General features: G+C 43.7%; 3 protein-coding genes and 2 long non-coding RNA genes across 9 annotated transcripts; 1 reads left to right on the forward strand and 4 right to left on the reverse strand.

Moving 5' to 3' along the window:
- Nucleotides 1-18,784: 18,784 nt before the first annotated feature.
- Nucleotides 18,785-83,971, reverse strand: LOC310763275 (uncharacterized protein; the record flags this gene model as incomplete). The annotated part of the gene is made up of 4 exons (XM_083615164.1): nt 83,891-83,971; nt 82,824-82,877; nt 19,470-19,580; nt 18,785-18,937 (listed from the first exon to the last, which is right to left on the reverse strand). The coding sequence occupies exons 1-4, from the start codon at nt 83,915-83,917 to the stop codon at nt 18,785-18,787; spliced, it is 345 nt and encodes a 114-aa protein (XP_083471290.1). The 5' UTR covers nt 83,918-83,971.
- Nucleotides 83,972-85,683: 1,712 nt separating this feature from the next.
- Nucleotides 85,684-92,740, reverse strand: LOC310764012. Its single transcript, XR_014548971.1, has 2 exons — nt 92,236-92,740; nt 85,684-86,142 (listed from the first exon to the last, which is right to left on the reverse strand). It is a non-coding gene; the product is annotated as an uncharacterized lncRNA (long non-coding RNA).
- Nucleotides 87,683-91,051, forward strand: LOC310764005. Its single transcript, XR_014548963.1, has 2 exons — nt 87,683-89,908; nt 90,623-91,051. It is a non-coding gene; the product is annotated as an uncharacterized lncRNA (long non-coding RNA).
- A 7,930-nt stretch (nt 92,741-100,670) lies between the features above and the next one.
- Nucleotides 100,671-116,190, reverse strand: OAT (ornithine aminotransferase). Of its 4 annotated transcripts, none has more exons than XM_083617014.1 (10): nt 115,961-116,190; nt 111,582-111,800; nt 107,904-108,128; nt 107,281-107,376; nt 105,921-106,048; nt 105,665-105,787; nt 104,414-104,542; nt 102,826-102,939; nt 102,288-102,432; nt 100,671-101,475 (listed from the first exon to the last, which is right to left on the reverse strand). In XM_083617014.1, the coding sequence occupies exons 2-10, from the start codon at nt 111,778-111,780 to the stop codon at nt 101,315-101,317; spliced, it is 1,320 nt and encodes a 439-aa protein (XP_083473140.1). In that variant the 5' UTR covers nt 111,781-111,800; nt 115,961-116,190; the 3' UTR covers nt 100,671-101,314. The 4 variants fall into 4 exon arrangements, with proteins under 4 accessions (XP_083473140.1, XP_083473141.1, XP_083473139.1 ...); XM_083617015.1 differs by having other exon boundaries at nt 115,934-116,054; XM_083617013.1 differs by having other exon boundaries at nt 115,554-115,992.
- A 9,508-nt stretch (nt 116,191-125,698) lies between these two features.
- Nucleotides 125,699-129,867, reverse strand: NKX1-2 (NK1 homeobox 2). Of its 2 annotated transcripts, none has more exons than XM_083617076.1 (2): nt 129,481-129,867; nt 125,699-126,584 (listed from the first exon to the last, which is right to left on the reverse strand). In XM_083617076.1, the coding sequence occupies exons 1-2, from the start codon at nt 129,704-129,706 to the stop codon at nt 125,986-125,988; spliced, it is 825 nt and encodes a 274-aa protein (XP_083473202.1). In that variant the 5' UTR covers nt 129,707-129,867; the 3' UTR covers nt 125,699-125,985. The 2 variants fall into 2 exon arrangements, 1 of the variants encoding a protein (XP_083473202.1); XR_014548932.1 differs by lacking the exon at nt 129,481-129,867 and adding an exon at nt 128,224-128,398 and having other exon boundaries at nt 126,489-126,584.
- Between the last annotated feature and the right edge of the window lie 527 nt (nt 129,868-130,394).

The following is a 130,394-nucleotide window of genomic DNA, read 5'->3' on the forward strand; positions in this document are numbered from 1 at the left end:
ATGACAGGTTGCTAACCCCCATTTTAGGGGGGCACAACTTACCTTTCCCGCCCCGACCTGGCCACAGTGATCCATGCGACGGTCATCTCCAGGCTTGACTACTGTAATTCGCTCTACGCGGGGCTGCCCTTGAAGCTGTCCCAGAAACTCCAGCGGGTACAGAACGCTGCAGCGAGGCTCCTCACGGGGTCTCTGCCATGGGAGCATATTCACCCAGTGCTTTTCAAGCTGCACTGGCTCCCGGTGGAGTACAGGGTCAGATTTAAGGTGCTGCTTTTGACTTTTAAAGCCCTTCACGGCCTAGGACCCTTGTACCTACGGGACCGCCTCTCCTGGTATGCCCCACACTCTAGTGGTCCCAGGCCCTAAGGAAGTTAGATTGGCCTCAACCAGAGCCAGGGCCTTTTCAACTCTGGCTCCAGCCTGGTGGAACGCCCTGCCTCATGAGACCAGGGCCCTGCAGGATCTGATTTCTTTCTGCAGGGCCTGTAAGACAGAGTTGTTCCACCTGGCCTTTGGCTTGGAGCCAATTTGATTCCCTCCCTCCCTCCCTCCCTCTCTTTCTTTTTTCTTTTCCTTCTCCTCCTGCGATGAGGCTACATTTTAATATTTTAATGTTCCATTATTTTAATGTTGTATTTTATTTTTGTTTTTAAGTTGTAATCATTCATCTTGTTTTTATTATTGCTTGTAAGCCGCTCTGAGCCCGGCCTTGGCTGGGGAGGGCGGGGTATAAATAAAAAAGTATTATTATTATTATTATTATTATTATTATTATTATTATTATTTGGGAAAGAAAGAAGTTCGGAAGATCTACTGTGTTGCCCTAACACAGTACCCTATACACACACCCCAACTTGAGTCACACACTGTGGTTGTGGGACTCCTGTGGCCCTCTAGGTGTCATTGACTACAATGTCCCTCATCCCTGACCATTGACCACGTTTTCTGAGGCTGATGGGAGCTGGAGTCCAACAACAACTGGAAGCCCATGTATATTAAATTGCTGCTGAGCCATATAATTTTTGTCCTTTGGATTAGTTAAAAGGCAATATAAGAAAAGAACAAGAGCGATGCTCCTTGGAAACTAGAGCTGATTGAAATTGGCTCCCAAATTTCTCTACCTGATTTGCAGGTAGCAAAATTGAGGAAGGGCAGAAATGTCTACAGAAATATAGATGCAGAATTTTCAAACAGTTTGTCTTTTCTGAGTTCAGCTGAACTAATAATGAATGAAACTATATTGAATGAAACTATGTTGTTAGCTCTTACCAGAGGGTGAAGGATAAAATGGGCAGGAGGGTCTTACCCATAGAGGCTAGTGGTACGGGGCATCAGGGTGCCAAGTTCTGGAGGGCGCCAGGGAAGAGGCGGAGGATGGACGCGGCACCTCCCAGCATCAGCTCGCCACCCTCACTGGCCTCCGCAATGCCGCACCGAAGCAGCACCACACCCAGAGCCTCTGTCTGCCATGGTCACCACGGCATGAAGTGGCCAACTGAGCCAGGAGGCGCCCTGCCGGAGAAGCCGCCCTCCAGCCGCTGCCTGCCTCCTCCAGCCCTGCCGGCAACACCGTCCTCCCTAAAAAACTCTGGGAAATGGGGTGAGGGGCCACCGGAGAGAGCTTTGCACCACAACGCCGGATATGCTTAAGAAGGCCCCGAAAATGGGCTAAGAGAGGAGGAAAAAGTAGAGGCCGATGCCCATTGCTTCCTTTGGCAATATTAAAATAATTTTAAATAATAAAGCTGGATCTACCACTGTGTCCTCTTAGCAAGCTGTCAAATTGCTGGAGGAGATGTTGCTAAATAAGCTCCGGGGGAGGGGGGTGAAATTCTCCAACTGTTCAGGAGAGCCCCAAAAAAGAAAATTATCACAAAGGTTATCATAAAATTATTTTCTAAGGAATTTCACCCCAGGTCTAGTACTAATGAGAATGTAACTCAGGTGGCAAGCCTAGATAGATGTGAAGCTAGGTGGTGAACTGAGCTCTCGCAGAGATAGCTGCTGTGGTACAAGCAGCTTTTGAATTTCGGAAGCAAGAATAGCAGGTTAAACAAATAAAGAAAAAAGCACCCAGCCTGCCTGAGGTTTCAGCTTTATTTATAAAATGTCAACCAAAGGACCGCAAACTGGTGGGATTTCAAGCTACTCTCTCTTCATGCCACTTCACAGTCAGTAAATTCTAGACAAACAGTATCAAACCAGACAAAACAAGCCAGAAGCAGGACAGGGAAGCTCTGCTGTCTCCAGGGCATCCTGTCCTGGCTTCTGGGCAGTGAACCTGCTCTCACCTTTACAAATGAAGCATTTCATAGATATTTAAAAAAACAAAGAACAAGACTATTTTCCCCTTGGTGCTGCAAGAAGCTCAAAACACTTAAGCTTGAATTGGAGCACATGTTCCAGAAAGTGATAGCCAGCCATCATTTTTAAAATCCAAACAACCAGTTTTCCCTTTTAAGTTCTCAGCCTCCAGTATGTTTACTCTTACCTCTCCTCCCCACTTACACACAAACACACACACACACCATGGAATTTGTGTATCTCTGCCTGGGATAACTGTTCTCTGCTTGCTTCCACATGCTATCGCTGTTCTCTTTCTGCAAGGGTGTCTCTTTGCCCATAAAGTAGCCACGGCTTGCAGATAGGGATCTGGGAAGTCGGGGCACCCAGTTGCATAGCATCCCAACTGGATGAAGTCCCTGTTGAGAATTAACTGTTTATCCATAGGAGTTCCTTTTCAGACATCTACACTCAACATGTAACTGTCACAGATGGAGCTACTCTGGGCATGGGAAATCATGAGTGGGCCCGGTCAGTGGAGAGTAGACATGCATCAGAAGAACTCTGCTGGATCAAACCAGTGGTACCATCTAGTCCAGCATCTCGTTTCCTACTCTGGAAAACCATGTGCATTTCAAACAGGAAGGCAGCAGTCCTCCCCCATGGTTGTTCTAAAGCAGGGGTCAGCAAACTTTTTCAGCAGAGAGACCTTGTGGGGGGTCGGACTATATTTTGAAAAAAAATTGAATGAATTCCTATGCCCCAGAAATAACCCAGAGATGCATTTTAAATAAAAGGGCACATTCTACTCATGTAAAAACATGCTGATTCCCGGACCATCCGCGGGCCAGATTTAGAAGGCGATTGGGCCAGATCTAGCCCCCGGGCCTTAGTTTGCCTACCCATGTTCTAAAGCAGCTGGACCTGGTAGCTGCATAGAGTCATCGTGAATAGCCACCATTTACACACACTTTTCCTCCATGGATTAGCCTGTCCCCCTGCTGATCCAAGTGGGCGCTGTCATTGCATCATGTGCTTGTGATTTCCATCATTTAACTACACACTGCATGAAGGACTTCCTTTTGCCTGTCCTGAATCTCCCATCATTCAGCATCACTGGATGATCCCAGTTCTAGCATTATGAGGGAGAGGAGTTTATGCCTCACCATGCATAATTGTGTAGTAAAAATCTTATCATGCACACAGACAACCACCCTTTTCTGAAACTAAAACACAGCCTGTCATAGTCTCTCCTTGTACGAAAGGTCTCCTTCTCTACATCATTCACAGCTTTACTATAACCTTCCTGAGACATGGTGACCAGAAATATACATAGGATTCCAAATAACAGACTGTCATATTTTCCAATCCTTTCAAAATAATCTCTGGCATAGAATTTACCCTTCAGGAAAACTTTGGAATTTCATCCTTCAGCTTCGCAGAGCCTTCCTTATAAACAACAACAGCCTATTATCCCAGAATGGCTGCTGAAGAGTCTCTGTTGCCTCTTATGATTGAATTGATGATGCATCTTGAATGTACATCTTCATAAATTAACAGGCTTAAAATCAGTTCCACTTATTAGACATGCGTTCTAACCGGAAGAAATGTGATTGCAGATAGAAAATAAGAGTAAAACAAACAATGGAAGGGGTAATGGCATCCATGTGGAGAGCTATGGAAAGAGTACTAAACTAGCCAGCATTTCATCAGACCACTTCTTATCTGCACTACACACTGTGTTATGCTTCAGCATAATGGAAGCAAGCAATGACATTGCAACTCAAAAGTGTACACAATCTTGAAAAATTCATAAGTCTCAAGCTCTGTTGCTACTACCCTGCCACCTGTCGAGGTTGAAATCCTATGCACACACTTACGAGAGAGTACAGTCCATTGAATATAGTGGGACTTACATCCAAGGAAACATACACAACATCACATTGCACATCTCAAACAGGCATCAGTCACAGAGTACAGGATGCATTACAGTTTGATGAGCAGTAGCCTTTAGAGCAGCTGTGAAGGACCAGCAAAGTGAAAACTTGCTAAAGATGGAAGGGAACAAAGAAAACCCAGGAAATGCAGGTCATGATAGCCTAATTGGCCTTTTCCTACTAGAGTGTTTTGACTGTTTTTATTTTAGAATTCTTGTGCTATTAATTAATCAACCTGATCATCACCCACTCTGAGCTGTCCAAGGATAAGACCTGCTAACTACTAGGGCTATAAACCATATGTCCTATTTCTTTTCCCAGCAGTCTTACAATGCGTGCCATACTTAACATCACATGTGGCAGCACTTATGTAAAATTGCATGTTTAAAAAATAGCTCAGCAAGCTACAACAACAATACTAACCTAAAATGCACTGAGATGAGTTTGACCCCTTTTGCTTCAGGAAATCGCTGGCACAGTCCCAAAGCTTTGTAAGCAAAAGCCTGAGGTTTTACTGGTGTTTTCACACCCTTCCAGCACTGGACACAATCCAGCCCAAGTCAAGCACTTTGTGTCCGCTGAATTCACTGGGAGAAAGTTAAGCACACATTTAACTCTTCCATTAACATCAGTACCAAAAAGAATATGCCCAACTTGGGCTGGATTTTGGCCTTTGACTCTTTCAAGGCATCAGAGACCTTAAGGATTCTTGCACTGTAAGACAAGTCCATGGCTTGTTTGTATAAAATGTATGTGATAAAGATGAAGGGGAAATATGCTCATCTTAGCAACCACCAATATTATATCAAAATGAAAGCTAAATACAAGCTAATTTCCCCTTTGGGCTCAGCACCTGTTTTATGAGGCTTTGATCCTACATTTGTAATATTACTAATTTCCCTTTCTGATACTTTGACAACATGTTTGCTTAATCTGTAGATGATGTTCATTCTCAAATATAGGTAAATGATGGCCTCATTACATATTTCCCATGATTTACTAAACAATTCTTTTAGCTGTTTATCTTTGCTAAAGCAGCAGCTGCGCAATCAGGGTTCTCAAGCCACAAGTAGTCCTTGTCAAGAAATCCCTTAGTAATCTCCTTGGTCCTTTACCTGGTTTCTTGGCTCTTATGCTGCCCAGTGCAGATTTAGTTCAAAGTGAACACCTGGGCTTAGAAACACCCTGCAAAGCCAGAGAAGGGCTCACAGGAGTTCAGATTTGCAGGAATTCCAAAGGAAGATGCCCAAACCTCCAGAGTGATCAGGTCTAATGGTTTATCAAAGAAGGGTATAAACTTACAGCAAAGGTCCGAAGGCTTCCTCCTCTACCTGGCTCACAGCATTCCGTGGGGCAGACTCCACAGCAAGGAGATGGCTTGTCCACACCCAAGTAAAGAAGCACACAATCTCTACAGCACCAGGCAGGCTATGTCACATGGGAACACAGGTGGCTGGCATTAACCATTACCTCCTCCTCTAGCTAGGCCTATGAGCTTAGTGCTACACTTATTAGCTCAGTGCTACAGCTGCTACCAATTAGGTAGGGGTCACATACCTAATTTTAGTTTTGTCTCCTTCTGAATACATGGGGCAGGCATAGGCAAACTTGGCCCTCCAGATGTTTTGGGACTACAACTCCCATCACCCCTAGCTAACAGGACCAGTGGTCAGGGATGATGGGAATTGTAGTCTCAAAACATCTGGAGGGCCAAGTTTGCCTATGCCTGACTTGGGGTAATACCACATGTGCAACTCAGCAATGCAGACTCTTGTGCCAGCCCTGAAGAGCTGCTTCCAATCCGTGTAGACAATACTGAGCTAGGTGGACTAGTAGTCTTCATACAGCTTATTAACTTCTTATGTTCTGTGGAACAAGTCTCTAGTTTCAAAAAGCACACTTGCAGCACCATTTCAAGCAGTCTCCAGTGGCCATATCATCAAAAGCCTTCTTAAGATTGACTGCAAGCATCTTCTACAGATGCAACCCATGTTTTGTTTATGCCCCTGGCTCCCTTCCGAACACATAGAAAATGTCATAGAAAAGGCACAACGTAATGCAGTATTCAGCTTGGTGTGCCAGGAGCTTGCTACAGTGCCCTGGCCCTCCCCAGCAAAGAATGGGACACTTCTGATAGTTAACTCTTTATTGACACAAAAAAACACTTGCAGCAGCTTCCATGGTGCTCCGGATACACACACACACACGTCTAGCCTCTAAGCATCTTTCCACAAATCTAGGCCCTGGGGAGCAGTTGCAGCAACAAGGAGACAACCCCTCCCATCCTTGCAAGTTTATATACCCACTCCTGATGGTTTACTTGCCCATAACCTGAGACCTTTCCTGCACAGAATTCGCCGTTGTTCTTCCTGCTTCAAGCCCCTCCTTATTCTAGGAGACAGTGGGGTGGAGGAAGGTGGGGAGACTACTGGCCCATATGTTGACTAAACAGCCTCTTCTCCTTCTGCCACATCTGGTGTGCTTTTCTCCATCTCGGACTGCCCTGAGTATCCCTCCTTCCCTGGCTCCTGCCTTGCAGGAAACATCAAACCCCATAAATCACTGGTCCCCTCATCCGGGTCACTCTTCTGGTCCCCTGCCTCTGGCCCACACTCTTCAGAGTCCTGCGAATCCCTGGCATACAGTGACTCATCCAGGAGATTTTTTAATTTATTTTTTACACTCAGTATCAAATTAACTTTTACATAAAACAGGATTGCTCTTTTTGATTAAGCAGGACCCCATATGATCAATGAGAGGTCAGGGAGTCTCTAGTTAAAAATGCTGATTAGCTTTAATTTTAAACTTGGATTGAACCAATGTTGAACCAGAAAATAACAACCAATTAATTAGGTTGCAGATGGAACAAACTGTGTCTTTTTTTTTTTTTTTTGGCTTCTTTTTCTCTGTTAATGGAAAGTGATAATCACCGTGCTTGATAATGTTAAAGAGATTTGAATGAATGCGCTGTTACTTTCATGGGTTTATTCCAGTTGCAACTTGTATGGTGATAAATGAGAAGGCTCTCTTAATGAAATAATTAGAGTACAGTTTCTAAAATGGCAGAGCAATTGAGATCAGAATTAAAATAATCCTGTCAATTATGAACATTCTGTAATTTTGATAACTTAAAGGCATGTGATTTTTTAAAAAACACAAGCAAACTTTGGTATTAATCACAACAAAAAAGTTGATCTTCCTTAAGATGTCTCAGTTTAAGCAAGAATGAGAAAGACACAGATAGAGGAAGCTAGGTTTTGGGCTCTATGAGAATCTTAGTGTGCTGGATGTATCCCTATAGATTTGCATACTCTCCAACATTTCTACAATGAAAATAGGGACATCCCATTCTATAATGATAATTTTACTATTTATACCCTACACATCTTACGGGGTTGACCCAGACACTCTGAACAGCTTCCAACATATATAAGAATGTAATAAAACATTAAAAAAAAACCTTCCCAATACAGGATTGCCTTCAGATGGCTCATGGGTTGGATAGCTCCATACCCTCCAACATTTCTCCAATGAAAATAGGGACACTGAAAGGAAAGGTGGGGCATTCCATGATCAAATCAGAAACCAGGATGGCTTCTCTAAATCAGGGACATCCCTGGAAAATAGGGGCACTTGGAGGGTGTGGATCTGATGAGGGAGCAGTGGCTGTGTCTCCACCTACATTCTTCCTGTATACCATAAATATGGTAATTATTGAAAACACCATGAAAACTGGTGATTTCCTGCCCAAGGGAATCAAATGTGCAGAAGCACTGTGCCCCTTGACATTTTCACTGCTCAAAGAAATAGGTTGTTATGAGCTTAAGGTTTCTTGATTACAAAAGAATGGACAGCTAATATGTAGCAATGTATTTTAATAAAAGAACTCTCCTGTTCATTGATTGCTAGGAAATCTCTTCACTGATGCAGTTAGAGAGGGGCATGTCCTTCAGCAATCTCACTTTTTAAATAATTCAGTTTTGCAGTTTGAATATAGAGAGAAACAAAGTGTTAAAGATGTTTAGCAAAGGTTAACAAGAGTCTAGGGCAGGGTTTCCCAAACTTGAGCCTCCAGCTGATGTTCGACTATAACTCCCATAATCCCTAGCTAGCAGGAGCAGTGCTCAGGGATGATGGGAATTGTAGTCCAAAAGCTACTGGAGACCCAAGGTTGGGAAACCCTGGCCTAGAGCACTGGCTAAAACAGTGGCTCTCTGAAAATGTGATTTAGGATCAGCTATTTTGCTGCCTATTTTCAAGAGCCTATTTACTTCTATGCATTGCTTGTATATGTGTAATTACAATAAACGTTACAAAGACACCACAAACCTCCAGTATTTTCCAAACAGAAACTGAACTCTGCAGCATAGCCCCTGGATGTCTCACCACTGGGGAAAGCGGGTGGCAGCATGTTAGCACTGGTGTGAGATACACTGATTCTTTGAAGAGAACTGCAAGCTGCCAAATGATCAAAGATTAAGCAAATACTAGCACTCCTGAAAATAAGACTGTCAAGATAGCAGTTTCCAAGACAAACCAAAGCAATTCTGGAGATGCCAAATACCTCCCATACACAGAACGGGAACAAGCCTGAAGTCCCACTGTGAGGAGGTGAGAACCTCATTTGATCAACAGTTACAAAGGGTCAAAGCTGACTCATAGGCCCAGCTGCAAAGCACCCAGTTGGGGGTGGTTGAAGAGGTGGGTGAGCAGCTGGCGAGCTTGGAGTGTGGATTATTGAGGTCAATTGCTAAGAATAAACAAACTGTCTCTGCCCTGGAGCTGGTCAGCATAAATAAGGATGAAAAGCAGGAGGAACAGCCTCAGGAACTGGAAAACTGCTGGGAGAAGACTGTGCCAAAGGAAAAGCAGAAAGGACACAGGTTAGAAGCCTGGAGGCAAAGGCAAAGAGAAACTCAGTTTAGACGCTCCGCCTTGTGTTTCCATGAAAGCGGATGGAATACGACTGGCACTTTCCTTTAACAGAATGGAAGGCAACATCTCAAGATGATGGTCAACCAGATTCTACCCCAAAACCCAGAGACAGACCCTATGAAAATGTCCCTATTTTCATGGGAGAAATGTTGGAGGGTATGGAGTTATCCAACCCCTGAGCCGTCTGAAGGCAATCCGGTATAGGAAAGTTGGGTTTTTTTAATGTTTAATTTTTTTTAATGTTTTTCTATATGTTGGAAGCTGCCTAGAGTGCTGGTGCAACCCAATAAGATGTGTGGGCTATAAATAGTAAAATTATTGTGATGGAATGGGACATCCAGTGCTTTTTTTCTTGGGGGGGGGGGACGCAGGGGTTCGCATACCCCTAAACAATTTGTGAATCAAAGTTTGGCATCATTGAGGGGCAGTATTTCAATATGAGTAGGAAAATGAGAGTAGCCCTAAATATTTTTTAGGGGGAAAAAACACTGGGGACATCCCTATTTCATTGGAGGAATTTTGGAGCAGTGGCGGAGGAAGCCGCCCGGGTGCCTGGGGCAGGGCAAGCCAGCCACAGGAGCGGGGTGCACCACAGGGCCTGCCTCCTCCCACTCAGCAGCCCTGGGGAGGAGGCAGCAGGCAGACCTTATGGGCAGCGCGGAGCCTATGCATGCCCAAGCCAAGCCACCGCATCTCTCCCTGGAGAGACGTGTGGCTCAGACACGCTGCAGGCCCCATGGTGAGTGCCACCTGGCATTTTGTCACCCCCCTCAGTGGTGACACTTGGGGAGTCCGCACCCACCACACCCCTTTCCTCCACCCCTGTGTTGGAGTGCATGCAGAGACTGCTGATATATGGATAAGGATTAACAAAAGGAACCTGAACCCAGATGAAATGTCACTGTTGAGGGTCCAAGAAGTCTTTGAAAGATGTGGTTGCTTGTTCTAAACTGTGTGACACAACCCAGTGAAAAGAACACCTTCATACCAGGTATCACTTCTGTTGCAATGGAATTCACTTTTAATGACCTGCCATTAATGACCTGTCATTTGGTTTATTCTAACTTTCTGATATTTTTCTTCAGCCTTATTTTGAACCACTCTGCTCAACAGTATGAATTAGACAGCCATGTTTCCACCTTAATGTGTAATTCTGTCCTATGTACAGCTACTTTAAGGGCACAGGCTTTGGTTGCAAAAGTAGGCTTGTGCCTCAGCTACCTCTTTTTATAGGAAATGAAGCAGTGCCAGAAATACACAGATAATGTTTATAAGCCAATTTTACACAGATATTATTGAATTAACTGTTCCATGAAGCAGCATTCTATGACAAACCGTTCTGCATGCTGGATTTCTCAGGTACATTTCCTTCAGTGTGGGCTAAAATAATGATGTCTCTCAGACATTGTTACTTGAATGCTAACAGCTCTTTCCCCCCCCCAGCCCCCACCGCCTTGAAATCATTTTTACATTCTTCTCAAGGAAAATGTGAGATGCTCCACTGAAATAAAGGCATTTGCCCATTCAGAACCACTCAGTGACATTACCACTCATACGTGCATTCCAAGAGTCTCTTCTTCAGGGCTTTAATGAGGCATTGCCGAATATGCTGTATGTTTACAAAAGGCCTAACAGATAATGACTTTAAAAAATGCAGAAGTGCAGCTGCCAGCGCAAACGGCCATAACACCAATTATCTCAGCAGCACTTAGTCATTATGTTGATTCAAAGGCAAAACTGATCCAGTGGGTGGTTTTCTTCTCTTGTGTGGGGGAGTGGGGGAAATGGGTGAGTTCCTCTCTCCTTATTCCCCAGATTCTTTGTATTTCCTATTAGATCTTTCCCCAGCTGGATACACTATTAATTCCCGGGCAAGTTCTCAGAGGAGGCTTTAGACAGATAAAAACAGACAATAGGGATATAAAAACAAATATGGTCTCCCTCCAATATTTAGCGGGGTAATGATCACATGCATTATGCTAGGGGCATGCTAACTTCCAATAACACAAACCATATGGGTATCACTCTCTGCATGAAGTTCTTTCTGCTAAGCAGCTTTCATGCAGTTCAGGGGGGGGGGGGACATTCTGTTCAAACTTCCTAGGAGTCACTTCAAACAAAAGATTTATCATGTGCCTTGGCACCCATATCGCCATAGGCATGAAAATATTAGCAGTCAAATGGAATTTGTGCAGCCCCTAATGACCACAGATATGCAAGTGTTTCCCAGAACTGTGCTTCCTTGAGCACCAAGTAGGAAATCTATGCTTTCAAACACCTGTCAACAGCCACGATCCAAAAAAAAACCCTCCAAAAAGTATGATAAAGTTATGACAGATTATTATGAAAACCTATTTTGGGGTATCTCTGATAAATTATTATATAGGGACAGGCTAATCCAGTTTTTGCTTTTTTTCTAAAAACAAAAACCTGAAAATTGAAATATGTATTTTGGGAATTATTTTCTAAAAACATACTCATTTTTTAACCTATTTTCTCTCCACTTATGCATTTCTAAATATATTTTATCCTAAAGTATGAATATTGTAACACATTTTTTGTCTTTTTTTGAGCCAAAAACCACATCACAAAATTCAAAATAGTGCAAAATCTAAAAGGAAATGATGTTCCATTCCACATATAGCATAATCCTAAAGACGTCTGCTCATAAGTAAGCCCTATGTAAGAAGTGTTAGGACTGCAGTGTGGCTCAGGTCAGTTCATACTGGAATCTGCAAAAATGGAATCCCTCAGGTATGCTCATTACAATACAACTAGAAGTATTCTGAAATGCGTTATAGAACTAATTTATTGTGCAGTTGTACTTTTGTATTTTTCAATGCATAAAAAGATATTTCATCACAATTATATTTTTGTGTAGAACAGATTGATTTTGTAATTCAGTTCCAGGACGACTTCCAGCTCTACAGCAATTTATCAGAGAGATATCCTAAATTAGTGCCTGTAGTATTATAATTTATCAAATAAATACATACACCATCTATCACTTGTCCATTTTTCATCAACAAAGTAAAAATGAAAAAAACATAATTCCTTCAGTCTGGAATTCCATGTCAGAATCTGTCTCACATATCTCAGAAGTAAACAGGAAGCCTCTTACACCAGGAATAGATCAGCTGATTCATCTGCCGATGGCCACAGCATCTATTGCTACCTGTCAAACATATGTCACAGCTGGAAGACATTAGATAGATGAAAAGCACAGATATGTTTAGAGTCCTATGACGGAGAGACATTCATACTGAAAGGAAATGGAACAGTGACATGAGTTTAAACTCTCCCCAGGATAGCAAGTAACACTTCCAAAGGGAAAAAAAGAAAACCAGCAGTGTACATTTACCAGAGATATATGTTTGCATTACAAGTTAAATAGCAGCACTTAAAAAAATAAATCTGGCCTAGAGGGTCGTTTCAATGAGAAAAATGCTCTTGCAAGTAGACATTCTGTGTTTTCTAAGGCATGAAATCGGTGCAGTGTTAAGAAAAACTGTGTGCTTGAACTGTGAAACCACTGAGCACTGCCTCAGCAGGGGTTATGGATGTATTTAATTCCAAAGTCCCTGGGTGGCAGAGCTGCAATAATGAATGCTGCGGCTGGACAAGTAATATCAATAATTAATGGTCAGTTTGCTAATCTCGAAGCAAATTCTCATGAAAATGGGCAAAGCACATTTTTATTCATGGTGCAGATGTTCTCACCCTCGAACACCTGCAGGATTTCAAAAGGATGCTTTCAATGAATAGGGACACAGGAACCTGCCTTGTATCAAGTCAGACTATTGGTCCACCTAGCTCCGTGCTCCCTACACCAGGGATGTGGGACCTGCAGTCCTCCAGATATTGTTGGACTACAGCTCCCATTATCCCTGAGCATTGGCCATCCTGGCCGGGGCTGATGGGAGTTGCAGTCCAACAAGATCTAGAGGGCCATATGTTCTCCGCCTCTTATCTCCACTGACTGTCAGAAGTTTCTAGGGTTTCAGACAGGGGTTTTTCCCAGCCATACATAGAGGTGAGGGAGATGGTGAACATACAATGGAGTCTGATTAACATGGCAAGCTAGTTGACACATATAGCAACCACAACATGGTGACAATATTAAATAGCTTTCATGTGGTGGCTTTGAGAAGACCTTCCTTAATTACCTGGGGTTCACTGCTGTTAGAGAAGGGATCTTGGATTAAATCATTTTCAACCCAAGGACCACATTCTATCGAGGGCATTTTGCCAGTGCTGGGCAGGATCAGGAGGCAAAAGTGGCATGGTCAGAGCCTATAGTGAGTGTGATTCATATTTTTACAATACACTACATTCCAGCTTTGCAGAGGTGTCTACACACGCAAACACACATCTCTCTCTCTTTGATCCTGACAAGCAAGAGGCATTATCCCAGATCAGTAACATCTTCTATGTTACTGTAACGTATTCTCTGAGGTCTAGCTCCAAGGGATTTCTGGCGATTCCCTCACTGTGAGAAGTGAAGTTACAGGGAACCAGGCAGAGGGTATTTTCAGTAGTAGCGCCTGCCCTGTGGAATGCCCTCCCATCAGATGTCAAAGAGGTAACAATTATACAGCCTTCTGTAGGCAGTCCTGTATCGGGATGCTTTTAATGTGTGATGTTCTGTTGTGTTTCCATTCTGTTGCAGAGTAACTGGGGCAACTCAGTCAGATAAGTGGGGTACAAAAAACAAATTATTATTATTATTATTATTATTATTATTATTATTATTATTCTAGCAAGGCAAAAGCAGAGCAGAGTTGGTGAGGGGTGTGGCCTGGGTCAAGGCCTGGGGGCATGATAGAGAGGCTTAAAGAGTTGCATTTGGCCCCCAGACCTGACATCCCCCACCCTAACTAAAATAGTAACCTAATGTATTTATTTTAAACATTAATGCCAATGTTACTTCAGTTTAGACTATGGACAACTGAGCACTGGTGAATTACAGTATAGACCAGGGGTTCACCAACTGTGGCTGCTGACCCCAAGTGGTCCGCAAGCTTCATTTAAGTAGTCCACTGTGAAGACTAGTGGGAGCAGCACCCTAAATACTCATTGATTTAAATTGCATTTTTATTGGTTCTTTATTTCTTAAGTTGTATTTTATTATTTATTGTTGTATTTTATGTTGCATTTGATGGCATTCAAATTGTAATACAATATAGGAAATGAAAGAAACAAAGAAAATGCCATTAAAAGCTCACAGCATCTAGCACAGCACATTACAAATGCCACAACAGGAAGAAAAATCATTAAGTGGTCCACCAAGACTCTCAGCAATTTTCAAGTGGTCTATGGGGGAAGGAACCTTGGGAATCACTGCTTCAGAGCAAGCTGAAATTGTATATACTAGAGGAATTTGTTTTAATGTATATGACTTTTTTTAAAAGGGGGGGGACTACTTTCATTAAAAAACAACAACACACCTTTTCATTTCTATGGTTACTTGGCTTTTCCTTTCTGGTGTACACTGAGACTAGCTAATAGTAAGGACAAAAACAATGCAATAGTGGAGATAATGGAATAAGCACATGAAACCCTTATTGCAAAGTAGTCACTTTGTGGCTACATTGTCAACAAAGAGTTCACTTGAAATACTTTTGTTCTGGTTTTGCTGGAAGCAATAACTCAAAGGAGTTGACGGTACAGTGAAATGGAAGGAAATGCAATACTACAATCATTTTAGAAGCTACTACAAATTAAAGTCATAGTCAGAGTTCCAATTTAAAAAGAAATGAATCATACCAGACAACAGGAAAAGCATAAAAACCTTTGAGGAACATAGGAAGTTGCTTTATACCGCATTGAACCATTGATGCCCTTTGCTCAGTATTTTCTGCACTGACTGGTAATGGTTTTCCGGGGTTTCAGATGGGGACACTGCCACTCTCACCTGGAGATGCTGGTGATACAACCTAGGACATTTTGCATGTAAAGTGCTTTACTACTGAGAGATGGCCCTTCCCCTTTTCCCAACCTTTGTGTTGTTGGGCATTCAAAGGGAGAGTAACAGTATTTCTTAGGAGATTGTTCCACAGGCAGGGTGAGCTCACCTGTGCTTTGAAGAGCACAATTTCCTGTGCAGAGGACTTAAGTTCACTCTGCTTGGATGAGCGAAGGGTCTCTATAGAAGATCAAATGACCACACAGAGTTTGGGAGCTGGGTCAGTGGAGTCTGATACTGACACTCCTTCCTGCATTTGTTTCACCTGATAAGCCATCTGCTAAGTATTATGATGCTCTGCCAGTCCTGCACATCAAGTCACTGGTACGTTTAAAAGTTGGCAACCCTATGTACACAAGTCCAGGATGATAACAGAAAAGTCCATGCTTCTACTTCTTATTGATGCCACCTCTTATGGTGTAGAGCAGGGGTGGAGAAGCATTTTTGGCTCCGTGGACTAGATCCCTATGAGGATCAGCCTTGCGGGGCAAATTTGAGAGAAGGGTTGCATGGCATCTATATGACATCACACAATAGACAGGTAGATTTCTTCACTTACACTTGGGCAAGCTGCAAGGAATATTGCCAGCCCTGTGCTTTGCAAGCTTCTCCATGCTACTCCTTTAAGCTCCCAATGTCAGAGGTTTCAAGGGGCAGCACAGGGAGGCTTGTGAAGAGTAGGACTGGGAGGGAAAAGCATTTTCTATTGAATGAAACTCACTTCCCACTCTTTGAACAAGTGCATTCCTATTGCCCAATAGTTGGGAGCCTTCTTTTCTCCAGCAAAGGAACAATTTGGAGACCTTTGAATCCCTACCCTACCTACCCCACACTTGACAACATGTATGATATCAGGTGTTGGGCAGGTAGCCATGGCTTCCCCAAAATGGCCTGGTGGGCCAGGTTTGGCCCATGGGTAGACATTCCCTAAACCAGGTGTAGAGATATGTGTAGCAGGTTCTTCAGTACATCTCTCAATAGGCAGGGAGGTCATGTTGCTGAGCCGAATCACTAAAAAAAATATATTCCAACTGAATGTTAACACTTTATTATTTTGGAAATGGTATGGTTAGAATTGATTTCCACCCTTGCCTTCTTCCTCTCTTTCGACATTTCTGCTGAAACACCATTCTCCCTAAGTGGTTTTCTCATGCAAGCATCATTAGCTGAAATGTTGATAGAGGAGTTTATCCAAAGTATGGAACTGAACTAATATCCAAACACTGCCTTCTGCTCTTTGCATCCTCTTAAGCTCCCCCACAACCACCACTGGCACATCAGCTGCCGGTAAAATAGAATCAGATCAATACCACAATGGATAATAGCAGCTTGATGGAAATCAAAAGGGTACTAAACTTTCAAAAGGTCTTCATCCATTTATGCAGTCCCCTGCAGAGATTGCTAAAGTATTTTCTTCCAAACTGCATTCCACAACCTCTGGCTAGCTTTACTGTGGCATTTTTAGATGTAGGCAACAATAGGTAAACTAGGTAGACATGAAATATTGTTTATTGTTATACCACTTATTGCCAGAATAGGGTTCTAAGCAGTTTACAAATATAAGAACCAATTATACAAACACTAAAATATAAACTTCCATAATTAAGATACACAATCCCAATAAAACATTAAGATATAAACATCCATACCTAAAGTATGCAACAAACAATCCGTTTTTTTAAAAAACCACAGTAATGAAAACAGGAGACAGGGGTTGGGTAATCAAGGGAATGCCTGTATAAACAGGTGTGTCTATAATATCTAAGCAGTAAACGCCACATTTTGTATGGCAGTATAATTCTCCCCATCTGGCTATGGCACCCAACATGATTCGAGACCTTTTTTCAATACACACAGGTCCTGTAATCAAAAATAGTGTTAGCTTTGTCCACAAAGCTGGATGACATTTTATGAGTGACACTTTCCTCAGACCTATCCTGAGGGAAGGTGTGTGGTGCATAGAATGAATGGATGGATGGATGAATGAGGGATGCTAGTGCTTTGTACATTGAACAAACATATTTAAGAAAAGGAAGAAGGAAGACATCTCATGGATTCTTATCAACCTCTTCTCCCCACCCTTTACAGTCCCTGTAAAAGTCTCCCAATATGCTTATTATTAATTTTTTGAAGATTCAACAAACCAGCCTCATCAACAGGGACACTGCAAGGACTTCCACTTGTGCAATGGAGTTTTCCCCCTGTGTACCTCCACAGACACCCCCCAAAAAAAAATTGGCTCTATGGGTGTCAGAGAACACCCAAAACAGGGTGCAGAGAGAGGAGGGGGGCTCATTCCACCTGGCAAGCTGAAATGTTTCAGCAGAGGGAACAATTAAGAGTGTGATGCAGTATTCCACCCTACGTATTTAACATAGAGTGTACTTTGACTATAACCATGATGACATTTGCCATCTACGAGCTTTCAGTTCTCGGGGCAAGGGCGTCAAAAAACAACACTGATCTTTATAGTGATCATTAGTGCTCTAAAGCTCCCTTCACATCAGTTGCACTAAGGGAGACCTATGCTATTAAGATGAAATAGGTCCATGATGCTGGTTCTGAGCCTAACATCTAACACTGAGTGTAGATGTCTGAGCAGGGTAGGTCTGTTTCCAACTCACACTAAGTTTAACACACAAAGATTTTCATGCCTATAGAAATTTATCTCTATTAGCCTGTCCAAATTGTTGCCTTCCAGGTTTTTTAGACTCCATTTCCCATCATCCTAAACTAACATGGCCCATGATCAGGGATTATGGAAGTTGTAGTCCAACCGTAACTGCAGGCCAAGAAGGCTGCTCTAGATGGTGTCTGCGTGGGGTGGGGGTGCAGGTTTTTTGCTACTTATTTTATAGATGCTAGACTTGCCATACATCAGCAAAATTCCTGACATGTCCTGTTTTCCTTGGGTGTGAAAATGGTGTCAACAATTTGGGTTTGTTCCCCAAAAAAGCCCAACAATTTTTGGTGGGTTTCTTTAAAAAAAAATGTGTGGGTGTCAGAAATTATACTTTTTGAAATTCGGCAACCCTATAGATGTAATGTCGGGGGGGACGGACGAATTATCAGTGCCTATTTACATCCACAATTGTTTAAACAACAAGGTTGTCATCACCTGCATCCTGCTTTCGGCTATTTTCATTTACATTTACCGTACATATGCATATTTAATTATTGCCTTTGAACTTCATTTGGGAGTGAAGTTCTCAGTTCAGAATGCAGCTTTCTCTTTTCCTTTACAAAAGCTTAGCTCCATTCTGCCATGACCTGCACCTTTTAAAATACATACTGATCCTAAATTATACTTTTTAAAAACTTGACTTAATGTACTTTTTACACCCTGAGTAATGGCCAGTGTTCAAATCCTTTTATAAATAAAAATATCACTTCATCTGCAGTTTTGGTTTCCCCTTTAATGATCAAGGGTGAGGGGAGAAATAATAAATTAGGGCTGAAATCCTATATACACTTTACCTGGAAGTACATCTCATTGAATTCAGTGGGACTTACTTCTCAGTAGACATGCATAAGATTGTGTTGCTAAAAGGCAAGCTGAAAAATTTACCGGTAATCCTATTAAGTTTTTAAAGTAAGCTCAGGGCAGTAAATTATCCTAACCCTTGAGCAATTCCTGTTCCATAAATTTTGAGTAGGCTCTTCATCTCTCTCTCCTCACTCTCGTCTTCCCATGAACAGCAGCGTAAAGGAAGAAGATGTGTGTAGGAATGTTCTGCCTCAATGTTACCTTTTGAGGAGTTTTTGTGCTGTGTTTCAGACAGCCACAGATTGGACGGAAGAAAGTATGCAGTCCCTAGCAAAGAAGCCAAAGGAAAGCTAAGAGTTTGTTCAGTGCATTCCAGCCTGTGTTGAATTTCCTTCATCACACTTTTTAAATAAATACTGAGAACATGCTCACTCCCTTTCTGAAATCTGTAAAAAGACTGAGATGATCCTGAAGGTTAGTAAAGCATGCCATCCCATGTCCAGGTAGCTGCATTGCCTTAAGAAATGCTCTGCGGCAGAATGCATACTTAGGAATCCTTGTTCCCTTTTGTATTTCTCCATTGATCAAGACAGTAGTATTAGAGCATTGTTCATGTAACTCAACCTGACATGTCAGTCTGTCAGCACATTATGGCATCAAGCAGTTCCCTTGGTGTCCCACCCAATAATATCGTTTGTATCTCATTAACTGTTAGGAGAAAATACTACATAGAAAATTAACCCAGCGGGCTTTTACAATTTTTTTCCACTTTTTAAAATTAATGAATTAAGGATAGATGTCACTCCCACTCCTCCTTGCTTATGGGATTAGTCTCACCCAAGTGGCAGAAATAGCTTACCACATATGAATGATTCAGGCAGCTGTTGACTGCCAGGCTCACTTTTTTCCGTTGTTTGGCTTGGCTGCTGTAAGAGACTCCCGTCAGTTGCATACATTTGGAGTCAGGAATCTGGAAGGGAAGATGGAAGGTGTAAATACAACCTATGAATTTGTATATTTGGCTGTTTTAACGTGCCCCACTGCCACAGATTCTATAATATACATCCTCCCTGCATGGAGCTATTTATACTTTTCCTTTCTTAATGGAATCAATTCACTGCAGAGAGTCCTAACCACCAGGCTCTTGGAGGAAGCCAGTAGAAAATTCAGAATTGCGAGGAAACCTGAACCAGAAAGCACCAGCAAGGGTCAGAAAATAGTATATGGAGCTTACATTTGAAAGTCCTAAAGTTAAATCCTAGCTTTAGTGCTTTACCTAGGTAGACTATCACATTTCAGATTCAGTTTCTGCCCTCCCTTCTGGCCTCCTGAAATGGCAATAGGGTTAAGTTGAATGAGGTAACAGCAGTAGCAACATCCAGGTGCTAACTGGGAATAAATTCCATGCAGTGTCAAAGGACATTAGGGCCAACAAACTAACAACATTTATGTAGGTCAATATGAACACACTCTGGCTTCATCCATGAGGAAAGTTTATCAAAAGATGAGTATACTATTTACTATGAGCATGTTCGCCTTGAGTATGTCTAATCCATATAGCCATAAATAAATAACAAGAAAAGAACTTGTCAAAGCTCTACAACTGTCTATGACAGACCTATTCTGCCAAAGACGATTGGGTAGCTATGCCCTCCAGGCCTTTAAAAAAAATAATCCCTGTGATTCTCACATGTTTTTCACATCCATAATAATTTTATTCTGCTGTGACTATAGTGAGGGTTGCATGAAATTGCAATCAGACATTGTATCAGATGACCTGATGTGTTAATCAACACTAAAGGTACACCACAGGGAGCAAAAACAATAAATTTTAGTTCAGAGACAATTATTCCTATTGTTCCTTTGCTGCAATTAGAAATGAAAACAATGGGAGAGATTTTTGGGGGGAAACACAAAGAAAATTAATGCAGAGATAGCTTCTTTGTTCCCTGTGTGTTGCATATTGTGGGTAATGTAGATTTTTCTTCATCTGAAGCACAAATGAACTTATTGAGTTCTTTTTATTTATTTTCACACCATTCATATTTAGTGTAAACTTCGATATATTATGTGGTCCTCCAGAAACTGTTGGACTGCAAGTCCCATCGGACCCAGTCAACACAGCCAAAGGGCAGGGATGGTGGGAGTTTTACTTCAGGAGAAGCAGGTTCCCCCGCCTAGCAATTAAAATCTATGGAGAGGGCACTCCAAACAGTGCTTGATGGGACAGTGAGCCATGTGGGGCCTTCATGGTGGTGGCACCCTCCTGGTGCCTCTCAAGCTGCATCAGGAGTCTTCCATACTTCAGTTCTGTAGGTTGCCCAAGATGAATCTTGTCATTTGGGCCTTTGAATCCTTGTGAAAGTGCGAAGAGTTTGATTTAATGCACAGCCTATCAGATATATTTTCTTGCAGCTGTTGATTTTAATGTTTCTGATACGTTGGTTTTAGTTTTGTGAATATTGTATCTTACATTCAATGTTCTACAAACCACTCTGGCTTGTCGTTTGGAAAAGCGGTATAAAAATTGAAACAATAAACCAATCTATTTTAAAAAATTGGAGTGTAAACCCTGAAAAAGAGGGTAAAGATGCTCATTTTCTACAGAGTGAGAAAAACTATTTGCAGAGTAAAAGGAATAGCCAGGTCAGAAACGAACAAGAAGTGCCTGTCAGCTCAGTTTCCAGAGAGGTTAGGAATCAAAGACCTTTCTCCTTGCCAGAAATTCCAAAGGCTGGAGAAACTTCATTGATCTGAATGGATCAGCAAGAAACAGCTCTGCACAAAGCAGAAACTGTTCAGTTTCTGAGAAGCAAACTTCTCTTGGGCTGTGTAGACTTTCTCTTTCATGGGTTTGAAGGGAAAACTGTCAGTGAGAAATGTATATTTTCCCCCCAAACTGATTTACACAACTCTTACAGATAAGCAAACTTCCACAAGAAACTGCCAGTGGCTTTTAATATTCATACAGAGGCAACACATGAGCTACTTGCTCTGGATTCTGCAGGTGGGACTTCTCCTGGCAAACTATGCAGAGGTGCCCCCAGCCTTCTTCCTGCAGAGTAGGAAAATGGTGTGTGCAACACATGCCATTGCAGTGACAGTTAGCATAAAGCTTTAGGTTGAATAGACCTGGAATAAACACATGCAACTAGTTCTTCTGCCTCAGCCTGGTCAACCAAAACAATACAGCAGAGATGGGAAACCTGTGATCCTGCAGATGTTGTTGGATTCCAACACCTATCACCCACAGCCAGTATGACCAATGGTCAGGGGTGATGAAGAGAGTTGCTGTCTGGCAACGTGTGAGAGGCCACATTTTTCCCCATCTCAGCAATATAGCCCATTTGTTTACTCTTGCTCAGCCTCCAGATTAAAGCCATCACCTCTCAATCTCAGACCATCCAGGCCAGTGGATGTGGCCTTGCTCAACTCCTCCACACTCAGGAACATCTCTCCTAGGCAGCCTACACTGGTACCTGTAGCTGCAGAATAGGGAAATGATTGTTAATCAACAGATCCCCACCCCTTGTCAAGGAGCTATAAAGCCAGCCAGTCTTCATAACAGTGTAGCACATTGGTGAGGCAACAGCTCACTGTTGGGTAGTTCTGGCTAGTCTTGGCTACAGGGAGCTGTCCAAGGACTTTCCCAGTGGTCTTCTGCTTTGCCCTAATAACCCTTACTTAGACTTGACAGTTGGACTCACCTTACTCAGACCCTGGTCTTCAAGACCTAACATTGCTTCTTAATTTGTGAGTGCCTTGGACTCTCTCTGGCCACTGCACATTCTGGGACCCCAACCTGAGAGAGAACAGGACAGGGGTGGTTTTTTAAGGATAGGCTCCCTCTATGATTTCCTATAAAATGTTTCTGCTATTTATGAGATTTATTACCCATTCTTCACAATATAGTCCCAAGGCAAGTTATATTAATTTTGAAATACAGTATTGAAATCAGTTAAAAACAAACCGCAGTCAATAGAGGGGGGGGCGTCCTAAACAATATATCTCAAGTGCCAAAGAGCCACATTCATCCTTGGACTGTCCTCCCCCAAGGCATGCCAGTGGTGAACAGCTCTCTCTCTCTCACACACTCACTCACTCACTCACTCACACACACACACAAAATCACCTCCCTCCACTGGTTTGAATAGAGCAGATAAGGAAAGGTTATCCCCCTCAAATGACTGATCTCTCCATGCATCAAATAATTGACCCAATGTTGAAATAGGAGGCATCAGGGTTCTGGCCTTCCATCATCTCAGTCCTGTGTCTACTTTTAAACAATTTTCTTTGTTGCCTAGATTGGTGGGGGTCTTGGGAGCAACCTGGGATGGAAAAAAATTGATTTGTTTCCCCATTGGACTCAGTGAAAAGTCCAAACCTTAAAGAAATGTCACTGATACCACAAGGGAAAGAGAACTCTGTCGGTTCCTGTTTCTCTCTGTTTTTCATTTTTCCATTCTTTTCCAATTTTTGTATGCTATTTTCACTGATATATACACTGTATGCACATCTCTATCTAAATATATGTATTTTTGTATACATTATTTCACTGGAGAACTGCATCACAAAATTTGGAGGAGTGCAGATTTCAGTTTCTTTTAGCAAGTGTGATTGAGTAGGTTCACATTAAAATATAACTGAACCCCATTTCTCCTTCATCCCTAGTTATTTTTTATTATTTTTTATTTTCATATATGACAAACATTTCTAACAGAATCAGCTTTACATATTTTAACTTCCCCCTTTTCTGCGGTTCCTTATATTTAATCTATTTTTCTGCATATCCCAATTTAAATCTATTTTATATTTTATTTCTATCCATTTCATATATGTTTTCAATACTTCACGTTTTTACATTAATCCTGCAAATGTCTTAATTTGTTTACAATGAGTTTGTAAATATTCAATAAATTATTTCCATTTCCCCTTAAAGACTTCGTTATCTTGATTTCTTATTCTTCCGGTACGTTTCACCATTTCTGCATATTCCATTAGTTAGAAGAATGGCTACAGAAACTAACAGAAACTTCCATCCCTAGTTATCACCAAAATAATATCTCTGCAAAATTCACCAAAATTCTCATTTGCCATATTTCAGTCAAACTTATTTGTAATATTCAGAATGCAATGCAGTATAGTTAATAGCAAATTAATAAATGTATTGGTGCATAAAATCTCTGCTACTATTTGCAAACATTTGACAGATTGGTATTGACAGTAGTGCATTTTAAAGTGTAATACATTCTCTGCCACGTTGACTGGAATACGCACTCTGAATATATATGAGGCAGCTAGTGGGAGATGGCAATACTATAACACCAAGGCAGGTGCATACTCTTTAGAGCAGCTGTAATGAACCTCTAGCACTCCAGATGTTGCTGAACTACAACTCCCATCACCCTTAGCCATAGACCATGCTTTCTGGAGCTGAATGGAGTCGTTGTTCAGCAACATCTGGAGAGCCAAATGAGCCAGAGTCCATCCAGTTATCAACTGAGAAAGGAAGGAGCAGCCTTCTAGGACTGTCAGTGCTGCTACAGCTTCTTCTCAGCCAGCTGCTTTGGCAATAAAATGACATAGAGGTGGAACTGCAGAGCCACTCTCCTGACACCAGCTGGATGAGCTTGGTAGAGTGATTTTCAAATGCAGGGACAGGGACTGAGAGTGTGTAAGCTTACATAATTTTTTTGCATGGGATCATATGGTTATAGGGTTCAATCTTTGTGGTACGGTGCGTTTTGTTGTTTCTGTGGCTTGTAAAACTACGCTGTGTGCAGCAATGTAGAAAGGGGTACATCAATTAAGAATAAAATTTAAAAAATGAAATATGGTGCTGAGTGATGGAAAGGAGGAGAGGAAGAATGGGAAGAGCTATCCCTGCATACAAAAGCGTTGGTGTTTCAGGAAAGTGCAAACAACAAAGCAGCAAGGGTAACAACCTTAAGTGCAATGATGGAAAACTCAGGAGGAATCTGACTAGGCACAGGCAAGAGTCCATTTAAAAGCATCTCTGGTGCACCGATGACAGCCAAGCAATTTATGCACCACCACCACTCTGTCTGGGTAGCACCAACCAAGAATATTTTTCCATATGGTCAACAACCAGTTAGAATCTGGGAGAAAACGTACCCAAACAGAGTGGTCTGCTTTTAAAAATGAATAAATCCCAGCAGGTATTCAAAGAATAAATGAGACGGTGTTTCGAGCTGATCTGGGAATTCATTTTTCTCCTCTTATCTGCAGTGTTTCATATTTTTTCAAACAGTTTCATTTTAATTATTTACTGAGCAAGTTGTGTGACTGTGGTTATGTGATACTGCTTCAGTTTACTTTCAAAAGTTTCAAGCCCTCTGAAGATACACAGTATGTGTGTGTATGCTGTGTTCCAGGTAGGGAAATAAAACGTAATAAATAACTAAATATAAATAAAAATCAATATGTGTTGCCTTATAATGAGCTGCAGATAAAATTTGTTCTCTTCCGACCCTATAAGAAAAATGCTTTACATAATATTCAGAGGAACACCCCTAGGTGGAGAAGGAACGACATCCCATCGCAGGGTTTCAGTGCCCAGATGAAGCTCATGACATCATTCCTGCAACCTGCCTGGAGTACAAAACAGGGACATCCTTTCTCCCTTTCGATGCAAAATTGCTCACTTGACATTTACATGCAATCTGCCTCTGAGAACTTATCTTTGTGCCCCTGAGATAGTCCGAGCTAGGGACGTGGATAAACTCTCCGCTAGTAAAGGTTTAAATTAGAAGCAGTTAAGAATCAGGCTCCGTGGGATTTATTTCCTCCCATTCTGCTGGCAATTTGGCAGAACAAAATAGCACTGCTATTTCACACCTCACAGAGGAAAAAAATGTTTGTCAGCTGTCAGAAATGGTTTGTGCTAATGCACCTCCAATCTAGCTAAGAAGACAGCAGTAAGAAAAGAAGTGTCTAGGAAGCTTGCCTTTAATGAACCCTAAAGAGATTTGTTGATCAAAAATAGTGCAAACGCCAAAGGTTTCAGGCTTGGGCCTGTAGGCATACCTGACCAAAGCCTCAATGATGGTGCCACTAGAGAGGAGAAGACCACATGTCATGAATAGCTAACTCACTTCAGAAGCTATTGGCTTACTTGTTTACTTAGTTTTGAGGTCACTCTGGATGAAGCATAGCCCTAGCGGAAAGTATAGCCACTTCTACCCACTCTTGCTATAAAATATTTGCATCTGTCATGGGATCTGGGATGGGGGAGGGGGGAAGGATGAGCTCAGAACTTGCATTTGTCCATTTGGACACCAATTACATCAGCCAGAAATGTCTTCCCTTCCCTTCTATGATCTCTTCTCTCATCCAGGGCTGAGCCAACACATTTTGCTGCCTGAGAAGGACAAGATGGTGCCTCATGCCCCTCCTCCCACATCCCATGTCTAGAAGCTAACCAGACAGACAGTTGAATCCTACTTCAACACTGGTGGCATATGGGGACTTTGGGGGGGGGGGAGAGAGATCATTCAGTTCACATTTAAAGGCAACCCTCCGTAATTTGCACTTAGTGAAACAATACATGGGCCGTCCTTCATAGTTTGTACTTCTCTGAATTTTGCAGTGCAGTCCTTCAGTCAAGTAACATGTAGAAAATTAAATATACTGGAGTGAAGTGTGCATTAAAAAACATATTTGTAAGAACGGCATACAGAAATGCATGCTATTGAGGTAAATTGGGGGGGGGTGTATTGGAAGGAATCTGCACTAACTTGCTGGTGAATTTTCGTGAGGACTTAAAAAGAAAAAGAAACACCAACCAAAATATGGAGAACTGAATTTAAGATTAGGGGAAATGAGAAAGTAAGAGAAAGCAAAACTGGCCTACAAGTCCATCCCTAATGAAAGGACAATATCATCGACTGCAATGAAGAGCAGCAGGTTAGCTTAGAGGACACAGAGCAGGCCCCATGGTATGCCCATGGCCTTCAGCACCTTGCTGCCATGCCCCCAACAGCTGCTGCCTGACACAGCTGCTTCACTCAGCCTAATGGTAGGGCTAGCCCTGCCCATCTTTTGCTTAATTCAACCTTAGTGACAGCATTACGGCTCGTATCTTTCACCTCTATTCCAGTCACCCCTCAGAGTCTGTTCTCCTGTCTCTGCTTCATTTTACTGTTTTCTTCCATATTTCCACTTCACCAGCTGGGTTTTAATGCTGCCCTCCCAATCCCTCATCTCTTCTGGTGGTGATATTGGTGCATATCAGCTTCCAGGTAGACCTGCAGGCTTCCAGCCATTGCTGCTTTGATATCTTGGAACCACAGCCAGCCCTGTCTGGCTCCTGCTTCAGAAGGATGCAGTGGAAGTCCTCCACTGAAGCGTGTCAATTGCTGGAGAAAAAAAAGTAGTTCATTTGTGCATTCAATGTTCTTATATGCATTCAGCATTATCTTTTTTGATCCTCATTCGAGGAAATTTTTCCCAAAGTTTTACATCAGCAGCCAAGGAGAACGTGGATCACATTGTTATTTTATAGATGCTTGCCAACTTCCTGGTTCCAGAATAGGAAAAGGACATCTGCAAAGCTGCAAATTAAGAATTTTGAACAGTTTTAGATAATTCTTTGGGGAAGAGAGGCAGACTTATAATAATACTTGATAACAGATGTTGACCTTAACATATTTTTGATCAGTGATTGACCAAAGAAATGTCTCGAGGGTAATCATTTATGCCGGCGTTAACCAAATGATTGATTTAGGCAATGATGTGTTAAAAAGTAAACAGAGAGAGAGAGAGAGTCTAACACAATAGAGTTGTATAATAAATGCCTGTGGTGTATTTTTATAATTTAGCCATGATGAATTTAGACTTCAAAGTAAAACAATTTGGAAATAGACAGCCAGTGTAGTGAGCAATGGTTGGGAATGTGGAATCCATGGCAAGGGGTCTGACCAACCTCTCGTTGCATGCCACTACCTGAATGAGGCAAAGTGGTGTAATGGTTAGAGTGCTGGAATGAATTGTATTATTGGCTGCCTTCTTAATTTGTTCTTAGGTGTTTTGTTTCTTTTCAAACTTATTGTTGTGTCCTTTGCATTTTCTAAATGCCTTTGGACTATTTTCTGAGATTGCCTAGCCCATGTGTGATCTCTGATTGAGTCCTTATCTACCGCAATCTGTCATACGTGCGATTTTTGCTCAAAGTGGTTGCTCAGAAATTCACCTAATTAAAAAGTGCTATCCATCTGTAGAAGCAAATATGAAATGACAGTGCTTCAAAACAAATCTGCCTTTTTAAAAAAAAAAACACCTCCCTCTTCACAGCCAAGTAATAACATCTCTCTCGTTTTTTACCTGGAGTATGCAAGAGTGCTGTTCAGACCAGATTCACGCTTGCCTTAATAGTAGCATTTTATTTTTATTTATTTATTTTCTGCATGTGCATTTTAAAAACCTAATTTCGGTGCTTTTTTCAATAGATGCAGCCTGAAATAATCCTTGGAAATCGGCGATCTCATTCGAAGCACGTTTTAGTTAAAAGTAAATTTCCCTGGAATTGATAGTACTTGCTGTCATCTAAAATGGGGAAAGGATTGGGCCAGAAGGTCCTGTGGCACCTTAGAGACCAATTTAATTGTGGCAGGAGCTCCTATGGACAACAGCCTACTTCACAGTTTTAATTGACAGGAGTGGTTGAAGCAAAATGTTGGTCAATAAAGTGAAAATTAAATATGACAAGCATGGAAATGCACACATCATGGGATACCAAAGAAAAACACAGTATATAATCTACATTGACTGATATGCAATTTTAGGATTACTAAGCATCAATACAGTATAAATGGAGAAGGCAACTGCTGTTTGCAATAAACAGCTATTCCTCTAGGAAGGAGCAAACTTTTGGGAAGGATCAGAGGAAAATGGTATGAACACTTGTAATACCCCTCTTGATATGCTTTAGCATTCAGAACTGCTCTGTCCCACTCACAAAGCAGCTAATAAGAAATTGACTGTTCAGACACTGCACTAGGAGCAGGAGAGGACCTGCTGCAGAACGATTCTTCTACCACTTGCCAGGCCTGTACAGGGCACAGCAGTGGGCAACAAGGTTGGGAGGCACAGTCGTTTTGGCAGGTATGCCAGATTGGTTCTGGTAGGGTGGCACAGGCACACCAGCAGGGCCAAATCAGTGCTCCTGCCAATGTCCCAGCACTGCCATGACTTTGCCACCTGCCTCAACCCCAAACTGTCCTGGAGAGTTGTAGCAATGCCGCTGCTGGAAGGCTGGCTCTTCACAAGTGCCACAAGATGCCAATCATTATTTCCCCAAACCATGAGCCCAGCCAGACAAGCCTCTATAGCTAGGCAAGCTTCGCTTCCTGGTACTCCACCCTGGGATTATATGATGAAGGATAGGCTAGGAATTGCCAAACATATGAAATTTTTAAAAACCCAAAAACCGTACTTTGAATAACATGTATTTATGTATTTGTCGCATTTGTGCATTGAAGTGCCTCAAAGCAACTTATGCACTAAAACTAAAACAACAGAGACATTAAAATCAGATAAAAACAGGAATGGACAAAAACAACATATTTAAAAGGAACAAGTCCTACCCAAGGAGCGCAACAAAAGCCTAACTACCCTCCTCATTAAAAACCATAAGCCTGGGTAAAGGAGGACATTTTTGCCTGGTGCCAGAAACAGATAGCAATGGTGCCAGGCATGGTCTGGAAATAACTCTGGAAATTGTGCTTGGAAAGAGACCAGTAGCGATTGGAGCTGTCATAACATGGCAATCACCTGCTCCCTGCAACTGGCCCTAGTGAATAGTCTGTCTGCAGCATTCTGAACCTTTGTCACACTCAGGGATCACATCTGGCAGCAGCAACAGTACACAAAGCTGTGGAAAAGCTTTTCTTTCCTTTAGTGTGCAGTTAGACAGAAAAAGTGGAGTTGGAATTTGTCCAGGTCAAAAGCTGATAATGTCCACTTTGAAAAATGTAGGGAGGGGGAATGAGACACATTAGACATGTGTGTTTATGGAACACTTAAATGATGGTCAGTGTTAGGGACACCATGTCAAATGGCTAAATTGTGCTCACAGTCCATATTTAAAGTGTCCAAACCATATTAAAACCCCTTCTTCATTTTGGCCAGAACCTCATCTTCTTCACCTTCCTCTTCAGGCAGGTAATACTTAATTACATCCCTGAAAATACCCATAGAATAGTCCTGATTTTACACCTGTTCGTTGTGGAACTAAGGCAGGTTCATAAATGAATCACTGCTTATGAGAACTTCTGGCTCCTATGGGAAAATGTCACCTTGTTCAGGATGTAAGCAAGCAGCAAAGCACACTTTTCTTTTTTTAGAATAAGGTGTCTGATGGAAAATTTGTGCCATTGGAAAATCGGCTTTGAAAAAAAACTCTGGTGGACTTTCAAGCTAGAAGGATCATGTAGGGGGTGATGGAAAAGACTGAAACCCTGGAGAGCTGTTGCCAGCCAGGGCAGGCAATCCTTGTCTTATCTAGACCCATCACTCAGATGGGTACATCTGAGTTCCCATGGTTATGGTTATGTAACCATAAAACTAATGATTTACAACTGAAGATGAATTAGCAGGAACTCATGGTGGAAAACAAAGGCTCAATATTCTACAACTGGATATTCAAGTCCCAGCTTTCCGGTCTTACTTTTGACTAATACGTCTTGGTATTACCCACCAAGCCTCTTTTATTAGCATCTTAGGTTACCATAAACAAAAACACAGCATCCAATTTTCTCAAAGGTTAACATTTCACCTCTTCCAGCTCTGACTAAAGGGAGGTTTTGTTGGGAATGGCTTTGAACTTTCCAAAGATGGGAGAAACGGGGAGTACAAAATATGTTGTGCTTCCTCTTCTCACGCTTGTTTAGATAAGTATATCTGAAGCATCTGTCAATACACATTCTTAAGACTCTAGTGCCCCTGAGGAGGAAACAACACCAGAATTTCCCTTTCAGGAGGGAATGGCTAACCTGTGGCCTGCAGAGTTTATTTGTGCCCCTAAATCACTCCACCCCAATAATTTGGCGATATGGTATTCCTTTGTTCCTGTTTTGTGAGGCTGTAGGGTGGCCCACCAGCCTTACTCTGCAAAGGCAGCTCTTCTCTCCTTAGTATGATGCCACTGCAGGAAGGTCCTAGGGCTCAGTTTCCTGAGTCCCAAGACAATTCCACTTCCTTCCCCAACACTGTAATGAAAAGCAAAATTGCTGAGCATCCCCTGTCCTCTGGTGCTTAGCTAGCTTTCCGTATCCCTGGTTTGCAGGTACGCTACTGTATGGTAAGTGTGTATGAAATTATGCATGCTTTATAGGTGGCAAGTGTGCATGTGTGTGTGTGTACATGTTTAGTCACCACTCCTGCTATTGACACGTGTCCCTCAGAGGAGTGACTGACTATCAATGCAGCCCTCAGAACAAAAAAGTTTAGGCAGCCCTACTTTGAGAAGATGCATGGAATCATCTTTGGTCCTTCTGAACAACCAAGGAAATGAAGGAAATGCTGCTCATTTGCACTTTGCCCCCAAGCTTATTCAAAATGTTCAGAGTTGCCCCTAATTCTCTTATATTGGAGAAACCAACATGGCCCAGTGAACAGATGGCTGAGGTGGACCAGGGGGACAATCAATTAGAGCTTTGACTATTCGTCAGAGTTATTTGATAGGTTTGGCCAAGCCATTCTCTTGCGGACTTTGTTCCCCATGTGTAAAATTGGGGCTACTAAACCGCTGCGCACTTGAGAGAAATTGAAAGCAGTCTGTGCACCAAATATGAAATATTGCAGGAACTGTAAAGCAGTGGGTACATTAAAGAAATTATAAACAATGAATAGTAGCTGAATTTTATGATGGTCAGCAGCCACTCCAGTAGAGTGTACAAGATTTGTGTTGAAAATGCAAATGGCACAAAGTGTATGATTTTAGTTCACCCATTTAACATTGGTAGAGCTCACAACTTCAATCCTTGGCACCTGCACTTTGAAAAGATCTCCAGTATAGCAGAGTTGGAAAGGCCTATGTCCACTACGAAAGAACACAGTACTGGGCTAGATGACTAGGTGACAGTACTGGGTGAGTCAGAGGCCACATCTGCACCTTACATTTATAGCACTCTCCTGCCATTTTAACAGTGATGGCTTCTCCCATAAAGTCATGGGAACTGTAATTTGTTACACGTGGTAAGAGCCCTCACAGAGCTACCATTTCCACATTGGTTTAACAACCAATCCTTCTCAAGGAAGAGGGTCTGCTTCAGATATCTCAGTAGGTCTTCTTTCTGTCCACCTCCAATTTACAAAACCTCCACTGTGTTGTTTGTGTAACGGGGTGGTGTCATTTTGGTTGTTGCCATGGGAGCCAGAAATACTTTCCAATCTACTTCAGATCACCCAGAAATCTATCAGTTGATCTTCTTTCTGTGCACCCCCAAAACAAACCCTCCACAGTCTTTGTCTTCTTTCACAGTTGGCACAGGTGATTCCACATCGCCTTCCCCCCAGCTGCATTCATTCAGTCATTGGGGAGCAGTCGAAAGAAGCAAAACTAAATCTTGTCCAAAGCCCCATTCCCTGCCCATCTGCATGGGGAGAGGCAGAGCAGGTCGATAGCAGCTGGTATGCATCCTTCATGAGATGCAGCAACAAAGGCCCAGCAAACACTAGCAAGAGAATCAAATACTTTATTGAGTACATACTATACCAAATGTTACACAAAGAAATCAGCCTCAGACATCGAGCTATTTTTCCTGGCATACAGCTGGAGGGAAAAAAATACACTAATATTTTATAAGCAGCCAATGCAGAGAAGGAAATATTCATTTTCCCTTCTATGCTTGTTTTGCCTACAATTCACCCACTGTATGTCTTGGTGGAGGTGGATGAGATTAATCTCTGCAAGAAGTGGAAAATAAATTGCCTTTCCGAATTAGCATGAACTGTTCATTTTTTCCTCTAGTCCACTTGCGGGATGGTGGGGTGGGGGAGAAAATGTTACATTTAGAGCTGTATATGACTTTTGTGCAAACAAATATGCCCATTCTGTGAACCAAGCAAGATTTGGTGTGAGTAGGCCACACATGTTTCATCATGTGTTCATGTTCAGAGCAAGAGATGGTGGAGTGGGGTGGGTTCTAACTTTTACATTCAGGGTTGTGTGGCCGAGGGTTTTTGAATCCTCTCCTGCCTTAAATCTCCAGACTCTTGTCACTTCAGGTGCATTTATTTTTGAAACCCTTTGCTCGCTCTAACACTAGAAGCTGAGAGAAAAGTGTGAAAATTTAAGCATTATTTATTCCTTTATTTATTTTTCTTCATTAAAGTATTTATTTTCCACCCTCGCATAAAACAGCAGGGCAGTGTGCAGTAATATAAAAATATTAAAAACAATTCAAAATGATCATTAAAATTACTGGCTACTCTAGGGGCATTTTAGACAACTGCATAAGCCTGTTGGCGGGGGGTGGAGAGTCTATACTTGAAAGTCAATAGCAAGGCTGGCTGCCGAATCTCTGCTGGAAGAATGTTCTTCAACATGGTGAGGCAGCATGCATTGTTTGGTTGAAGGATTGGATAAAATTAGAAAGAGAAGAAATCCTCGATTTAGGACATGATAACAAATTTGGCTGGCATGCGTATTTATGCTATAAGAAAGATAAAAAACATAAAAGGTTTCATAATCATATAATAATGAAAGCATTGATAAAGGTATGGAATAAATACAAAGATTTCTTAGAACCTAAAATACCATGGTGGTTGTCGCCAGTTGAAGCAATAACAATGAAACCGTTGAATAAAAAAGGAAACTGGCCAACATATAGAGATTTGTTAATAGAAGAAGAGAAAGGTTTGAAATTAAAAAGTTATGAAAATTTGAAAGTTGGTTCCATCACAGACAAATTAATGAGCAGTTTAAAGAAGATAACAAAAGGGAGTTCAGCTACACTATCTCAAACTTCCAAAAGGAAATTGTGGAGGAAAACACCAATTACTGAAGAAAGTCGCCATAAGACCTTCAGGTATAAGGCAACATATAAAGTTAATAATAAATAATAATTTAAAGCAGGGAATTCACGGGGTAAAAGAACTTAAAACCAAAGAATTGCCAGTGTGATACAATGCAGGGGCTGTCATGATCCATTTCACAATATCCATATTGAGTAAACACTTTGCACAATGCTTTTGGAGCAGCAAGGAATTAAGCTTGCTACACAAATCTAAAGCAAATGTAGCCCTTTTAAACTGCATGTTTCATGAATGACAGGTCATGAAGCTGTTCAGAGCTCTCTCTTGTCTGGACCATCTGGGATAGGGTTTCCATCCAGAAATAATTTTTACAGGCCAGGATTTCACGTTCTTGTTTGGTTGCCAGAACTGTGGAACTGAAAAGGCCATTAAAAATCCAGCTGTATACGTATTTACTGTCATAATGCATGCGTGTGTACTTGGGAGTCACTTGGGAACAGCAGCTGCCTTTGCAAAATAGTACACTTTTGCAAGCGCAGTAACTGCTATCATAGGTGCAGTGCATTGCCATGGGAGATGTGCCATTTTAGTGACATGCACAGATGAGTGTGCACGTGCAAATGACAGCTTCACGAGTTGGAGTTCTGAAGGGGGTTGCAGAAGAGGACCAAAAAGGTCGTGGGAGTCAGGTGAAGACATCCCTGCTTCAATTCTGATATGAAGAACAGTGTGCAAAGGTGGCGTGAAATGCAGCAGGGGGAAATGACATTGCTGCATTTTAAGCAGTTAATGTGACTGCAACCTTAGACAGTTGAATAATCTTAGCCAGATGGAGGAACATTCTCTTCACTAAGGAAAGGGACTGTTCATATTAAAGGACACTTTGCCTTAGGTCAGGCTTCCTCAACCTCAGCCCTCCAGATGTTTCTGGCCTACAACTCCCATGATCCCTAGGTAGCAGGACCAGTGATCAGGGATGATGGGAATTGTAGTTTCAAAACATCTGGAGGGCCGAGGTTGAGGAAGCCTGCCTTAGGTAGTTCCAGGCTTGTCTACTGTACTTTGAAAGGAACTCTGCATCTGCCACAAGGCACTCAGTCTACAGTGCCAGGGTTTTTTAAAACAGAAAGGTGACAAAACATAACCTAGTAACATTTTCATGTTGCAGTGAGGAAAATACAATTCATTCCCAGGTTCTCAAAAACTCATTCTGTTTCATGTTCACTTCATGATTTGATTGACAAATATTAATTGAAGGGCATTCTGCATTATCTCAAGATTAGCTTTAGCGTGATTTTAAAAATCACTCTTATCAACCTCATTCTTTACGTTAATCAAACTAAAACCCAGCCGAACTGGCTAATAGGGTCACCCAAAATAACAGCAGAGACATCTGGCAGTATCAACTGATCCACAGTTCACTGTTCTCTTTAGCTACATGGTAACACGGGTGATGTTCATTGCATTCAAATGAGGCAGCCTTACTGTCATCAAATATTCTTCTCACAGCACCATCTTGCTGGCCAACAGTTTATGCATTCATTAGAAAAATCTGCTGTATCCAGTTTTCTTGATGCACTAAAAACAGAAGTGCATACTGCATGTTTTTGCTAAGTCAGATACAAACCTTGCTGCTTCTAACGAGCAATTTCAGTAAGCAGTAAACTCTAAACAGCTTCTACCTAATCCTCATACTTATCAAAAGCAACATTACTGACCGACTGGTTTTCAAGCAGCCTGACTGGGTATTTTTTCTCACTTGGCTAGCTATGCGTGTGTGTGTTATTTTTGTAATATATGTTCAAGTCAATTTCAGTATTAGGAAAGGAGCAATTTAGATTTGTACACATTTACATGGTTCAGCAGTACAGTACATGCAAAAAGTCCCAGGTACAATCTCCAGTATCACAAGGTGGGGTTGGAAAAGGCTCCCATCTAAGGTGCTGGAGGACTGCTACCAATCAGTGCACTGGGCTAGGCAGACCAGTGACCTGGCTTGGAATAAGGCATCTTATTCCAATGCACCATGTGGAATGATCAATAGCTAGGGAAAGAGGTATCACCGAACAACCCAGTCCATATTTAAGCTGCACCTGATGTGGGTGTTCAGCTGCCCCCCATCTTATCTATTGGTCAAAATAACAAAGCTTGCTAGGGAGATACCTGTCCCACTGGAAAGCAGCAGGGCACAGAATTTGGCACTGGGTTTAAGGTAAAGGTAAAGTGACCCCTGACCATTAGGTCCAGTCGTGACCGACTCTGGGGATGCAGCGCTCATCTCGCTTTATTGGCCGAGGGAGCTGGCATACAGCTTCCAGGTCATGTGGCCAGCATGACTAAGCCACTTCTGGCGAACCAGAGCAGTGCACGGAAACGCCGTTTACCTTCCCGCTGGAGCAGTACCTATTTATCTACTTGCACTTCGATGTGCTTTTGAACTGCTAGGTTGCCAGGAGCTGGGACTGAGCAACAGGAGCTCACCCCGTCGCCGACCCTCTGATCGGCAAGCCCTAGGCTCTGTGGTTTAACCCACAGCACCACCTGTGTCCCTTGGCACTGGGTTTAAACAGCCCAATATGCAAGTCTTATTGAAAAGGATATGGAAGAAGCATGGGGGAATCATAGGAAAAGAAAAAAAAGTTAATGGCATCATGTAGATGGCCCCAGAAAGTAAGTGAATGGAGTGCACCAATTTCAAAGTAGTATGGAAGCACCCTAGGATCATGCAGAACCTAAAGCAGCCACCAAGGGCTCGAGTACCTGTAAAATGGATGTATTGAATCAAATCTGAAATTGTTTAAATGACATTTTCCATTTATGATATATGAGCTTAAATATGCCTAGGTTTAATGAGACTTAATACCAGATTATATTAAAACCCCTTGAAAACATATACCAGTAAGTCTGTAGTGGAATCCTTTACTTGCCTATATTTCTTCTGCAAAGGAAATATCTGCTTGCCATCATACTTAAAGGACTAGATGCTGCTTTTCTCTTAATTGTATACATCAGTTCTCTGGAATAGGCAGCCAATTATTGTAAACTATGTGTCAACAGCAAGTAGGTGACTAATTGTGGCCAGCTGAGGTTCATCTCAATCTCAGTCATCCAGACACACTGCTTAATTTGTTTGTGTGAAAATAATTGCTCATCTAGCAAACCTTGCCTCGTTTAGCTAATTCAGAAGAGTACTTCCCCTGAAATTATTTCCAAACACAGCCAATGTTATGATGGATAAGAGCTGTTTGTCACAAACCTTGTAGGGTGGTGAAGGTTCATTATAGATATACACAAACCATACTGTGCTAGCCTAGACCTTTCTAATTTCTTCTCAGATATATTCCTTCTGACTCCTATGTTCCCTCCAAATAAATGGGTTCTTGATTTCTTAAAATATGCCTCTTGTAAAACTCAGCTGTTGGTTTGAGAAGCTGTGTATACATGATGTTGGCCATGATCCATATATATCCTGAATCTGTCTAGTAGTTTTAATGCATTTTTCTCAAGAGGAGGAAGCTGACAGTGTCAGCCCCTGGGCTAGTTGTAAGTAAGAAGACAGGGCAGGTGGAGGACTGACTGAAGGCAAACCGAGTGCCCTACTTGCCCCCAATGAACCAACCTTGACTGCTGTGATGTGAATGACACTGGTTGCCAGTTGAATAACTTTAGTTGCATGGACTCTGAGAGTCTATTTCAGGGTACAGGCAAATTATGGACATCCATCCAGCTCCAAGACAGCAAATGGAGAACTCCCTTCTCTGTACCACCCTTCCAAAGATCTCTGAACTATGAAGAAGTTGCTAATGTAGGCATCAGGTCCCACCGAAAGGCGACAGTTCAGCCAGGAGGTGGACTGCCTTAAAGCTGTTGCTACTAGGCAACACTGGTTCATACTGAGCATGTGTACGAATTTCCTCCATAGTTTAACATTCATTGGGGGAAATGCCATTTTAGTAAAAACTACAAGCAGGTTGCACTACCACTAAATAATGGCAAATACTAGGTTTCCCCTTGACCTATCATAACAAACCATCTCCCAAAATGCTCAGTACAAATGTAGGAATCTTCGCAGAAAGTCCAACCTAAGCAAAGCTTACGGAAATAAAACACAAAATACATGTGAAAATGCCAGAGTAACTCATCCAATGTTTAACTCATTTGATATAAGCCATTTGTTAACCTTTCTACCCCAGATTTGGCCTGGACCACCCGCAAATGTCTGTTTCTTACCCTGCCAAATTTCAAATCAATCTGTAGGGCTATTCTTGAACTATGAGCTGTAGAACCTACTGCCCCTGATTTCCCGTTATGTTGGCAGAATGCATTTCAACCAGCTCACCCTTAACATAGAGCATTAAGATAGATCTTCCACATTTATTCTTCTGAGAAGTGTTACAGCTTCGGAAGCCAATATGATCAAGAATGTCGACCAAAAAATCCAGCAAAGAAAGTTGTGAAATTTATAAGGCAGAAATAAAGAACTGGATCATCCATATTTCTTTAGAGCAGAGGAGTAAAACCTGTGCCCTCCAGATGTTCTTGGATATCCTTGGTCATTTGCCATGCTGGCTAGAGCTGATGGAATGTGGAGTCGAAGAACATGTAGAGGGCACAGATTTCCCATCCCTGCTGTATTAGTAACAACATTTGGGGCATTCTAGATTAGAAAAAGGGACACCGGTGGCGCTGTGGGTTAAACCACAGAGCCTAGGGCCTGCTGATCGGAAGGCCAGTAGTTTGAATCCCCGCGACGGGGTGATCTCCCATTGCTCGGTCCCTGCTCCTGCCCACCTAGCAGTTCGAAAGCACGTCAAAGTGCAAGTAGATAAATAGGTACCGCTGTGGCGGGAAGGTAAATGGCGTTTCCGTGCGCTGCTCTGGTTCACCAGAAGCAGCTTAGTCATGCTGACCACATGACCCGGAAGCTGTATGCCAGCTCCCTCGGCCAATAAAGCGAGATGAGTGCTGCAACCCCAGAGTCGGCCACAACTGGACCTAATGGTCAGGGGTCCCTTTACCTTTACCTAGATTAGAAAAATGGGGAACATGATAGTGGTTTGGTGTGGAGAAAGTGGATAGGGAGTGTCTCTTATATTTCTAGAATCCAGAGCCATCCAATGAATGTTGGGAGATTCAAGACAGACAACAGAAATTGTTTCTTCATGCACCACATAACTGAACCATAGAATTCACACCCATGATCTGCAGTGATGACCATCAACTTGGATGACTGTAGAAGAGGATTAGACAAATACATAGAGAGTACACCTATTTCTACGTCCACAGTCAGAGGAAATATGCACGGAATACCAGTTGCTGAGAATCACAAGCAAGGAGAATGCTGTTGCACTCAAGTCATGTTTGGGGCTTCCCAATGGCTTCCCATGGGCATCTCATTGACCACTGTAAGAACAGGATGCTGGTGTAGCTGGGTCTTTGATCTGATCTAGCAAGTCTCTTCTTATGATCTCTAGAGAATGAAAAATTTCTCATTTTGTTTCCTGTCAGCATACCTCAGTTGTTGTTCAGTTTATTCTGGGTGCATCGTTCATTTGCTTTTGTCATCCATATATTTATTTTCTTCTGTTTAGCCAACACTATTCCGGACATCTTAAACTGACAGTTATCTCACTTAAATGTAGTAAGGAAAAACATGATACAGTTACTGTAGTGGAAGAATAAATAGAACATATGCCATGACATCTCAAAGAAGTAATGCATTATAGCTGACACACTAAGTAGTCTGCATATGCTAGTATGATTAATTGTAGTATCCCTGCAGTGAAACTGGGTGTGTATCTCTCATTAGTTAATGTTGTTGATTTATATATGCACTGTAAACCCACACATAAAGGAAGCTGGCTTTGCTGCACAACAGAGTTGCATGAAACCAAGAAGCTTTGGTTTTGGCATCTCCTTTTCCATGGAATGTTACAGTTTAATAACAGAAAAGTGTAATCTAAATATGTTTAATTTGCATTAATGCACCCCTGAAATCTTGAGATTTGTTCTTTGTTGGCTTTTTTTTCCATCAAAAGATTGAGAGGAAACATTCAAAGTGGGTTGAATAAATAATAAAAGCAAAAGACACTCATCAGTGGAATATCAAAAACATAAGAGGAGCCTGCTGGATGAGGCCAATGGCCTATCTAGTCCAGCATCCTGTTCTTTCAGTGGCCAACCAGTTCCCTGTGGGAAACCCACAAGCAGGATCTGAGCAGTTCTCATCCTGTGGTTTCCAGCAACTGGTTTTCAGAAGCATTACTGCATCCATCTGCAGAAGAAGAGCGCATCCATCATGACTAGTAGCCATCAATGGTCATCTTCTCAGTCCAGTCCTCTTTCAAAACCATCTAGATTGGTGGCCATCGCTGCCTCCTGTGGGAGCAAGTTCCATAGTTCCAACTATGAGCTGTATGGAGATGAGTAACATGCCCCATTTGGGGGCCTTATGCTGCCATATGTGGCCAGAATACTGGCGGTTGTAACATGTGCTTCACCATACTTTCAGCAAGTGCACCAAGGGCCTCCATGGTGGCAGAATCCCTCTGCCAGAACAGCCTGGTGGAGGTACACCTCTGCTGTATCCTCAACCGCACCAGAGGACAGATTGGGACTTGCAAGACTCTTGCCTTTGCTGCAGCTGACCGACATGGCTACCGCTCTGGGAACTATTAAATGCAAAAGACGACATTATCTTCATAACTGTTGTGCCTGTATTTTGCACCTGTTCCTGAGTGCCAAATGTAGTGAAAGAAGCAGTCTCTATATACGAAGCACAGGTTTCCATTAAAGCTGAGGGTTCCAAATCCACCACTGGCTATTAGCCAAACTTGTCAGAGTATACATCCCTAGATGTCTTATTACAGGGAGCCAGAAGTGAATGATTATTGACAGCTTAAATCCATAATAGCCCAGTGGTTCTGTGCAGACTACTCAAAAAAGCCTCTGTTGCCTCTAGAGACAGGATACAGGAATAGATATAAAATGGGTCTGACATGGAAGGACCCGTTTTATGTTTCACATTAGGAGTCGACAGGTTCCTTCCTCCATATTCACAATTTGTGCCACCATTTGGATTAGTATGGATTTTATGTAAGTGCAAATTTTCAGTGAGGTGAATGTAATTGCTCATCACACTTTCAGATTAGCCCTGGTACTTTAAAAGAAGAAAAATTAAAGAATGAACCTTCCTACCACTACTGAGCTGCCCTGTTTTTTCCAAACTGGATGTGTTTTATGACTCACATTTCAAATTTAAAGCAAGCCAAATGTGTCCCATATATGAAAGTATCTTGCATATGGAATTGCTTTGAATTCATATTGGGAACACTGGGTGTTGGGAAACCAGATAAGCAATACAGCCTCACCTCTTCCTGCCCCCGCAGGTTCTTTACGCCTGCTTTTGAGGAGGAAGGTGAGAGATGGATGCAGAGATAACTGCTCTAGCTGAATTGTGGAATTTCTTGGGTTGTTTTTCCTTTGGACCATGCTTAATGTATTTTGGTGTTACTTACGAAAGAAGCATGCTGGACAGAGGTGACATGAAGTAGGCGGATCTCACTGGAACCAATGACATTATGAGCTCAATTGACTTGAAGTTTAAAATTACAGCCATTATGACCAATGTCACTGCTAGCTTCCTGAGCAGCTGTTTCCCGTCTTATTTACGAGCCAATGTCAAATAAATTAAGGAGTGATGATCAAGAGAGAAACTCCAAACATGTTTGCATTTTATTTTCCGAAATAACATGACGAGAAGAACAGCATGTTCCTGTTGCCCAGTTGAGTCTTCTCCATGATTTCATACTGCACAGGAACAGTGAAAAATTGTGTTTATGGTCCCTTGTGACAACTAAATGGGGGTTTTAATGATTTAATTTCCTTGGCTTTTTGTTTTTGTTTTTCTTTTTTATTCCTCCACCACAGATGAAAGGAAAATGATGCCTTAAACATTAACGAGGGAAAGATTGTGTTGCATTTGCATGCTGAAGGGCCGCAATAGCCTACCCCACTTTTCTGCCATTAGCAACCAGAACTATCATGAAGCTGATAATGATGCGAAACATTCTTGCCATCAGAACTCTAGATAGGACATTTGCTAACCAGAGAAATGCCATTAACATTCTGTGCTACACGTGTTTTTTAATATGTAAGGAATTGTAGTGAATACATGGCAGAAATAAGTAAAAAATGGAGCATAGGTCACGGCCTTCTACCAGATCAGACATGTTAGTCCATGTATAGTAGTAATAGTTGTATTTAAAAAAAAAAACCATTCTCCTTCACCAGCAAGTCCCAGTGTGGGTATAACAATTTAGAATTTAGAATTAAAACAGACTGCATTCACAGGAACAGGCTGGGCCTTGAAAGCACACATCTCAGGTGTCAAAGGCCAGGGTCAAGAAGTGTGATTTCAGCATTCACCGAAAACTGTATAGTATAGATGCCAGACCCACTTCTGTTTGCTACCCTGGGCTGCTTGGCAAGGAAGGGTGGGATATAAACTCAGCAAATAAATCCAGCAAATAAATAAATAATCTTGCCCAGGATTGCCTTCCCTCACTAGCAGCAGCAGTGAAGATCTTTGGCACAGAAAGATCTCTCCCAACCCCTGTATCTTTTTTTGTGACCCTCCGCAACTCCCAGCAACCTTTGGCCACACTGCTAGCTGTGGGTTACGGGAGTTGGAGTCCAACCATACATGCAGGGCACTGGGTTGGTTAACCCTGAATTAGTCGGTCTGTGAGTGCCCTGAATGGGAATAGGACTGAAGACTCAAGCATGGTTTGGAGGGCCACAGCTTCCTCCATCCTTGGTCTAAAGTATTTATGCTTTCATTACACCCACCCAAGCAACAATGGGCACAGACTCTGTATAGCCGCAGATTGAAAACAGAAGGGTGCTTAGCATGAGGCCAAAATGCCACACATACTAATGACAGACAGGCTTGAATTTTCCAGAGATGCCTGGTGATGTCAGAATGCACATGTGTGGATAAAATGTTCAGCCTGGTGTGGGTGGTATCTCTTCTCCCAACACAAACACAAAAAGGGACCCAGCAGCATTAGTAAGATGCACAATATATTTGTCTGCTCCAAAGCAGATTCACATTAGTCCACCTTCTGAACTAAAATTTAAGCCAGAATGTGGTCTGCTTTGGATCTACACTGCCACCAAATTCCATGAGATGCTCCAAAGCCTGAACTTGTTTCTCTTTTAAAAACAAATACTAGCCTCCAGGAGCAGCTGGAAAGCATGAGCTCCAGGACTGATGACCAGACATAGAATCATGAAGATATGTCGATCCCAGGGACTTTAAGGAAGTGCATGATGCTTACACACTGCTCATTTCCAGCTACCTGGAAGTGATTGGGCCAGGCATGCAGCATCAGGCACCATGGCTAAGCTGGCTAAAGCACCTGTCTAGTAAACAGGAGATCCTGGGTTCGAGTCCCAGTGGTGCCTCAGATATTTAGCATTTTGCCCCTTGTCTGTATGAGTGTGGCTCAGCAGAGCTCACAGAGCATATTTTGCTGCTTATTGAAGCAAGAAGATAAAAACTCCGACAGGCCATGATGGACATTTGATGTTACTCACTTTCTTTGTGGAGGAAAAGCAGAAGTTGTTTTTTTTTTAATGATATTTATTAAAGTTTCAGAAAAGGTTACAAAAATAAGGGGAAAAAGGGAAAAAAAGAAAAAATACAAAATACAGAAAAATAAAAACAATTAAAAACAAAAACAAATCAATCTTTCCATGTCTTGTCTTTCATTTACTTGTTTCCCTGACCTCCTCACACCTCCCTTTTTTGTATTCCAGTTCAGTTAGTTAATTCAGCAAATCCTTTCCCTCTTTGTTTTTATTTTAATCCTTTATCTTAATATATTATACCTTTACATTCTCACCTATTAACAATCCATTTTTATATACTCCTTTGTAACATTGCTGCTAAAACCACTTAACTTCATTCCGACATCATTCTAGCATTCATTAATTTTGCAATATTTCTGTAAATAGTCTTTAAATTTCTTCCAATCTTCTTCCACCGACTCTTCTCCCTGGTCTCGGATTCTGCCAGTCATTTCCGCCAGTTCCATATAGTCTATCACCTTCATCTGCCATTCTTCCAGGGTGGGTAGATCTTGTGTCTTCCAATACTTTGCAATAAGTATTCTTGCTGCTGTTGTAGCATACATAAAGAAAGTTCTATCCTTCTTTGGCACCAATTGGCCAACCATGCCCAGGAGAAAGGCCTCTGGTTTCTTCGGGAAGGTATATTTAAATACCTTTTTCATTTCATTATAGATCATCTCCCAGGAAAAGCAGAAGTTTTACCCATCCCAGGAAAAATAAAAATAAAATAAAAGCATGGGCTTTGTTTGGGATTTGAACCTGGGATCTGCCACATCCTAAGCAAGAATCATACATCTAGACCAACAAGAAAGTCAGGAGATTCCTCTGCATTTAGGGTCATCATGTTTCCCTTGTTCAAGAGAACTTGCCACCAGGCTTTCCTGGCAAAAAGGAGCAGATGTTACAGATGTGCTGCTTTATCCCTGTCTTCAGGTAGCAAGTGGACCAGGCTTGCAGTGGGGGGGGCACTGTAAGTAATCTGGCTGAACCTTTTGCATCCTGAGCCAGAGTCATGCCTCCAGATCAGCCTTTCTCAACCTGTGGGTTCCCAGTTGTTGAAGAACTACAGTTACCATCACCCCTAGCTAGCAAAGCCAGAGCTCAGGGATGATGGGAGTTGTAGTCCAACATCATCTGGGGACCCACAGGTTGAGAACCACTGCTAGATCAACAAGCCAGATATGGATCCGTTCTGCATTTCAAAGAGTTGCAACACCCACATTCAAAAAGGAACTTGCCACAAACCTACTTGGCAGCACCACTTCAAAGCTATCTGCCATTAGCAAATAAGCCAGGCTTCAGTATTCTAGTTATGCTGGCCAAGGTGCCTGTTTAGTAGACAGAAGATTCTAGGTGTGATTGCAGCTGGTGCCTTAGAAACCATCCCTTTGGGGCCTGGCAGTAGAGTGCAGCTCACTGTGGCTAACAAAGGATATTTTACAATTCCCTGAAGTGGGAAAAGAAATCCATTAAACTGTTGCCATGATGTGCTAACCCTTGTGATGCCATGGGTGCTAACCCTTTTGGGCCCAGCAGGTGGGTGCAGCCGGGTGGGGCTTCCTGAGGGCCTTTTGCCACTCTCTGTGGTGAGAAAATAAATCCATAAAAGTTGCGAGTTCCTGCCGTGACTCGGGTTCGAACCGAGGTTGCTGCGGCCACAACGCAGAGTACTAACCACTATACGATCACAACTGGGGTGGAACAGCTGCCTTCAAGAAGCTTCAGAAAACAAGGAAAGATGGCTGAAGGATAAGTCTATTGTGTCTTGGCCAGAGCCTGTGTGGAACAGTGAGTAGGAAAGAAGCTGATCAGGCACCACAGCTTAGCTGGCTAAAGCACCTGCCTTGTAAACAGGAGGTCTTGAGTTCAACTCCCAGTAGTGCCTCTGGCTTCCTCTTTTGAAGCAGACCCAGGAAACTCCCATTTTCTTGTAAGGTATGCCCACCACCTCTTCCCTGTGCCTCTGAAAAGACCATATGGGTCCTGCGTCAGAGGTGAATTTAGGGGAGCGTGACTGTTTCACCCGCAGAGGTTGCCATTGTTCAGGAATGGTGAACAATGGAAGGTAAGAGGCAGGGAGTGTCAAATTTAGGCATCACAAAGGGTGCTGCTGAATTTTAAAGCCCAAAGTCTGCCACTGCCTGTGTGCAGTGAAAAATGAATATCTGGCCATTTGCTGTGACTGATGCACAACCAGTTTGGGGGAGGAGGGGCTTGCAGAATTGCAGGATTAAGTACTGCAGCTATCGTGGCTGAAGTCTGAGTCTGGGTTTGCCCACTACGTGTAGCCCTGGCTGTTGACGTACATCTCAATGTGGTTTGCAGAAGGCCTTTTCCTACTTCCTGTAGTGGGAAAAGAAAAGTGCGAAAAGAAATCCACAAAAGTTGCTTGTTCCTGCCATGACTCGGATTCGAACCGAGGTTACTGCAGTCCCGGTGCAGAGTACTAACCACTGTACGATCATGGCTGGGCTGGCATGACCCTCTTCAAGCAGCTGGGTCTTCTGAAAGCAGGTAGCTGAAATGTCAGTCTGTAAGTTGCTTGCTCAAAGCTTGTGGAAAGCAGGGATCAAAAGAGCTGCTGAGCAGGACCCAATAGCTTAGCTGGTTAACGCACCTGCCTAGTAAGCAGGAGACCCTGGGTTTGAGTCCCAGTGGTGCCTCTGTTTATTTGTTTTGAGGCAGAATGCAGTGCTTTCCTTTGGTGGCCAGTGGTGCTCAGTGCAGCCACTCTATGGCTGCAGAAGGACCATGGAGATGCCTGCTTGCGTGCTGTGGAAAAGAAACATCCCATGCATTTGTGCTCACACCCCTGAAGAAGACTTGAGAGCCTACATTTTGGATGAAGGGCAGGTGAGTTTGTTCATTGTATAAGGGGGAAGCAACCCACTCACATCCCCTGGGTATGTCATCACACCTGTTTCCTAACCAAGGACTATATTATCCCCCCCAGGTAAGCCTTAGGTATGTGGGGGAGGAGATGTACACTGTGTTCACCCTAGTGTACCTGCTCATCCCTGCACACAACCCAGAACACCTGCCCCCTGCCAACCTGTGGCTGTAGGTGATGACTCTTGTATGCATGTGTCAGTGCTGCCCAAGGTCCCAGCTCACACAAGACCAACGCTGCTCCTTGCCCAAGTTTAAAAGTCTTTATTGAAGTTCAGTCTCATTTCTAGACGCGCAGCGCGCAACGCTACATCTGTCCGTCAGACCGTAGAACTCCCATCTGAATCTCCTCCCCCCTGACACCAGCTTACGATTCTAGCCTTACTCCACCTCTTCCTCTGTTCCTTCTTTCTCTGGGTCCTTCTGCTAGTCGGAGTCTCAGCCCTCCGAGATTCTTCTGAGGCTGATTCTCCCGACTCCTCCCCCCCCCTCTTTCGGGCTTTAGGACCTGGCTCCCAATCCGGGTTTTCTGCTGTCCCGCGCTCCTCCACATTTGAACTTGGCGCGCGCGCGCAGCCTCCCACTTTCCTTCTGACCGTTACACTTGTGTCACTGCTCCCCCTTTCGGGGAGGCTAGCTGGACCTGGCCTTCCCTCCGTCTCCCCACTCCCCGATGGAGGAGAAGCTGGTCCTGACTCACGTGACTCTTCCCCCCCACTGTGCTCTGGTGGGGGAACTGGCCCTACTGCTCCGCTACTCCCTTGGGACTCCCCTCTGGTTCCTTGTTTATGGATCGTCCCCTCTGGGATTCGCCTCGCCCTTACCATAGGCGCCCCCTCCTGGGAATCTTCAGATTCGCTGGAGAAGCTCATGGAATCTCTCGGTCCACTGTCATATTCCCCTACGCTCCCCTCTGATTCCTCTCCTCCGCTCTCTATTTGCTCTCTCCCCTGCTCTTCTGCTCCTGAGCCTCTGACATCCATCCCCCCCTCGAAGCCCCCCCTTCCCCCTCCCCCTCTGCGGGTGTGGGTTTCAGGTGCTCCAGCGCTGGGGGTGTGAGTGCTGGCTTCCGTTCTCTCCCCCTGGTGTGCAACCGGCCAGCGGGATCAGGCCCCCCCACGGTGGGTTCGTCGACGTCGACTTCCTCTGCTTCCATTTCTCTGCTGTCGTGCTCAAAACCAAGATCCTCCCCCCACACGTCCATGTCCTCCTCTCCACCCGGTCCCTCGGGTGAGGCTGTGTGCAAGGGCCCCCTCAGCAGTTCCCTGCTCCACCCCACTTCTGGTTGAGTGTCCCACCAATAGGAGCGGTCCGTGGCAAACCCCGAGAGCGACCCCTCCGGGGAGCTCTTCCCCGGCGTCGGCTCCTCATCTGAGGAGAAACCCTGGAACGTGCTGGCTGACAGTGTGGGTGTGAAAAGCCAGTCGTCGAAATACTCCTCCGGCATGGGTCTGTGTGGGAAGATCGAATGGAACTCGTCTTTGAGGTAGTGCTCCTCCACGGCGTAACACGGCACCCACTCGTTGGCGCTGGCCGGAGTACCCTCCCTGGCGAGGAGATATTCAACTCCCTCTTCCCCCCATCTGGAGTCCAAAATCTGTGTGACCTCGTTGAGTGGGGTCGCCCTCTGTGGTCCCTCCCCTGTTGGCGATGGGCTACGTGGAGCTGGTGCGGTCCCTGGCGCCTGAAACCTGAGGGGCGCCTTGTAAGGCGTGAGCACTGACCTGTGAAAGACTGGGTGCATTCTGGAGCCCTCCGGGAGTGTCAACCGGTAGGCCACTGGATTGATTTGTGCCGCGACCTGGTAAGGTCCCAGCTGCTTGTGTCCTAGCTTCCTCTTAGCTAGCGTTCTGGCCGGCACTGCCTGAGCTGCTAACCAGACCCAGTCCCCTACCTGTATGTCTTCCCCAACCCTCCTGTGCCTGTCTGCCTGCATCTTGTAGGCGTGTTTCGCGAGTTCCAAGTGCCTTCGGAGTTGCTCATGGACCTCCTGTAACTCTGCGGCTAAGTGCTCTGCCCCCCGTGGCTCCCCCTCTGCCTCGGTCTCCAACCCCGGGAAGGTTCTGGGGTGGCGCCCATTGTTGGCGAAGAACGGTGTCACCCCTGTAGACCCGTGCTTCGTGTTGTTGTAGGCAAACTCGGCTAGCGGTAGGTAGTCCACCCAGGTCGAGGGCTGTTGATTGGCGTAGCATCGCAGGTACTGCTGCATGATGGCGTTGACCCTCTCCGCTTGTCCGTTGGTCTGCGGGTGTCGTGCCGACGCTAAGTTGATCTTGACGTTCAGGATGCCCAGCAGCTTCTGCCAGAAGTTTGAGATGAATTGGCAGCCCCGGTCGGACAGGATGGACCGCGGCAGGCCGTGAGCTTTGAACACGTGGTCTATGAACAACTTGGCGGTCTGTTCCGCTGTGGCCACCTTCGCGCACGGAATGAAATGCGCCATCTTGGTGAAGAGGTCTACGACCACGAATACCGCTGTTTTGCCGCGCGAACTGGGCAGATCTGTAACAAAGTCCAGGGCCACTTTCTCCCATGGTTCGAGCGGCGTCTGCAGCGGTTCCAGCAGACCTGCCGGCTTCCTGTGTACTGGCTTGGCCCTTTGGCAGGTGTCACACCTGGAAACGTAATCCGCAACTTCTCCCCGCACCTTGGGCCACCAAAAGTCCCTGGTTACTAATTCCGCCGTCTTGTCCTTGCCGAAGTGCCCAGCGCTGGGCGCGTCGTGCAGCTGCTGCAAAACTCTCGCGCGAAGGTCGTCTCCCGGTACGTAGAGAGCCCCTTTGTGGAGGAGTAGTCCGTCGTGTATCTGGAACTCGTCGTCCCTCGCTGTGCCGTTTCGCACCTCCTCCATCTTGGATTGCGCAAACGAATCCGCCTGTAGCGCGCGACGGACTGCGTCCAGGTCCACTGCAGCTGAAGCGCACACCCACACCTCTGGTGCGAAAATGTGTTTGGCCGCTGCCGGTGCCGCTTCCTCGAGATACTGCGGCTTCCTGGATAGCGCATCCGCCATGACGTTGTTGTCTCCCGGGATGTATTCTATCCGGAAATCGAAATCTGCAAAGAACTCCGCCCAGCGGATGTGTCTCTGGTTCAGGAACTTCGCCGTGCGCCAGTACTCCAGGTTCTTGTGGTCCGTGCGGACCTGCACTGTGTGTCTGGCTCCGACGAGGAAGTGCCGCCACGCCTTGAAGGCTGCATGAATGGCCAGCAATTCCCTGTCCCAGATGGTGTAGTTCTGCTCCGACGTGCTGAGCTTCCTGGAGTAGAATGCGCACGGTCTCCAGTCCCCTTGCGGATCTTGCTGCAACAGGACCGCCCCCACCGCTCTGTCCGAGGCGTCCGTTTCAACCCTCATCGGTTTGCTGGGGTTTACGTGTAGCAGCTGTTCTTCGGACGCGAAGAGACGCTTGAGCCTCCGAAAGGACTGCTCCGCCTGGTCCGTCCAGGTGAACTTCTTCTTCTTGGAGCTGAGGGTGTCCGTGATGGCCGCCGTCTCTTTCGCGAACCCCTTGATGAACTTGCGATAAAAGTTGGCGAAACCGACGAACTTCTGGACCTCCTTCCGGTTGCGCGGGCTCTTCCAGTCCAACACTGAGCGGACCTTGGCGCTGTCCATGGCAAGTCCCTTGTCGGACAGCTTGTAGCCCAGGAAATCCACCTCTGTCGTGTCGAACTGGCACTTCTCCAGTTTGGCATAAAGTCTGTGCTCCCGTAGTCTCTGCAGGACCTCCTTGACGTCCTCCTCGTGCGCCTCCTGCGAGTCCGAAAAGATCAGGATATCATCTAAAAAGCAGACGCACTTCTTGTAGAGGAGTCCCGCTAGCACGTGGTGCATGAAAGCTTGGAAACAATGGGAGCCATTCTGGAGACCAAACGGCATGACTCTGTATTCATAGGTTCCTAAAGGCGTAAACATGGCTGTCTTCCACTCGTCGCCCTCCCGCATGCGTATAAGGTTGTAGGCCCCTCGTAGATCCAACTTGGTGAAGATCCGTCCCTTCCTCACCGTCGCGAGCAGGTCGTCAATTTTGGGCATGGGGAATGCTGTGGGCTTTGTCCTGGAATTGATGATTCTATAATCCACTATGAGCCTCCGTTCGGGCGTGTCTCTCTTCTTCACGAAAAACACGGGACTGCCCCCCACTGCTTTGGATTCCCGGATGAATCCCCGCTTCAAATTGCGATCTATGAACTCCCTGAGTTCTTGCATTTCGTCTTCAGACATGGAGTACAGTCTCCCAGTCGGCAGCGTCGCCCCTGGCAGGAGGTCAATCTTGCAGTCGTAGGGTCTGTGGGGAGGCAGCTTGTCTGCTTCCTTCTCGCAGAAGACTTCCAAAAAGGCCTTGTACTTGTTGGGCACCGTTTGCACCATGCCTAGGTGTAGCTGCGGTGCATCCTCTTGCCCCTCTTCTTCCTGGCAGGTCTGGATGCAGTGCGCTGCGCAGTAGGAAGAGCAGAAGGTCAATTGCCGCTGGTACCACGCTAATGCCGGGCTGTGCCTATCCAGCCAACTCATGCCCAACACTATGGGCGTGTCCGACAGGTGGGTGACGTTGAAACTGATGACTTCGCGGTGGTTCCCAATTTGCATCACCAGAGGCGGTGTCTGCTGTACCACCTCTCCTCCCAGTATCTTCCTGCCATCTACCGTGACAACATTTAGGGGCGTCGTGGCTGGCAGGAGTGCTATGCGATGCTGCTTGACGAAGTCCAACCCTACAAAGTCTGCGTTGCTACCAGAGTCAATGGTAATAGGGACCTCCAGGGTGAGCCCATCGGGCAGCTGGAGCGATGCAGTGAGTTGCACCACTGGTTTGGGTGGGAGGGGGTCTGTGGGATGCAAAATCTCTGGGGACTGCTTCACTGACTCGCCTGGTTGAGCCCCAGAGCCTCCATCTCCAACCAGGCGTCGCCTTTTCCCTGCTGCTCTACTCCCTGCTGAATTCCTCCTTTAACAGTTGCTGAGGCTCCAGTGTGCTTCTGGAGCCTCTGGGGACACTCTTTCGCCATGTGCTGTGCACTGTCGCAGATGTAACACTTCCTGCTCCCTCTAGGAGCCTTCGCCTTGACTGCTCCTGGTGTTTGGGCTCTGCTTGCTGTCTGAGCCCTTGCACCTCCGATTTCCATTGGCTCCTCTCCACTCATCAGAGGAGGCGTGGACTGAGCGCGCTCTGTCTCTCTGGGTAGGAAGGGAGTCGTTCTAACTGACGTGTTTGCTCTTCGCCCCTCCTCCCTGCTCCACGGGCGTTCTTCCAGGCGCACCCCAATTGCGAGCGCCCTTTGGACTACTTCTGCTGTATTTTGGGGTCTCTCTCCCCTGGCCAGCTCATCTTTCACGGCTCCATTCAGCCCCTCCCAGAACAGGTCCCTGACGGCAGCTGAGTCCTTCTGCCAGCCCAGCACATTTACTAACCCAAAAAAGCGGGAATGATACTGGCGCACCGTCGCTCTTCCTTGTCGCAATCCATGCATTTCCCTTCTAGCGACATCCACATCCACCGTTGATTTAAAGCAAGCGTCCATGGCTCCAATAAAAGCGCTTGAATCTTTGAGGGCGGGGTCATTTTCGCGTAGCAAGGTTCGCAGCCACGACTTAGCTTCCCCATGCAGATGAGTGATTATGAAACCCACTTTCTCCTCCTCATCTCTAAAATCTTTCCGAAGCAAATTGAGCGCGAAGACTACTTCTGCTCTGAAGTTAGGGTACTGCTGCAGGTTCCCGTCAAAATGGGTCACAAGGCTCGCCCCCCTTTTTCCGAGGCTAACTCCCTCCGGCTTGGCTCCCAGCTGCCCCTCCTTTCCCCATTTGTCCCACCTGGCTTGCAGATCCTGGCAGAGCGCAGCTGTGTCTTCTTCTTTTTTCTTAGACGCAGCCAATTCTGCGTAGAGCGTTGACACCGCTTCCTGCAATTGCTTGACTTTTTCCTCAGTCGTCATCTTTGCCTATCTCCGTGAGCTTGCAGAGTTTAGTGGGATGGGAGTTACTGTCAGCGCTGCCCAAGGTCCCAGCTCACACAAGACCAACGCTGCTCCTTGCCCAAGTTTAAAAGTCTTTATTGAAGTTCAGTCTCATTTCTAGACGCGCAGCGCGCAACGCTACATCTGTCCGTCAGACCGTAGAACTCCCATCTGAATCTCCTCCCCCCTGACACCAGCTTACGATTCTAGCCTTACTCCACCTCTTCCTCTGTTCCTTCTTTCTCTGGGTCCTTCTGCTAGTCGGAGTCTCAGCCCTCCGAGATTCTTCTGAGGCTGATTCTCCCGACTCCTCCCCCCCCCTCTTTCGGGCTTTAGGACCTGGCTCCCAATCCGGGTTTTCTGCTGTCCCGCGCTCCTCCACATTTGAACTTGGCGCGCGCGCGCAGCCTCCCACTTTCCTTCTGACCGTTACACTTGTGTCACTGCTCCCCCTTTCGGGGAGGCTAGCTGGACCTGGCCTTCCCTCCGTCTCCCCACTCCCCGATGGAGGAGAAGCTGGTCCTGACTCACGTGACTCTTCCCCCCCACTGTGCTCTGGTGGGGGAACTGGCCCTACTGCTCCGCTACTCCCTTGGGACTCCCCTCTGGTTCCTTGTTTATGGATCGTCCCCTCTGGGATTCGCCTCGCCCTTACCATAGGCGCCCCCTCCTGGGAATCTTCAGATTCGCTGGAGAAGCTCATGGAATCTCTCGGTCCACTGTCATATTCCCCTACGCTCCCCTCTGATTCCTCTCCTCCGCTCTCTATTTGCTCTCTCCCCTGCTCTTCTGCTCCTGAGCCTCTGACAGCATGCAACCTTGAAGTTCCTCAGGGTTACATGGTATGACCTTAATGTGTTCTCTTGCCCCACCCCAAACACCAATACAACCAAAGAGCCCAAATTCAAGAATAAACCATTGCCAATTAGATTAAATCCAATGTTTCAACATACAAGCCAATATCAATTAAGCCAAATGAACCCAATCACCTAAAAACATATAACCAATCCATGGAAATATTTTCAATCAGATGAGATCCAACAGAAAAAAGCAACACATGATCTGCAGCATGAAGTAGGCAAAAAGGGGAGATTATTCCAAACCCAAAATTCTTCAAGAAAAGACAGACGCACTGCAGAAGGATAGTGGATGGGTGTTACAGAGTAGAAACAAGAGCAGCAGTGGTCAGATTCGCCTTAACTGGCCAAAGGCTATTCCCTGAGGCAGGAAAAAGAAATCCACAAAAGTTGCGAGTTCCTGCCGTGACTCGGATTCGAACCGAGGTTGCTGCGGCCACAACGCAGAGTACTAACCACTATACGATCACGGCTGGAGTGGAAAAGCTGCCTTCAAACAGCTTCTAGAAGGCAGGGCAAGATGACAGATCAGCCTATTGCATTGTGCTTAGAGTCTGCGTGGAGCAGGAAATAGAACTGCTAACCTGGCAGCATAGCTTAGTTGGCTAAAGCACCTTCCTTGTGAGCAGGAGACCCTGGGTTCGACTCCCAGTGGTGCCTCTGGCTTCCTCTTTTGAGGCAGGAGCAGAATTGTCCCATTTTCTTGCTCACCAACCCCTCCCATGCTCAACAACTCACACTGTTCACACTGAAAAATATAAATCCACCTGCCTGCTGTGATTTGGATTTAAATCAATATTCATGAATCCTCTGGAATATCCTCACTACATGGCCAGGTCTTGTTGGGCAGGATAGCGGAGAATATCTCTGTCAGTATGGAGAGGCAATAGCAGCTGGGTCTATTGCCATAGACCAGCTGGCCAAAAGATCTCTCTGGGTGACTTTGTAGACCTGTAGCCACACCTTGAAAAATCTGGATCTAAATGCACAGCCAGACCCCACCCCACCCCACCCCCACCGCTGCTGCTGAAAACAGCACATCTTTGATTTTGAACTCAAGACTTTTCATATCCAGAGCCAGAATCGTACATCTAGATCAGCAAGCCAGAGAGGGGGCTGTTCTGCATTTAAATCAGTTGTGATACCCACATTCAAAAGCAACTTGCCACAAACCTGCATGGCAACACCACGTCACTCCTGTCTTGTATTCACAAATCAGCCAGATTTACAGGGTTGTATATACTGTAGCTAAACCAGATGAAATTCAATCCTGGATTTCAATCTCCCTGAAAAATCCAGCAGTCGCCTTTTTGGCCCTGGCAGTGCTGCTGCAGCTCAGTGTGGCTCACAGGGAGCCTTTGTGCCACTCCCCGAGAGGGGAAAAAAATTTCAAAATGTGAGAGTTCCTGCCGTGACTCGGGTTCGAACCGAGGTTGCTGCGGCCACAACGCAGAGTACTAACCACTGTACGATCACGACTGGGCTGGCATGACTGCCTTCAAGCAGCTTCTAAAAACAAGGCAAGATGCCTGAAGGTTAGGTCCATTGTGTCTTGGCCACAGCCTATGTGGAACAGGGAGCAGTAGTGGAGCTGAACTGGCACCATAGCTTAGCTGGCTAAAGCACCTGCCTCGTAAGCAGGAGATCCTGGGTTCGACTCCCAGTGGTGCCTCTGGCTTCCTCTTTCGAGGCAGGAGCAGACTGCTCCTATTTTCTTGGAGGCATAGCTACCAATCCCTGCCCTTGCTCAAGGAGGACATTTTCATCTGAGGAATGTTGGAAAGTATGTGATGTTGCAAGTTTGAGGGGGAGCCTCAAGTGCTTTTTGGGGGTAAAACTTTAAGGGAAGGAAGAGGGAATGAATGAAAGGGAACCACCTCTCTCTCTCCCATACCCACCCACCCACTCCCCTTCCCATCCAGAAATGCCCCTTTTTTTAAAAAAAAGAACACTCTAAACTTTATTTTCATCAAATTCTTTAAATTAACTCCTCTTAGGATACAAGCCATTGTGCTCAGAACATTTAAATTCACAGTCAACTTATACTCCTTCTCTCTCTCTCTATATATATATATAAAGCACCAAATTGTGATGAGTAATTAATCATCTCAAGCCTGCCCTCTTCTAAAATAACTAGGTGTAAGCTAAACTTTCACCAGGTTCAGCTTTTATGTCGTTTTCAGCAAAATATAAATTTCCATTATCAACTAGTATAACAAAATACAATTAGAATACCGTAATTTTCATTCCCCCCCTTTTTTTTTGAACATCACTTTTATCAGCGCTCCCTCCCTATAAAACTAAATTTCTCTCTTTTCCTGCTTTCTGAAGGAAGGATTGCTGGCTTCAAAGAAAAATCCAGCCTGGCCTGATCTTTCAGCTTGATATGCAACTAGACAATTCATGCATGCAGACAGGCCCACATAGTCATTCAAGGGACTGTGCTCCTATTACTTCTCTGGACTGAGCAAATGAGTCCTAATTAGGGATGAGAGACAAATTTGATTCAGTTTTGCATTTAAAGGTAAAACTGGCAAATTTGCATTTTCTGAAATAGAAACACGGCCATTCTTTGAAATTCACATTTCTCTGAATTTTGCAATGCAGTTCTCCAGGCAAATAATATGTATATATTAGAGTAAAGTGTACATAAGCATGCATATATTGGTGAAAATAAATCATTCAGTGAGGGGGAGAAGCTTTGCAGAAATGTGTACATTGGAGAAATTCACAGTAAAATGCTGGTGACTTTTCTGTGCACTTAAAAAAATGAAAGATGTGGATATGTGAACTTATGATTAGAAAAATGAGAAACAGAGAGAACCCAAAATTGACAGGTCTGCCCATCCCTAGTCCTAATATAAGATATGTTGGCCACAGTAACCATGAAGCACCTATTTTAAATGTTAAGCAAGAACAAAGCAGGGCCCATGGGTACTACCACTGCCTACAGAGAATGAATCCATCCATAGGGAAGAGAGTGGGAGGAGACTTTGGTCTTGCATTTGTGGTGGAGAAGGAGGGGAGTACATTTAGTTTCATGCTAACTGAGCCAATGAGCTAGGCTTGTTGAGTCTCTCAGTGTTCCCTATTACAGAAACAACATAGTTTTGTTTTGTTTTGACTTTTCAGAGAAAAGCCACATGAAAAGTGTGGCTTTTTTCTTTCCTAAAAAGTTATAAAAAGGAGGAACTTGGAACACTGGCCAGCATGTTGTTGTTTTTTCAAAAGTCAAATGGACAAAGTTCAGGTTGGGGAAATGCCTCATCTTTATTCTGATGCTAGGAACTTGTATAATCTGATTTGCTTGCAGGGTGTTTACATCTCCCCATTAAATCATTCACAGAGCTGGCTCTATGATGAGGCAGACTGAGGCAGCTGCCTCAGGTGGCAGAAGCTGAAGGGAGGGGAGGTGACAAGAGTTGTGAGTGCCTTACCTGTATCCCCTACCGTAGCCTGCTGCCCTCAAGTATAGTGGGAGATACTTTCCTTTCACCAGTACTGGGGTAAGATTCAACTGCCAATCCAATTGGCTTCTGTATGTGTCTTAGGGGAGGGCACCAGCTGGCCCTTCACCTCAGGTAGCATAATGTCTTGAGCTGTCCCTGATCATTCATCCCACACTTTTCAATGCATTTCCCCATCACTTTTCTAACAACAAAATGCCTGTCTCTTGTAAAAGTGGATTTGTTATGCTCTAGGGCACCAGAGAGATTTAATCCACTTTAATTGCATAAAACTAAATTTCCTGGTATGCTCTTGAATCCCTCCCACAAAATACTGACAGTCCAAGGGTGGCCAACAGCTACTTATTAGAAGAACAGGCCTTATTTTTCTGCATAAGAAAACCTGCACTGACTTTTCTCCTTTGGCTCAGCTCTGCCTAAGCAAATCTGACTTATTTTTAAAACGCTCTCTGTTTGTAAGTCATCGGTTTCTATATCCTGTGGTGATACTTAACCACACTGTGGATTTTTTCCATTGCCAGTGACAATTATACGAGCCCAAAGCCAAGTGGTGAAAAATGTTTTCGACTGCCCTTGCATCTGGCTCCCTGGCAGCCACTTCTGCCGTCGACTGCAGAGCTAGCCCAGCGCCTCTGTTGCGTTTAAACTATTCGGATTAATTTTTCCCTTGGACACTATTATTTGCCTTGCCTTTCAACTGCTTTTACAGGCTTTTTCTCATTTGTTAATAGGATGGCATTTCACAGGAGTTTCGTTTACAAAACAATATCTCAGTGATCAAAAAAGGACTGGGGGCGCTTTCTCACTATGCAAATATGGAAAGGCAGAAGCTTTCCCCGTCGCCTGTATGAAATGAATTTTTGGATTACTTTCTAATATTAGGCCATCTTATCTGAATTAGGTGTCTCGGAGATGTACTCCCTCAAGAAACAATCTATCTTAAATTGCCTCCCTGTGAGTTATTGAGAGATACACAGAACTAAGATGCATAACACCTTGATTTTGTTTAAATTACAGGGAGGAGGAGGGAGCAGTCAGAAGGACCCCAATAAAAGATTCCAACCAAATGTTTAAAAAATGGTGTTATACCATCATCAGAAAGTGTCCCATCTTTCATTTCTGAAGACAGCATCAAGCACAGTGTTACAGTGCTATTGTGGGAGAGGACAGCTGATTCTGATTTTTTTGTTTCTATTGTAATTATAATTATTTTATTATTTCTGTCCCCAAGGCTACGCGGTAAATTACCACCCTCGAACAAAAGCACTTCAGAGAGAGACTGCAAAGTGAAACCTTTGAATCGCATTCCATCGAGAGGTTCACGGCTGGCAGATGCAGATTAAATTGGCATGATGGAATTCTATCAAACTTCATGTGTTAACTGGGTTACCAATTCCAGGCTATCTGTGATATCAGCACAATTTTGCTGTTGCTGTTGTTAAATAGGCACTGTTAATAAGGCAATTATCACCATCTGTACACACCCACATCTCAGGATGACATTTTGCGCATCTGATGAAGTGGACTGTAGTCCAGAAAAGCTTATGCCATAATGATGATGTTAGTCTTTAAAGGGACACAAGCCTCTTTGTTATGATTTTATGAAGGTACTGCAAGCTTTTGAACTTCCATGCCAAGGAAGGATGGTAGGATGGAAGGAGAGAGAGAGAGAGAGAGAGAGAGAGAGAGAGAGAGAGAGAGAGAGAGGAGGGTTGGTGGGCTTCATTTCTGAGCAGAGGTGCTGCAGTATCTGCTCAGCGCCTGTCCTAACCTAAGCACATAGGCTATGCTGTTGGTTATGATTGCTACCATCTGCCCTGCTTGACCTGGTATATGGCCTTTTTAAAGTACAAAATATTAGAGGTTACCGCCCACACACTTCCGATGTGCTTTTCTGCTTGTGTGGTGGCACCTTGGTAAAACCACTTCTTACTGTTTGTAGCAGAGTTTTCCCCGGAAGCAGAGGACAAGAACACAAAACTCCACTGGAAGACACAAAGCACTGTCAGCCTGAAAGTCAGTCCTCCTGTAATTAATCTAAATGCCTCGCTGATTATTTTAGTCTGTTTTACAGTTACTTCTCAAGTTTTCAATACACTGCCTAGGGCTAGCATAAGTTGTCCCCCATTCCAGCTTTTATCCTTTTTGCTCTCTCTGACATCAGAGGAGCACAATCTCATGGAAGACGTTTATTGGGTCAGATCTCCCTCTCCTTTATCTCCACCATCTCTCCTCCATCCCCCGGAATGGCCTCCCAGGGACCACCATACTGTGGCCCAAATATTATGTGGGGCGAGCAGAGGAAGAGAAATCGGGCAGCTACTTCAAGTGACAGCAACACGTTGGCCATGATCTTCCAATTAAGCTCCAGTGGCAGTCCAATGTATACATGTGACGGACATATAAATTGCATCAATCTTTTAAAGTGGCAATCCTATATTTAGTTGAGTGGGAGTAAGTACCATTGAACTCAACAGGACTTACATTTCAGAAGATTATATACAGGATTGTTCTGGAAGAGCGAAAGAGCTCAGCTGTAGTTGAGTAGCAAGTTAATTGTTTTGGCTGAAAAGAAGAAAAACTGAGCCCTTTTTCCATAGGCAGACTAATCCTCTCATTACTGAGTAAGAACAGAATGAGTGTGGGTGTACAAGGGATCAAACAAGGGAGGAGAAAGCTCTGTCAGCTTTACAGCACCGTGCTGAAAGAGATAACTAGTTACTAAAGCAACAAAGGCTTTGCTTGTTTTTTAAAAACACATTTTTTAAAAAAAGATACAGGATTCTAGTAAACAAAGTTCTACTCAGAGTAGATTCACTGAAATTAATGAACCAAATTAGCTGTGTCTATTAGCTGTGTCTACTCTGAGTAGGGCTAGTGTTGAATGCCAACCATGCCTTGCATTTTCTTTCTTGCAAATAAAAATTGTCCAATAATACAAATTCACACAGCTGTCATTGCTTCCTTGTGACTATGGGTTCATCCATTCTGGTGTTTAATGTGGATAGCAAGCTTCCTATAGCACCATATTTTCTCAAACAAGGATACCCGAAAACGAGATCCTGACTGAGGTTGGGGGGGGCAGAGTGCAGGAAGGCAGTGATTTGGAGAACATTATACGAATAAAAAAAAATTAATGGTGGTCCAGGAACCTTACTATTCACACTGAAGATCTGTATGGATAAGGTCCTATGGTTTTAAAAGAGGTGGTCTGATTGCGGGAGGAAATAATACCTGAGTCCCTGAACCATAGGTTTGTGCTCAAGTGGAGATGCAGCCTTAAAGCGCTATGGAAGTATGAAACAAAGCGACAGGAACTATCAAAGGCAAGCCATTGTATTTGGAAAGCTTGATTGCTGGGTGATCATATTTATGCAACATTCCACAGCCCTTAAATTTCCCTTTCAGAGGCATTTCAAATTACAGCAATAGGAGAGAGGCTCTGCTCAGTAACAATTACTCTTTGGAAAGCAAAATAAAAGAAATCATTTACAAGGGTGCCAGCACAAAAACTGCACCCTTCAGGTGAGGTTGGGGTGACTGAGGGCCTTTGAAGAGCTATGCCTCTCAGCCAAATAGATTGAAAAGTATTGATGAGAAAGGCAAAACCCAGAAAAAGGCTGCCTTTGAAGACATTTGCTCTGCCTCTTCCTATTGAATGCCACATTAATCTCTCTCTGGTGTGTGTGGGGGGGGTGTATTTAAAAAACCAGTTTTCTTACCATTTTGCTTTTAGGAAGGTTCAAGGAACAAGGAGGAACATACAACACAGTACAGTACATGTATCCCAAAGCAAACATTTATAATCCTGCCCTCCCCTTAAAAAGAAATGTAGCTATGGATTTTATTCCATCAGAAGGCTGCTTCACTGCAGGAAGCAGTGGAGGAGACGACGGCCTCTACCTAATAATACAGCCAGTGAAATCATGTGCACAGCAGACCAGCACCCCATCTTCTGCACATACAGTCAATATCTGGAGGAGAAAAAGTGTATATACACAAAATCATATGCCTCTAGATAGCATGGGGACTATGGGGACTGCATGGGCAAATTATATTTTTCACTGCAAACAGGAACAACGTGTTGTTTCTGTGAACATGGGAGGGGTTGATGGGTATGCCTTGCAAGAAAATGGGAGCACTCTGCTCCTGCCTCAAAAGAGGAAGCCAGAGGCACCACTGGGAGTCGAACCCAGGATCTCCTGCTCACAAGGAAGGTGCTTTAGCCAACTAAGCTATGCTGCCAGGTTAGCAGTTCTATTTCCTGCTCCATGCAGGCTCTAAGCACGATGCAATAGGCTGATCTGTCATCTTGCCCTGCCTTCTAGAAGCTGTTTGAAGGCAGCTTTTCCACTCCAGCCGTGATCGTATAGTGGTTAGTACTCTGCGTTGTGGCCGCAGCAACCTCGGTTCGAATCCGAGTCACGGCAGGAACTCGCAACTTTTGCGGAGTTCTTTTCTCGCCTCAGGGTGGTAAAACGCCTTCTGTTGATCCTAATGAGCTGCATGCAATTTCTGGATCCAAAAGGCTTAGCATCCAAAGCACCATTAGTAACTGAACCCAAGTTCACCTGCTACAGTGATCATCTACTAGAGTGGAGGTTTCACCACTTAAACGCAGAGAGAGAGAGAGAGAGAGAGAGAGAGAGAGAGAGAGAACACACTGCAAGCCTGGTCCACTTGCTACAAGGAGACAGAAGCTAAGCAGGACATCTGCAACACTTGCTTCCTATTTCCAGGAAGGATTTCAAGAACTTGTGACTCCTTGCCAGAACACACCACCCTCCCCTCAGAAGACTTAGATACTGATAAGGACAGGGGGAGAAACAGTATTGGCACAGCTATGACCCTATAGTAGTTGCTCCTCTGCATTGTGATCAGAGCAATTGTGGTTCACATCTTAGACACAACACAAACCTGGGGCTTTTATGTATTTATGCTTCCACCTCCGGGTGTGGCAAAAGGCATTCTGCAAACCTCCAAACCCTGGAGAAGCCTTGTCCACAGCAGAAAGGTTGGTTTCACCATTAGACATTGTGTTCGCAAAATGTGGGGTGTTTCTTTTCCACAGCACGCAAGCAGGCATCTCCATGGTCCTTCTGCAGCCCTGGGGTGGCTGCACTGAGCACCACTGGCCACCAAAGGAAAGCACTGCATTCTGCCTCAAAACAAAGAAACAGAGGCACCACTGGGACTCAAACCCAGGGTCTCCTGCTTACTAGGCAGGTGCTTTAACCAGCTAAGCTATTGGGTCCTGCTCAGCAGCTCTTTTGATCCCTGCTTGCCACAAGCTTTGAGCAAGCAACTTACAGACTGACATTTCAGCTATCTGCTTTCAGAAGACCCAGCTGCTTGAAGAGGGTCACACCAGCCCAGCCATGATCGTACAGTGGTTAGTACTCTGCACCGGGACTGCAGTAACCTCGGTTCGAATCCGAGTCATGGCAGGAACAAGTAACTTTTGTGGATTTCTTTTCTCACCACAGGAAGTCGGAAAAGGCCTTCTGCAAACCCGATTAAGATGCACCTCAAGGGCCGGGGCCACTGGTCCTTTGACTATCAAACCCAGACTCAGACTTCAGCCACCATAACTGCAGTACTTAATCCTGCAAGCCTGCCTAGCAAGAGAAAGGAGTGAAGTGGTTCATTAGTAGTGTGTTCTCCCTTCTGCCAGGCAGGTTCATGGCAAGTCCCTTTGGATGTGGGTGGCACAACCATTTGAAATGCAGAATAGACCTCCAGTTGGAATGATTCTACCTTGGGATCTCAGAGAAGCTCTCATCACAACAGGCTGCTCATTTAGATTTAATTTTTGTTGGGATGGCTGCAGCTCTAATATTCCTTCACAAAGTCGTCCGGGGAAACTTTTTGTCCAGCTAGTCTATGGCAACACAACCAGCTGCTATTCCCTCTGAGAATGAAGGTTCCCCCCACCCCACAAAACTGGCTGTGCATCAGTGTGGCGTTTGCCCTCCTATGTGTGTGACATCATACTGGGTTCATAGGGAACCCATACCCTATGGGTCATACCCATATGGGTTCATAGGGAAAGGGTTAACTAATTGTAAAATGACTAACCAATGGGAAACCAGGGGGCAGAGTTAACTGTGTATAAGTTTTAAGCACAAAGGTTTTTAGGGAGTTAGAGTTATTGAGGAGACAGTCTGGAGTTAGAAGAGACAAAGAAAATAAATCTGTGGGTTGGGTTGGGCTAGTCTGGTGTGAGAGAGTAAGAGAATTTGTTAAGAGGAGTCAGTCAAACAGTTGAGATAATCAGTCAGAAGGTATTAGGAAGGTATAGGCCGGTAAAGAAACTAAAGTTAAGATACTGACAGGAATATTATCTGAGAAACCATAAACTTGTTAATGTTTGTAAAAGAAACTTGTGGGTTTTTTTGTTCACTTTTAACAACTGACTGGACTCAGTGTTTTACCAGAGAGTAACTGGTTGGTGGCAGCGGGGAAGCGAGCACAGTGGTGGCACAGGGATCAATAGACCGTTAAACGTCCGGGGACCCTGTGTGATCGCCACAATCAGTCACAGCAAATGGCAAGATTTACATTTTTCAATGCACACAGGACCCACAGGGCATTTCAGTGTCACAGGGAAGAGCTATTACGTTACAATAATATAGGAACACCCTGGCCCTGCTTCAAAAGAGGAAGCCAGAGGCACCACTGGGAGTCGAACCCAGGATCTCCTGCTTACAAGGCAGGTGCTTTAGCCAGCTAAGCTATGGTGCCTGTTCAGCTCTCTGCTCCACATAGGCTCCGTCCAAGACACAATATACTTATCCTTCAGACATCTTGCCTTGCTTTTAGAAGCTTCTTGAAGGCAGCTGTTCCACCCCAGCCGTGATCGTATAGTGGTTAGTACTCTGCGTTGTGGCCGCAGCAACCTCGGTTCGAACCCGAGTCACGGCAGGAACTCGCAACTTTTATGAATTTCTTTTCTCACCACAGAGAGTGGCAAAAGGCCCTCAGGAAACCCCACCCGGCTGCACCCACCTGCTGGGCCCAAAAGGGTTAGCACCCATGGCACCACTGGGTGTTGAACCCTGATCACTTGCATACTAGAGTGGAGTTTTCCTCTGCTGAACTATGCCCCCCCCTATACACACACACACACACACACACACACACACACACACCACAAACCTGCTCTACTTGCTACCTGAAGACAGAAGCAACAAAGCACACATTTGTAACATCTGCTCCCTTTTGCCAAGAAGGCTTGGTAACATAAAATCATAGAATTGTTGAGTTGGGCTGAAATGCAGAGGAACTTCCTGAATACCTTGTTAGTCTAGATCTTGCTTAAGATGTGAAAGGTCCTAGGTTCAAATCCCAAGCTAAGCCTTTACATTGCTTGCTTGCTTGCTTGATTTATTTATTTATGCATGCATGCATGCATGCATGCATGCATGCTGGGATGGGTGAAACTTCTGATTTTCCTTCAAAAAGAGTAACATCAAATGTCCACCATGGCGTGTCAGAGTTTTTCTCTTCATCCTTCAGTGAGCAGCAAAAGCTGCTGTGAGTTTTGCTGAACCACACTCATATGGACAGGGGGCAAAATACTAAATACCTGAGGCACCACTGGGAGTCGAACCCAGGATCTCCTGTTTACTAGACAGGTGCTTTAGCCAGCTTAGCCATGGTGCCCGATGCTGCATGCCTGGCCCAATCACTTCCAGGTAGCTGGAAATGAGCAGTGTGTAAGCATCATGCACTTCCTTAAAGTCCCTGGGACAGACATATAATCATGATTCTATGTCTGGTCATCACTCCCAGATCTCCTGCTTTCCAGCTGCCCCTGGAGGCTAGTATTTGTTTTTAAAAGAGGAGCATTGTCAGGTTTTTAAAAGAGGAGCATTGGGACCCACCAAACTCCAAAAGTTTATTTTGCACCTTATGAATGCTTCAGGATCACACTTCAGATGTGTGTGGGAAGGGAGAAGAAGATATACCATCCACATCTGGCAGAATCCATCTTATCTCCATATACATGCTTTCTAAGATCAACATGCAAGTTTGGAAAATTCAAGCACAAGAGATATGCCACACCCTCCCCCTCTTCCTCCTGCTATGCAGCGGCGATTAAATTGTTGGTAGGTCAAGCACTACATGGATGGAAAATTAATGCTTCTACCTACAAGTAGCAAATCCATACCTTCATCAGACCCCTGGAGAAAAGCATCTGGTTGGCCACTGTAGGAACCAGATGCCTCTCACCTAGCAGATGATGAGGTTATGGATTTTCTGCTTGTAGGCAGTAGTGGAGGGTGGGGTGGAAGTACTTACTTGACCTCCCAACAATTTCATCACCGCTGCTAACCAGGAGGCAGAGTGGGATGATGTGGCAGGTCTCTTGTGCATTGATTTGGTATGATCTTTATTTGGTAGGCATCCTTCCTGATATATAGATTTGTTCAGGCATCCATCTTAATGAATAAACTCAGCATGGGGTTTTCTATTTGTAGGAGTGCTTAAGCTGTGTGACTCCACCTATGATCAACTTCTATATTTGTAAATAAACCCAAATACTGCAAAAACAAAACAAAAAAGTCTAAAACCCAACATCATAATTATCCAGTCTTTTCTGCTTCCAAAGGAAACCAAGCCCATGGAAATGCTGCTCCTCAAACTTCTCAGCACTCAGTGGGGAACACATCACTATGTATTTCTTGTGGTACACAGCTCTGCCCAAGAGCACAGTTTGGGAATTACTGAAAAGAAGGGTTGGAAGTGTAGGGAATCTTTTGATTTCACAATGTTCTGACTTTACAGAGGTAGTAGGGTGGGTGTTTTTCCCCTAATTCTGTCTATATACACTGAAATGCTCCAGGGACGGAAGATGCACTGCTTGGATTTACCAGGGTGGTGCAGACCTGCAAGGAGTTTGGCTGCAGCTCAGAGAAGCTCCAGAGTGCTGCTGCTCAATGAAGCAAGTGGAAACATGATCAGAGCAGACTTGGGTCTAGAATACCAAAGGGGTGGTAATGCTTAATTTATAAATCTTCCAGCTTGATGTAAGTAGCAGTGCATCCTCAAAGAAAAGTGGCTCTTACCGTATTGACCTAAGAGATATCAAGTAGCCAGGATTTCCTGCTTCCGGTGCACCAGGAATGGCGTTTCTCCCAATACCGCGGGAGAGAGGCAGAGGGGGATAATCAGATAATGATAAGGTTGGAAGAGGAACCAGTGTCTCATCGGTAGTTTGCCTGGCAGTCTGGCACTTGCCTGTGAGGACAGGCAAAGGCACTGGGTGCACAGAGCACTCCAGCTGTCACGACCCCCACCCCCACCCCAATCCCGTTCCTGGAAACACAGGTCATCCTGTTAATTGGACTTTGATTGGAGTAAACTACAGGCACGTGCCAGAGACAATGAGATAAGAAACTGCAAAAACAACCCAGCTACAAGGATGTGAAAGGTTTGGATTGAGAGCAGATTTCATTCGGTGAAAGAGACAATGCAGGGAGGGGAGCCCATGGTTTGCTTACTTAAGGTTTTTCTCTATATTTTGATATGGCAACCCCCGCCCCACTCCGGAATGCAAGCTTTATTTAAAAATATCTGCACAAGTGAGGATGGAGGGAACTGGAATATAATATGGAATTTAACAAAACTGGAACTTCGTGTGAGAGAGAAAGGAACTGAGAGGGAAAGAGGGGAAAATGCTATCCTTCTAAAATATAGAGCAAAATCCTCCCTAACCTCAATTATCCACAAAGGAATGTGTTTGAGATAAGGATAAATGACCATAATTGAGCGGCAGGGAGGAAAGGGATCTACCAGCTGTGAGAATAGAAGTTTTTGGATTAACTATCTGCAATCTGGATTCAGACCGTTCTTCCTAGGCTGGAAAAATGGCAAAGAGGGGATTTTTTTGTGGAAGCCAAACCATGGGACGAAACAATGCAGTAACTTTTGGAAACTGAGGTAACAGCTTCTTCTGATACATGACGGGAACCATCAACAGTTGCAGGAATAGAGGATAAAAAACTATATATCCGGCATCCCCAACCTCCTCCAGATGTTTTGGCCTACAATTTGCCCGATAATAAATGTTGGAAATGCAAGGAGGTTGAAGGGACATTCTTTCACCTTTGGTGGACGTGCCCAAAGATTAAGGCTTTCTGGGAAATGATTTATAATGAAATGAAAAAGGTATTTAAGTATACCTTCTTGAAAAAACCAGAGGCTTTTCTCTTGGGCATAGTTGGCCATTTGGTGCCAAAGAAGGATAGAACTTTCTTCATGTATGCTACAACGGCAGCAAGAATACTTATAGCAAAGCACTGGAAGACTCAAGATCTACCCACTCTGGAAGAATGGCAGATGAAGTTGATTGACTGTATGGGACTGGCAAAAATGACCGGCAGAATCCGAGACCAGGGAGAAGAGTCGGCAGAAGAAGATTGGAAGAAATTTAAGGACTATTTACAGAAATACTACAAAATTAATGAACTCTGAAAAGATGCTGGATTGAACTTTTGTGGTCTCTAGCTGTTATGATAAAGATAATAGGGATTAAAATTGTTTAAGTCATAAAATTTAAAAAGTTGATTGGAAAATAAGGTGTTAATTAAAAGGAATGTTAAGAGATCAGGATTTGCTGGATTAACAATTTGAACTAGAAAACAAGAAGGGGAGGTATGAGGAAGTCAAAGAAACATGTTATTGAAAAACTGTTATTGAAATTGATTTGTTTTTAATATTTTTCTTTTTCTTTTTCTTTTTGTGTTTATATAAAATTGGAAAATCTAATAAATATTCATATAAAAAAAACAACAGATGTTTTGGCCTACAACTCCCATGATCCCTAGCTAACAGGACCAGTGGTCAGGGATGATGGGAATTGTAGTCCAAAACATCTGGAGGGCCGAAGGTTGGGGATGCCTGCTATATATGGACAGGGGAACTTCATGGGGGAAATTGTCACACGTAGGAAAGAATAAGGATTACAGCTAAAGTTCCTCACTTGAAACTTTATAAATTACCTCTTATATCAACACGAATTGAAATCACAAGATTGTAGCTGTTATATAAGGGATTATTATATCTGAATAGAATGGAATGGAAATTATTAAAACTTTGGAATGCATAAAAAATGTAGAAGAATGAACTTATCAACTGTAGCATGCGAGGGAGCCAGTTTAATTAAATTGTATAATTTGACATTTTAATAATTGGCATTAATAATTGCATTAATTGGATAAAATTGGTATTGTTATAATGAGGCTATTATTGGCACGATGCTGGAAAAGCAGTAAAAAAATCTATTTTTTTACAAAAGAGATATCAAGCAGCCCTTTATTTATTCTGATCTCTTGTGCAATTTTTTTTTGTATGATCCTTGGGTCCAATGCCAAAAGAAATACATCCTTCCTGGTATATCTCTTTGTTAAGGCATCCGTCTTAATGATTAAACTCAACATGAAAAACCACATCTTCCATTATTTCCATCCACACAGATAAAAATTAGCTTCAACTCTGAACCAAAGGGAAGGGGGGTGGGGAAACCCAACAGCAACAACAACAGACAAATCCTACTATGGATCACAACTGAGTTCTTGAGAACCTTTACTTTTGTAGCTGCTTGAACAAACAGAGCTGCTTCCGATCCCAAGCAGTGCACTGAGTAAAGGTGAAGATTCTTGGAATAAGATGTTCGCACTTGGCCTGAATGTCAGGAAATTATTTGGTCACACCCTGCTGGGTTTCTCATAGCAGGCCCCAAGGGTTGAAGAAAACTGTGGTTATAGACCCTTCCTCTTTAAGATGGTGATGATGGGGGTGCTGAACAAGCATTGATTGTTGTTGCTTCCTGCCTCTCGAAATTATATCTTACTGCAGAGTTATTGCAGATGAATTATGTATGAGGCTGAAATCACTTTTCCAAAGTACTTGCAGCGCTGCAAAACAGACCAAGGTCCATCTTCAGTCTATGTTGTTATAGCATTCTGCATGGCGTTATTCCATTGAAAATGAATGTGCTTAAATCATAACTGCTGCTATCAAGTATTTGTATCTAGATCAATCTTATCTCTGCCCTTTCATTGGTTGGGGCCTGCTGAGCAGAGTGTCCACTTCTAACAACTAGGTGAGAAGAAATCTACTGTTAGCACTATTTGGTTTCCATTTAGCTGAATCAGTCTGTCTCTATATCCTATCCGAGACCATAAGGGACTCAGTTTGCTCAGACCTAATGGTTTATTGATCTGCTGCATGGCATATATGCCTTGTAATAAATAAGAAAAGGGGCAAAGGGTCCTTCATTTTAAATGCAAGACATGGCACTCCTTTAAAGTGTTTCTTTTGCCATCTGTATTAATTCACTGAAATTAGTCATTACCTGATTTCACGTCCCATTGATCCCAAGCACAGACAGAACTCTCGGAGCTGGAAAAAAATTGGGAATAGTCCTGCCATTAGTATGGATAGAAGAGTTCTGTTTGTTGCTTTATCAGCGAAAGGGTTCCTATCAAGCTCTTCTCAACACGGCTTAGGTTTTTGTGGTTTTTTTGTGTATGCTTGAGACTGCCCTGTTCTGGGACTGTTTAATGAGGAAATGTCGCCAGCAATTCCAAATGCCTAGAATCAAAGATGGTGCAAAACGTCTACAAGTAGCTCCCTGAGAAAAGGGAACTACGATGGCCATATAATACCCAATCAGAGTCAAATAATGAGTCACACTGCTTGGGAATATTATCATTCTATTCATGAACATGAAGAATGGACATTGATGCTATGCTAGCATGGAGCCATTTTATGTGCTGGGGAGGGGACTTTTCTTGTGGCAAGTTTGCTTTCCAGTGCCATTCTCCCTGTAGGTACCATAACCATGACTAATAACAGTCCCAGAGCATGCAATGTCTTCCAGAAAATGAAAAGCACTTGCTCCTCTTTTCGTCACTTTGTTATGCAAAGTTCATTTATTCAGAAAGGTAGTGTCCAGTCCTAGTTTATTCCTTTTCTGGACCTCATTGCATAGCCCTGAAGGTACTATTTTTCTGTGTTGCTTGCTGCACACAGCCATATATTGCCCAGTGAGGGCATTAAGACCAATGAATTGGCTTGTGGTGATACAGAGGCAGACATTTTCATTGGTGACTCTGGTGTTGTGGAATGCACTTCCTCCTGAAATATGAGAGGTCCTGGCATTCCACCAGCTGTGTAAACACACATGTTTACAGAGACATTTCCTTGATCTCTTGACTTGAGTCGCCTGTTTTAATTGCTGTTTTGTTTCAAGCATCCTGTCTCATCTGTTCTCCTCTTCCTCATGATTCCCAGGTATATCTTGTCATTTGAACTCTTCCCTCGTTCTGGCCATCTCCTTCTCTCTGTCTGCTGTTGGCTCTCCTCACTTCTCCGCCATCCCCAGCGCTGCCTGCACACCCAGTCAGAACTTAAATGCCTTTTGGATAGGTAGCAACTCTACCCCCTTACTGTTTCCAACTGAATGCCAACATTCAGTTAACAATGAAAACACCTAAAGCCTTCATCAAAAAGACATTAGGCGGCTGGAAACAGCCACTTGTGTGAGTGGCTGAGGATGGGTGGGGGAATCCACTTGATTCCTTTATCATAAGAACACAATAAGAGCCCTTCAGGATCAGGACAAAGGCCCATCTAGTCCAGCATCCTATTCTCACAATGGCCAACCAAATGCCTCTGAGAAGCCTGTAAGCCACCAACAGCCAACACCTGTAATATTCTCAATTTCTTACCAGTAGCAGAACTCATTCACTCTGAAGGTGGCCAATCCACCATGATTCTTCAGATCAGGCATACACTGTTCTTCCCCTGCCAGTTCCCTTGTACTGTAATGGATGGTGAACCCTTGAAGTGTAGCTTATCACAGAAAATTGTCTACTTAGTACTTTAATTGGCATGTCAATACACTTCAAGAATGCCTTGCCTAAAATGTGGCATGATCCTCTCCAGAATTTTCCCCAGTAGTTCAGCAGTCCCAGTAACTACCAGGGGTCCCTGTATCTGTAAGAATGCAAAAGAGAGCTATGTGCTATATAAGCCAGTGTAATGTGTAGTTTGGTCCTGAGCAACCTGTTGTTCTCTGCAGGTTGAGCTGTCAGGAAGACCTATTTCATACCCTACGGGCTACAGCCGAACAAGATAAATGTCATAAAAAATATTAGCAACATCTTTCTAAAGACTTTTCTCTGTTTTCTAATGAGACAAAAATATTTATTTCAAAGAAAACAGTAGCAATGAAAACTGACAATCAGTGAAGTGCCATGAAGTGGTAACCAAACAAAGTATTAAGGGAAATCCTTTGAAAGGCAGGATCCTAGCACAGCCCGGAGTAGATTTCCAATAAACAAACAAACAAACCAAACCATAGGCATGGCATGAACCAAACAGATTATTGCTCTTTTATCATCCTTTGAACTAAATCCTGCTTGGCATTCTCACCACTAAAGTCAGGAAATAACCATACAAATCAATTTAGTGGGATTCAAACCTCCTGGGCTAGATTCTAACCTCATCAACATCACTTTATATTGTGGCAAAACCTCCATTTATTTCAGTGTATGCATTTCCAGTTTCTGCAAAGCCAAGTTTGTGGCAGCTTTGTTGACATGAATTTTTTCCCTTGTGTTTGGCACTTCAGTCCTAAATACATAGACTTGGAAAGTAAACCCCACTTATTTCATTGTAAGAAAGTTTCAAATACATGTATTTATGATCTAAACTTAGCAGATCTGTTCTATATAGTTGTTTTAGTTCTTCTGGCATTAATAGCAAAAATTGTATGACAATATTGGCAAGTAAGGGCTCATCCTGACTTTCAGCTGCCCCAACCCCAATAGATGGCAGGAGAGAATCAAATATTTGTAGAACAGAACAGGCACATTGTCAAACAAAATCAAATACTGGAAGTCAAATATAATTGCCTGCCAAATTCTATCAGACATCAAATATCAGGTGTCAAATGGCATAAGCTGTCAGATATTGAATATTTTCTAAGTTCTAACAGAAGTTGTCAAATACAAAATATAACTGCATATTAGCCAATACTGTCAAATATAAAGCTTCCAATATCAAACATTGAAATCAAATACCAAATTTTCCTGGATATCAAATACTTATACTGAATGTCAAATATTCAATGATCATTTTGAGCAGAATGGATGGAGACAGATTCAGTGGTATCAGGTTTTATTGCCTGTAAGCAGGAGGACCATTCGGCTGCTATGACTATCTATCCTCAGTGGCCTATTTACCATAGTAAATTTGCACACCAGAATGGTATTTGATAGTAAACCCCGAGTATAGTAAACACCTCAGAAGCAGACTCCTTCCTTCTAAACCCTGAACAATTACCAATGTGTCTCAGAATTTGCCTTCATCTCACACCATTTTCACATGCCAAAAAACATTCACAGCATGACAGCTTCCTGTAATCCTCAGCGCACACACATATCCCTAGATAGTCCAGAACAGTTTTAACAAAATATTGCTCTGAAGGTACACTCAAGCAACTTACTGAAGAAGGCTAAGGAGCTTGTTTACACCCAGCATACTTGAAGGACTAAGTACAACACAATCTTAAGCATGCTTACTCAGAAGGAAGTCCTGCTGAGCTCCTTAACAGGGTCTTTACCCCTACTAAGGCTGCTGTCACAGTCTGGTTCACGGGCGATCAAAGTCCCGGCTGGGGACGTTAGGACCGGGGGCAAGATGGCAGGGTGGGAGCAGGAACAGGAGTCAGGAGGCCAAGGGTCTGAGGGTCAGGAAGCAAGGAGTCACGGAGTCAAGGGTCCGAGGATCAAGAAGCAAGGAGTCACAGAGTCAGGGGTCCGAGGATCAAGAAGCAAGGAGTCGATGAGCCAAACGCAGCAAGGCAAGGAATGTGTTGCTGTGGCAAAGAGCCGAAGGGAAATGCTGACCTTTTATCGCTTCCTGGCTCTTGCCGCCAGGTGCTGTGAGTTACCAATCAGCCTCACCTGTGTGGCCGCACCTTGCCTCTTCAGAACAAACTTAGGAAGGCCCCAATCCTGCAAAGTCCTACTGGTCACAGGGCCTGGCTCCTGCACGCACTCCTGACAGCTGCTGCCAAACTGTCACTATTTTGTGGGTAGGATTCAATACCATACCAGTAAATTCAAGTTGTGCAGTTAAAGTGAATTGGGCACTGGTAAGTGTGGGATAACACCTGTTTGATGTGATGACCTATGACCCTGCCACAAATAAACGTGAATGCATGCTCAGTGAACAGTAGACCTTCCTGCAAATTTTGTGCAAACATGTCAGAAAGAATGCATAATGAGCAGGTCATCTGGAAGTGAGTTTTGTATTCTTAGGGTTGCAGTCTCTGTTGCTCCCGGCTCGTTGTGATTATACTACCGGGGTTATTACCTGCAAATTTCTTAAAGGCTGGTCACTGAAGGAATGCAATTCCTGGTGACTGTGGTCTCATCTTTTTCTGTCTCTGGTCCTATGTTGTGTGTTTCCTGTACTTAGGAAAGCCCACTGCAGAAAACATTTTAATCTTATTTGTGATTTGATGCCCCCCAAGAAACTTAGAACTTGGAATATCCTGCCCTTGCTGCAATTCCTGGATTAATAGTCAGGGCAAAGTGCAAACTTTGAGTATTTCCACATGCCCAAAAAGCTTCTGCCTTTATAGCAACGAATTGACTTGAACAGAAGCATTTGAAGTAGAGAAACCAGCTGCTTTGCTTTCCCAACTATCTTTGGGTGCCCCACAGGTTTTTAAGCAGATTCCTCTTATTGCCCCCCTCCTCTGCATTGACATCTCACCATATTGAAAGAAGTCACAGTAACGTCAATGTCAAATGCTAGCTAGATTAACCAATTTCACTAGTTTTTCAGAAAGCAGCATGGTTGCAAGAAGTCTTAAGAAAATTAGTTTTAGTTTACTATTTAGTTTTCCTATTTACTCACAATGGTTTAGGGAAACCAATGAAGTATAGATTGATTTCAGTAAGCAAAGCTCTCAGTCGGAAGAGTGCTTCATTAATTCTGCTGTGGTCAATAGCCTCTTGACCCACCAATAAAGCATTAAATATAATCTGGATTCCTTAGACTTCTAGTCAAACACTTGAGTCTTTGAATGGGTTTACCGTGATGATGTGCAGAGTGACCTTCCGTGATTTGACCTTGGCTAAATCTATATTGCAGGAGTTATTTTCATTGATGCATTCATGATTCATGGGTGAAAGATAGCCATATTATCACTAATGATCAATCAGCATTTTCCTCCCTTAAGTCTTATTCTAAGAGTTGGCAGGCACTTAAAAGAATATGAACACTACAGTGCTACCTCGGGTTAAGAACTTAATTCCTTCCAGAGGTCCATTCTTAACCTGAAACTGTTCTTAACCTGAAGCACCACTTTAGCTAATGGGGCCTCCTGCTGCCGCTGCACCACCGCTGCATGATTTCTGTTCTCATCCTGAAGCAAAGTTCTTAACCCAAGGTACTATTTCTGGGTTAGCAGAGCCTGTAACCTGAAGCGTCTGTAACCTGAAACATCTGTAACCTGAGGTACCACTGTATTTTGTTTCTTCTTATAATTGCGATTTGATTTACCATCCGCTTTTAGCATTATTTTTCTTTACCATCTCTAATGCACAATTCAACCAACAGTGATATAATGAGAACCATGAAATGGATCAGAATTTAATGGAACCACATTGCCCTTACGCATTTTCCATGGTCAGAAGAAGTGCTCATCATTAGAGAGCTGGTGTGGTTAACTGACTAGAGAGTTGGACTCAGACCAGGAAGAGCTGGGTTTAGATTGCATGAATCTTACTCATGGGCTGTGAGCATCTTTCAGCCTGAGATGCTTCATAGGGTTGTTGAGAGATAAAATAACTACCATGAGTTCGTTTGAAAGAAGGGTAGGATGGGAATGTGATAGATAAATTTACCACGGAAGGAAAATGGAGAAGAAATCGTCATGTAAGAATGCAGTTGAAATTTTGTGTCCAGACTTCAGTGTTCTGGTCAGAACTCTTCATATACTGTTCTCAACAACCACAACTTTCAATATCAAATCAATTAAGGGTGAAATCGACCACATTCTTCAAAGCAGATATTGAAGTAGCCATTGTTTTGAGTGACAGGCATACAACCAACTCTTAAGTTGTTCCCACTTCAATCTAAAATTGAACAATTCTAATTACACTGGGGATTTGGAAATCTAATTTTTGGGTTACATCCAGCCTCATATAACCAACATGCTTAAGGTTAATTAATACATGAAGGGGTTAAGACCATAAAGTAAGCTGTCCTGCCAGGCTTAGCTAGGTCAGTCCACCTCACCTTGAGAGGAAGGGTTATCCAGCCTTTGTTCTACCCATTCCATCATGTGAACCCTACCAGTAAGGAGGTCTAAGCTGGATGCTCCATCTTTGTGTTTCTATACAAATAATTTAGAAATATTTACCATTTTGGAACCTAAGCTATACGGCCTGTCTTTTATTGCTGCTGAATGGGAAAGCACATGACTCTGACCATTGAAGAGTTTGTAAATAAACCATTTTTAACTTACCAAACGTATGGTCTTATTCTATGCTAAGGGAAGTGGGAACTTTAAAAGCAGCTTAGAATTGGATATTTTAAAGGTATAACAGTCTGTATTTCCGAGCTTTACTTCGCTGCATGTTTTGTGTTTTTAAATATCTGCTGGGGTTCTCTCACCAAAGAGTACTTGCCCTGAACCTGGATCTAGGCATCTAGGGAATTCTCCTTTTTTATTTTACCATATCTATTTTTCCTTTAGCCAAATCAAACCAACAGATTTTGACTTGGTGGGAGGAAATGTCTTAAGCATTACTTTATTGGCCTGGTCTTAAATCACTGTATTGGTCTGGCAGTCTTTGAGGAGTATTCAGTGAGTCAGACATAATCCATTCAGGGCCAAACTAGACATCATAAACAGATGCATGTAACATTCCCCACAACATTTTAATAAATAAAAATAAAATAAAGACCAACCTCAATGTACTGAGGCTGGACACAGAGGAATGACAAGAGGAGAGGATCCTTAACCTTCTCTCTGCCTGCCTGCCTGCCAGTCAGCCATTTTTTGCCTCTCAAAATCTTCCCCAAGGTGCTTCCTCACCAGGCCCAGCACTAGCACTCAGCATACAGGAGCAATCCACATTTTCCTAGAACACATCTCAATAGAAACGGGGACCAGCCAGTCTGTATTTACCAATATGAAAAGTTGTATTGTGAAATCATCATACAGTTGCCTAGTTTAGGATAGATTTGGATGCACACTTACTAGCCGCCCTGCGCCCAGTCTTGGCTGGGGAGGGCGGGGTATAAATAAAAAATTATTATTATTATTATTATTATTATTATTATTATTATTATTATTATGAGTCATGTTTTCTTTCTATATGAGCATACCTGCATGGATTTGTGCGTACTGCCTGTCACCAATAATACAACACCACAAAATACATTGAGAATCATTTTGGGTGGCATGTTTTAGGTGCCCAGTAACACATACTGATGCTCATGGATATCCAAGCCAATGCATATCATGGCATAATGTAACACAAAGAAGAGAACAGCAGCTTATGCGTGATAAGTGCTGTTCTATTCATGGATGGGATAAGAGCTGCAGGCCAGGCTTGAAAATTCCTCTCCATCAGCAAGAGATTGAAAAACTAAGGGCTGGGGAAAGATACGGAGAGAGGTTGAGAAAGAGCAGTTCACTCTTACTTATGAAATTTGCCTGTCATCGAACCCTTCAGGCTATTGCAAAAAAGAAACAGGAACCTCACAAAGGACCAACCTCAGGACTTCCCCCCAGATGCGTTCAAAGAAACAATGGCAACTTCCTCCACAGTTGTATAATCCTTGCTGCATCTCTTATCAACCGCAAACAAGAAGTCACACTGTTGTCAGTCTTCAAGTGTGCTAAGACTACCCATTTGGCCACCACCACTGAGCTAGTGGCATGTTAGGATGGGTAAAAACCTGTCCCTGCCACACGCATTTGGATCCCATATTAAGTACATAGGTGATTCAATGAAGTACTTGGTATTCCCATATTCTCAAGAGCTGAAGTCAACTATACCACATGGGCAAAATAAAGCCATGTTCAATAAATCCTTCAAAATAAAGTGAAAGGACTAAGTAGTCTAAATGAGAGGCACAGATAGGATAACTATTTTCCCCCTCTAGACAACCAAAACATTAAGTATCCCTTTAATACAATGCATGGAAAACTTATTATTTCTAGATCCAGCTTCCTATGCATAGTTTGGTTGGGCCCTGTATAATTATATGAGTGGAAACACGCTGTTAATAACACCAAAGGATATATTATAAGGAGGTTAGGATAATATGCGTAATCACTGTGGGTTGCACCTTGTTAGATTCTGGAGAAGGAAAATGTTGCATTCTCTTTTTTTAATAATAAAAAAGCAAGGACACAGTCTTGTAATAATAATGCAAAAGGAAGGTGAAAAATGAGGTAAGGCAGCTTTGGTTATGCATAACAAAGACCTTCATTTTCACAGCCATTATGAAAACAAGCTTTTCAAAGGTACTCAGGTGCCATACAGCAAGTCTCAATCGTATGTGCTTACTCTGTTATTAAATTTAGCCTCGGGGTCTCTGGTTATAAATGAGAGATCTTTATGGCTTCAGTTTGATGTATTTAGCACTAGAGTCACTGTAGTAGAAACCAAGCTGAAATGACAGTTTCCCTATAGAAACCCAGTAGCAGGACTGTGCCTGTTTTTGAGAGGTTGCGACAATATTTGGGGAGGGGGAATCAACAGACACTGTGGAGATTCATTGGCAGGAAGATTGTCCTGTCAGTTCCTAAACAGCTGCCAGGGCAATCCGGATAATTTTTTACTAGAATTCCCATTTTCCCTGACTATTGGCCTTGGTAGCTGGGGTTGATGGGAGTTGTAGTCTAAAGAAGACAATACAGCCGAGATGGAGCAAATGCTTGTCCTAAAAATGCTGTACTGGTTACTCCAGCGCACACAAATTATATGGCTGAAACAATGCTATTTTTCTAGGAAAAGAGGAGCTGAAACTCACCATGAACACCTCCTTTGTTCTCTTATAATGGCAATGGCGCCCAGCTGGTTCCACCCACCAGAGGTGCCAGAATTGAGTTCTGGTGAGTTCCAGCTGGAAAAAAAGCCCTGGTAGCAAAAGGCTCAGGCTACCATTTGGCAAGCAAGGGAGAAGAACTTAGCACCCAAAAGCTTTGTATTCACATGCCAAAAGAAGTTCGTGGAGAAGTCTCAGTAATACAGCAGAACCTCGATTTTCGAGCATCCCAGAAGCCAACCGATTCGGAACCTGAGCACCGAAAACCCAGATGTGAATGCTTCTGTTTTCAAATGCGCCTCGGACGTTGAATGGCTGACCGTCAATTGCACCTGAGTTGTCGAATGTTTCGGATTTCGAACGGTCTTCCAGAACGGATTACGTTCGACAATCAAGGTTCCACTGTATCAGATGCCCTAAATGAAAAGGCTGAGAGTGCATGCTTGAACCTTAAAGCTAGGTGGAAGGTCAATCTTGGGATTGCAGTTTCAGAAAATCAACCAAATGTGCTTTAAAGCTCCATACTGATCAAAATGATCTCAGTCTGGGTTAAAGGGGCTGCACTTAAATCACTCCACAAATTGCACTACAGTTGCCTAGAATTAAAACAACTTGCTTTGTCTAGCCCAGGCATAGGCAAACTCGGCCCTCCAGATGTTTTGGGACTACAACTCCCATCATCCCTGACCACTGGTCCTGTTAGTGAGGGATGATGTGAGTTGTAGTCCCAAAACATATGGAGGGCCGAGTTTGCCTATGCCTGGTCTAGCCTGTTGGAGAAGGTGTAAAGAAAAGGGTGCTCAACAAAATTGTCTTTTGGCCTAAGCAGGTCATTCAGTGCACCCCTGTAGTGTTGAAGATAATATCACAGGTTGTTGGGGATATGTTGTTTCAGCAGCCCATGGTGGCATCTCCTCTAAATTCCGTGAAAGATCAATGTGGCAGCACCAGTTCATACCAGGAGATACCTAGCAAGGATATAATGGGGAACCTCTCTGTTTATGAACAACAGTGAGACATCATTTGTTTAGTCTCTTGCAATTCCACCCCATCTCTGTCTGGCCCACTTGTATATAATGAGACGCACCACTCCAACTCAACAGGCATGCTCAAACTGGGTTTCCACAAGTCCAAACATTAACACTGCATGCCACTGAGAATGTTCCCTACTGCAGCCAAGTAGGAAGCATGCCAGGTTTCATTGCAAGGGTGCATATTCACCTGTCATCAATTACAGGGTTTGCACAAAATCCATTGGTGGGTGAGTGGGATGGTGCGGAGAGGTAAATGTGAGTGCCATTTTGGTACATAAAGTGTTTAAATTCTTCTGAAGCTAACTGTGGGTCATTGTCATTGATGACTTTGCAAATATCATATGAAGGGGACTCTTGACAAATTCAGATATATAGCAGAGTCTTTGTTTAATTTATTTTTCACAGCACATTAGCAGCTCTCTTGCGGCACACTGCTGTGCTCCTGCAGCACACAATTTGGGAATTTTCTGACCTAGGTAGTAGGCTGCTTTTAGTATCCTGCCAAAAATAAGTCTGAATTTTTGAACAGATGTGGCATTGCCAGGAACAGCTGAGTGGGTAGAGGGGCTTTTTATTTTCCTATATGAAAGAGTCAAGGGTCACAACAATTATCAAAGCATTGTATTGTATCTGTAAAATAAATAGATTTCAATGCCATGTGTGGTAACAGGTTTTTTTCCATCAATACATAACAGGCTCTAGAAAAGGAACGGGGGGGGGGGGGAACCTTTGCTAAAACACAAAAGGATACATTCTATTGCATTTTGCCAGGACACAAAAGAAATACAAAAAGCAAAACACTTGTCAATATTTAGAAAGTTTCAAGGTTATGTTTTCTTCCTGCAGCTTTGTTTTTCCTAAGATAACTGATGTGAATACAAGCAGTCAAGACAACTAAGGAAGAATTTAAAAAAACAACAAACTGGATTGTGGGAAAGTACAAGACGGGATGGAAATGTCAAGATGCACTGTTTATTCAAACCAATGGTGACCTTCACTTCAAGGCTATTTCTTGGAGCTTCAAAGAAAAACACCATTGGAGGATTGCAATACCTGCCAATTTTTTAAAAAATCCAAGATTTTGGGTTCTACCCTGGGACTTTGAAGTCTCCACCTCTACCAGGACCTTCTAGCATGAAGCAGAAGTAAAGCCAAGAAAAGCATCCTATATTTAATTAACATTTTTTTTCTGGACCATTAACTGTGTGCTAAAAGTGGCCATTTCCTCACATTCCAGTCAATGCAGTGACAGGGGCTGAGATTGCAACCACTGGCACTGCCCCCATACATTCAGCATAAAATGAGAATGGGCTGCATGAACAATCAACTACCTGAATAAGTGCAAGGTTTGTACTCATGAGACGAAACCTTGATATAAGATAGTGCCAACATGAAATCTGCCCCTCTCCACCACCGCTTACAGCTTCCCAAAAGGTTTTACTACGCCACATCTTGTAAAGCAGGGTGCTTTGAGGGTGGTATAGCAAATGTCTAAGAAATTGTAAGAAACTTCTTGTTGAACCATCTTCAGCAAACAGAAAGCTTTTTTGCAACCCTAATCATGGCGCCTTGATGATTTCGGGGGAGGGAGTCGCTGCATGGGTGGGGAGAGTTGCCTGTGACTATTCCTCTGGTTTGCAAATGTGCCCTCAGGTCCAAAAAGGTTGGCAACCCCTGCTTAGTATTGTGTCCACTCACTGCGATCTATGAGGCTTTTCATGTGACACCATTCCTTCTCTGCAGGGATGTGAGAATCCATCATCCTCCCTTATACAATGCATTTTTGTACACCCATGTGTGTGTTCATTACATAACTGTGTTGCAAAATCTGAAGCAGCGCAGTTTTTGCAGAATGTTTGTTTTGTTGCATATTGTTTTGGAAAGTGTGAAATAATGCAAGCTGAATCAAATTTCTCACCCAAACCTATTTCTCTACCACATTTTCTGTGTTCTCAGACAGCCTCCTCACACCGACTTGAAGAAAGCAGCAAGGCTCTCTGCATAAGTTCTTTCCTTTCCTTCCATCCACATTTCCTGGGGACTAGGCCAAAAGAATGCCTGTGGGATATACAGTCCTGCATGGAGAGTCTAGTCACTCACTACAAGACGATGTGACAAGGATTTCCCAGCCCCCAGGAAACACAGCAAGGAAGGAAGAATGGATATCCTTGCCACTTGCTCTCAGGAAACACAACACTTCGTTTAAACTGAAAAGGGGCAAAAGAACCCCTTATGGTATGCCACCCGCAGTCCCCCGAATCAACACGCAAACATCTTTAATGTTTAGGCCATGTGGGGTACAAATCCGTAAGAAGTTGAAATGTACTGACCCTAGGCCTTCAGCTACAAGTCCTCTAGGTAGAAGTAGGGAAAATGGGGAGAAGGGAGATCCAGTTTCTCCAAATGGAGTTCATAAGTAAACAAACTTCAGAAATAGAGCTTTTTACCTGCTGATAATCCATCTGCAACACCTGGGTGCATACCTATTGTTTTAATCAGGCTTTGCAGAGATTAGAGTTGAAAGCATAGTTTTCAAAAGTGTGTTACACTCCTCTTGCCCTCTTTTCATCTTATCTCTTTTCCATCTCCATCAGTTTATCTTGCTAACCAATTTCTCTTCCCCCACCTTTTCCCCTGCTTTTATTTTAATTAAATTCTTCCTAAGACTTGTAGCTTAACCAAGATTTATATTAAGGAGACAGCCTGCTCAACAGGCAGGTTTCTTCGCCCTTAGCTTTCAGAGTCACATTTATCATTCAATTTTTGACCATCTGTGCATGTTCTTTTTCTACTGTGGGTTTTGTTTTGTTTTTGTTTTTTACTTAAAATAACAGAGAGGCAAAGGGCAAAAACAACAAAAGCACAAGAAATTAAACTTAAGGCTTGTGAAACAGATTGGGAAAGGCACAGTACAGTAGGGCATGAATTCACCTACATAAACAAGCTTTAGCCGTAGCTTCTCCTAAGGAAAGCACCAAATTAAATGCCCTTTTCAGAGTTAGCACATATGGGTCAGGGGAGTAGGGATCACTGCCCAGTAATACATAGGTTCAGTTGAATGTTTGAATATACATTGGTCCGTGGCAGGCCCTACTACCATCTTCTCACCTCTACACACACTGTGTGCTTTTTCTTTGGAAGTGTGGTACAATCTGGAAAAGACATACAGTAATTGCATGCAGCTCTCTAAGAGAATTTAGCACAAAGCCGACATCCTCATGGATCCTTGGAGAAGCTTAAGCTGTTCCAAGTTTGTACATGCAAATGTACCAACAAAAAATAGTTGGATTTATCAGGGGGCGCTACCAATTCACTTTGTATGAAGAAATTTTGTTAGTAGTTATTCCTGCTTTGTAGAGTTTCCGGTTAACTTGTTCTACAAGTTTAGGGTGGGTAGCACAATTTATACAGACTTTATTTCATGCCAACTTGTGAAATCCTTTGGGCTCACCAGGTGATCTTCAAAACTGAGTTGAGAATTGAACCCAAGTCTCATCACCAAACCCAGCCTTCTACTCAGTGCCGGATTTATGTATAAGCTAAACCAACTATAGCTTAGAGCCCCACTCTCTTGGGGGCCCAAAAAAATTTAAAGGAAAAAAACTGGATGTGCATTTCCAAAATATAAGATAAAAAACAAATAAAGTAAAACCTACATACAGCAACAGTGTATTGTGTTGTGTAGGCTCCTGTTTGTTATGTGCAACTCACTTTAGATACCTATTAGGTCCATAAATTACCATATGGCATATATTCAACACAAAAAACAGCGACAATTTGTTGTTGACAAAGGACAGCTGGACTTATAAAGGGCTACATTACCTTCAATAGCTTAGGGCCTCATCAAACCTAAATCCGGCCCTGTTTCTACTCCCTGCACGGTTACAACAAAGAAAATCATTTTTAATTTTTTTAAACATAAAAACTTTTAAAAGGTGAGCTATAAAAGCAAATTACTTGTTAGTAAACTAAAGGTTAGATGAGCTATTAGTAGGACAATTGTATCAAATTTGTGTTTGCTTTTCAGAATAACTTGAAGCATAATTGATATTAAGGACTGGGAGATGCTGCAGAAGCCATTATCTACCTATAGGATCAATATGAGATAAATATGGGAGATAATATTGTTTCAGTTTGCATTTTAATATGGCCCTAGCCTAGTTTGCATGTCCCAAACCAGTACACAAACTGAAATGCAGCTACTCTTCAAAATCTGCACTTTTCCAACCATCTAAACTCTTGTGAACACAATGCTGGATAGTAGGTGTAGAACACTCACCTTTTTTGTATCTATCCTTTCTCTACTGGAAAAGGAAAATCTGAGCCTCCGTATCTGGAAAAACATATGGTGACATTTTCCCATCACTGTAGCAAAGCATAGGCTCTTCTTAAAACCCTTCCCTTCAGAATCCTAAGATCCCACAGTGCTCTGTGTCTAGAACAGCTGAAGAGACAAGTTACCTCAGCATCATATGCTGCCTGGGGCGTAATATGTTACATCTGAAACACGGCTACGTGAAACCTGGATGGGCCTAACCTCAAGAAGATTCTGGGCCTCTTCTCTCGATTGTTGTTTTCTCTTTTTTTCTGTTATTGTTCAAATGGAAGTCTCTAGTCCTTTTACTTGCTGATTTATAAGAGGAAGTGTGCAGGCAGTATTCTACACAGTTGTTCAATAAGAAGCAAACTTGCTAATGTTTAGCCTGCCAGTTCTCTCCACTCTTGAATTCAGTTTAACTGGAAGGCGCTTGTATTAAACCTGTGTTTATATGTGTAGCTACGCCTTGGGGACTTGCTCAAACCTCAAGCAGACAACAACACACACACACACCACTCTTTGTTATTGTCCAGTAATGACATCACCTCTCCTAACGCGTTACACCTGCACACCTCAACAGTTACAGATTCCTGGCAAACTTACGATACTTCTGAGGAGAAAGTGTTGGGCTCCCAGAAGCACTGTAGATTTTCAAGAGCTGCGGGCTTTCCCCCTCTTGAACTGTGTTGTTTTCCTTTCTTGCTAACTTCCCTGAAAAGATGCATCTGGGAAGGTACAGGCCTCCAACCAGCACTTGGAGGCAACATATCTGCCCCATGCTTTGGTCTTCTTTTTGCACACTCTCTCTGGTGGTCAGCAGAATGCACGGCACTAAGAGTTGTCAAGCAGCAAAGCTAATGCTGCTTTTTGGTTCGACTCACAAGATAACAGAGAAATGGCTGAAGTAGAGGAATTGGTATGGCTGTTGTTTTTTAAATTCATGGAAAGAAACCAATCTGTAATGAAAAGAAAGCTGCGGTATTCAGTAAGTGTTAGATTAGCTCTTGTGTACTTCATTGCCATTTTACCTCTTGTGTGGCCTCTGCAGTTTTCATTTTTGACTTTATAGAGAAAATGCTCTATGCAAGCAAATTCCTCCCTTTGCGGCTGGTTCTGTCGCCATTTGAGCACAACACACAGAATAGGTTAAATCAAAGTTCTATACAATAGCAAGGCAATCAATAATAGTGTTTGAAAGCTTAAACTCTAAATTTTATTCAGCAGTACAGCCCTGGTGTTATCCAGTTTGTGAGATGAGAGAATGCCGTATAAATAACAGTATATAGCCCTGAAAAGTCCACAGTAAACACATAATACAATTTGCTTTCAGTGTTCTGCCACCATTCATAAATCACTCCGGCCAAACTCCCGCCGTTTATGGCAGGACTCATATCCCTAAAGTGAATTACGGTCTCATCTCCAGTATGCAACCAGCTATTGTCCCAAATATATCAGAGGTGAAAAGCAACATTGGAGGGATGCTGTGTATGCACATGTTTTCAGAAGACGTTCAGCAGATCACTAGGATAGAGACTTGAAGGAATATTGCTATGTGTTGGCAAGAGTCTTAATCTAATGAAGAGACAGTGAAATAATGTCTTAAATCTACAAGATGAGCAACAAGCGAGTTCTGCTTGTTTCACAGTTTTTAGCGTTCATTTTATCCTGGAGCATGGCTCAGGAAAACAGAAGAAAAATAGTTTGACTTCTGGTTAAACTAGAGAATATTCTTTTTTCAATTCACGTATCTATATCTATTGGGCAAGAACACAGCTTAAGAATGGTTTTGGGTTTTTAAAATACTTTTACCTTGTCTGGTCAAATTTACTTCATTTACTAAGGCCATGGCTACCAGTAAGGCGGGCACTGTATTATCGAATCTGGTGATTTTGGAAACAATCCAGGTTTCTTAGCGTTTGGACATATACAACTCCCTTGTGAGAGTTCTGCACCTATTCTACATATTCTGCCTTTAACCAATTTCCACACCTCTTCCCCTCTCCCGATTATAATTTGAGAACTCTTAACAGTTGTAAATGTGGTTCTCTTGTGCTAGGTACTGGCTTTACTGTACAGTGGTACCTCGGGTTACATACGCTTCAGGTTACATATGCTTCAGGTTACAGACTCCACTAACCCAGAAATAGTACCTCGGGTTAAGAACTTTGCTTCAGGATGAGAACAGAAATCGTGCTCCGGCGGCGCGGCAGCAGCAGGAGGCCCCATTAGCTAAAGTGGTCCTTCAGGTTAAGAACAGTTTCAGGTTAAGAACGGACCTCCGGAACGAATTAAGTACTTAACCCGAGGTACCACTGTATATTCAAGTCAAAGGTTTCACTACTATTTTTATGTCATACACAGAGAACTGGTGCAGCCCTGTAGCTAACTGTGATTTCCCCCCTTCTCCGTTGATGTCCATCCTAGTGCACAGCACATAAGGTGTTCAAACTATATGAGAAAGGGAATAGTTGGATCTGTAATGAAAAGGAAGGCGGTTTTATGTGGTGGGATTGTGTAACAGCACTAACATTTTGGAAGTTGGCAATGACTTTGCATAAATATTCCAAATAAATGTGCCACTTGAGATTGTCTCTTCTACCCAACTATTAAAGATGCAGGAATTCTGTCCTCTTTTACATCTGTTCACCTTAGCCAGCACAGCCATTTATTGAATTAGGTGATAATAGGGCTGCCATACATCTGGATTTCCCCAGACATTACTGGGATTTCAAAGGCGGGATTGACGTCCGGGGGGGGGGGGGGCTTTCCGGAAGGCAGCGCTTTGTCCTGCATCTTACGCAAGCCAATTAAAAAAAATATGTGTTTTTTCATTTTCAACAATTTCATTAGTTTCCTAAAAAAAAAAGTTCAACAACTTTCGGAGCGTCCTGGTTTTTACGTTTTGAAATATGGCAACCCTAGAATGTATGCACACTTTCCTGGGAAAAGGCCCTACTGAATTCAGCCTCAATCTGGGGTGCACCAAACCTTGCACCACCCCAGGACATCAGCCACTTCTTTCCATTGTTGGGAAGAAAACGTAGTAAGTGTGACATTGCTTGTATTCAAACCACATTTGCTGCAGCCAAGGCGCAGTATGATAACAAGTGGGGCCAGAAAGAGAGGTGCAGGCTATGGGTCCTTTGGAGAATGGGTAGCCTTGCTGCCAGTCAGTTTAGGCCAGCTGCTGTTTTTGAACAATTGCTCTTTCCAAATGAATAGCATCCTTTGAGTTTGTAAAATCCTCCACAGCTTATCTTTTCCTCCAGGGCATTCTTCTCTAAGAAAAGAAAGAACAAATGTCAGAACAGAGTTTTAATGGGAAGAACTCAGACAGGTAACTTGAAAAATAACCCACTGTGGTGTATTTAGTATTATATGAGTTTTCCAGCTACAGTTGTCCAAACCATCCTGTTTACTCCAATTTAACCCATCCCTGAGCCTTTCTGAAATAGGCTTTATCTTTACTGCCAACACTTTTGTAGGAGTAATGCGAGAGCCTGGCTTCTGACCCCTCCCATGTCATCTCTTCCTTGGTCAAGATTTAGACTGCCAATTCTTTGGAGCTGTTGACTTATGTTACTCGCTAAATCACCATGTTCAGTGATGGCACTACACAAATAAAAACAGTTAATACTATCCCATCCCCAACACAGCAGATGAGGCAGGAAGGGACAGCTTCTTGAATAATCTCCTCAGGTCAATTGTCATCCTGCTGTTCTTATTCAGTACTTTCTTTTTTTAAAAAAAAAGAAGTTTGGATGTGTGCTTCAGTACAGGTTTCACACAGTGAAATACCTTACAGCCTCATGCAGCTGCTTTAAAATATTTCTTTTTAAGTGTGGTTACAGATCTCCTGCGGTCCTTGTATTTTGTATTTTGCACTTTCCACCATATATTTAACCTATTTGTGGTCTCTGATGAGTTCTGATCATTGAGAACTTTGTTGGCCTGAGAGATTTTACTACCTGAAGCAGAGGCCCAATGGGACCTATCCCTTTGTATCACTGAGATCACAGCTGATTATACTTTGATAGATTTGTAGAGCTAGAAGGGACTCTGAGAGAATCTCAACTAAAGCATCCATGGCAGATGGCCACCCATCTCATTTTAAAAACATCCAGTGAAGGAGAGTCCACCACCTTCCGAGGGAGTCTGTTCCACTGTCAAACAACTCTTACCGTCAAAAAGGCCCACTGTCACCTGGTTTTTGCTGCTTCTCTATCTTAAGCCACTCAAAGAGTGTTGCTGTTCTTCTCTCAGTTTCAACTCTGGCGCACCTCACTCACAAGCCCTCCTCTAGGAAACACAGATCTCAGCTTCTGACACCAGTGTTGAACACCACCCGCAATCTCTGAGCAGTACATGATTCCAGGGAGGTTCCAGACATGATTACCCAGAGTCTGCATTTCATTTTGGGAATCAGGCACAGCAGAGACTGTGGTGTCTTTATGACAGATGGTTTACTTGCACATATATACAACCTGTGCCCACGATGGCCTTGCTTTTCCCGCAGCTGCAGCTTTGAGTTCAAGAAAACACAGAGATCAGCCATTGTGCTCTGACCCTCTCTCCAGCTTGCTGGCTGCTGTATTATTCCTGCCTTCATCTATCCCACCCCCAGAGTGCCACCTGAAGCAGGCATTTTCTTCACACTGCTGTATGACAGGGTTGACTCTAGGCAAGAAAGATCTGGATAACTACTGGCTTTTGGAGAGCAGCCACTGCTTCTTCACCCTAGTAAGCCTTGCTGCAACCTGAAATATTTTTGGCACTAGGCACAGCTGAACCTAATGTTAGTCCACATAACATTTCTACTACAAACTGTGAGCTTGAGCTCTCCCTCATACCAAGCAACGTTTTTCGCCTCTCTCCTGTCAACATTAGCATTGACGCAGAGAATATAAAATCCTAATAACCCCTTTTTTACTTCCCACTGACCTGTATCAAATTGTTCAGGGCCTTTCAAATCACCCCAGAAATCTATTTTTGCTTGCCAGCAGCTTGTCTCAGAAAAACTCCCCCACAGTTTTGCTCAGAAGATGGAACCCACTGGGCAGATGGAGCTGCAATATATTTCCCCTCCTTCTTTCTTGGAAGATTTTTATTTTGCATTAGTGTTACATTTGCAGATAATCTGTGTTGTGCATTATAGAACAGGATTGTTGTTTTTCCAAGATTGTATTTAGCATTTCTGCCAACCTAAGGAACATATGTAAAAAAAAAAACAACCAAGTACAGTGGTACCTTGATTTACGAACTAAATCAATTCTGGAAGCCTGTTCTTAAACTAAAGCCATTCTTAAACTGAGGCGCACTTTCCCTAATGAGGCCTCCCACCACCAGTGCTCTTCCACCATTCAGCTTCCATTCTTTGTTGTTGTTTAGTCATGTCCAACTCTTCATGACCCCATGGACCAGAGCACACCAGGGACTCCTGTCTTCCACTGCCTCCCGCAGTTTGGTCAGACTCATGTTTGTAGCTTCGAGAACACTGTCCAACCATCTTGTCCTCTGTCGTCCCCTTCTCCTTGTGCCCTCCATCTTTCCCAACATCAGGGTCTTTTCCAGGGAGTCTTCTCTTCTCATGAGGTGGCCAAAGTATTGGAGCCTCAGCTTCAGGAGCTGTCCTTCCAGTAAGCACTCAGGGCTGTCTAGGTTTGTCATCGCTTTTCACCCAAGAAGCAGGCGTCTTTTAATTTCGTGGCTGCCGTCACCATCTGCAGTGATCATGGAGTCCAAGAAAGTGAAATATTGAGGTAATGTTCGCTAGCCAGAACACTACTTCTGGTTTTGCGGAGTTCGTATACTGAATAGTTTGTAAACACAGCTGTTCTTAAACCGAGGGACCACTTTACTATTCCATTGCTTGTACAGTTATTGTTGGTCAGTTAATGTAAACATTAGAGAGACTAAAAATGACTATAAATAAAGAGCTGATAAGTACATCAATACTGAAACAATGAAAATGAAACATTGTTTTCTGTTATTATTTTCCCAGTTTGGGAGGAAATAATACTAGACAGTAAATATAGCTATTGATTAATTGCAGGCCATGGTGTTGAAAAATTATTTTTGAATGCATTTTGGAAAGATCTAGCAAAAGAAAATAACAGTACGAGAGAAGTTTGTTTTCCTGCTGATGGCCTATGACCATCCTCTCTACCTTGGATTTCAATTTATATGCTCATCTAGTGCAGTTAAAATGTGGAATTGCTTTTTCTACCCCTGCCTCCATGCAAATCCCTTAGCTTATATGCAAGCAAAGGAAAATGTTTAAATATTCTCAGATATATTTTGGGGAACAGATGTTTGAATTGCCTTCATGCAGCAATAATTGAAAGATTGTGGCTGGGGAATAGAGCAATATGGACTACTAAAGGACATCCATGTTGTCAGGATGTGCTTTCAATGTTAATTGTCTGTTTTAGAATTTGGTAATTTGCAAATAAGAAGCAATCGTAGGCTCTTAATATTCTGCAATAACAGTTTCAAACACTGCCTTGGGCACACAGTCATTCCAGGAATAACTTAGGGTAGTGTCTTATATGAGGGGGGAAATACTACTTATCTATGGGCCAGGGTGCAGAATTTAGGGCAACCTAATGTGGAAGACAGGCCACTACAGATGGGATATGAGCTTAAATCTCTTTCAGAGGCGCTGCTGCCTGTCCATTGCTGCAGCATGACAGGGCACTGACTGGAGGGAGGTGGATGGCTGTCAAAGCAGTGGTGGCAGCAGAGAAAGTACATCTGGTGGCTGCCACAAGCAGAGCTAGGCCTGCCCTAGTTTGGAGGGAGTGTTTGTGACAGAAAAGTTTGTTTTTGCTGAGCAGGTTGGTTCACCAAGTGTTTTCTTTTCCTTTTTCCCTGCCAGCAAACAGTTAACGAACGGCAGCTTGTGATTGGCCAGGGTTCCAGAAGGGGGAGTTGAAAAGGAGAGGATTTTAAGAGACAGTTGAGTAGGTTGGGAGAGAAAGGAGAGAGAGTCGGTTCTGGGTAGAAACATCCACTCTGGGGAATATATCAAAAGCTAGAGAAATACCGTATTTTTCGCCCCATAGGACGCACCGGCCCATAGGACGCACCAAGTTTTTTGGGGGGGAAATAAAGAAAAAAAAATTATTTCCCCCCCCCCCAGGCGCTTGTGGGGCCGGCAGCAGGGAGAAGAGCGCTTCTCCCCGCCGCCCGCCTGCAGACCAGGTCCGGGGACAGCGGGAAGACGCGCTGCACCTCCCAGCTGTCCCCGGAGCTTGCGGGGCAGGCTGCGGGGAGAAGCGCTCTTCTCCACGCCGCCCTCCTGCAGACCAGGTCCGGGGACAGCGGGAAGACGCGCTGCGCCTCCCCGCTGTCCCCGGAGCTTGCGGGGCTGGCGGCGGGGAGAAGCGCTCTTCTCCCCGCCGCCCACCTGCAGACCAGGTCCGGGGACAGCGGGAAGACGCGCTGCGCCTCCCTGCTGTCCCCAGAGCTTGAGGGGCTGGTGGCGGGGAGAAGCACACGTCTCCCTGCCGTCAGCCTCCAAACCACATCGGGAGACAGCAGGATGGCGGCGTTCCGCCTCCCCGCTGTCCCCCGACCTTGTGGGGCTGGCGCTGCGGCTCTCCTGAAGCCTGGAGAGCGAGAGGGGTCGGTGTGCACCGACCCCTCTCGCTCTCCAGGCTTCAGCGAAAGCCTGCATTCGCCCCACAGGACGCACACACATTTCCCCTTCATTTTTGGAGGGGAAAAAGTGCGTCCTATAGGGCGAAAAATATGGTAAGTCTCTGAGCTTAGTGTGAAGGACAGTGTGTGGTGTCCTGTATGAGTAATTAGGCCAGAAATTAACTGGGAGGCTGAGGCTGAGCCAGGAGAAGTAGAAGCTGGAAAGATACAGTCTACTTAGGTCTCATTCCAATCAGGAGGGAAGAGATTCTTCTACAAAAAGAGAAGACTCCCAAACCAGTTAAGAGGGTTGTGGAGACCCTTGGGTCTGTTACTTGGAGTACCTCAGGAGTAGGGTCGTCTAAGGGGTGTGGAACTGACAGGAAGTACCACCTTGTTTAAGAACCAAAGTATTAAGCAGCAACAGCTGTGCAACAATGGAGAAAGCACTGACGTGAAATAACATAATCTGAAGTATCCTATGTTTTATCCACTTGTGTCATAAACTTCCTTTGTTAAATAAAATCTTTATTGATTCTTTGATCAAATCCTGCCTGAGACTCCAAATTACAATGGTACTTCGGTTTAAGAACAGTACTGTTTATGAATGATTTGGTTTACGAACTCTGCAAAACCGAAAATAGTGTCTTGGTTTGCGAACTTCACCTCGGTCTAAGAACGTAATCTGAATGGTGGAAGGGCACCGGCGGCGGGAGGCCTCATTAGGGAAAGCTCACCTCAGTTTAAGAACGGTTTCAGTTTAAGAACGGACTTCCGGAACGGATTAATTTCATAAACCGAGGTACCACTGTATTACGTTTTCCTTCACACAAGTCCCCCACAAGATAATCTGAGGTAGTTTGTGGAAATTCATGGAATTGGTGTTCTGTGAGGTGGGTGCACTATATTGAAGTGAGAGTGGGCCCAACGGCGCCAGGGGGGAAGTGCCATTGCGCTGTTGCATGTTCACAGAGGAGACCATCATTACCCCCATGTCAAGGGCTCCAAAAGTTTGGCCCTGGACAGGGCCTGGTTGTGGAATTTACAGTTTGTGCATTGCAATGGCTAAAGAGCACAAAGCAAGTAGTAAGAATTTAGCTTGCATCATGTTTGTAAGCCAATCTTAGAATTTTAAGGTGCTGAATACCTATTTAAAACATGGGGACTTAGCTATTTTACGCTCTTCTGGATCAACTTTGACCAGCTGGAAAGCTCAGCCAGCAAGAGGGAAGACATTTCACATTTTCAAAAACAAGCCAGGACCTGAAATGTGTCCCATGGCAGATCAAAAAGGCATGTAGCTCATGTAGAGAAATAAATATTGCTTAAGGACAGAGAATTTTCAGTACTAGAATCCTATACATTTTTGATGGGTTCAAAGGAGGCTCATTTAAGAGTGAGTGAGCCTATTGCAGCTTGGAGGGAAATATTCTCTCTAGGGAAGGTCCTGGCAGCCTGGGCAATTGGGCCAGACTATGGGAATTTTTCCAGACAGGCGAGACACATATTTGTCCAAGGGAGCAAGCACCCTTTCTTCATAGTAATGTCCTTTTTACAGAATTAATGTCTCCACGTGGAGCTGAAGTGAAAGCTATAAATGCCTTGCATAAAGGTTTGTTAGTTTCTTTCCCTCTTCTTTCCCCCACCACCACAAAAACCAATCCAGCACTACACAAAAGAGAAAAGATGACAAACTAACAGCTGCCTTCTTATGGAAGCCACTTGAAATTACCTCAGGGCAGCAGCTTCACACATCAGGCTGTCCCATGACCACACTGCAAGAAGAAGAAAGGTGAGGCAATTTTATATGCAATTCTGGCAGCAACCATATCAACAAGTGGCAGCCCAGAGAAGTGACTAAGAAAAATGGAAATGGCAGGGAAACATTTCAAGCTGCTAATTTTCTGGCCAAAGGATGAAAAGAACTGGAGATGGAATCACAAGTTACACCCCTCAACTGCATAGCTGATCTCACCTACATTTGTAAGCACTGAGCAATTGTGGTCCTAGTGAAGGAAATTCTGAGGCTGCTTGCGTACAGTGGGAGTAAAAAATTTAATGCAAATCACAAGCTTCTGTGGGTGTGATCTGGGCTGGAGCTGGGAACAAAGTGTTAAAGCCCCTACCCCTATATCAGGAACCTGATCTCAATCTTGAGAAGGGGGCGGGGATCACGATTGCAGTTTCCTCTTTTTTGTCATTCGTGGAATTGAGCTTTTTCCAAAGCATGTAAGTAGAATTCCCTCCCTCCCTCTCACACTTAAACACACACAAAAACAAGCTGTGGGATACAAGAAAGATTCCCCAACAAAACAAGTGGTCATAAAGCACAACTTGCATGTGCAAAAAAAAAAGTCCTTTCAGAAAATTGTATTTGTAATGTGTGAGGTTCAAAATGTCTATGATTCCACATTACTCATGGCTATAAATTGTAAAGAGGATATTCTTGGAAAAGTCAATTCTGCAGACAGTCTGCCTAATAACCTTTTTCAGTTAATCTACATACAGTCATACAAAATTATGCTTTTAATGTATTTTTTGTGTTAGCTTTGTCCATTAAAAGGAAAACATCCTCAGCATGGATGCTATCTTCATAAATCTGGTGATCTCAGCGATGCAAATATAATCGCTGAAAAATTGACTAGCTTCACTGGAATGCTTAGCTGGGGCGACATTAATCTTGTTTTCATTTCTGTGCTCATGAAGGTTAACTTGAGAGTGCAGGGAGCATAAGCCTTTATTTTACTCCCAGCTTCTACTGCATGCAAATGCAGACACTCTTGCACGAAGAGGGGAAAGTCATTTTAACCTTGTTAGGCCATAGGGGAAGGAGCTGTCCTTTGTTGACATGAGAGTGAGGGGTTGAGAAGTGCATTTATTCATATCGCAGTTCTTCAGATCTATGCATGTTTGCCAGATGTTACTGATCCGGTCAATGTAGGAAGAACATTTTGCTACTGATCTCGGTGAGAAAACATCTGTTTCTGCTGTGCAGATAGGTAGTTATCTATAGTAACACTTTGGTCATGACAGGAAAACCACAACAATGTGAATGCTGCTGCCAGGTCAGCCATGTCCTAGAACTCACTGGGAATAGAGGCCGGCCCTCTTTCCAAAACATGTTGATCCTTTCACAATGCTTGGTAACAGCTAGACAGGCAAGGAGTGGGCCAACAGCATTCATCATGCTGTTTCTCTGTTTTGTTGTTGATACCTCTTAGGGGTTCTGTTGTGGAAACTTGGTCATAATGAAAGGAGTGGCAGAACTCAAGTACAATTTTTGCTGGGGGGGGGCAGGAAGACTGTATCTCTAAGCAAATCAAAAATTACCCTTTAAAGCACAGTCCTATGTATGTCTGCTCAGGAAAAAAGTGTCTTGTTGTTGTTTAGTCGTTTAGTCGTGTCCGACTCTTCGTGACCCCATGGACCAGGGCACGCCAGGCACTTCTGTCTTCCACTGCCTCCCGCAGTTTGGTCAAACTCATGCTAGTAGCTTCGAGAACACTATCCAACCATCTCATCCTCTGTCGTCCCCTTCTCCTTGTGCCCTCCATCTTTCCCAACATCAGGGTCTTTTCCAGGGAGTCTTCTCTTCTCATGAGGTGGCCAAAGTATTGGAGCCTCAGCTTCACAATCTGTCCTTCCAGTGAGCACTCAGGGCTGATTTCCTTAAGAATGGATAGGTTTGTTCTTCTTGCAGTCCATGGGACTCTCAAGAGTCTCCTCCAGCACCAAAAAAAACCAACAAAAAAACCTTCATGGATCACTGCCTTGCCGTGGTGAAGGGGCTTGAATAACTCAGAGAAGCTATGAACTATGCCGAGCAGGGCACCCAAGATGAACAGGTCATGGTCATAGTGGAGAGTTTTGACCAAACGTGATCCACCTGGAGAAGAAACCGGCAAGCCACTCCAGTATCCCTGCCAAGAAAACTCCATGGACAAAGACAACAGGCATATAAAAAGAGTCTTACTCCTATGCAAATGTGCACAGGATTGCAGCCTACTGTTAGGCAGAGGAACACTCTCTCTTAGGGATGGATCAATCTGTCGGGTTTGGCTTCTTCTCTCCCTTTCCAGTCTTGTGTTCTGTTTGCCACATTTCTGCATCAGTTTATGTACACTTTTTTAAAAACAAGCCTTCACAAAAATATATTCAGCCGTCTCGGGAACATTTCTCCTACTGTATACATTTTTCCATGCAGTGGCGTAGCGTGGGTTGTCAGCACCTGGGGCAAGGCAAGTAATTTGCGCCCCCTAACCCGTGGATTTGCGCCCCCTAACCCGTGGATTTGCCCTAACCCCAGATGTTGCGCCCGGTGCGGCCGGCCCCCCCTGCACCCCCCACGCTACGCCACTGTTTCCATGCGGCCTTCCCCAACAATGCATCTTATTTTCACTAATCTGTACCAATTTGTACACATACTTCCCCCAACATATGGATTCTTAGGTCCTTTTTTTGTTGGAAAACAGCATCGCAAGGTGCAGAACGGTGCAAATTTCAAAGGAAGCTGCATTTGGAATGTGAAGCAGCTGGTGATTACTGATCTAGGCTGCAATTTTACTCGGAAGTGGCCAAAATGCATTAGGTGTATAGTTATGATTTTTGTTTCCACCACTCTATATGAAAACTGCACATTCTGAAGACGTTTACATGCAATCATCTGTGGAACAAAATTTATCTTAATTGCCTTAGACTGAATGCATAAGCATGGTACTCATTTGACTAAAATGCAGATCGGGTAGGCATGTGACATATATATCCTTTGGCAAAACACGAGCACTGCAGAGTTTCAGAAATGTTTGCCTCAAACACTATATTTTCATCAGTGTACAAAAAAGAACACCCCTATTGGGCAAATTTCTGATATTTCCCAGGCTTGCTTTTGAAATATATAGTAATTTATCTTCAGTGTTTTGAGCACAGCAGGAACATCATATGAGGAAATGCTTAAAAATGGACATTATGCCTAGGGGCCCTACAGAATATTGGGCTCTGATATATGTCTGAGCTCCTAAAAATAAAAAAGATATAAAACTCCCCAGATTTCATTATTTGAATGCATTATACAGATTAGACAGACCTACATATTACTGCAGTTGTAAAACTGATTTAAAGTGACAGAAGCAGAAGAGGGGTGTAGAGATAAGAAATACTGAGTTATGGATAGGGTCCACACTGAGTTAAGATTTCTCTAAACCAGTCTTCCCTCAAACTAGTGCCCTTCCAGAGGTTTTGGATTACTGTACTGCTCGCATCAGCCCTCAGCTGATGGAAACTGCAGTCTAAAATTTTTGGAGAGGCACCAGCTTGGGGCAAGCTGCTGTACACAGCCACAGAAGCTTTAGTCAAATGCATCTGAATATGAGCAAAAGCAATAGCTCTAAAATCAAAGTGTATTCCTTGCTTCATATGATACACACGTCAAGAGTACGCCTCACCTCCCAAGAGACATTTCTTCTATACTGAAGAAAGGTGGCCGTCTCTCAAAATGGTGGTCAGCACCTGCCATTTTTATGGGAACGAATATGTCAGCTGATTAGATGTCACTTTTGATTATTAAAATGGGCATAACTAATTAAATCACTGAATCAAATTAAATCAACTAACCCCATGTTCACCTGGCAGGGTCTGGAAAACCTCTGGAACCACTTCACCAGCAGAGATGGAGCACTGTTGGAGCGCCCCGGCTAAGATGGCAGAAAGCTCTGCTGGTGTAGATGTTCTACCAGAAGAGATGGGGAACCAGGTGTCTAAGGTGTGCGTAAATAGGGATGCTCTGGATAAAAGCGCCTTCATTACCCCAATCACTTAGAGGTTCTATTATAATCAAGTGGTATATACATTTTGTTAAAGATAGATAAATGAAACTTACTTAGAGAATCAGCCTAACTTCGTGCCAGCCCTGGAGCTGGTATAATAAATTTACAGTGAAAAATGTAGGTGGTGTGGGCTTTTATCCTAGTCACAGTGAAACAGGAGGGCACAGGGTTTGGTCACTGCTCTGCCACGTAATCTCTCCTCTCCCTGCCCAGGTCAGGTGGTTTACAACATATGCAAAAGCTTGAGTTATAGGGAACCTCTTAAAACCACTGGATAGGGTAATGAGACCTTTCTTGAGCAACAAGTCTTCACCTCACTTACATGGAAGCAAGCTCTACTGGAACCCATGAAGAAAATTGCCTCAAACTGAGCTGTAGTGAGTCCCTTAAACACCTTAATCCTAACAATATATGCTTTATGAATTCTTAGGGCAGAAAGCTGGCAAAGAATCTGTGTTCTGACAGATCTGATACTCTTTTTTGCTCCTCCTTTAAAGAAGTGATTTCAGTTTCAGCCAGAGGCTGTCACAGAAATGACAAGAGGATAACCGAGCATAGCAGCTGGCTAAAATTAGAACCCAGTTTGCTGTCTAACACATGTGGAGGAAGGAAATATCAAATGATGTGATGTTATTCCCATGATGTGCCATGTATTTTTCAGCTAGTCAAGAAACAGCAGGTTCTATGCTGACCTTCTAGCCAATAGATTCAGAGAAAGAATGAACCAGGAAAGTCTAAGACCTGTCTTATAGACCAATGTGACATCAGATGGAATCCAGGTTGCATGCAACTTGCTTAGTGAATTTTTAAATTTGTTTAGAGAGTTTTTCTTTAAAAAAAAACCTAAATGAAATACAAACAGAAAAGGAGTCTTCTAAGCAGCAGCTTCAGTCTCTACTAGGAGTTTGGAAAGTGTTCTGAGACATACTGAACTTATTTGGAAAAGGATGAACCAGGAAACTATGGTTACGCGTTCTTGAATTAGCCTTCATCTTTAACCAACTTCAAACTGTGGCTTGTTCCAAACCTAGGTACCATAAGTTTCCCGGCTTGGATTCTTAGGAGATTGTGGTCAGTTTAAGATTTCTTAGTTTAAATCACAGCACAGGGGAAAGGGAATGGGTGCATGCAAGGACAAAAGGCTCATTCATGCTGAATCCACCCATCTCCCTGACCTAAATCTGATGTTTTCTCCCCAGAACAAAACAGCTTTTGGGGTTCTTTGGTATCCATATGTGGATCAAATCTCAACTGCTGTACAGAAGAAAAAAACTGAGACTTTCTTGTGCTTCTGTAAGAGTCACCCTGTAGTAAAACGGATTGTTTCTTGTATTGAACTTTCAGGTATACAGTACATACCGGTAAGTGGTTTCTTGCGTTGAGCTTTCATATATACAACAATCTTCTGTTTGTGTTTAAATAATTGGTTGTTGTGTTTAGTGCGGGGGCCTATTAGCCCTAAACCTAGATACAGAACAAGGCAGGTTTAGCTGCAGAAGACTGATAGATCTTGGTTCTCATTTAACAAGATATAAAAGCTTAAAAGATGAGCAGAGGTCTCCTATCTAAAGTATTTCTGCTCCATAATAAAAAATGGGCATGTAGCACCACCTTCTGGCTGCTTGTTCAAAAACACAGAGCAAATGATTAAGGACTGAAAAAGAAAACAGCCAAAGGTTGTGGCGTACTTAACCTTTGTTCCAAACAGGACTGCTGATCGTAGTCAACAAGAGAATGTTTGTTTTCTTACACATATCTCAAGCTGTTTAAAAAATTGTTGTAATGGGCAGCTGCTTAGGAGTCTCAAACAGCCTTCCCCAACCTCTTTCTGTCCAGATGTTTTGGACTACTTCCATCACCCCTCTCGATTTGTGATAATTGCTGGACCTGGTGGGAGTTGTAGTCCAAACATCTGGAGGGCACCACGTTGGGGAAGTCTGATCTAAGACAAAATATTGCTGGTAAAGAGGAAAAGAGTACACCATTTCCCAATATTATATTCTAATGTGTGTAAAGACCAACATTATTTTGGGGATCATTTTGTACAATAAGGCTTATCATGCCATCTTCCTATCATTAGCAGCAAATAATTTCTATGTATGAGAACATAAAAAATTAATGCATATTGTTCTTGAATAGTATAAGTTTAGAACAGTTTCTTATTAACAACTCTTCCCAATAAGCTCAAGGTAGATTCCTACCAGGGACTTCTTCTGCATCTCACTAGAGAAGAAAACATCTGCCCTGTTTAGCCTGTATTGCCTTTTCAAGTCACGCTGCAGGCAAACCTTCTGAGGGAATCTTACAGCAGAAGAAAAATTCACAAAAAGGACAGGCATGGATCATGCTTCTAAGGCAAACTATTAAACTACAACCTACATTAAAAAGAAAATTTTGGTATTGTTCTTCCTTTCTACTAGTAGCTACTGCCTACATCTTGATTTCAGCAACTGCTCATTAAATAGTCCAGGTTGATTTATGTGTTGCTAGAGAACATTGTGATACAAAATGCTATCACACCCAACACTGAAACTTCTGATCCTATGACTGCCCTGCTGCACTTTTCTCTCTCACCTACCATTCAACCCACATTTTTAAGATAGTTTTAGGGTCAACCTTCAAACTTGGAGGGGGGTTTACTTCCAGCAAATGAGTCAACCAGAAAGCTGTTTCAAGAAGCCAGTTCTGTGCACATCCAGCTAAATCTCTAACAAAGAAGAAATAACTTTTCTCTCAAGGGGCATTCCCGTGGCAACAGAATGTTAACCTGTTTCTTACATTCTCACCTGCTCTTTACCTTTCCCAATGAGCAGACCAATCCATCCTGCCAAAGGCAGCCATCTTCCTCAACAGAATGTGTTGACAATTCTGTAGTACTAGGAACGTATCAGTACTATTTGGGTTCACCTTATCACTGTAGATCAGGGGTCGGGGCACTGACAATAGAATCGTATTGTTTCTTGTTCAAACTGTGAATGCCCCCCACCCTCTTCCAGAGTTCCACCTGGCTGACAAATTCCTAGCAGGACGCAAAACCCCCAAAAAAAAGGGTCCTCACTGATGGGCCAGCAGAACTGCCCGAACCTGTTGCCTTAGCAACACCAAGGGACTGGATCAGCTGTTGGCCAGGAGGTGCAGAGCCACTGCTCAGGTGACAAGTTACCCTCACAACAGGTGCTCAATTGCCCTGCAAGACAGAGGAAGAGAGGACTTTCTGCCATGAGGCGTTTAAAGTACAGAAGTGGGTGGCCAAGGATTCATGCCTGTAAAACTCTGCACTTCTGGAGCTCAAGCTGCAGGAAGGGTGGTGAGAGTCCTGACCCTGTATGGGAGCAGAGTACATGCTCCCACAAGGGCTTCACAAAGTGGCCACATGTAAACATCCCCGGCATGGACAGCTCCCCTGCAGGAACAGCAGGGACAGAGACAAGTGGTCGGCAGCCGTGCATGAGAAACGCCTGTCTTGCAGCTTAAATCTGGACTGAACTAGAGAGATGGTGACCCAAATTCAACCACTGGCTAGAGGGTTATTCCACTAGTCAAGGGCGAGAATAACTGTTGGAAGGGATTTCATATTGCACAACAGATGTGCTAGCAGTAGCTGGTTGTGTAAACAGTCGTGCAACAATAAATATAGGAGCTACAGTCATCCGTTGCACAACCAGCCACAGGAAACATGGTAGCTTCTTGCCTTCTGTTGCACAAGCCATTCCGTGAGTACAACTAGTACACTGCTTAGGGAATTTAACTTACCGTAGTGCGGCACTGAATTCCTCCCGGTATTTTCAAACTATTAGCTAGCTGGAGGTGTAGAAAGCCTCTCTGGGAATCCGACACCTTGTGCAAGAGTACTTGCATACTTCCACATTTCTCTGCCTCTACAGTTGCAGATGCAAAGCATCACAAGGGCAACACAAGACTCCAGTACTTTCTTATCCAAGAGGAAGCTAAACCTGACAGTGAACATCACACTATTGCACACAGCAGGGGCAGTGCAGTTTCAAAACTACACCTTCTCTATTTTGATCAATAGTAGCTGGTTAGAGAAAAGTGTCTGGAATGGCCAAGTTGGGAATGATCACTGTAATTAGCTTGATTGTAAAAGATGAACATGTATTGTTCTTCACTGCAGGAAATGACTAGCCAAGAAAAAGGTTAATGGAGAAGTCTTCACGCACATACACTATAAAAGCAATGCTTTTAAAAACCTTAAAAGCAGTAATGTCTCACTTAAAGTTTCCATTTTGATGATGAAATTGCATCTCTCTCTCAGCAGAGGCATGCTACACTACACTAGCTATTATTAACAAAACAACTCTATCCCAATTGAAAAACAACAACAGTATCAATATTAGAACAATTTTTACCTTTACATTCAAATTGTATTTAACTGCAATGTTGGGTAGGTGACAAGTACTAGATTCAGCATCCAATGCCAGTTCGCCATTAGTTTTAAAATGCAATGAATATGCTTATTATAGCAACAAAACACTGACCAGTAAGATATCCATTTGAGCTACCTTTATATTTCAAAAAGGTGAGAGATTCTAATGCTCTTGATCCTCTGAAGCTAGGATTTCCAGTCAGGATACAATCATTAGCACCAACAGCAAGATTTCAGTCCTCCATACAGGGGCAAATGGTAAAAGAAAAAGTTTGAAATGTTTAGGGGTTTATAAATAGCTTCTTAAGCTGTTAGCATTTGGTACAACAGTTTCATATAATTTATATTTGGCTGACATGTAAAAGGAGACATAGCCAAAGTCACAATAAATCAAAAACAATTTTAGTCATTTGCTTCCCCCCCCCCCCGCGGTCCATTATTTTTTAAAAAATTAAAACTGATTTTAGAAGGCTTTTGGTTTTCAACCCAGCGGGAATAGTTGGATGAAAAATATTGAACTTGAAAGGGGGACGGGGTTCAAGAATATTGCTTTTGTAGTAGCGTTATGGAATCAAAGTTGAAGGCAGACATTGAACACTGTGCCTTTAGAAAGATAAAATGGTTTTGTGGATAATTTCAATGCATTCTCTGATCTCATCCTCCTTGATCACCAGCGGGGGAGCCAATCGGATGATATCACCATGCGTTGGTTTGGCCAGCAGTCCATTGTCACGGAGTCGCAGACACACTTTCCAGGCATCGTAGTCTTTAAAAGAAATCCAAAAACAGAATCAAATATTTGCTTTACAACCAACTGAAGTAAGCATTACAAGGAGCTCAAGGTGGCACAGGTGTTTCTCCTCCTTCCCATTTCCTCATCACAACAATTCTGTGAGGTAGGTTAGGCTGACAGATGGCGACTGGTCCATGGTCACCCAGTTTGCTTTTATGACCAAGTGGGGATTTAAACCCCGACCTTCAAGGTCCTAGTCCAACACTCTAAGCCACACTACATGAAGGAGATAGGTTGTGGCTTCATTTCCAGACAGGAAATAAATTTGTTCAAAGTCTGTTTAGAAATGGCAGCTTGGACAAATATTTCACCTCTGGCCACAAGAGACCAGATGTGCTCCCACTTTTTAGACAGTACATAAACTTGATTGAACTTGCAATCTTTTTTTCAGGAAAAAGCATGTCAAGCAGTCTGGGCTACTACCTATTTACCCCAGTCAGGAGGACTTCAGACTTTTAGAACTTTCTGTTGCGATTGAAACTGTCTAAACCCTATTCCTAGAGCATCCTCAGTTTCAGGTATTTTGGGTCAAAGTTCCCTATTCTCCTTTTATGTGCATTTTCAAATACTGCCTTTTTTATTCAAAAAAGTAAAAAAGGAGAACAGGATATATACCCCCAAATTATATACCTTTACTCAAACAGCAGCAGCACCTAATTGATTCTGAATGGATATAATATTATGCTATTGCCTCCAAACTGGAACTTGCAGAATTCTCTTGCAAAAGTGAAAATGGCCTTGAATCATGTTGAAGTCTTGTTAGCGCAGTGTAAAAACAGCCTTACCTTTTGTTTCACGAATAACAATAGCATTTAATAATCCTTTTCCTCTGACACAAGCCACAATATCTGACGGAGTCTTCATAAGCTCATTCCTCAATAAGTTGCCCATGATTTCTGAATTCTTAACTAACTTTTCTTCTTCAATTACCTAAAGCAGTTTGAAACAAAGGTAAGAAAACTGAATGATGGAGGAAGAATCATAAAAACGTAAACATAAGGTTCAGTTTGGCTCTCATCACAAGACCACTACTAACCATAATTATAATTTATAACTACTTATAATTATATTTACTAACAATACACAGTTAACTATAAAATTACAAGTCATAACATGGCACAGATGTAAAAAAGAAGTCTTCAATTATGAAGACGTGAACAAACATACGACACAAAGCAGATACATGGATATTTGACTACTTTTATTATTAGACAAGTTGAGGGAAATGACTGTGAACATGCAGTTTTCAAGTTATTTAAATACTGCACAGTGTTAGCATAGTCATGCATAGCATTCGTAGACCTTAAACTGATATTTACGTACCTCAAGTGCTGCTATGGCCACCCGGCAAGCCAATGGGTTCCCTCCATATGTAGAACCATGTTCTCCAGGTTTAATGGAGAGCATGATTTCATCATCACATAGTACCGCTGAAACCTAAGAACATAAATTCTGCACTGAGACAACATTTACCAAAAACTTAAGAACATTTTTCCTTTGTCCTGCTTCACAACACCACAGAGGTTCCACTAAATTACATGTCTATAATGTTTTGGCATCATTATGCATTTAAGACTGTAATTCTGAAAGTCGGGACTGTGTTGGTTTGTTGCTTTGTTTTTATTGATATGTAAAGCAGCTCAGGGAGCGTTTACAGCTAAAGAGTGGGGCAAAAATGCTTTAAACAAACAAACAAATCACTTTGCTGCCTCCCCCCCTACGGTTACAGCTGCTGCACAGAGTCTAAGGCAATATTCCTATTTATTTCCCATTGCTTTATAAAGTATGCATTCCTCAGTAAATGCTTTGCAGAATGAACTGCAAGTAGGTACAATTGCCTGTTTACTGTGTTCAGCATTTATTTACCATTTTTAAACTTCTGACTCAGCTCAAAAAGAGTTGCAAAATGCTGGATGTGGTACTCAGGCTACTCAGCAGGAAAAGAAATTCTCCGTTTCAAAGCTGTTTTCGCCAGACAATCATGTAAGTGGTCTACAGAACTTAAATGGCCTGATCCTTCAAGACATTTTACTGGATGTGAGAGCCACCGATCTGAACAGACCTTTTTTCCAAATATATACTTAAGATTCCAAACTAAGCAATACTTGTTCAAAAACAAGAGAGTTGTTAAATTACCCAAATGTACAGCTAGTTTCATAATACCATATCACACTTCAAAATGCTTGCTTTGTGCCTAGTTCCCCCGGACTTAGTTAGAAACCTGGAGCAATGTGATGGAGAAATTCCCCTTCCTGAATATGATTATTTACTGTTGTTCTTGCCCAGCTAAATGTATTAACAATGGAGCAATTTCAAGTATTAGAGTACAGTACAGTGCTATTTGGCGTTTCTGCGCATGCGTAAAGCGTGATTTAGCGCTTCTGCGCATGCGCAAGCACTGAAAACCGGAAGTAACCAGTTCCGGTGCTTCCGGGTTTGGCGCGGTGCACAACCCAAAATCGTGCAACCCGAAGTGTCTGTAACCCGAGGTATGACTGTACCTCAGCTCAGTACTTCTAGGCTGTTACAGGTCTGACCTTGGAAATTCAGAACTGCAGGACCACAATTGATTTGGTCAGCATGCAATCTGCATTACACCCACAGGTTCAGTCCCTGGCATCTCCAGAAGGGACTAGGAGAAAACCCCTTCTGAAACCCTGGATGGTCACTGCCATTCAATGTAGTCAGTACTGAGCTAGATGGATCAATAGTATATCTCAATATAAGGAAGCTTCCTATGTCACCATTTGCTGACCTCTGTCATATTGTAAGAACATGAATCCTGGAAGATAGTCCTAACTGACTCCACTTCATCAATGCTCCTTTCATTAAGCCAGTTTTGTATCTTAAACCTGTTGAAATCTCCAAAAAGCAGTTCAGAACCAGTTGTTTCTCATTCAATATTACTTACGGGATAAACACCTCCAGACAAGGCCTTTCCAAGCAGGATCATATCTGGTCTAACATTTTCATGATCAACAGCCAGCATTTTCCCAGTCCTTGCCAACCCAGTCTGAATTTCATCAGCAATAAAGAGAACCTGTTTTATTTTAAAAGGAGCACATATTCAAGAAGTATTTCTAGACAAGGAAAGTTCACCCCAAACATCCCTAGCAACTCTCGTCCAAACTACAGAAACTGGTATAATTAAACAACTAGCTCCTATGTTTAACCTCTGCTCAGCATATTGCTATATCACACCACATCTAGATCGCATAACTTTAAAAATTCTAGGCTACATTTGTGCCCACAAGATTCTTTATGGTAGTACGATTTCACAAGCCAAGAATGCTTAACAGCATTTCACTTAACAGCCCCTTTAGAACTTTTCATATGAGAGGCCTGAAAATCACTTGCATAGCAGTATCAGAGTCTCATCATGCACTGGAAAGCATAAAAGAAAATAGCTTCAATCCAGAGAGCCCCTTTAGACCTGCATAGAGAGGGACTTGATGAATTGTCATTCAATGAGCATTTAGTTTGTTTTGTTCTCCTTTAAAAGAGAAGATTCTCCAAAGCCAAACTCCAAATGAAGATCTTGCAATATGGCTTTCTTGACCCCATTCCTAATCTACATTTACTCTGTCTGATCTATTATGTGGTAAAGTCCAAATGATGTATATGTTTGGAAGCAGGAAGGTCATTATAATCATTCCACAGGGGGAAATTTGCCACTGCTGTACCCCAAGATAAACCAAAATGTTCTATTGAAACAGCCCTATCAGACTGAAAAGCAAATACAATTTATGAGTTGCCCAGGAGTGGGATAAAGTCCATTTAAAAGGTACACAAAGTATATTACAATAACCTTGTCGTCTACTTAAGATAGACACAGAACTGATAAGATAGTAGAGTTGAGCAAGAGCTCACTTTGGGGGAAAGTGTTTTACCAGGTCAAAACCGACATCATTGGTGAGAAAAACACTGATTTCTTTATAATGATAAAAAAAGCTATACCACTTACTACTGGACCTTTGGAAGATTCAACTAACTAAATATTAGATTGTGTTAACCAGCAGTGTAAAAAAAATGTTTTTTGAAACATATAACAGCATTATACGATTGTTATCTTTGGTCTAAACAAGGTCTGTTGTATTAGTTAAAAGACTTGGCCACTTCCCACAGCTTGAATGTTGTGTTCTTAGCACAGTGACTTACTTACATTATGCTTTGTGCAAAGCTCTCGCACACCTGTGAGGTAACCTTTATCAGGAACAACGACACCAGCTTCCCCTTGAATTGGTTCCACCATGAAAGCTGCTACATTTGGATCCTGAAGTGCACGCTAAGGACAAGTATATTGCAATGAAGAAAGACAGTTACTGAATGCCGTTATGGAGAGATGCAGAACAAGATTTATAACATTCCTTCTCCTAACGTCTGAATAGGTCTTCACAGAATGGAAGATTGCAACACACCTCAAGAGCTGGCAAGTCATTGTATGGAATTATTTCAAACCCTGGCATAAATGGTCCAAACCCATCATAACTGGAAGGATCTGTAGAACTTGAGACAGCAGACATCGTTCTTCCCCAGAAGTTGCCAGCTGGGAGGAGGGGTGGGGGGAAAGAATGAACAAAATATATAATGTTCAGTTACGTTATGCAGCCTAGTCAACAATCCGAATATGTCAAAAGACACCACGTCTTTCTAAAAGGTAGAGATGCTAGAGATGTATCACAGTTGTGTTTAGATCAAGGATGGGGAACCAGTGGTCCTCTAGATGTTGCTGAACTACAACTCCCATCATCCCACTCAACATGGCATAGGTATTAAAACCTCCTTGCCCAACTCTGGATTTTAAACAGCATTTAATGTTATCGGAATTGATTCTGTTGAAAATGAATAGCAAAATACAGATCGTTTAATCATGTTCACCTTGTACGTTTGCCATGTTTGCAAGTGCCAAAGAGTTGCAACTTACCAAAGTTATAACAAAACAGAGTCTTTTACCCAACATGCTTGTCCAGGATGAATGATTACAGCATGCTGTCTTAACAGAGCCCAGAACACCGACTGCATGAGATTTCAGTTGACCAATACATTTCACAAGCCTAAGCACACTGCCTCAACAGCAAGTCCCTCCAAACTGAGCAGGATTCGTTCCCTAATAAGTGTTGTTTATGACTGTAGCCCTAATTTGTCAGCACCATATTCCCACCCCGCTTTCACCCATGAAAAGAAAGATTAATCTCTTCTCAGTTAGATTTCGGTTCTTTATGGCACCAGAGACGATATAGGATTTGATAAATCGGAAGGTGATGAGGGCACAACTTTGCACATTATTTTAACTTAATGAATTCATTACAAGCAACAAACCATTTAACAGGGGTGGGAACTTCAGGTCCAGAAACCAAAAGTGGCTTCTCTGGTCTTTCCACCCAACTCTTGGGACTCTCCCTACAACACATTTTCTCTTCCCTGACCATGCCCATCAATGGCCCTTTTCCTCTCTCTCATCAATGCAGCTGCCACTGAAATGTAACTTACTTTACACAGGTAAGTCACATCCCTTGCTTTGTTCACTTTTTGCCTCTGGCCCCAACCATTGCAAGCATGTGGCTTGGGAAGGAATGCAGCTCTGAGGCTGCAAAAGATTCCCTACTACTTTATAACAGGTTTAAGTAAAAGACACAGACACTCCATTTTTAATACAAAGGTATTCCTACAGCATGTTGTTGTTTTTAAAATATGCATGATTTCATAATCCAAAGTCTCCAGTACCTTTGTTATGCCCACCCGCAACAAGTTCTTGTGATATTTAAAACTCTGACATACCTGCGAAAAGTATCTTTGCCTTGTATTTGGGAATTCCTTTCACTGTATATGCCCACTTGCGAGCCAGTTTACATGCTGTTTCTCCAGCCTCCACTCCTAAAATAAGAGAGCACAAAAGGAGAGGGGTAGGAAGAGAAGGAGAACTCATTACTATCAGAAGCCGCATGGTGGACTATTACAGAAGTATGCCATGCAGGGTAAGAGCCTAGGGCCCTGGAAGTGTGGGAAGGGACAGATAAAAGCAGTTATCAAGAAGCTGAGTTCTGCTGGAACTCTGCACATGCCTTGGAACCATGCCTATACTTTGGCAGTGTCACTGCAAAGGAAGAGAGAAAGAAACATTGACTTAAGCTAAACGACCTCCTATAGCAGCAGCAAGAGCATGGCCCCACAGCAGCCTTCCCGCCCCGCCCCCGCCCCCACTGTACTTGCTCGAAATTCTGAATACATCCTTGAGCTGAAAAAGGTTGGAGGCACAGCACTTTGTGTGCAACAGATTTCCAAACACACAGGAAGCAAGCCCAAATTTCAGGAATCCACAACTGTTCTCTCTAGCTTCCCACTTAAGTGACAAAAGCTGTCCTTTCACATGCTTTTTTGGAGGACAAAACAGAAAGCCTTACCTGTGTTCATTGGAAGCACTTTGTTGTATTTGAACATTTTTGTGATATACTCTTCATATTCGCCAAGTACATCATTGTAAAACGCTCTTGAGGTAAGGGTAAGTTTGTCACACTGGGCTTTCAGAGCAGCTACAATCTTTGGGTGACAATGGCCTTGATTGACAGCACTGTAAGCACTTAAGAAATCGAAGTATTTTCTGCCTTCTACATCCCACACATAAACACCTGGGGCGGGGTAGACAAGCAGAGGTACAATATTAGGAGAATATTATCAATTGATATATCACACACACAAACCTCTGGTGACATATAAAACAAAACAAAAAATGTTGATCATTTATTGTTTTTAGAATTGAGGCATAGGGTGAATGATGCAACTGATTAAGTCATTCAACTGCTAAAAAATATCGTATAATATTTGGCTAAATAAAAAAGCAGCACTTCAGTATAGATATACTACATAAACAGAATGGCTACTTTAGCAAAACTGAACAGGAATGACACAAAGTACGGAATTCACATTTCTCAACTTCCTATACGTACTTTTTGGCACAGTTACCTATGCATTTTCTGTGACTGTAAGATAACTGGCTAAGCTATTTTGTGTCAAGCGCTGTAGTAGTACTGAGAAAAGACTGACACCTAAAAATGCAAAAGTATTATCTGTGCACTGTGGGGGTGGGGATAAACTTCATTCTCTTCCCTTGAAAATGGTCTGTCTGGTACTGCATTTCCCCCAAGGTAGTCCTGCTAGCACAAGCCAGAGTTTACATTTTTGGCACAGACTAGGGCAATCTGCTCATGCTGACTTTAGCTATGAAAGACTTGTACCCATTTCACATAGATATCAAATGTGTTTACCAGGCACAGCTTCATAGAAACAGGAATGAATAGCTAGCTTCCAAAATGACCGTCATTTGGGTCACACTGACTTTTCACCCACACTGTTCAACATGCACCTTCTAAGGTAGATCAGGTAATATGCATTTGAGCACAAAATCTCTTTGTAGGCCAACAGTATAAAACTATGGAAAGGCTGTTTTATTTTCAAACTTCCTAGGTGAGAGCGAGACTCCATGCCTGCACCCATCTGTGCTATGCCAAGGCAGGCTGCCAGATGCCAAGACAATAAAACTGCCTGCTTATCCTCATGGAAGCATGAGGTATACTTTGTACTTTGCTACACTTATCCAGCTACCAAACACATGTTCAGGAAGATAATACTAACCTAAGAAGCTGCTAATTTGCAAATGCAAACCAGTAAAAGAGTTGACCTGAACACAGTTTCCAGACGCTTGTTTTACTACAAGCTTTAATCTTCCATTATGAGGTTACATAGTAGCAAGGAAACAGACTTTGAGACCATTTGCGCTTCTAATTAGGCTAAATAGGCATTCCCTTGATTTGGTGAAGCTTGTCAAAAGTAATAAAAGTTCAGCAACCTTGTAGATCAGGTGGTAAGTATTCTAAACAGTTGGTGCCCTAAGGTCAGGATAGTTTAGTGATATATGCACTGGGGAGACACCAATAATAAAGAATGCTAACAGAGCGCTACCAAAGCTAGACATTAGAATTATTTAGATTAGGGGTGTGGAAACTGCAGTCCGTGGGCCAGATGTGGTGCTCCAGGCCTCCCCATTTGGCCTGCTAGGCCATTTCACCCCAAGCCATTCTCAGCTGCCTCACCCCTGCCCCATCAGTGTGGCTGCGGCAGGTAAGAGCAAGCTGATTTAGGTGCACAAGTGAGCTTCCTGTGGAGAACCAGTAGGCACACCTGATCCCTGCAGAAAGCAGGTTCGAACTCACCTCCCATCCACTGAGTTCAGGCCTACTTTTCAGAGGCTTCCAAGCACTGCACAGGGCTCTCTGCAAGGCGTGTATGATGCTTTGAAGTCACTATCTATCCCAGCAGACCACATTTGACAGATGGGCTGGGCCACCACTACCCCCTATTAATACCTGACGTCATTAGAGGGAGAGAAAAACCTTGGCCACCAGATCCCTGGTTTATATTAAGGCAGACTTTAAAATGTCAAACGCTAACCATTGCGCCCGGAACTGAAGGCAACATAAACCAAAGAACTGCGGAAAATAAAGGCAATATAAAAGAGCAGTAAGTTTTTATAACAATACACACCACACTGAATGCAGTATGATCTGTTGTTTTTTATACAACTAAATGGAAATGTGGGGAATACTTAAAGAAATATAACAACCAGATAAATTTCCAAGTAGGGCTAGATATATGAGCAGCAGCTAAAAATAACTAGAAGAGGGGTGGTAACTAAGGAGATGCAGCACAGCAAGGATTAAACAAGAACCCATAGAGGGGTGTGTGGGGAAGTCAAAGAATATATGATAAGTGATGATAACTGTATAAGGTATGTATAAAATTATATATACATATGAAATGTGGCATTTTTATGCTCAGAACTCTCAAGCGTTCTAGGTTTTAAAGCAGGTCAGGGAACCTGCCGTTCTCCAGACATTACTGGACACCAACTCCCTGCATCCCTAGACAGCATGGCCAAGAGTCAGACATGATTCCCTGCCCCTAGTTTAAAGGCAATTATGCCACCTCTCCTGAGTTGGTCTCAAATGCCAAGCAGCGCTCAGTGAGCTAGAAATAGAGGAGCAGGCACAGATTAATTCAGCCAGTGACAGCTGCAGGCTGCTTCTCACAACTCATTGCAAAATACTTACCCTATGCATCATCAGGGAATGAAAGACCAGCAAACCATGGACACAGGCTATGCCTGCTGCTTCCTATCTTTTGAATTCAACATGCTTTTGTCCTGTTCAGACAACTAGGATAGTTCTCACAGCTGCATATTGCACAATGCTGGCTAAGAGGAAGTTACTTTTAACTTAATCACCAAACCAACAAAGGAGAGCTGTGGAACTAGACTATACAAATGACTGCCCCTACATTAAATACAAAGATATAGGTACCCCTGACCATTAGGTCCAGTTGTGGACGACTCTGGGGTTGCACACTCATCTCACTCTATAGGCCGAGGGAGCCAGCGTTTGTCCACAGACAGCTTCCAGGTCATGTGGCCAGCATGACTAAGCTGCTTCTGGCGAACCAGAGCAGCGCACAGAAATGCCGTTTACCTTCCTGCCGGAGTGGTACCTATTTATCTACTTGCACTTTGACGTGCTTTTCAACTGCTAGGTGGGCAGGAGCTGGGACCGAACAACAGGAGCTCACCCCATTGCAGGGATTCGAACTGCCGACCTTCCGATTGGCAAGCCCTAGGCTCTGTGGTTTAGACCACAGCGCCACCCACGTCCCTTCTTACATTAAGAACCATTATATGCCTCCCCACACCCTGCCAAATGCCAACTTCCTCTCTCTCCTTGGAATCTTCTTGAAACTGTTTAGGAGAGGCAGACCCATGATCCCATAAGACAAGGGGGTGGGAGAGAAACTATCTTCCCCAGGAAGATAGTAGTAACAGTGTTTTCTTTCTTCTGAGTTAACACGGTCAGGAAAACAGCTGAGATTGCACATGCACAGCAGCCAGAGCATCCCACATTTCCGTTCCCAACGAAGCATCATTGTTGCAGTGATGATACAAATGATCCTTGCCACTGGAAAGCATTAAAGTGAATGGCTGAGTTAAGCTTCCATCCCTTGCCTAGGAACCTATTGGAAAGATTAAAAGTACATACCTTTTCCTTTTTCAAGAGCAACAGGGAGCGGGTGGTAGTTATGTGCACCATACTTGGCCTCACGCTCAAATATGTAGTCGGATGATGGCGGGCCTTGGACTGTTTTCTTAGTTGCAACTGACGTAGCTGAACTCACTGAAGCATGAACGCCTCGACAGAGAACGCCGAACGACTGCCGATGGGCCAGTTTAGAAAACATGGTTACAGTGCGCTGAAGGTCTGAAAAAAGAAAAAATGGCACATAGGGAATTGGGTCAGAATCATGAAACTCAAGAGGGTGTCCGCTTCAACACCACAACTGCAAACGAAACCTTTACAACTAGTTGTGATTGCATGCAGGATTTTGAGAGGGCCTTCTTACACAGACAAAGTATTTCAACACAGAAACCTAGATCCTAGTGCACTATTAAAAATTCTCCACAGAACAGCTGATATGATCTTCATGAGGTAGACACAGACTTTGCACAGCTAAGCTAGAAAACATGGGACAACACGGTAGACCCAAACCCAAGTTCCCAACCCAAGAGTCTATCTTATATGCAACACACAACGAAACATACTCTTGCTAAGGTACATGCCTTCCCCATTAGGTGTGAGTTCACGCCAGGATGAGTCATGGAAAGTTGCATCACACCAAGCCTGTCAGTTAAAAGCTTTGGTATGCTTAAGTTATCTTTGGATATCTCACAGTCAACATCCAGATTTGTGCTCAGCTTATAGCAAGGGCGGGGAGCCTTTCTCAGTCCATTCCTTCTTGACCAACATTCTGAGGGCCACATGCCAGTGGTGCGCAGGGCCAGAGGCAAAAGTGGGAGGAGCAACAGGTGTCGACCACACAAGAGTTGGAGGCTTATATCGATACACATACACCAACCTACATTATTGCAGTTCAAGAACATATTCCAGCCAAGCAACACTCAAAGAGGGTGCAGAGAAGGGCCTGGGAGGTATGTGGCTTGTGGAGAGTCCTATGAGCTGGACAGAGAGGCCTCAAGCTCCTAGACCTGAGGTTCCCCATATCTGACCTACAGCTTGAAGACCAGTATTGCTAGTTCTCATCACTATGTTCCAAGCTCTGAGCCATGAAACAACTATCGCATAGGCCCTGCATCTTGAAAACCAACATGTAAGAAGATGCTAGAGGATTTTCTATAGCATTTTCAATTATCACATGTTTTTCACTGTTGGTCACTTAGCAGCAGATAAAAAGCCATGAGAACTTAACAAAAAAAAAAAATAATCCCAAGTGCCTAGTTGCTTTGATTCTTAAAGTCCTGGTGCAGGGATTAGAAATATTTTTCCAGGCTGCTGAACTCTACTGCAAATGTTCCCCTGTGGAGCTTTTAAAGAACAATTAATCTGAGTTACAATACAACCGTTGTCACCAGAGCATTGCAACACTGACAGCAGACAGACTAATCTTCAATATAAATAAGACCTACTATTACCTTTCAGTATCATTCGGTTCATAAGACCAAAGGGGAGTGTTGTGGTGGTTTTAAAAAAATGGTTTATGCAAGCGTTTGAACAACTAAGCAAAACCATACACATACAGTCCTCTGCTCAACCATCACTAGACGGTTCATTTAAAAGACAGGTAAGTCTATGCCATTGTGTGTGTGCTGATTAATAACTGCTTGTTATATTAAACATGAAACAGAATATATTGGCCAAGGAAAAGAAAAGCTAAAAAAAAAAATCTTAACTCTTCCCCCATCCTAAAAAAAAGTGACTTTACCAGATGCTTATACTCACTTGTTATAAGCTGTTTAAGCAGCATCCCTCACAGTGGAGCGGGAAAGTAAAACACATTTCTAGGAGTACAGCCTACAAAAGCTTGATTCTTTAATGTACTTGCATGGGAATAAGGTCCATTGAACACTGAAAGACTTGTTTCCAAGCAAACATATATAGAACTGCACTGTTAGTATCCTACCATTCCAGTATACAAAGATGACACATAGCTTTGCTAATTCATAGAATCATAAGAGTTGGAAGGGATCCAAGGGTCATCTAGTCCAACCCCCTGCAATGCAGGAATCTCAGCTAAAGCATCCATGACAGATGGCCATGTTGTACAGGAAAAGTCAATAGCTACCTCTGTTAATATTGACAAAACATGTTAATGGAGTTCCAATGTGACATTTAGAAATTTCACCCCCCAAAATAGCAAGTATTGCACTACATAAGATTTGGATAGGACCCAGATTTAAAATTGCATCACTGAAAGCTTGCATCAGGATGATCTTCTCAATGATAGGACTATACAGGCCTGGCCCACTACACACCCCTCACAGGGGGAAAAAGCTAGCTTGCTTAATAAGCATATACAAGAAATAAATGCTGGTCTTAGAAAGAGGCAAACTTATGGTTTATTAAAATACTATGAATCTAACTGTAACTGCTGTGATACTTACTGTCACCTCCTAACCTTGGCAAGTGTGACGAGTTGCCTTTGAAACCCTTCTCATAAGGCAACAGCACACAAAAGATGAGCAAGTAATCCGTTTTGAGAATACTCAGATTTTATATTTTCTGTTCGTATATACATTTTTACTTGTACTGTAATGATTTTGGAAGAATGTTCTGAATCTGCTGGCTATAAAGGCATTTTGAATGAGAAGTAAATCCACCCAAACTGGTGCTTTCTCAGGTCCATTTTCCTATTTAATCCTTTTAGCTTTACAGCCTAGTTACCAAATTCATCTCACTGCCAAATATTCACAGACACATCACTACTTGCAAATAGTGGAAACAAGGATAGTGATGCACATGGGTAAAGTGCAAGAAAGCAAGGTTTTCAGGTGCCCAAAAATCTGTGGGGGTGGGCACATCTTAGCAAGGAAAGGACATCTGCCCAGTGGAGCTGAGAATAGTCAGACTAGAAACATACAATATTTCTTCAGAGAGCTAGCATCAGTAAAAAGAGACACTTGCTTGAGGCATATATACCCATCCCACTTTTGCCTTCTGAAACAGGTTTTGCATGCTTCATGTTGGTTTAAAAACCCACAGAAGCCTGTTTGACAAAACACTAGTAGGACAAAAAAAAACGTGTTTATGAGAGAAATGGAGAATCTGCAGTCCTCCAGATGCTGCTGAACTACAACTCCAATTATCCCTCAGCATTGACTGTGCTGGCTGCAGTTGGTGGCAGTTGACAGTCTGGCAACATCTGGAAAGCCCAATGTTCCCCATATAGGGTTTATTACATGGGTAGTAATGGTAGGAAGAACAAAACAGGCACTCTGCACAGTTTTGATTGCCACACCTCAAAAGGAACTTTGTGGAGTTGGAAAAGATGTGTCTCTTTAAAAGCAGTTTAAACCAAATCATGGAGGATAAGGTTAACAGTGATAGCTGTGTACTACTTCTGGTATTGGATGCATTATGCCTCTGAATACCAGTTGCTGGACAGCACGAGTGGGAAGGGTGCTATTATGCTCACGCCCTGCTTGACAACATCCCATAGACATCTAGTTGGTCTTTGTGAGAGAAGCATGTTGGATCAGATTGGCCTTTGGCCTGAACCTACAGGGATCTTCATATGCCTCTTCTAGACCAGTTTTATCTTAAAAGCTATGGCCTATTCCATCTCAGGTTTCCGTTGTACTGTGCCAGAAAACTACTAACAGTGCATTCCTATACATGTCTACTCAGCAGCAAGCCCCATGGGACTAATGCCCGGGTGAGTGTGCATCTATTTCCTTTGCTACCCACTTTATTTACTCTCAAGGAAACCAGAAAAAGCCAGGGGCCTCCTTTAGCTGAGATATTGTACCAGCAGGGTTTTACGGCTCTGCCATCAAGAGGGCCATCAAGACTCTCTGAGGACGAGAGATGAATGATGGCGACTTATTAAACTTGGAACATGGAATACATCATAAAACAAAAACAAACCAATTGCACACACCCACACCCTCCCACATGCACATTTTGAAAAGGCAGAGGGTGTGATAAGGCTTCACGTACCCACTGCAGGCTGAAGGATGCTGTGCATACATTTCTAAATAAAAACCAGCTGGGGCTAACATACATACACTCTGTGCATGCTCAGACACACAGCGTCCCGTTACATGCTCCAGAGCAGCCCACGGGTCTCCAGCAGGGGCTGAGGATCCAAATTATGTTGGGGAGGCTCGTGGGGGGGGGGACACGACAAAGCAGTAAAAGGGGAAGAGAGCAAAAGGACGCCCATAGGAGGGAAAGCGCTGCATGGCCAGGGCCTCGCTGCAGCCCGACGCCCGTTCCCCATCCTCCCGGACATGACGGGGTCCAGCAGCCGCGGAAGGGGGTCCCCCCGAGGGAACAAGCAGGCGGCCACCCGGCCGACCCCTCCCCCTACCACCCACCGGGCCTCTCTCCCTCCGCAGCGCTACCTTCCCGAGACGACTCTCCTCCGCTCCGGCGAGAAAGGGCAAGCGCGGCTTCCTCGGCCGCCTGTCACAGCTCAAAAGACCGGCCACGTCACAAGCCCCTCTGGCAAGAGGCGCCGGCGCCGGGGCGCCCCATTGGCCTCCCCTGCACGCCGCGCCCAATCACGGCGCGGCGAAGGCGCCTCCCCCGGAAGAGCTCGCTCGCTATTAGCTGCCTGCTTGTCCCCACCTCTGCCGCTCATTGATCCTCTTCGGTGCATTCCTAGCGCCGCTCTCGACCAATCAGGGTTTGCGCGTAGGATTCTTTGGGTCCCTCCTGGGCGCCTCGCTGCCTCTTTCCTTCTTGCCTCTCCGATACAGATTAATGATCAAGCCTATCTAAAGCATCCGTGAGAGATGGCCATCCAAACGCTGCTTAAAAACCTCCAAGGAAGGAGAGTCCATCACATGCTGAGGATATTAATTTTTGTCTATGTCTTTACTTAGACATATTTTAGATAAATAAGGCCCTGTATGTTCAGTTGGTTAGACTTATTCCTCCAATGGTAGGTAGTTATTTCTAGATCCAGATTTTCTTGGGCATCTGAGTTTAAAAGAAGAAGGGAAAAGTTCCACAAATTTGAAAGAAACCATAGAAAAGAAGTTGAAGTGCAAAATCAATGAACGGAATAAGCGTTCAACACCCTTCCCGTTTCCTGTTTCTCTGAGGCTGCTTTTCTCTAGGAACAATGACAGGGTTTTGCCACATGTTCCTGTTTCTGCACTTCAACTCCAATCTCATCTTTTTTAAAATAATAAAAAGCTGATCCAGAGATACATTCATAGAGAATGGGTAGCTAAATCCAAGGCTAAAGAAAGATGATAGGAATACTAGCTGGTGGGGACAGATAAGAAGCAGAGGTGTGAATAGGAGAATGGGGACAAAACTAGAATTTAGGTGGCTCTGGCTCTGCCAACTACAGTGGTTCCTCGGGTTAAGAACTTAATTCGTTCTGTAGGTCTGTTCTTAACCTGAAACTGTTCTTAACCTGAGGTACCACTTTAGCTAATGAGGCCTCCCGCTGCTGCCACCGCGCTGCTGCACGATTTCTGTTCTCATCCTGAAGCAAAGTTCTTAACCCAAGGTACTATTTCTGGGTTAGCGGAGTCTGTAACATGAAGCGTCTGTAACCTGAAGCATCTGTAACCTGAGGTACCACTGTATTGGTCTCCCTTGTACCCTACAAGTACCAATGAAGAGGAACCACCACTGTTAAGAAATAAGGGCTGCTGCTCTCGTGCCAACTTGCTTCTGTGCTTCCAAGATTCACATGGCTGAACACTGGCAAGCAGGGAGCAGGATGAGAAAGAACTTTGGTCCAGTTAATGAGGGATCTTCTGTACTTAACCTGCCTGCCACTGACCTCGAAAGAGCATCTGATGTGTCTGGAAAGGGAGTGAAGTGTTTTGAGCAGTGTTTCCTTCCACACCACCCTGCTCTGTCACCATTCAATTGGTTAATTATGAATCGGACAACATGCATTTAAAGGCAAACCTACAAAATTTGCAGTTTTCAAAACAATATGCCAATTGAAAGAGAGCCATCCTTAGAAATTCACACTTCTCTGACTTTTGCAATGCATTTCTCCAGACAAGTAATATGTACAAACAAATGCATAAATTTGGCTAAAGCACAGCTTGACCCTTTGCAGATCATCACTAACTTTTTTCCAGGCATTATTGGAACACTGTTTTCCTCTATATAGAAAGATTATCAACATCTACTAATGAATAAATATCAACAATACACATTAATAAAAGTTGTCAGCCTAATATGTTTTCTCTTAAAAAAATACCACACACACACATATAGCTAATACACACAAAGTACTTGATCTGTTTTACTATCTTACTATTTTATTTTGCAATTGGTCATGTTAGAAACCAGAACAGATATAAGAAAACACTATTCCACTTAGCAGTGAGGTGAAGCTGGAAGGGCAAGCCATGGTGGTACTTACAAAGCAAATGCCAGTAAAAATAGTATAAATCTTTCTTCTTTTCACTTATAAATCCTCCTCTTCTTGCCATCATTTCCCTCTCCTCATATAATTCATTATATTATTCCTATGCATTTTTAACCTACAATTCATCATACAATCCCAAGGTGGATCTCTTCCATCCTCCATATTTTTTCATTATCTATTTCCATTTCACTGTTTCCTCTCTTTACCTTTTTCCATCTCTGTGCCTTTTCTTCCAGCCTTGACCTTACTTGGCTTCTTGGCACCTGGTTTCTTGGTTTCTGCCAACCTGGCAGTGGTCCATGGCCATGAGGTAACACATGTGAGTTCTGCTGATAAATAAATCACTCCACCTCCAGCCCGACAAAAATACGTCTAAGAACCTTTGTGATGTGTGAGAAATCCTCAGTTCACCTTCCTGTGAGAATATAATAGATTACGAGACTTTACACTGAGCCAGATGAACAGCACAATCTTAGACATGCCTTTTGATTGAGTTCAATTGGGTGTATTCTCAGGTAAACATATATGAATTGCAGTGTTAGGGAAGTTAACCTCTTGGTCCTGCTCAGGGCTGTGGAACCATTGGCTCTGCAGCTGTTGTTGAACTCCAATGAGTAGGGATGATGGGAGTTGTGGTCCAGCAACATCTGGAGGAGGCAAAGTTCCCCCAGTCCTGAGCCACTGCTTTCTCCCTTTTCAGCAGGGTCAAATCACTCCATTAGGACAACTGAGTTCTCTTTCTTCATCTGTTCCAACTGTAGCAAATGTAAACGGCCATACTCACAGCAGTTGTGTGGGTGTGGGTGTATAATATTTTCTAGCACTGGAAATCAATAAATTAGAAAGAACGGGATAAAAGAAAAATGATTATAAAATGGGGAAAAAAAACCTGCTCCAAAGGCAGGAAGAGAAGAGAAGCCTTGCTGGATTTTTGATACTTTTCTTAAAGGCCTATGAATAGGTTAAGTTCTACTAAGGTAATTTTACAGAAGGGTAACTGTGTTCCAGCAAAAAAAAAAAAAACTGCAAAGAGACTTGTGGCACCTTAAAGTCTAGCACATTTATTATAGCATACACTATTGTGGACTACAATGCACTCCTGAGTTGCAGGTACAGTGGTACCTTGAGTTAAGGACTTAATTCGTTCTGGAGGTCCGTTCTTAACCTGAAACTGTTCTTAACCTGAGGTACCACTTTAGCTAATGGGGCCTCCCGCTGCCGCTGCACCACCACTACGCAATTTCTGTTCTCATCCTGAAGCAAAGTTCTTAACCCAAGGTACTATTTCTGGGTTAGCGAAGTCTGTAACCTAAAGCGTCTGTAACCCGAGGTACCACTGTACATGGTTAAAGTGGGAGGGGTATTGTAAACAGTGATGTCAGAAGGAAACAAAATACAGAAAAGTACAGAGGGCGATAATTTTCCTTCTTAACAGTGGCTATTCACAAAAAGAACCAGTTGTTGATAAAAATCCATTTTTGAGCTTACCTCTGAGAAAATATGGAAAAGAGAAAACATGCACAAGATGTCCTACCATCCTTCTGTTGTGCCATAAGAGGTTGAACATTTTTAAACAATTTATGAAAACCTTTTAAAAACTCCACAGAACACCACAAACAGGGTGAAGATTTGTGTTGTTCACTGGTGATATCATGGGATGTATCCAATAGGTGCCAGATACAATTATATTGTATATATAGCACAGTGTGCTGGGAAGATGTAATTTTGCCACCTGGGAGTGCTACCTTGGGAAAATATTTCTGAATCCAGCCATTCATCTGGGAACAACTGCACAGTTGTGTTTAAGACATCCCATTCAAATTATTGGGAGTTCTTTCCATGTAATTATGGGCACCCCAATAACTCTTGGTCCCTTCTGTTCTTTGACTCTTCAGCCCTCTTGGCAACATGCAGCCATGTATTAGAAAACTGTCCTTAAAAAAAAAAAGAAATTGTGCATGTTTTGTATGAAAGCAGTTAATCAGCTGTTGCAAAATCTCTCAACAGCCAGATCCAGTCTGACATCAATGGGAAGTTGCTTCTGTAATTCGAACTGAGGGATTGGGCTTGTGGTGTTATCTAAACTCTGACCTTTAGCCTGTTGTTATATAGCTAAGTATCTTATCTTATCTGCTAAAACAAACAGAAAGCAGCATATCATCATCCAGGCTGGAACTGCTCCAACTGAATAGAGCAATGAATGATATGCAATATCTTGGATACTAAGTTATCATTCAGTCTTTCACCATCCTTGAAATCATGTGCTTGGGGCATGCACACTGCACCCACTTTTTTAAAAAATGGGGGGGGGAGATTTGAAGGAGTACAAAGTAAGAAAGCACAAAGAAGGACCAGTGTGTGGAAGCTAGAAGCTGGAAGCAAGGCTGCAGGCTGGGTGGCAGAGTTATGTCTGATTTCTCTTTCAATCCAAGGCTGTGGCTATGGGAGGAGCAAGACCCTCTTGGGGTATTAATGCTAGGAACCCCTCCATTGTAGGTTCAAGTTGTATACTGCATGTGTAAATAAACCATATATCATAAAGACACCACAGTCCCTGCTGTCCTTCATTCCAAAGGAAACATGAACCCTGGGTTAGTGCCTGGAACCCCTGGTCTTCCACACCGCTTGGAGACTGGGTGGTGTGCAACAATATTATTCTGGATACACCTGCTAGTAGCTGCAGATGTGTTCTTCTGCTTTTCCCACTTACTCATCTCATCAAGTGAGGCATGATTAGGAGTAAGAAAAATCTAGGTTTTAATTGAAATCAGCTTAAGAAATTAAATTAAATTGAAATTAATGTAAAGAAATTGTCAAATCGGATTATCCAAACATTAAAGCAATTAAATTACATTTAAAGAAATTGCATTTAATTTATCTAAATGTAAATCAAATTACATGTTAATAAATTACATAGAAAAAGAATTGAATTTAAATTAAAACAAAATCAATGACATAGAAACTTAGGAACATAAAAAGTGAATTGCCACTCACAATCCTGGATTTGCTGGGCAAAATGAGATACATTGCCTTTGGAGAGAGAGATCCAATAATTATAATAGCTCCTTGGTAAGAAATGCATGTTTTTAAAGTTCATAACCAAGATTTTAAAAACCCAGATAAACAAAACAAAAAAGAGAAAGTATCACACCACCATTAGTTTCTAGTAAGGACTGTACCAGGTGCCCATACTCACCTCAGTTACACATATGCAGCAAAAAAAAAAAAAAGAGTTTTGAAACCCTTTTTTAAGCAGTAGCACTGGGGGAGAAATTCAATGCAGTTTGCATTTAAAGGCAAACATAGCTAATATGCACTTCCCAAAACAATTGGGGACGCAAAGCATAGCCATTATTCAGAATTCACACTCCACCAAACGTTGCAGTGCAGTTCTCCCACCAAGTAACATGGACCAAAAATGCATACACTTTAATAAAGCATGCAGAAAAATGCATACATCAGTTAAAAGAACCTTTAAAAATGCATTTCATCAGGAGAAATTGTTTGGCAAAAAAAAAGTGGGCATTAAGTGAAATTGCATTCAAAAACACATATACTATGATACCTTTCCACTAAAGACTTGTGAATGTTTATTTATTTATTTAGTCATTAGTTTGATATACAATGCACTTTTCTATTGAAAAGAAAAATCAGAGCAGGTTGAGTTTGAGTCTTTCTTCTTCCTTGGAAATTCCAGCCCCAGCTGGCTGCCTGTGCACATACACAATTGAAAAATGCTGGTGAATTCTCATGAGGACTTTGCAAACTGATATGAAAATGTGGAGAAGAGAACTTAAGATCTGAAAAATGAGAAATAGAGAGAAATCAAATCGGACAGATTTTTCTGTTCCTAGAAAATGGGGAATAACCAAACCACCATTCTCACCTCCCTTACCTGTTGAAACTTACCCTGTTGCAGACTCTCATGGCCAGGATTATTTAATCATTTGTTGTGAAAGATAAAGCAAACAGTGGCTACTGTTTCTAAAGTTTAATCATGTACCTAATTCGTATTAGGCGAAAAGGAAATACGAAGTTGGGTGGGAAACATACCTTTAATGTAGAGCAGAGGTTTTCAGCCTTTTTGAGTCCATGGCTCCCTTGACCAACTACATCCTTTCTGCGGCTCCCCTGTGGGGAAATGCATTCCAAGCCTCAGAAGCCCAGTTATGTCACCCCTTGCCTGCAGAACCGGCAGCCTCTCGTCCTTTTTTTGAACACGCACCCTTGTGGAGTGTTCCCTCAGCCTCCACTCCTCTCCCCTCTCCTTGGGAGACCTCTGGGCAGCCGCTGCTACTGCCCCAAAGAGAGGTGCCTCCTCACGCTGCCCTTCAGGGGGCTGGGAAGAGGATGCCCCCAGCCTTAGCGGCCTGACGGAGACTAGTCAAAGGTGAACATGAAGCCAGCATCTCACTCACATTGAGTGGCAGCAGCGGGTGCCGCCAGGCCTGCATGGCAGAAAGGCTCCCCTTTGGCGCCAGGCACTCAGCTCCCAGATAGGCATTGCACACAGCAAGCAGAAGAAAGGTCAGCATACTGCTTGCCTGCCTGGCCTCCTGCTGGTCCATCCATTCCCAACAGTAGGGGCTGGTGGACTGGCTGTGTGGGCTCCCTCACCCACTTGCTTGCTTACTCCGAGGCTGCCTCAGCTCCTGGCAACCAGCACCCCCTGGCCAGCCCCAGAGGCACCATTCGCCTGGAGTATTGTTTGGAACTCTGAAACGGACACTCAGATCTCTGTTCAGTTATGAACTTCCCTGCACAGGCCTGGGTAGATCATAGTATGTTTCACTAACACACTTCACGAGGTTAAAACATAATAATGTTAATCAAAGAATCTTTTATTGGTCCTCTCTCCATTTCAGGAATAAGTGCATCCATTGGACTTCCACTAGAGGGCATAGGGGTTATTTCTTTGAAGGCTCGGAGGAGTAAGGATTAAATTTCAAGTGCCAAAAGGGAGGTAACATTTTCCGCTGCAGCAAAAGCATCGTATCTTGTGACACTTTAAAGACTAACAGATTTGTGGTGGCTTAAGCTTTCACAAATTGATGAGCACTTCATCAGGTGTGTGGAGTGTTATATTCTCTGTTGGCAAATAAATATACAAGCACAAATACAGAAAGTGGGAGATGGAAACAGCGAAGCCAGGATATTCAGTGTAGAGCTGCTGTGGTGCATCTATGGAAAGCCCAAGTTGATACAAGTTAAGACCAGGGAGTGATCTAGGCTGCGAACATTTGACTTTTGCAGAGAACTCGCAGGTGCACTGGACCTCTTACTTTCATAGCCTTCTGGGACCAATGTTTACCCCCCCCCCCACACACCAATGTGTGTGATAATAAACATTTGTATAGCATTTTTCAGTGCTCAAAGTCTTTCACGTGTATTTACCTCGTTATAATCCTTACAACAATCCTGTAAGGAAGCCCACAGTATTATCTAAAATGTTGCAAAGTGGACTGAAGGAGTGGGAAATTGAGCCTGAGTCCTCTCACCACTTGCCACAGTGGCTATGCTCTGCCATGCTGTTGGAGGCAGTATGCATCTGAGCACTAGTAGCTGGAGATTGCAGGAGGGGAAAGTGCTTTTGCACTCAGATCCTGCTTGCGAGCTTCCAGTAGGCAACTGGTTGGCCAGTGTGAGAACAGAATGCTGGACTAGATGGGCCATTGGCCTAATCCAGCAGGTCCTTATTGTGCTCTTATGAGAGAGTGGCTTGCCTGGAGTCATTTAATGTGTTCATGATGGCAGAGGCAAGATTTGGACTTGCTGATTCATAGCTGATTCTTTTATAGTGCAAGCCTATGCATATCTACTCAAGAGCTAACCCCCACTGTGCTCAGTGGGCCTTACTTGCCAGATAAGGGTGCACAGGACTGCAAAACCACTTTTCCAGGGTTCTAAAATGTGTTGGGAGCTTTCATGAATACAGGAGCATCCCCACTTCAACTGGAATGGTGGGGGCACAGGTACTTCTTGCTGCTGTGCTCATGTGTATGATTAACACAACTACATAATAGACAAAGAGGGCTTTTGTTAAGACTGCAATCCTAGCTCACCCCCTCACTTGGGAGTAAACCCCATTGAACCCAGGAGGATTTTTGAGTAGACATATACATTTTTTAAATTAAGTCTTTCCCCCACTTTTTTAAAAAGGGAGAAACAATCCAAGTATGGGGAAAAAATTCTGCAGATAAGTCTCATTAGGAAATGGCTTGAATGCATATTCTTCCAGAAACCCAAATCAACTTTTTTTTGTCTTTCTTATAGGGTCAAACAGGAGATGTCCTTACATTCTACAAGATCTATGTCTTGCCTTATTCCAGGAGCCACCAACTTTCTGAGCCTGTGGGCACATTTTTCAGCAAGTGCTGTGAGCACCACCTGCTTTGGCCACCTACAGTGGAATTAATCTAAGCCTTGAAAAGTACATAGAGCTGAAAGAGGAACAGGCAAGGAGCAACACTTCCTCCTTCAGCTCTATGTAATTTTCAAGGGATAAAAAGGCAACCATAATTTAGCGCCTCATGACCAAGGGGACGTTGAATGGGAGAGAGACTCAGAGGATTTGTTGAGCACCATTGTACCTATGGGCCACACTTGTGATGCCTGCCTTATCCTGTATGCTAAGTGAGTGCAATCTGTGGTTTCTGGGTTAGAGACATGTTGAATTTCAGGATACGGCACACATACAGCCCTACTATTCTTTAATGTAACTGTTGCCTGCCTTGGCTGGTCAGCAGGATGGTAGCAATAAGGCACTAGTGTGAAAGGAGGTGTGAGCTGGTTAAAGATCTGCAGCCAGTGCTTATAGTAGTGGTGATTGCTCTCTTTCTACACAAAAGGTAGTAAAACGCCTACAGTATCTTATAGTGTACTTGGTGCTATTCTTGTCAATTTCGTACGAGGTGCTATTTTTACATATGAAGTATATATTTAGAACCAAAACAACAACAAAACCCACAATACCAGTTCTTGTACATGAACAAAACCTTTTCAGATCATTAGACTAGAATGGGATCTCTACTTTGGTTGAGGTTGTAGTCTGTAGCACACTTATGGTCCAATCTTATGCACAATTATCTGGGAGTGCAGTCCTTATGTACATGTGCATAGGGTTGCACTGATTAACATTAACCCACTAGTTACTTGAACCCCACATAAGGTTTATACTGCCCTCTGGTGGCTCCGGACCTACCACCAAGTAGGAACATTTGCTTTTAAATACAAGATCGTATGTAGTCCAGTGCACATTTTATTAAAATACTGCCTTCATTTCCAATCTACATTTTGCATATTCCACTGTTACACACATCCTGTATTTCTGCCTAGGAGTGAATGTAATGTTAAAACAGGATCATGCAGCATGGGTACGCTATAGTATGCATACCTTAGCGTGCATAATGTGGACTGGTCCAGCATCTAGCCAATTTAACAAGGGTGGGAACTGAATTACAGTGGCTCAGTCCATCACAGGGCACCAAATAGAAACTAGAGGGAGGAGGAGAACATTACAGTGGGGGAACCTTTGATCTCCTTCCAGCCTTTTAAATCCACATTTGTGTCTTCTTTCATTCTCTATAGAAGAATCAAAAGGAATAGCCCTATACGTATCAAATACTGTATAGCTGCCCTCTTCATTTCTGAAATAAATCCATATTCTTGCATTAAAACTCACTCTGGTTTCCGCAGATTTAAAGGAACTGATGAAGTTTTGGTTTTGCTTTAAAAAAAAAAAGTTTGGGATTGGGATGTATTCCCGCTCCCTTCTCTTTCCCACCCAAAGTCAAAACTAAAAAAAAAGGGGGGGGGAGAAAGGAAAGCACCCATAACTAGGTAATGGTGATCACAGGGTGGAATATTAGAGGGCATGCTCATAAATAACACTTAGGAAAACAGACATTTCAGCAGATGGAGTGTCAAAACTGGATTTCCTTGGTTTGCTTCAACTCGGTAGAGGGTTTGCTCTTCACTCCCGCGCAGGGGACACCTGCAAACCCTGCAGGGAACAGGTTCCTCTTATAGGTGAGGGGTATAAAAGGGGGCCAGGTACGTGGGGCTAAAAAAGGAGGGAAAGGGTCCCCCTCCTGCAGCCAGGGGAAGGGGAGCTGCCCCGGGGAAGAGGACGTTGGCCGAGGCGTACGAGGGGAAAGTCTGGTAGGCCAGGCTGCTGGGGCCTGGCGGACTGGGGCTGCCATCTCCTCCGGGGGGCAATGCGCTGTTCCCCGGCTGCGCCGCGCCGTCGCCTCCGGAGTTCTGTTTCTTCCATTTGGTCCTTCGGTTCTGGAACCAGATTTTGACCTGCGTCTCGGTCAGGCTGAGCGACAGGGCCAGGTTGAGGCGCTCGCACACCGACAGGTACCGCGTGGCTCGGAACTTGTTCTCCAGAGCCACCAGCTGCTCGTAAGTGAAGGCCGTCCGGGCCCGGCGAGGCTTGGCGCAGCTGGGCTCCGCTCGGCGCCTCTTGAACGACGGCGGCGGCGGAGGCGAGCCGGGATCGTCCAGGTCCGAGGACGAGGAGGGAGGGAAGTCGGGCGAGGGGAGCGGCGCGGGGCCCGGCTCCTCGTGCTCCGATGCCTCCAGGGCGGCCGCTTCGCTCTCTCCGCTGCTGCTGCCATCTGGGGAGACACACAAGGACAGAATGAGGCCAGGGGCCTTTCCCGACCCGCCTAAGGGCCGCTTCCCTGCCCGGAAGCGGGTCCTCTCCGCCCGGATCCGCATCGCAGTCTCCGCGTAATTGCGCACATGGCCTAGTGAGCCGCTCGATGGAGCGGACGCTGCATTCAGCTTAGCTCCACCACATTGGCGGACACACACACACACACGAACACACACACGGTTCGGAGGGTCTTAGCCCTGGAAACATGCGCTGCGGCTTAAAAAAAAATTGTGCGCATAGAGTCAAAAAGGCCAGTCACGAGCAATGCTGACTTTTTAATTAGTGCCGCTGAGCATACGCAGAGTGCCTTCTCCCCGAGAAGTTGCCAGTGTCCCATATCGGGACGTACAGGGTGCCAGGGATGAGGGGGAAATTGCCAAATACGGCGCATCCCCGTTGCTGGACCCTTGAAAGAAAGTTACTTTCCACATTCAAGTCAATAACTGAACCAGAAATGGACAAGTAAAAGAGGATCTAGGTTCCAAATATGCTTTCCTGGAAGTTAACCCCCTCGGAATCAGTCGGACTTCAGAGAAAGCATGTTTACGATGTGAGCGTTAAAATGAACTTGTTTTTCTTTCAGGGATCTAAACACGTCCGTCCCCTTCCCCCAGCAGAGATTCCTTTTGTCCTCTCGGCATCGCCCCGTCCGGCTTCTGATGCCTCCTCTGCAGGGACCTTGATTTCAGTTCCAGGTATGCCTGAGCCCAGGTACTTCCAGTTTCAGTAAAGGTGTTTCATAGAATCATAGTGTTGGAAGGGACTCCGGGGGTCATCTAGGCTAGCCCAATCCCCTGCGATGGACTAAAGCATCATGACAGATGGCCACCCAACCTCTGCTTTAAAAACCTCAAAGGAAGGAGAGTCCACCACCTGCCGTGGGACTGTCTTTCAATATGATATGGAGAGTGGGGGAAACTACTCCTTTTGGTGTGTACCTAAGGGGGCTTCTGCCCAATAAGACAAGAGCTTTGATGGGCGCCAGTGCAGTGCAACGCTTAAGGAACTACGGGGGACCAGGTTCAGCAATAAAGCTCACTGGGTCTACGTGGGCCAGTCACTGACTCAGTCTAACCTACCTCACAGGGTTGTTGTGGGGATTAAATCAAGAGAAGGATGGAGGAAGAACTATGTACCTCGAGCTGGCATATAAATGCAATAAATAAATGGACGGGCCGATAAGACTGTAACACGCAAGACTCTACATAGCCTGAGTCATGAATGAATGACGCGTGTCTGCTTTACCGCCCCATCCAAACTTGTCATTTCTTAAGCAGCCCCTTCCACCAGAATTAGCATCTCAGAACTGGGGAACTAATTATGGGAAACTGGCAGGAGATACAGATATTTTTAAGAAGTGGGGGGGGGGAGTTAAGAAAAGTTTTTTTGGCTTTTTTAAAAGAGAAGTAAATCCTCCACCTTCTCGCCACCCCCACCCCGCCCTCCTTCCCGTTCTTTTCCATCTTCTTTTTCCCCGGCCGCACTAATAGAGTTTCAGATTTGTGAAGGGGCGGATCGATAGATGTCATCTATTAAAGGTAAGTTTTAATCGAACAATATTAGGATCAGACGGGGGGGAAGGGGTTTGAAGTTGGTACCGGCAAGCTGTGGGAAGGAGATACGCGGGAGTCGGTAATAGGATATCGATCAAGGGGGAGCGAAGGCATCCTCTGGTGGGGGAGGCCACAGGAACAATTATCTCGCTTGTCCTTCGCCCGGCGCGTCCCTCTGCCAATCAGGCTGCCATCCGGCCAGGCTGAGCCGAAAACAATCGCGCCGGGCTGCAGCTTCCCGCGCAGACCCGGCTGGGGGCGCGGCGGACTCCGCCGGGACTCCGCCAGGGGGACCGCGCTGCGCTCGCCGTGTCCCCTTCCGCCGCTTCTTAAAGGGGAAACGCAGCCGGGCCACGGGGCCTGGGAAGCTGCGACCTTCCGCGGCCCGGAGAGGAAGTGAGAGAGGGGAGTGAGGATGCACCTCGCCCGTAATAATAGCCCAATCCAGGCGTTTAGCTCGGCCGCGGACCCTGTCGTGAATGCGAGGAGGATTCACACGTACACAGAAATGAAAAGCAAAAGGTGACTTCCTTCACCAGACGCTGGAGATTCGTCATCCATCATCCACAACATTATCGGTATTTTAATTCATGGCTAGTCCTGTGTCTTTAACAGGTGCAGATGGGGAGGGCGGGGATTCAACTTGCCATCACTGCAGGAGCTTCACCGGTTGAATTTCCGCCTTGCCTGCACCTCTTAAGGCCAGGCGGAAGCCGCTGCTCCTGTGTCGCACCACCCCCGTATCGGGTTAAGAGTTTTTTTAAAGTTATGTTAAGCAGCCTTCGCCCCCGGGAGTTAGTTTTACCAAGGAAAATCAGCCTTCCTGCGCTCTCAGCCAACAAACTGGGGTTGGACTAGATGACCCTTGGGGTCCCTTCCAACCCTAGTACCGCTCTGTGAAACCGAATTCAAGCCAAGCCCCGCTGCGACCCACAAACTAAAAAGTTAACCGTTGCTGCGCATCATTCCCACGCTTGGTGTCCCATCAAGAAGCACAGCAGTAACCCTGGAATAGTCTCACACGCTCCCCTGCCCTGCGGTTCAATAGCCACAGATCTAGAGGGCGACCATATATGCATGGGATGGTGAATCCCCGTAAAACACTAGTCCGCAATAATCTAATAAAACTTTTAATGGGTCACACAAGCCTTTCCCCCCCCCCCACTACCCCCTCTGGAAGTTATGCTAAGAAAGACACCTGGAAGCATCGTTTGCTGCTTTCCAGAAATGAGCCAGCTCGGAAGTTTTCCTGAAACCCAGCCAAACCGCGCGGATCAGATCAAAGCAGAACGCGCCGCCTACCATGATATGCCTCTAGTTTATTCCTCCTGCTGCTCGGGAGCCTTTCCACGTCAACTCTCCCCAAACTTTTCTCCCGCTGCCCCGCGTGGGGGACGCTCTCCCTTCTCCCTGCTGCTGGGTTGCTCTTCCTGGTAAATTTCTGAGGATCCAGGATGTCCAGGATGGAGAAGGAGATCTTCGTGTGGATGGGGGCTCCTTTGGCCCCACTCTCCGGACAGTCCAGCATTCCCCGCTCCGAGTCCCGGGTAGATCTGCGACGGCCCAAGCTTGGCAGCAGATGCACGGCCAGGTGAAAAGCCAGCCCCGCTTTCCCTCGGCAGACGCGCGGCTTGAGCCCGGGGGGAGGCTGTCCATAAGAGGCAGGCGGGTCTCCCTCGGATGCACCCAGCGCGGACTTCGGAGAGGTTTGTCTGGAGAGAAGGGGGATCTCCAGGGTGGGTGGGGGGAAGAGGAGAAAGAGGAGGATCCAAGATGAACAAGCGAAGGAGGCTGCGATTGGAAGGAAGGGGCTTGCAATCCAGCTACTACTGCCACTTTCCTTCTGCTTCCTTTATTATTCTGTGGTTGTTGGGGTTTTAAAAAAAACACAAAAAACTGCTGCCCGCCCAAACACGTGGAGAGGAGGACAAGCCTTGGAAATGGTATTTTAATCGATGAGATTGCAGCCTTTCCGCTCCCTCCCCTCCTATAGGGTATGAAGTGACAGTGAAACGTGTTTGCTATAATAAATGAGTCACTAGGGTAAGAAGGGAGATGCTCACTTCTTTCCCCTGGAGGTAGATCACAACTGAAGCCTCCGAGGGGGTCGCAGGAGGCTTTGTTGTTGTGGGGCATTCATTCGGGAAGAGGAAGAGCTGCCATTCCTTTGTAACCTGCAGACTCTGGAATTCTGTGCCTTTATAAGAATGCCCAGG

Source organism: Podarcis filfolensis, assembly GCF_964270895.1.
Source record: "Podarcis filfolensis genome assembly, chromosome: 5".
Classification (NCBI taxonomy): Eukaryota; Metazoa; Chordata; class Lepidosauria; order Squamata; family Lacertidae; genus Podarcis; species Podarcis filfolensis.

What these genes read in the sequence shown, in the direction of transcription:
- OAT (XM_083617013.1), bottom strand. Translation starts at nt 115,581, where the DNA reads ATGCACAGCATCCTTCAGCCTGCAGTGG. An exon ending in AGCTTTGCACAAAGCATAAT is followed by an intron (nt 104,543 to 105,664) that starts GTAAGTAAGTCA and finishes AAAATAAAACAG; the next exon opens with GTTCTCTTTATTGCTGATGA. An exon ending in TGTCTGGAGGTGTTTATCCC is followed by an intron (nt 102,940 to 104,413) that starts GTAAGTAATATT and finishes TTATGTTCTTAG; the next exon opens with GTTTCAGCGGTACTATGTGA.
- NKX1-2 (XM_083617076.1), bottom strand. Translation starts at nt 129,706, where the DNA reads ATGCTGGACTGTCCGGAGAGTGGGGCCAAAGGAGCCCCCATCCACACG. An exon ending in TAAACTAGAGGCATATCATG is followed by an intron (nt 126,585 to 129,480) that starts GTAGGCGGCGCG and finishes GTGTCTCCCCAG; the next exon opens with ATGGCAGCAGCAGCGGAGAG.